General features: G+C 39.1%; 3 protein-coding genes and 1 long non-coding RNA gene across 5 annotated transcripts; 1 reads left to right on the forward strand and 3 right to left on the reverse strand.

Annotated features, from left to right (window-relative positions):
* Window positions 1-12154: 12154 nt before the first annotated feature.
* LOC119696201 lies at window positions 12155-14242 on the reverse strand. The gene is made up of 3 exons (XR_005255531.1): window positions 13609-14242; window positions 13396-13514; window positions 12155-12700 (listed from the first exon to the last, which is right to left on the reverse strand). It is a non-coding gene; the product is annotated as an uncharacterized LOC119696201 (long non-coding RNA).
* A 3996-nt stretch (window positions 14243-18238) lies between these two features.
* LOC119695729 (chondroitin sulfate proteoglycan 4-like) lies at window positions 18239-55184 on the reverse strand. Its single transcript, XM_038124735.1, has 10 exons — window positions 54968-55184; window positions 50146-50309; window positions 45995-49555; window positions 44686-45156; window positions 43741-43917; window positions 37692-37890; window positions 33599-33730; window positions 29320-29492; window positions 24652-24835; window positions 18239-24149 (listed from the first exon to the last, which is right to left on the reverse strand). The coding sequence occupies exons 1-10, from the start codon at window positions 55056-55058 to the stop codon at window positions 22102-22104; spliced, it is 7200 nt and encodes a 2399-aa protein (XP_037980663.1). The 5' UTR covers window positions 55059-55184; the 3' UTR covers window positions 18239-22101.
* Window positions 55185-63565: 8381 nt separating this feature from the next.
* ESM1 (endothelial cell specific molecule 1) lies at window positions 63566-114898 on the reverse strand. Of its 2 annotated transcripts, XM_038124737.1 has the most exons (7): window positions 114775-114898; window positions 112245-112393; window positions 110169-110286; window positions 95620-96289; window positions 91575-91730; window positions 66889-66979; window positions 63566-65300 (listed from the first exon to the last, which is right to left on the reverse strand). In XM_038124737.1, exons 4-6 carry the CDS (start codon window positions 95942-95944, stop codon window positions 66906-66908), a joined length of 555 nt encoding a protein of 184 aa, XP_037980665.1. In that variant the 5' UTR covers window positions 95945-96289; window positions 110169-110286; window positions 112245-112393; window positions 114775-114898; the 3' UTR covers window positions 63566-65300; window positions 66889-66905. The 2 variants fall into 2 exon arrangements, with proteins under 2 accessions (XP_037980665.1, XP_037980664.1); XM_038124736.1 differs by lacking the exons at window positions 63566-65300; window positions 66889-66979 and adding an exon at window positions 87473-89484 and having other exon boundaries at window positions 114775-114890.
* A 4925-nt stretch (window positions 114899-119823) lies between these two features.
* Window positions 119824-125096, forward strand: LOC119695963 (granzyme A-like). Its single transcript, XM_038125336.1, has 5 exons — window positions 119824-119960; window positions 120671-120815; window positions 122528-122666; window positions 123328-123600; window positions 124376-125096. The coding sequence occupies exons 1-5, from the start codon at window positions 119900-119902 to the stop codon at window positions 124529-124531; spliced, it is 774 nt and encodes a 257-aa protein (XP_037981264.1). The 5' UTR covers window positions 119824-119899; the 3' UTR covers window positions 124532-125096.
* The last annotated feature ends 4123 nt before the right edge of the window (window positions 125097-129219 follow it).

Consider the following 129219-nt stretch of genomic DNA (forward strand, 5'->3'; position numbering starts at 1 on the left):
TGCAAGATGGCAAGTGATCACTGAAGACATTACTGAACAGGAGAACCTGGAGGGGTTTTCAAGAGCAAAAAGCAGAGTTTCGAGCTGCTCAGGTAACCGGATTGCAGCAAGACATAGCCAGACTCGGTTGCATTGTGCAGGGTGTGGCACTAGACACACACCACATCTCCAGCCCCACAGCATTCCCAGGTTCACTGCACCCTTGGGATTGCTTCTTCCCAATGCCGAGGATCTTAGCATAGCCTCACAAACAGGAGTTAACTGAATCCTGGGTGGGAATCCCAAGTGAACTGCTTGAGAGCTGCCAATAACTCAGGAGACAGCTATAGCCCTTTCTTGTTCCAACAGAAGGGCTTCCTATATTACCCACTCAGTCCCAGAAATAGAGATAAATCTTTATCTTAGATATCAAAAATAGTAGACACTGCATGCATTGGGTCATAAATTGGGCAAAATTCAGAAAGATGCACGAGATAATGTGCCATGTAAACCAGATCTCCTTTCAGATTATATCTTCTTTGCATGATCTGGGCTTTTAAGTTCCTTTCCATCTGGGACACTGGATAATTCGATTAGAAAATTCACTTCCACTCAAGACCTCATTTGTCTTTCAGAGATAGCAGAGTAAATGACAGCCCCGTGAGCCACAGCACAAGACTGTGGCTCTGCCCTTCCACCCTGCTCATTGATCAGACTGACAAGAATACATCTCTCTCCGAGGTCCGGAGTTGGTCTTTGTGCCCCTGGCAGCCTGGTTACAGGAGTGTGAGCAAGAGCCAAGCAGCTGAAGCAGAAATAACACCCAGCAGGAAATAAGTAATTTCCATGCCACTGGAAATGCATGTGCAGAGAGCAATCATGTGTAGCCTGCAATTGTGTTCATGAATAAATATTTCAGCTTCATTCTTAACACAAGGTTATTGTGAATAAATATTTCAGCTACCATTCATGTTTATCATTCATAATTATTAGCTATCAATATGAGGTTATTGCTGGCAGTGGCCTTGTGCTGAACAGTGGTGTCAATGGAACTCAGTTTAGTACTCAAGCTCAGCTGAAAAATAAGAGCAAAACAGGTTTTCTGCCAATTTTAATATGAGCTCAGCAATTAAGCAAAGCATTCTTTACAGATCCTTCATTTGAGGAGCAGAGGGATTGTTTTGCAGAGCAAGTTAGATAATTTGGATTAGCCAGTAAGGCATCTCTATCAGCGAACACATTTTCTTTTACAGGCATTCCCCAAGGGATAAACCACTTGAATGTATATGTTTGTGATGTGTCTTCATTTTCTAGCCATGACCAGGATCACCTGGCACACCCTCTAAATGCATTCAATATGCATTCAATATGCATTCTATATGCATTCTAAATGCATTCAATATGCATTTAGACAAACAGTGCTATCCTATAAATAAGATCCTGACAGGACTCAGATGACTGAAAAGACAGAAGGACCATATAGACTGGGACTGGAAAGTGGCAAATCAGAAGAGATATTAAAGATACAGATAAGCTCATGAATACCATTAAGAGATTCAGGATAACACTCTTTTCTTTATTAATATATCAACACAGTGCTGTTTACTTAGTCATGCACCACAGGAACTTACTTATGCAAAAATAATCACATATGTTTAGGAAGCAACCAAATAAAATAGCAGTAGAGAAAGCAACCATAGACATAAGGAGCACATGAGCAAATATTATGTGTGCATCCTCTCTTGATTTACATTTTGGGTAGGTATCCAATATTGGCCACTGGATAGTGGACACAGGATAATGGGATAGATGGATCTTTGCACCAGTATGGCACTTGTTACATATCTACCTTCTAAAATTGCTACTGGAATTATCCCAGTCTTCATAGGTTTGTAAATCATATACAGATTCAATGTGCACAGGACATCTTGAAAAATTGCTGATAACATGGAAGAAACAGATAACAGGAAGAAATTTTTTTAACTGTCTGTGGGAACTACACCTCCAGCTACACCTCTTATGCATGAGAGAAATTTTACAACATACTATGTCTCTCTCACGTACAACACATTTTTCCATAAATGAATCTGTTTACTCAAAAGAAAATACTAAGAAAAGCCTTGTGAATTTTAGAACTAACCTGACTTCTGAGGAATGCTAATGTTCAAATGGCACCTTCTGCTTTGTCCATTTGTGTAATGCTTGTAAGCCAATATGTCACTTTGTCTTAATAAAGGTTAAGTGAAGGTAATGGATTAATTTGATTATTTGGTGTAATGAAAATAGTCCCAGGAGAGCGCGATGTAAAGAAACATGAGCAAAGTTGTGGACTACCAGCAACAGCTGAAACTACTTTTATTTCAGACATGCAGATCATGACCTGACTTTTAAGTGTAGTGATGCAGCATATGCTTTACAGTGGAGTCTTGGAGGATTGATCACTGTTGGTGGTTATTTTCGGGAATGTCAAGGCAGATACATAACTCTCCCAGTATCATTCAGTGTGAATATTTCAGTCTTCCTGGATTAGCACCATAGTTTTACTGGTGACAAGAATGTCACAGCGAGCACGCTTTTCCTCATTTTAAGTAACTCAGACATTATATCCTACCAATGAAATGACAGAAGTAATTTAAAAGCATTTTACAATACTCTCTCCTGGTTTACCATTTTTAATTTATGATCTGTAGACTATTACTGTAGGTTCACAAGCAGCAACAGAAAGCAAAGCAAATTGTCAGCAGGCTTAAATTTCCTCTAAATGAGCTGTATTTTTCCATGCAGTGGAAAAGACTTGTGACATCTGTAGATGAAAGAATAAAATAAAATCAACTTGTGCCATTTCAGATAGAGCTTTTTAAACACCTAGTTTTTTCCAAAAGCAGTTTTATAAAAGGCAACAAAGAACTGATTTATCAGTTAATTCAATATTACCACATTTCTCTGCAGAGAAGGAGAAAAGCATGCACTGTGCTTTTGTTAAACATTGTTCAATATATGCAACTGCACATGGAAATGGATGCTTTTCCTATATTTTAACTGTTAATGCATAAACCAGCACAAACTCTCATGACCTAACGTCTGCATGAGGAACTTTTGTGTTCTCTCACTTCTTTCTTTCACACTGGGAGTCATGACTTTTTTTTGTTCAAACTACCCTAAAATATCATAACAAAAGGAAGAAGGAAGAAAAATCAATTTAGGCAGTCAGTCTGATACAAAAGATCTTTTCTTTCACACTTTTTGAAATGCCTAATGTATGTAGGGCCAAATTCTAAGCCTTTTCAAATGTGAAGGCAGGATGAATAGTAACAATAACATTAACATTAACAACAACTAACAATAACAGTATATTTTTTAAATTTATTGTTTCTATGCAGAGAAATTTCCTCATTGATCAGGTTAACTACTCGTTATCAATAATTCATCCATTTCCTTTAAATAACTTTAAATCATTGAATCAGGCTGTTCAACTACCTCTCCTAGGCTATCAGTCACACTAAAATGATGTGATCATCTGCAATACTAGTTGTGAATACTTAAAATTTAAATTTAAAAATATTTTTAAATCTTTTAAAATTAAATTCCAATTAAGGACATGGTAGCCAGTGTGGAATCAGAAGCTGAATGTGTATAAATCAAGTTTCTTCCACTGAGGTGAAATAATCTGAATTCCCTATGAAGTGAAGGACTGTCTTCAGTTCTTAATTTTTAAATATGGGTTCTCATTTATGTGAGCAGGACTGTTAGATCATAGTACAGATATACTCAGTCATTCAGTTCAGTTGTGTGCAACTAAAAGATCAACCCTTCCTTGTTTCTTCCAGGAGCCACCCTGTCTATTCTCTTCCAGCTGAGCAAAATTACTCTAAAAGAACCTAGTTTTTAGTACTCAGTTTGGCAGGTTAAAGTGCACCTTGCTGAGAAATTGAATTTAGGGTAGGCAGCCTCAACAGCACTTGGGATGGGTGATAATTGTAGGATCAGATCTTTCTTTCAGGAAGCAAACCACAAGAATTTTGACACTTCTTTTAAAAATATATCAGAGCTAAGCCGGTAGATTAGTTAACAGTTCCTGTTTGCTAGTGAAGAAATCTTTTCAAACTTACTCAGCACTTTGTGTCAGATGCTGAATGTCTGCGGTCATAATCTTAAATTCCTGTTTGTTTTCAGTCAGCTGTTTTTTCTTTTTTTCCATAAAAACAAATCATTTCACAGGACTCAGTTTCCCCAGATGTCATACTTTTCAAAAACAGGGTGTAAGCCACTTCTTGTCTTCCTCAATGCTGAGGTCATGAAAATCACTCTGATCACTCATTTCTCTCCTGTTTCCTTCACACACAACACCCTCTAGAGAAGATCTGCCTACTAATGGCTTGTTTCATAAACATAACTAGCACAGAAGCCATTCCCTTCATGTTCTGCAGAATAATTCAGTGCAAAGAGAATCAAGAAGCCAAACCATACATATGAACACATATATTTTTTAAAGATTGGCTAACACAACTCATTGATTGAAGCTGTATATGACAGTGAAGTCACCGGGATTCTATATTGTCTTATCATCCACTCTCAGTTTAAGCCTTTTGTCACTGCATTTTGAGGTGTAAACAGTCTTTACACTTTTTTATGATGAAGTCATAGTCACTTTTTTATTATGAATCAATCTGTGCCCCAGATGGATTTTATATGTGGAAATCTTTCTGGGGACTTTGCAGTCCCACAGAAGGTGGGGCTATTTTTTCACACAACATTCCTAGAACAGTGGAACATACAGCTGCAAGCCGCAGGGCACTGTTATATCTGTGCTGTCATCTCCTCCAGTGGAGCCTTCCAGTGCTCAGGGGAAGAATCTGTCTTTGAAAGAGGCTTAGTATGTTGGGGCTCATGCACTTCTTTCAACATAAGGTCCAGGAACTGAAACATTGCCCAAAAAAATGATGCAATATGGTGATGCCACAAGCTGCACCACTGTGTACTGGGGGTTAGCACTGCCCTGAAGCTCAGAAAATACAGTCATGCTAAGTAGGTCAGTGCTAAGGAATTGAACAGTGCTGTGGGATTTGCTTAAGCAGTGACACTCAACGGTATTTGATCATTACAATCACCCTCATTGTGGTTTTGGTCTCACAAAACAAGCAGACTCCCAAACCTCCTAGATATGGTAATTTCCAGTTGTGGCCATCATGTTATATAAATATAAGTGGGGCTAACAAGCTGTGAGCTCAGAATTCTAAGAGGATTGGCCTCTGTGCCATTAAAAATCTGTTATGATTGATATACTAGCATAGATGTAATCAACAAAGGGAACTCATACTTCAATGATTCACTAATTGTGATTTTTGGATTTTATTATTACAATAGCTGGTATCTACAAATCATACTATGGCCCCTAAATTTATCCCAGAGCATGCCCAGCACAGCAGGGTAAAACCCATACCAGCAATGCTTCGTTGTTTGCAAGACTCCTGGCTTGACCTTAGGTTAAATCAAACTTTTCCATCTTCCTCCTGAGGCTCACACAGATGATGTGAGACCATGTTCCATGAGTACCTTTCAGTGGAACAGATAATTGCACACGCAGGACTTGGTAGCCCCAGTACATATCCTTCTGGACAGCTAACACAGTAAAATGGAACTCATCTTTGGAAAAAAAAAGGGGAGAAAAAAAATGCACTGACAAGTTCTTGTGCTTTTGGAATGAAATTTAAAATTTTTCCTGGATGGGAAGAGAGAATAAATACCAGCAATAGGAGCTCTGTCCAAAGAAGCAATAGAAGTTTTATTGTTGGCATTTTTATGAACAAACCACATATTAAATCACCACTCATAAAAACTGGCTGCTTTTTTTCTCAGTTTTGGTCTTTAGATATAGTTGCAGCAACAGCTCTGCAAATTGTCATGTTATCAACTTGTAATGTCAGAATAAAGCAAAAGAGTACAAGCTTCATCTTTAATCAGTATATCATCCCTCTAAGTCAGCAAGAGTCCTATAGAACTAAATAACTTCAAAATAATAATAGACAAGAACTACCTTATTCATTGTGTACTTTGAGGCTGCCTTGTTATTTAAGCACTGGGACAAATTACTTTTCTCAGTACATTTTTTCCCCTGTATTTCTCTTTCAATTTTTGTTTCTTCATCAGACCAGTGAAAAATAAAATTGGAAAGCATAGGAAAGCCCATGGAACAAAGGGGAAACCAAGCACTGCGGGAGTGGAGGACTGAGGGGATCTGCAATAGTGGATTTAGTGTAGTTTGTAGTATTCATCTTTCCAGACAGCCCAGCAAGAGGCCAATTGCTCAATTCGTCATGTTTCAGTGAAAGAGAAACCCATGACTATTGCAACCAGGAAATGTTGACATAATGGAGTTACTAAGAAAACCTGAATCTTAGTAATTCTCCATCTTAGACAAATTTCAAGCAAGGTCACACAAGTTTCATGCCCATTAGTACCACCACTTTTTTTTTGTTTTGCCTCAAAAGGCCTTACGATAGTCAGACAAAATGGTTTTGTTGTCAGCACACAAAATAAAATAGCATTTTTCCACAAACGCATGAAAAAGAAAATGTTGAACCTATAGAATGGTTGCATCTTTAGAACAGATTCATTGCAAGGAAGGGGAACTGCCAAGAACTGCCGCTAGGACAAATTCAGACATGTGTGGGTATCTGTGTCTCCAGTTGTACCATTATTGCAATTTTAATGCCCTTGAGGAGACATTAATCCTGTATTCAGGAATTCTCTCAGTATTGAAAATTCTGGACAATGAGCAGCCTATCAGACCACAGCACTACTCCACCACACCACATTGAAAGAGTCACTAGTGGAATTAGCCATAGCTGGATATACAGAAGATCAAGACAGGTAAATTCAACTAAAAGGAGTCACAATTGTGAGCAAGGGCTCTGTGGAATAAAGCAAGCAGGAGAAAGGCAGAGTTAGCTGTGTGATTTGAGCAGGATGAGCAAGGCAAGGAGAGGGATCAACCACCATGAGCAGGTGTGGGATCTCATGCCCTTGTTATATTACAAGTGGGTTGTTCCCACTGTGGTGGGAAACGAGGGGGTGGAGGCCACTGCAGGGCACTGACTGTCTGCCCACTGCCCACTGGGGTGATTTGCATTAGAGGAAGTGAGAACATGAGTTGCAAAACATGAGTTCAGCCTGTGCCCCTGTCTTGGCACCCCAGACTGCTGCTAAGTCCTTGCAGGGACCTTTGCTTTCAGACCATTTTCAGATCTCCCACTTCTATGTTCTCCTATTAGCAGCAATTCACTTCCCATGCTCTCCTCCTTTTCTGAGACTGTAATATGGCTGAATTGCATAGATTTAATCAAAATAAGCATTAAAAAATTATTTTTAAAACATTAATGTGTAAATTTTTGTGTCAAGTCAGTGAAGATGATGATCATCATTTAGAGACAAGAAATTTTTTGGGGGACAAACAAAAGATAAGGTGTAGGTGTTTATTCAGTCATTGTTTTCTGGTGATCTTCATATTTAGGCACTGAAGGTGCCATACAAATGGTCTCCATATGAATGAACATCAGCTAAAGACATTGACTAAATCAGTGTGAATTACAATTAGAAGCCAGATTTCTAAAATCTTGACAGGCATATTTAGCTACCTCTTATTATCTACTTCCTCCTCTTCGGAGCAAGTAATCATGGATAAATCACAGATCTGCACATTATGTACATGATGTAAAAATTGTGGAAATAATTGAACTGAAATATAAGGAGCATACAGACAAAACTTTAATTGCTTGTCTTAATGTTCCCACCTGCTGCTAAGTTTGAATCCTTGAATTCTCCTCAATTCTTGAGTCCTTGAATGCTCTTCTAATCAATACAGGAATAAAAAATGTGCCTTTTGTTTAGGAAGTCACTAGTATATGAACTTCAACTGAAGCAAGCAGAAATGAAACAAAAGCTTTTATTTTCCTGCAAAAGTGAGTGACCAGCAGTAAATTCTGGGCAATGAAAGGGGTTTGTTTCATGATAGAGAGATCTCAGGCAGAACCAACCACAAGTGTGTGTCATTCTCTATTTATTGTGAAGTTGAGAGGGGAAAGATAGTCTGCCTTTAACATTTGAAGGCTAAAAGTCACACTCAAAATATTTTCAAGTTATTAGTAAAAACGAAGGTACTTACACCTGCTGTAATTTCCCAAATACATAAATACTCTTCTTTGAATATGTACGTCAAATATCTAGTTCTTGCCATTACTAATGTAACCCAAATAATTGGGTGTATTCTAAAACAACCCCTTAGGAGTCTTTCTAATTGATTGGCAAACAGGTTTCTTCTGGGATGGTATTACCATCTAAAAGCATAAAACTACTGAATATTTTAATCTAATTTAAATTCTACTCTGAGGCAGAAAACCCACAACAAATCTGTTCTTGCTCAAAATAATTTTTTTTTGTTTTTAATTTGTGATTTAAATGTTTAATGAATTTTCTGAAATCTGATTTTATTTATTTTGCTTATATCACACTTATAAGATACTGCGTATTTTTATAATGGGAAAGGCTCATGTCATTTACTTCCTGAGTTGCAATTAATGGTATACCTGTTATTTTTTTGTATTGCAACAATTTTCATTGTTTTTACCCTAGCAGTTTAGCTATTATAATTCAAAATAGTAGTGTGAAAAGACAAATTAGAAAAATGAGCTTCTAAAAAGAAATCATCTTGGTTTTATTTGCATTTTCCATCATTTAATTTAACACAAACATTTATTTCCTGATTAAGATGCTCAGGACAGGCATACAGCACCCGCCATGTGGGGCTCTGAGCAGCTGGGTGTAGGGAAAGGTGTCACAGCCCATGGCAGAGGCAGTGGAATTAGGAAACTTTAAGGCCCCTTCCAGCCTAAGCCAATCTATTATTAGAAATACAGCAATACCAAAAACTTGGCATCAGGGTGTTTCACAACATTTTTGTCCTAGAAAAAATAAAGCCAAAAAACCACAAGCTTAGCCAAAACCTTACACAGTTTAACAGTCAAAAAAAGTTAATTAATGAAAGGTTACTTACTCTACATATCCCTATAGATTCTGGCCTCTCCATCAATTACTTTGGTAATTTCCACTGATACAAATACCTATTCTTTGGATGCCTGTTCGGGCGATTGTCCTTATTTCACTGAGGACGCTAAACAGCAGCTAGGTGCTATACAATCAAAATGCCTTTTAGGAATATAAAAACAGAAACATCTTTTCTTCATTTTTCCAAGAATGTGAGCTGTATACATAGTGGGAAAATGCGGTACAAAACATGTAGAATATTTTTCTTCAGTACTGTAGACACTTCCTACCTTGGTCATTGAGGTAGATAGGTTCATTTCCATGCTAATGTCATTTCCTTTTGAAAAGGAGTAGTGATTTCTTCTGTTGAAGCATGGGGAATGACATAAAGGTCTCTGCATTGGTCAACAGGAGAGCTGCTGTGCTCAGGGAGCACAGCACTGTGAGGACTGTCTTTGCTGGGCTTAGCACAGGCACTCAGCTGCAGCCAGATGGTTACTTGAGTCTTCTAAAAAGAGTATTTGTCAACAAAAGCCTAAGGAAGTACAGGGCAACCCTTCCAGGTTTGCCCTTTCCTCCCAAGCCTTTAACTTCCTTCCCAAACCAAAACTTGACTAGTCTTTGAGAAAAACATCTGCTAGGACAGAGACTGAATGCACTGGGGCCAACATTAAAATTTAAGGTGGCTTTGATTAGACTCCAAAAGCCTGGCAGAATACTTACACCACAGACTGATTCCAAGAGGTAAAGAGCATGCTATGGCTCTGTTATTTTAGGAGAACTTTGGCCACCAGCTTGTTTGTTACAGCCAAGTGTGAAATAGTCAAGACTCGAATTATTGTCCCACCACTGCAGAAGTCCATGTGTTCAGGCAGGCAGTACCTACCCTCACTGACCTACCCTCACTGGACCCAGAAAATGGAGACTGTTGGAATGGGAGAAAGTAGAGGCAAGGAAGGGGAGAATTCATGTGCTGTGCCCATGAGGATGGACTCAGGCATCAGGATAGGCCAGCCGTTCATTTCCCCTTCCTCAAGATGAGGTGAGTAAGTAGATCTCCTTGCTTGGCTGCTGGCATTAGTTTTTATTTCATTCTTTCAGCACAGCACTTCAGCTTCACAACACTTGACTTTGTCCTTGAGTTCATAATTTTTCAGACTTTAAGTCTGGTTAAGCCTGTGAATGTCTTCAGGTCTTCATATTTAAGAAAGGCTTAATCTGAAGGCTCAATTTGAAGACTCTCAAATAAACAACAGTAAAATGATGTTCCCATGTATGTTTTTGCAATACTTAAGCTGTGCACCAGAAGTGTTTTTTATTCAGTCTGCCTTTTTTTGCTACCTTGATTACTTGTTAACCTACCACAGGCCATTACCAAGACAGATCTTGGTCGTTTTCTCATAAAGCCCAATATTTGTGACTTATTAATCTTCTCACAAGAGGGAGAAATTTGATTTCCTCAAATATCTCCCCTCCCTTAACATTCTGATCTAGGTTCCTACCTTTACAAACATGGACATCAGCATCAAAAAATTGGTTATATTGCTCCTATCAATGCTGCATGGAGATAATACTTCTTTCTTAAACTAATAGAGTTTAGGATTATCCTCTTAGATCTAAAACTAGGCTGCAGATCAGGTTAAAGTGATCAGGTTTTCTACCGTCATCTGCATTCATGTGCAGGTCCTGGTCAGTGTCACTGATTTCTAGGAAGAGGAAAAACTTCATTTTGTCTTTTTTTTCCCCTCAAATATGGTTACATGTGAATGCAGTCGGAGGTTTTTCCAAAGTCTACTCTCCTCTTGCAACCAAAGTACAGAAAAGAAAAAATGGAGTCAGAACGGGGAGAAAAAAAAATAACCCAATAACTAAGAGTACCACAGGAAGAAGAAAGGGAGGGAAAACTGTAGCAGTATGCTAGTAACATATATCTTTGACAATCACAGAATGTGTCTTAAAACACAATCCTCACTCTTCAATTATCCACAAAAATACCGCGTTACTAGGTACTGTCAGTGTTTTACATTTCAGTCTTTCAATGTATAAAATATCATAAAATTACTGAACTCTGAATTGTATTTCTTCCTTTCTGGCTTGTTTTTCCATAGGAACCACCCCTGTACAACCATGCCATCTGCCTGTCTGCCTCCCATCTCCAACTTCAGTGCAACATCCACCTTGAGCCAAGTTTGAGAGATGTGCAACATTCTCAAAGATGGTAAGTTATTACAAGTTCATTGGAAAATTAGCAGCCTAAAAGAGGACAGAAGCCAAATTTAGTATCTCATGATGAGTCAAAGTCAGATCCAACTCAATGTCCCTATTTGAAGAGGCAGCAGCCATCTGGCCAGCGTGTAGACACATTTTGGCTGGTTTGTCAAGACACAGAATCGCAGAATCATAAAATAACAGAATTATTTAGGCTGGAAAACATCTCCAAGCATACCTTTGGCTGATCTCACCTTCGCAACAAGACAGTGGTACTAAGTGCCACATCCATCATTTGCTGAAAACATCCTAGGACAATGATCCCACCATGTTCCTGGACAGTCCAGTTCAACATTTAACAACCATTTCCATGAAGAAATTTTTCCTGAAATTCAATCTGAAACTCCCCTGGCACAGATTGAGGTTGTGTCCTCTCATTCTGTCACTGATTGCCTGGCAGAAGAGGCCAACACCCACTTGGCCACAGCCTCCTTTCAGGCAGTTGTAGAGAGTGATAAGGTCTCCCCTGAGCCTCCTTTTCTCCAGGATAAACACCCCCTGCTCCCTCAGCTGCTCCTCACAGGACCTGTGCTCCAGACCCTGCCCCAGCTCTGTTGCCCTTCTCTGCACTCTCTCCAGCTCCTCAGTGTCTTTCCTGCAGTGAGGGCCCAGAGCTGGACACAGCACTCGAGGTGTGGCCTCACCAGTGCCCAGCACAGGGGGACAATCCCTGCCCTGCTCCTGCTGGCCACACCACTGCTGATCCAGGCCAGGATGCCATTGCCCTTCTTGGCCACCTGGGCACACCCTGGCTCATGTTCAGCTGCTGTCACCAGCACCCCCAGGTCCTTTCCAGCCACTCTGTCCCAGCCTGTGGCACTGCCTGGGGTTGTTGTGACCCAAGGGCAGGACTCAGCACTTGGCCTTGTTGAACCTCACTCCACTGGCCTCAGCCCATCGATGCAGCCTGTCCAGATCCTTCTGCAGAGCCTACACATGTAGCTCCGGATCAGCAACAGGAAACACTGAACAATGTCTGTGTGAAGAAGCTGAAGGTGAACCTGAGCAAGGGCAGAACCAGGGTCTATAAAACACACAGCCACAGGAAGCTATTCATCTTGCTGCTCCTCATCATCCACCATTTAATATTAAATTACCACCTTGTTAATGAGAACAAGGAAAGGAGAATCATTGGTAAAATCTAAACTCAGTAGCAGATGATCAGTGGCTTTAGTTAGTTATTTCACTATAATAAGGAGTACCAGCACAGACAAGCTCCCACATTTTAAAAGCAAGTCAAAATAACCTCTTGCAAAGTGGTTCCAAAACAACAAGGGTTTAGGAGTGTGATTTTGTGTTGTACTTATCTGAGAAAGTGACTCTACCATAGTGAAATCACATCTGCTGCCAGCTGGGCCCATTTATCAGATGTTAGAGAAAACAGTAGAAGATGGAGCAGCAACTGGAAAACAATCTGTCAAGATAAAGAAGACATAGTTGAATATAACCCATCAAAACTTGAAAACCAAGTAAGCATTGTTGCAAAAGAAATGGGAAAATGTGTCTGTTGGGTAACTGCTGTGTGGCAGTAAAATGTCAGAAAATTTGCTTTGCCTGGGGGTGCAGAAAAGTGCAATTATATTATTTCTGTGGTACCATTTATGTGAGAAATGAAAATAACAAGATGTCGTAAAACAATTGGAAAAGAAAAACCCTTGGTATTAACATCTACAGGTGGTTGTCTGGAGAAGAAAATGTATGCAATGCTGTAGTTGCAGAATACCTAAATACTTAGACAAAAAGGGAGGGAGTGGCTTAGACATGCAGGGAGTCAGTGGCTTTACATCAAAAATAAAATTACAAATAAAAACACCAAGGTAGTGTGTTAGACATGGAGCATTAAATATCTGCAAAAACTTTTCATAGTAGCTACTGACAAAGACCTGGAGCTGCCTGTGCCAAACCAAAGGAACAAGGTCTGTGTCATGAAAGAGATTGGTTTCCAGCTGTGGGCTGCAGGACAGGGCCAGTCTCCATTCACCATGGACTGCCAGCACTCACCAGTCAGTGACTCAGGTAAGAGCTAAGCCAGCTCAGCAGTTCTCCCCAGAAGGCCCTGGAGGATCCTCCACAGGAGAACATATTTTCCCTTGCAAAAAGAACACTCACCTGGCTTACTGAAGTCTTGACCCTAGTTCTCTGGAGAGCATCTGGCATGATTTAGTGTCCTCTTGCTCCTTCAGTATTTTTGCAAAGAGCCTGTATGGCTCACAGGTTTGGACTCTCTTCTGGGAGTGAAAGGAGACATTTTCTCAGTCAGAGACAGAAGGTTTAAATCTGGGTTTCCCCAATATGAATGAATGCCCCAACCACGATCCTTACCTAACCACATCAAGACTTTCCCAGAGTATATGGGACTTGCAAACCTAGTGGCAAGATGTAGGCTAGAGCTGGATCACTTGAGACCCGGAACTGCCAGCCCGGGCTCTCTTCTCCATCAGTCAGCAGAGTGTAAATCCAAGGCAAGCCCAAAGAAGGCCATTCTGATTTCAGCATGTCCCAGTGAAACCAGGCATTGTCAGACTCCTGCTGGGTTGTTGAAGGTTTAGTGAATGCTGGAGTATGTCATCAATATGCAGGTATGGTGATTCCAGGTCCTTGTTGCTCTTTAACCTCAGAGTGAAAGAGCTCACTTGATGTTCTTCCTTTTCATCCGTGGCTGTAGCCAACCCAGGAGATTTCACAGGCTGAGCAACACCCTAGTGCCTACAGTACTTCCTCCCATTACAGCTCTGTGTGACATCCCCCTGCGTCAGGTTTGAAGGAGCAAATTGACACAGAGGAGTCACTTCCAATCAGAGAGGCTACAGATTTTCTGTGTAACTATCCAAGTTTCCAGCATCCCTTTTATTTTCAAAGAATGTAGGCGTTCTGTTTGTCTGCCCTAAAAGCAAGAAAGGCCATGCCATTTCCTGTGTCTGTGGAATCTTCAAAGGCAGTTTCCAGAGACTTTGAGTCAGGCATCTCCCTCTCTCCATATCACGTGCTTGTGTAGAAGCTATTAGTCACTTGTATCATCTATTCTAGCATTGGACAAAAAGTTGAGCTCAGTCAAATACTTTGTAAATATAAGTATCTCCTAACAGGAAAACAACAACTTCCATTCCTCTATGGAAACTGTAAACAAGAAAATAAAATACCTTCTGGAGATACTTGCTGGATACTTGCTTTTGTATTTCTTAAGCATATGCTGTCAGTACAACCAGCTGGATGATTTACCCACACAGCATCCAAACACATTTCCAGTTACAGCTGTTCTGCACTTGCTAAAGGAAGGCACTCAGTCTCAGTGGACTCTGCATTAGCTGTACAAACAACTGGCTTCATCATTTTTGCTTGTTTATTGTACCAATAGTTAAGAAATAAACAGGTCCATGTCTTGCATACCAGGAAAGTGTGTGTAGACAAAAATAAATTTTGCTATTTTTTTAAATTATTCTACAGTTACCCATATGTAACAGTGTTGGCGTGGTTTTTTCCCAAAGCAGTAAAAGTTGGACAAAGTATCAACAGCAGCCACGCTATTCCTTGAAATACACGTATCAGCTCCAAAAGGTCAGGAGCTACAAAGAGTTTCAAATATTTGAAGAACTAGAAACTTTCTGTTCCAAAATCTATGCACGGAGCATCTTCTCATTGAACTTTCCCATAAAATAAACACGTCTTGTTGACTTTTGACCAATGAGCAATTAAACCACATAACAGTTACTTAAGAGGGACAAGTGAATTCCTAGGCAGTCAGACTTGTTAAAAAAATGGAGAATGACTTAAACTATCACTGAGGCAATGGACGAAACTGCATTCAGTATGTACATCCATGCTATACAGATTGTAGCGCTAGTGCCTGGAAGGAGATGCACTGTTTACAACTATTCCAATATCTGACAGAGGGTCTGATTTATATTATAAGTGTGTGTGTTTATATATTCTTCTTCTATGTTTGTGTTTCTCAAAAAAGAGATTGGTTTGTTGTTTGTTTTGGGTTTTTTTTAAGGAAGATAATACTCTAAAGCAGAACATGTACTAAGGCGTTTCTTAGCAAAGTACTGCCCTCTGCTTACAGCTGCCAGCCTGAGAACTCCCCAGCAGGGTGGCAGTAGGACATCTGTGAAACTAGATCAGGGCTCCACTGCCTGATAGCCCCTGAGAGCAACTCCTTCCTCTGCAGCTGCACTGAAGGTGCAGGAGAGGGCCTCTCTCTGACAGCAGGAGGAGTGCAGAGAGACCGGACAGTGAACCAGCAGCCTAGTGGGACATGAAATAGGCTGCTAAATGTCCAAGGTCTGCCAAGCACAGCACAAGCTGAGCTTGGTGTTGAGGGAACAAGCTGCTGCTTCCTGAGCTGTGGAGTCACACAGAGGCATCATGAATTCACCATTTTACACCCTGTCAAGCTTTCTGGGGAACCAATAAAACAGAAATGGGTTTAAAGTGCTTTTAAGTTTAAATTGTGGGTTCAGATTAGAGTAGGCCATTACAGAGATCAGTGGTGACCAACTATTACCTTCCTCCTTGCTCTTGAATGGCATGCACAGAAGTACTTGTCTTCTGAGAGCAGATTCCATGCTGAGAACCAAGATGTCCCTGAATCCCAGAAATCAGCACCACAGAGAAGACTAAATGAACCTAAGTGCTGCAACCAGGAACAAGGTGACTTCAGGAAGGAAAACGGGCACTCACTGATGATTATTTTGCAGCATTCCTAGAAACATATAGGACTTTAAATGGCTATTATAGATTGAGTGAGACAGTCAATGTCTCGCTCAGACAGTTAATGAAGGAGGCAGTTGTTTGTTCTAGTTGATTCATCCCACTTCTGCTTACTTTTACAATTGATCTCACCTTATCCCAGTGCTGCTTTTCAACAGCATTTTGTGCAACCATGTGTAAATGAGATCAGCTATCCAGATACATTCATTTCTTCAAGGATTAAGCTCAGGTCTATTTTTGTGTAGTTAGCTCAGTACCCAAAATCAAGACCTCTGTTGCCTTACTTACAAATACATTTTGCATCTGCAGATTGCTAGATTTACCATTAATCATTAATTGCTTACAATTAGTCAAAATCCAAAGCAAGTTCACCCTGTTCCTTTCTGCACTTTGACCAAGACACTAGAAATACTGCAACTCTATTTTTAAGATAACATTCACGCCAACAGACCTAACATCTGAATTACACCCTAGGCAACTTAACTCAGCCAGTCTGGGTGGTGGTTATATAAAGAAGGATCTTAGTGATCTGATCTGACAACTCCACAACTGGACTTTTTGAAAGAACCTTCTTAAGTCAAAATTCAAAATGTTCATGCCATAGATTACTTATTTCTAATAGAAATAATAGCTCTTGCCAGCTGCAGAGGCAACAAAAGAAAAGGCAAACTGAGCTTCTAGGTCTTGACACCCATCTCTAAGCAGGACTCTCCCTTCTAGTAGGAGCAAAACTCACCTTGACACTATCTCTTCACAGGCAGTGTGACAGATCATAGCCTGCTTGCCTAAGGCACAGCCCAGCACATTACCTCTGCCTTTCAAAGAAACCCATGAGTCTGCTTTCAAATGACCTTCCCATTTTAGAAACTCCATCTAGTCCCAGAAAGCTTGCCTCTGTAATCCTCCTATCTCTCTCTGCCTCTCTAATCAACTCCTTCCTCAGCACTCACTGCCAGCGAAGTCTCTCCCTAAGAGATTCAATTTCATTGATATGTACTCGAATGTCTATACTTGTATATGAAAAACAAGCTCTTGATTACTTAGTTTTTATTCTCTCATGAATTTTCTCACCAATGTGCTTTCATGCATCACATTTTGTACCCGTGCAAGATGAAGTGTATGAGCTGAAGCAAATCACTGTGATCAGTCACACATTTTACATTGCATAAATTTATTCTGATCTATTGCCTTTGCTCTTGCAAGGAGTTCTGACACTCCTATCCCAATGCTCAATCTGTTCCTCCTTTGTTTTTCCCCAACAAATTTATGTGGAGTAATACCCCTCTCACTGTGAAGCCATGCAAAAGCTTTGCAGCTGAAACCTCAAACTGCAAATAACTTCATGTCTAGCAGTGCTTACCAGCATGTATAAAGCATTCCCACAGAACAACCAAGCAGCAAGACTGGAAATGAGGAAATGATCATCTAAAGCAAGCATTTCACCATGCAGAATCTCCCTACAAATAGATGTGAAAATATAGATTTCACCAGTTGCAATGACAGAACGTTTTGTTCTGGGGCTGCATTTGGGATATGCAAACTCTGGCAGGAATTACTTAGCTTGAAATGAGTGAAGATAGATTAATACAGTTTCCACTGAATATGCCAGGACAATTATTTTCAGCCTGTATAAAAATATTCACAGAATGTATTTCAACATAGCATCACAAGGACTGACTTGAAAAAAGTGGTGCAATGCAGATTGGACGCCACGTAAGTAGATTCTTGCTGAATTTGGAATTGTAGAAGATAGCAAAAGCTACTGCAGCAAAGTTGTAGTTGGCCTTCATCCATACTTAAATAAAAGGAGAATGTAAAGGGTTTATGACATTTTCTGTCCTATTTTCTCTTCTTTCCAAACCAGTATTTTCTGAGGTGTAGGAGGGGGACACAGCTCATTACTGTGCTGACAGATTTCTGTGCAGAGGGCACTTATGCATGGTGTACAGGAAGCTGCTCCCCAGGGCCACCAGCATTTCTGATGTTTGAAGAGGAAGTTCCTTACCTCAGTTTACAGGAATGACTGCAAACCAGCATAGTTCTGACTGAGAAAAAGAATGGGGTTGAACAGCGCATTTGGTGTGAGGCTGGAGTGAGGGGGTACTTTCGATCAAGATGAAAATCAAAGATGAAAACAGCACTAATGTACTAACATTTAATGTATTTAAGAACTTGATATTTTAAAATCAGATGCAGTTAAACAGAAAATCTTTCTGAAATAAACCCAGTGCAGTCTTGTTTGAGCAAGTTCAAATCAATGCATTTATTTTGATGTTACATTTCTGCAAGTGCTGGACACGGCCAGGTTAGGTGCACAGTGAGAAACATCTCCTTTTCCAGCCACACACACTGAGTGGAACTGGGCACAGCACAGCATCCACCCCAGCACACGTGCAATTTAAAAATACAACATTAGAAAACTCAGATGAATGCTGTTAATGGCAATGAGATTCTCTTGTGTTTCTGCACTTCAGAGGTCTTTAAAAAAAGCACAAAAAACATTAAGTGCATGGATTATAAACAAAACATTTATTGATTCATTGTATGTTTTCAAGGCACTTTCATGTTGCAGTTTATAACTCCATTTGGTAAAAAGGGGAAACTCCTTCAGAAACCCCATCTCCACCAAATAAAACACACAATTCCAAGGCCAAGTGAAACAACCAAAATATTCAAGCCAGATTCTGACCATAAAATATGTGTGTTCCTAGAATCTCAAAAGAATCCATAACCACAAAATGGGGTGGGTTTTTTTGCATTTTCTAGATTTATTGTAATTTAGGAAACCCAGTATGAGATTCATCCCAGCTAGTTTTATCATCTCAAACCTGGACTAGCTAAACCAGAGTAGACTTATCTATATTAAATATCTATGTTGAACAAGATAAACCGTCCTCTGCCAAAGACTATTCTGCACTGTCCACAGGGAAAGTGTAATATAATCAGAGTTTTTAATTTTGGGGGTTTTTTACTAGGGATTCAGGATGGGATTTTAAAGCTAAACTCTTAGGTAGTTATCAGTTACAATATTGCCTTTGCATTTTGCATTAAACCAAGTAATCACTGATTAACAATAAACTTACATTCATACAAAGTTCTCATCAAACATTCAATAATATGGCAGGCACTTCAACACAGTTGTCTCACAGCAGCAAAAACTGAGGAAGAAAACTGAATACTGGCACACTTCCCTGATTAATTACGTGTTAAGGATGATTTTAACTATAAAAACAAAAACAAAACTGAAAAAAATCCTCAATGCTTTAAAAATTGAGCAAAATGCACAAGATATAATCCCATAACGGCTAATATACTGGAAATGAACATCTGTTGTCAACCAAAACCATTTCAGAAACAGAGCATGATTTCAGCCCCTTATGCTAAAGCCAAAAGAGCCAGCACAAATTCCACCACCTTTTTTGAGGTCCTTATGTAGTGCTTGTCTCTCCTACCATGCAAATGCTTGAACTCAAGAATGCCCATTCAATTGTGGAGTTATAACTGAATGACAGTTTTTTTGACTATTATGTCACGGTCTCATTTTTTACACCACCAGCACTACATCAACCCTATGTTCCACCACAAATTTAGGCACACCTGTCTTTACACCGATACACTTAGCAAAATCTCATAAAGAACACATTTCATTTCTGTATATTTGATCACCCTGTCACAAGCTGACAGTGTGGATTTTGTCACCTGACTCCAGGAGCTTTCAGCAGTGCACTATTTTGGTATCAAACTGTAGGTGCACTGCTTGGAAGGATTGGCGAGGTGTCTTTTGCTCTTGACAGGAAGGTGTCAGAGCTAGAAAAATGCGAAACAGGCTTCTTCGTGTGTCAGGAAAGTGCTGAGATTAAAATTCTTTACTCCTCTTTGGAGTGTGTCCTGGAGAAGGTGTAAAGGGATCAGGTTGCTGCTACTGTCAGGAAGGCGTTGGGAGGCAGGCTGCATCTGACGGCTGGGATCTGGAGGAAGCTGGTGTCTGCTTGGTGTTGGTAGAAGGGGTCCCAGGAAATGGCAAGAGACATACAGCTGTACCTCCACAAAGGGTGCAGGAGTGTCCCTGTGGTGGCTGGCAACACCACCTCTGGCTGAGAGTTGCTCAGAACAGTCCCAGAGACCTCCTCTGGGAAAGCAGAAAAGGTCCACCTCACAGATCTACAGTGAGATCCAGCTGAGACACCAGAACACCCAGAGACCTTTATGCTGATCACATGCTTGAACTCACACACTGGCATCAGGGAAGATATAGTAATGACAAACATAAAAACTGTGTAACAAGGTTCTAATACATTTCAGTTTGAGCATATGAAGGGTTCACATCTTTAGTCTCTGGTGCTCTAATAACTTGAGCAGCTGAAGACGTGGCTTGTATACTTTCTACTGACATGGACTACTCTTCTTGAAGTGGCCTCTAAAAAACCCACCACAATCATGCCTGCCCATGGCAGAGGTGGTAAAGACGAGAACTACCACCACTGCTCCTGTGTTCAGCTCCCAGAGCACAGCAGTAAGCACAGTTTACATCTGGCCCACCTTGTGCATGAAAATTTCCCATAAATAGAATCTGTAAGTGACAGAAACTCACTTAATCAACAAAACTTCAAGAAATCATCCAAAACAAAGGAGGATGAGATGAATAGCACCAAGGATCTTGAGGTCAGAAAATCCATTCTGTAAAAGCGAAAATGGCAGTACCTAAATAAAATTAGGCCTAAATAAAAATGGTATTCCAGTGTTTACTGAGTGGTTGCAGTACTGAGACTGCTGAGAACAGAGTTCTTACAAAGAGGCTGGACAGAACCCGTAGCAATTTAAAAATGAAAAATAGATGAGAAGTTCATAAAAGACTGTTAATAAGAGACTGGTTATGATCACGGTGCTGTTTTCTTGAAGTCAGTTCATTCTTTGTAGTCAACAGGAATTATATTATTTGTTCTCAGTGGAAATAAAATTGGGCCTTAACTGGAGACTGCACATCACTACTGAGCTTGGATTTCCAAAAAGAGTGAAATATTCCCTTTGCACAGAAAGTATTGTACACTTGATCACCAGAGCAAAGCTGGAGTACATAGTACTTGGTAGGAGTGCATAAGGCATATTTGTTCAGTGTTCTGGAAGATGAAGGGTTAAACTGTGACACTTCTGAAGAGGATACATACTACCTGGCAGGACTGCTTCTGCCAGTAGCTTCAGGACCCATGACAGTATGCAGCCCAGGCCTTGATTCTACTGCCATCTGCTTGAGTACACAAATTCCAGAAAACGTTGTGTTTGCCTCACTGAAAGCAGAATTTACTCCTTTCTCAGGAGCAGGAAATTTTATGCACATCCAGACATAATTTCAGCCTAAAGGTAATTAAGCAGACAGGCTGACTGATACATACTCTACTTTTGCCATGTGAAATAGAGTTAAAGGATATATTTTAGCATTTTCAGACACTAAAGGCTTGAGTTCAGTATAAAATCAGGAAAAAATAAACCAAAATTAAAAACAACATCTCACAGTATTCCACCAGAATCCTTATTCACTGTTGTATTGTTGTTGCTGAATTGAATTCTGGATATCACGTTTAGTGACCTGTCAAAATATTCAGTTTTGTTTCCTTAGTATTGGCCTCTGAACAGCCTTCAGGTCAAAATTACATTAGTAAAATTAGCATCATGGAAAAATCATTTATTGAAACAATTTGAAGTTCTTCAAAGAGAAGTAGTGATTCAGAATGAATAAAAGACCTTTATAGCAAAATCAGTTAAAAAAACCCCCAACAATTCCATAAAAAAATAGATAATCAATGAGAGAACATTCTATTTTACCTTTCATGGGAAATAAAAAATACTGCATATATGGGGTGCACTCAAAATCCATGAGGCCACTGAATTGAGAATTTTGCTGACATACCAACTGCAAATCTTCTATCATGGCCACTGTAATCAGTAGGATTTTTGATATTATTGTTTCATGGTTATTTAGATTTCATCCAACACACAGTGTATCATTTGACCTATAATAAATGAGTATAATAAAGAACAAATTATATGTCAACAATATATATTCATTTTTCCATACAACATCGATTAACATGACCAAAACTAGTGTAACTATACCCAGTACTGATTGTGCTTCAAAGTTGGGTTAGTTTTTCTACAGTACTGGATAATTTCAGGATCAAGATTTAAAAAGCTCTTTTTCAGAGACCCTTCTGTAGTTGAAGAAGCCACTGTAGCAAGCAGCTGCTCATGTTTTACTGCTACAAATGTAGAGGCTGTACTTCTCTCTGCCCCCTTCAGGAGAGGAGTCACTGTGACAGAGGGCACAGTCAAACTCCGTTCCAGACATTGATTTGCACCATTGAGGATTGCATCTGTTTGACTTTTGACTAAAGGTTTTGTCTTCTCTTTCTTCTTACACATTAACAAAATGCACACAGAAGTAACAGCAATAATGACTAGCACAGGCACCAGGACCACAGGGATAATAATGTACCAAGGGTTGCTTTCAACTGCCTGCTCTCTGGGACTCCTGGCATTAAGCTGGTTTGTAATCTTCAACTCCACAGATACACCTGTTCCTGTGGCCTGCTTTAGCAATGGGCCTTCCTCACGTAGGTTTCCCCAGTGATTCTGCCCTGGCCACATAGTTGGTTTAGTCCTCTGTGGTGCTATTGCAGGCTCTTCATTCTGTGAGACTAGTGCCTCATTCTTTGAGGTAGAGTGAGCCTTGAAAGTGGTCATGCTGGTTACAAAAAGCACTTCTGTTGTAAAACCCTGCACAAGTGGAGGACTGTGTGGCACAATGGAATACTGAAAACAGCCAACAGCAGGCTGCACACCATCTGCCCTGAGTATAAATGTAAATGAGTCATTCAACAGATCGATGCCCGTCATATTTGTGTCTATGTCTAGAAGCAAAACTCCACTATCAATGTCAGCCTGGGTGAATGACTGAATATCTTCAAACACTGCATCACTCACAAACCTTTTCTTAACAATCCTCCCATGAAAGGGGGGCACTATCACTTCAAATATAGGATTACTGTTTGTCAAATTGGCTAGCTCAGAAGCATCCAGGTCACTGCTTCCAAATTTATACACTGCATGATTTGAAATCTGCAGATCAGATACAATTTGTACTAAAGGCTTCGCTGTGATGTTCAGCACTCGTCCTGTTAGATTGCCTTCTGGAGTAAAAACCATAAACTCCAGTACATCACTGGAAGCAGTAAGATTTGTCAGGTGGTAAGAGAGCCGTCCCGAGTACAAATCTGCCTGCTCAAATTTAGTAACCTGCTCATTTCCAATCATGAGGTGCCCATATTTGAGTGGCTGAGTTATTTCATACATAATATCAGTGCTTTTTCCATTTGTGACAGCTGAAAGCTGAACGTCAGTAATAGTGACAGATGTCTGGCCCTGTGGCAGTGCAACATTGGTAAGGTTGACAAGGATGAGAGCAATTGGTTCGACTTCAAGACTGAACACTTTGTATAAAGGGCGATGTTTACCATCAGTCACACTGAAATAAAACACTCCAGAAGAAGAACTTCCATCCTGTACAAACCACACTTTACCACTGTCAACATCAGCTTGTGTGAAATCTTTTATAGAGACACTGAGATTGCTTTTCATTGCTAAGTAACCATTATTGGGGTTGCTAACAATGGTGTATTTCAGCTCAGCTGGAGCATTATCTAAGTCTTCAACTTTCAGATTCTCTGCCCCCAGCATTGACACATCTCCCTGCAGGACTTTCAAGTGCAGTTTTTTAGTCTTCAGTTCTGGAGACTGGTCATTCACTGGGAAAACAGTGATATTAAACATCTCCTCTAAAACTTCAGTATGGGGCTTTGTAGCAGGCTTGCTCTTCAGGTTCAACCAAACAGCAAAAGTGAAATTGTCATTTAGAGATTCAGAATTATCATGTATGTACATGATTCCAAATTTGTCCAGCACATATTGGGAGAAGTTAGGCTTTTCTTTGGTAATGTTTCGCTCTCCAACAACAATCATGCCATGTTGGGGTAAAGACACAACCTGATACCAGACTTCATACACAGAGCGCTGTATATCAGGTAGCTTAATCAACAGGTTTGAAGCATCTAAATTTGTTTTGTTGATTAATACTCTACCTCCTTCCTGGACTACGGCACCTGGCAGAAATGAAAAGAGAATCTTAGAAACTGAACATTTTATAGTTGCACTATTTCAGAAACTACATAGCAAACACTGATGATGGTCAAAAAATTTTATCCTTTGTGGCATCCTTGATTTCCATATGTCATGGCTAAAAATATATTACCACTACTTTTAAAATACAATCAGATATGAAAGACAAGAGTTTTGACTGATGCATACACTAAGATTAAGGAAATACAAGTAACTCAAAGCTTCTCATAGTGTTTTCCACCTACCATTATAGAAAACAAAATATCTTCTACAGCAGTAGGAAGCATCAAACATATGTAGCTATCTCACTTCTAAGGGTGCAGTGAACACAGCTTTCCAAGCTACTACCCTACAGTACTCTCTGTCTCAGAAGTATTCTGGTCACTGCTTACTGAAGATAAAGAAACTTTTGTTTTTTCTCCATTCTTCAATGGACCTCTGACAGATCCAAAACAATTTTGAGCCAAAACAGTGAAACATTTTTACCTGTGTTTGCTACAAGACGACTATTCTGATCATGCCTGTCAATTTCATATGAAATGACAACATGGAACATCTGGATATCCAGAGCTGATGGTGGAGAGGATACAGTAAATGTAAAGAAATCTTCTGCACTCCAGGCAGCTGACTCAGCACTTAAGTGTTCATATATGATCACACCTTCATTGACCTGTTCCAGGTAAAAAGCAGACATATGCGTAAGAGCAAGGCAATTACAAACAGAGGAGTGTTAAGGACAGAAAAACTATCTTGAGAACATTGTTCAAAGAGACCTTTGTACCTTAGTCCATGCACAGTGTATACAGAATCACAGAATTGTTAGGCTGCAAAAGAGCTGTAAGATCAAACCCAACTGTTAACCCAGAACTGCCAAGTCCACCACTAAATCATGTCCCAAGTCCCACATCTACACATCTTTTAAAATATCAAGCTGGTGATTCAACCACTTTTCTGGGCAGTCTAGTTCAATACTCAGCTATGTTTCACATAAAGGAAGGTGTCCTACTATTCCATTTAAACCTCCACTGGCACACACACTGAGGCCATGTCCCCTCATCCTACTACTTCTTATTTGGGCAAAGAGGCCAACACCCACTTGGCCACAGCCTCCTTTCAGGCAGTGATGGAGTGATAAGGTCTCCCCTGAGCCTCCTTTTCTCCAGGATAAACACCCCCTGCTCCCTCAGCTGCTCCTCATAGGACCTGTGCTCCAGACCCTGCCCCAGCTCCATTGCCCTTCTCTGCACTCTCTCCAGCTCCTCAGTGTCTTTCCTGCAGTGAGGGCCCAGAGCTGGACACAGCACTCGAGGTGTGGCCTCACCAGTGCCCAGCACAGGGGGACAATCCCTGCCCTGCTCCTGCTGGCCACACCATTGCTGATCCAGGCCAGGATGCCATTGCCCTTCTTGGCCACCTGGGCACACCCTGGCTCATGTTCAGCTGCTGTCACCAGCACCCCCAGGTCCCTTTCCAGCCACTCTGTCCCAGCCTGTGGCACTGCCTGGGGTTGTTGTAACCCAAGGGCAGGACCTGGCACTGGACCTTGTTGAACCTCACACCATTGGCCTCAACCCATCAATCCAGCTTGTATGTACACTGAGATTATCCTCCATTTCTCTTTCTCTTAAGATGGACTCTGTGTTGCCAGATAAACACCTGAAAGTAAGTGAAATATTACTGGGCATGAATGCTTAGTAAAAGCCTTACATGAAGAGCAAAGAGATATATAATACTCAGAAACTCTCTCAAACTAGTAATGGTGATCACATCCAGCTCAGATAGACTATATTTTTAGTAAATCAAAGTATCAATGTCTTGGGTTTTCTTTGCAAGGACAGTAGCAGAGCTGGATTATTTGTCCTGAAAAAGCAGATGAAAAGCTGAAGGCCGGAGAAGGACTTTGATGAAGTTATTTCCTTCAAATGGCAAAAGACACTTGGTAAGAGACTAAGAAAACCTGAAGGACTTGTAATGACCACTGGTATTTACTCTCACTTAAAAGCAAAAAGTTGATGGAACTACACAGTGGAAAATTTCTACATCACAGCAAGATGGGGATTCCTAAAAGATAAGAAGGAATCTGGTTTGTCCTCTCCCTGCCTGCACTGACCTTGCAGATCATCATACTCAAGGAATCTAATCAGTCCACGGTGAGTAATCAAGCTTCAAAGTATTGCAAGATACTGCAGTACATCTCCAGAGAAACAAATGCACATATAAGATAAAACCATTAATCTCTTTAGACCCCAAAGCAAAAGGCAGTATTTGCAGATTATTTCTCACCAGCTGGAACTATACCTGAATGTTATGATCAATATTATAATACATGGGAACTGTAATAGAATTCCTAATGATAGCAAGACTAGACCACTTACTGAATCTTACCCAGTAGATTCAGCATCTGTCTGCTTGATAATTCATTCACTGGCCTGGAGAGATGACAGCTACACCCATTAAATCCTTGGCAAGTTCCCAGGCAACCACTGACCAGACCTGCACATGTTAGTTTGTAACTGCCTGAGAGATCCCTGTCTGAGATGCTGCTGGTTTTAAATTTACTATTTTAACACACTCCTCACATCCTGCAAACACCTTGAAGGGACTCATTAGTACACATTTCTATCATATATGCTTGAAAAATGTGAAAAAAAGAAAACAAAACCCCCCTGGTGTTATCACAGATGAAGTTTAGAAGTAGAGAATCTGAGGTGTAAATACAGAGAGACTGAATCCTGAAATTACTGCAACAGCCCCTACTGAGATCACTAGGCAAACTGGGTTTTCAGGGTCAGTTTTCTCAGCATCCTCAAAACCATGCCAAATTTTCTCTAAAAAGTTTAGACTGATGTGATAAAATCCTTCATGCACATCTCCAGGTTTCTGCTTCCTTATACTGATTTAATTCTTAATGGCTATAATACAACAACAAAACAAAAAAAAAAGATAGCAAAAGGGTATGTTAGTTCAAGTCCAAAACCTCTCTAGGACTTCAAGCTGAGGACAGCAATTTTTGTAACAAATGCAGGCACAACATACATCCTTTAAATGCAGCAGTGTTTAGTAACCATCTTAATTGGTTGGTTGTTTTGGGTTTTTTTGACTGCAAATCCATTCTAATGTCTGGGCTAAGAACTGAATGGAATTGGTGAGGATTTCTGTGTTTACCTCTGCAATGATTCTATATAATGAAGAAGCTGTGGCTTGCTGTAAAATATCACAGAAAATACTGCAGAGAAAAGCAAAAATCAAACATTATGTGTTTGAAAAACTCCTGAGTTACTCAAGAGTGTTTAATGTGCAAATAATTTTCTTATATCAGCTGAACAACAGCTGTTCAAAAAAATGTCTTGGAATGCAGTAGTAATTTCTGCTTCTTTTTGCTGTTTTTTTTTTCCTTTTGGCAACAAAGCAATAAATCACAGCGCATACAGAAGAGTTCAGCGCCCCAGCAAAAGCAGTAACTACTTTTCCAAAGTGAAATTTCAAGTTCCTCAACACAGAATTAAGTCAATTAATACCCACAGACCTACACTAATGCAAAATGTTTTTCAATTCAAATCAGTTTTTCAAGCTTATTACCAAACAGAAACTAAATGCTTTAGTCTCTGTTACATGGACAATGTACAACGTTTGTAACATAAATGCAATTCTCTTCACTCATATTTAACTCCCTGTGATTACAACACACTGAACTGAAAGTTCAGTTAGGATCTCTTTTCTCTCTCTCACATCTCACTCTCTACCAGAATAAATAGCAATCTTGTTTGGATACTTGAATTCCACCTGCAAGAAGTCATTCAGCTCTACTTTTTGCAATTAAAATGGCCAATAGAAATATCTCCAACAGACAAGAAAAGCATACATATTATTTCAGCCCAAAATCTTTCACAGTTTACAAAGTTAAAAGGAAAGTTGGCTACACATTACTAAAAACTAAAGCTACAGAGAATAAGTGACATGTTCTGACATGGTACTGTCCAATAAACACACATAATGGTCATATCCACAGGCAAAAAGAGTGACACTTCAAAACCTTAGCTGAAATATTTTCTGTCTAACATGCTTAATTGTTTCATCTAATAATCAAAAAAAGCACATATTTTGGGATCAGAAGGGTAAAGTGTCATTATACAGTTCATCGCTTTCATAAAACAAGACAAAACTCAGCAACTTTTGAAACAAGACCAATGACATAATGAGATTGCAACATGTTTTTTATGAGAACCATTCTGTGTTCATCTTGATTTATAAAGTCCAGGTGGAGACCCATTCTACAACCATCCTTGGTCACGTTGTTTCAAAGTCTGATGACAACAAATAAAAATGTTGTCCTTTTTCCAGGTTTTACTGCCCAAGTTTCAAATTCTGGCCAATAGATTTTCTTATTCCTTCATATACTCAATCAAATAGCATTTAAAATCTGTCAAAGTATGTTTTCCCATTAACAAAGTCAGGAGACTGACCCTCTTTTATCTCCCTCCCTTTAATTTTCTGAGAACAGCTAATGTATGTTGAAGATAGTTATACTCAAATTCTGCACACAGACAAGTTATTCCTTTTGCAGAAGAATTTTTCCAAGTTATTTGCAGAAGAATTTTCCAAGAAAATTCCAAGAATTTTTCCAAGTTTTCCAAGTTTATCAAGTTACATAAGCTGCCACGTTTTAGTCATTCAGTAAGAGAGCCTGTACAACAGTTAAGATACTTCACACATTTAGTACCACAGCCAATCCAGTCAATAAAAGTTATCTTGGGGACAGCCATGAGGACTTTGTCCAGCTGAAATGGATCTGATACTTGGACTTTTCATAGAGAAAAAGGCTGCTCCTTCTGCCAAAAACTAAAAGCTTCCAACCTCTGACTGCTGGTTAATGGCACCAGAACAGCTCTTCTTGACAAATAGTCTTACAAGCAAAACAGTGGGAATTGCCAAGACCCTGCTAGTATCCAAGCAGAAGGGAACAAAGGTTCCTCTTGTGTTCATTACTAGATGCCAGATATTAATGACATAGCAAATCTTGGTGATTGCACTGATGGGTTACATATGCCTGGTTACTTAATAGATATCAATGGATCACACAAAGAATGAGCAACTGAGATGCTCTCTGAAGTAACAATCCACCCCTCAACTAGCTTTTATAAAGTAAATGCTTACCATAGACTGTGTAAAACTGAAGATTTCCTGAGTGGTATCATAAGAATCTACTCTGATCAGCCTTCCAAATTTTGGGGAAGTTACAATCACAAAAGTTATAGTTCTGTTTCCTGCACTGGTCACATCATTGGTTACAGCTTTCAGATCATGTTGTGAAATAGGTTTCCTGGAACCTAAAAATGTCAAGTATAGGAAAAAGATTTACAACAACTTTTTCTTCCAAAAGTCTAAGTTTTGTATGCACAACTCACACTCTCACACAGGTATTCTATTCTCACACAGGTTAGCATTTTAATAACACTTACAAGATCAGCAGGGTTACTCTTTTTCTAGTTACCTTCTGGTTACAACTCTTTGACAGCTTTTTCAATTAAAAAGCCCATTAGTAGGATGCACCCACATTTTAAAAATGCAAAAATTGCAGTTCTCTTCAGCACATGTAATCACTTAATACTGGCTTCTGCAAAAACTACCTGAAGTATAGATCAGAGCATATATAAGAAGTTCTGTTTCTACATCACATGTCTAGAACCAAATTCAAACTCCAATGTTTTTGGGATTCCCAGTTGCCACAGAAGACATAGGTGATTTGACTCAGAGAAGACTCAAAATGCAAAGTTTCTAGTGAACACATAAACCAAAATCAATCATTAACAAAAGTACACTTTATCAATATGAAATAGGATTTTCATTAAATAAAATTATAACATAAGTACTGAATTAAACAAACTAGGAAGAACACCATGTAACAGAAGAAACAGCCTGAACTGAAATAACGTATTATTTATTAGGATAGATGGAGAATGAGTGGTAACAAAATTCTTTTAATACACAGCATGACACTAACCTTACTAAGGTTACCTCTGCCTTAAAGATTATAAAGAGCTTTCTGGAATTAGTCAAACCAAGACAATTTTTGACACAGCTGGGGCAATAATTTCCTAAAAGAAAAAAAAATATCTGGCTTCTTTTTGATGCAGTTTCAAGGTACACAGTTAGCAAACTAAAATTTATGTTCAATGATCATTTTAGAGGAGCAAGATTCCCATCATCCTATTCCCCCTCTATTCCCACTTCTGCCTCTGTTTTCAGATTTTCTCTTCTCCTTGAGCAACAAGATTTATAGGTTTCAATACAAAATTTCAAATACTATAAATATACTATATTAAATATACTTGAAGTCTATCTCATACAAGAATAATACAAAATACACAAAATAACACATATATATGTGTGTATATATATATATATATATATATATATATATATATATATATATGCCATAATATTCAGAAGAAAAAAAACATGGTAAGGACACTGAAGACTAGGGATGCTTTGAAAGCCATTATTAATACCAGGAGCCTGCTTCTTCACATCTGCTTGTGCTCTGGTTCAAATAACAACAATTTGAAACAGAGCTGTTATAAGATCTTCTGCCTCTTCCTGTTTTCCCATTTTTACCTTCCCATGTCTCTCTGTGTCCATACTGTTTTGAAAAGTGAAGGAGTCTCTTGGGTTGAGAAAAATTCTCTCAGACAATATTTAATTCAAGAAGTCTCCCTCCTCTACTTCTCCCTTCTTTTCCTTTTTTTTTTCTGTGACAGGAAGGGAGGGAACCATGACCTTGCGCATACAGCAGATGTGGTCAAGAATGTACAACTTAGCACAAGAGTTAATCAGACCACATAAACCTGCAAATGCAGTTCTTCGCATAACCTGCTAGTTATGCAAATCAGGCCTTACTGCCTTAACAGAGTACGACAGAGTAACTCCAAAACATGGTCACACTGTAGTGATGGAAGTTACTGCTCCAATTTTTCTTGACCATACCAGGATACCACACCACTGCCATCACAGAGCATGGCCATGGGGAGCAAGGTCATCTTTCACAAAACTAGACCTGACCTCACTCCCTGAACACCACAGACTGAAATACAGTCTAGAGACACAGACAACATAGTCTATCAATCTCTTCTGTAAATTAGCATCCTCCCCAAACATAACTTTCTCCTTCATCCGCTTCTCACCTGAGAGTTGAGAACTTCCCTGGCACTCACATTAGCTCTCCAGTCTGACACTCTCTGCTCAATAGAGTGGAAGGTTATTTGCCAGCCAGCAGACTGGATGAAAGAACATTAAAGTGAGAACACTGCTTGTGTGTTCCCAATCACAGAAGAAGAGACCACAAAAACCCCATCCAAACACAGGGGACAGGAACAGATAGAAGAGGAAGACACACAACAAGAACAGGTGACACTGAGGAGGGCCAAGCTAATCAATTCAAGTAGAGTGCAATAGCATAATGTTGGTGCCTAATAATTTTGTTACACATTTTTACTGCCTACATTTAAGATCTGGAAAATGCTTTGGCATGGGCATGCTCCCTACCACCGCTGAACAGTTATAAATCATCTCATCTACAGACTGATTAGACAGCTCTGCTTCCAATTAATTAGAAGTCAGGCTTACTCTCCTCAGAGAAACTCAGCTCATTTCTTTTTTGAGCAATTGCCTTCCTGAAGAAGCAAATCCTTCCACTGCACATATCTAGCGTACAGTAGAAAAAGCTAATATATCTAGCAGTCAATTTTCTGAGTATGCTGAATAAACAAGCTTCTGTTAAAACAGAAAAAAAATCTATGAACTATATAAACAGATCTGGTATACCCAACACAGAAAAAGACAGCAGCTCATGCTCTTATAAAATTGCAGAACAATATGCTTTAGAGAATAGTTTATACCCAGTCATGAAGACATAGTAAGTTCTTCATAATAAATTCATTTTTTACTACCCCAGAGAGATTTCTCAAGCTGGCTCAAAAATACCCCTTTTTAGTAGGGCTATAAAATTTAACAGGCCACTGACTGTTGTTTTTATATATAGTAACCATTTGACACCCTAGATGTTGTAAGTCATTTCATGATGGCAAAGTACAGCTGAAAGCCTACAGCTCCAGAATGTCCCCAAAAAATACCGTAAGAGAACATGTAAAAAAGCTAGTAACACTTTATCACATCTAAAGAGGATTTTGCTAACCCAAAGTAAGTAAGAATTCAGGGAAAAAAACTGCAATCTTGGATGAATACAGTTTGCAGTGCTGAAAGAAATACTGTATTTTGTAAACAGAAGAACTGATTGACAGCCTAGAGACTTTGCCTTCTATGGAAGTATTAGGCATACTTTTCTTACAATTATCATTGGCTTAAGATAGAATTCCAGTAAATCCCTGTGCCCAAAGCAACCTTACACACCAAAATTCCAGGTTAATAAGCTTTGTGAGTGGATTTATGTGAATCCTATTTATACTGACTGAATTAGAAGATCATGCTGCTACAATCTCATTTTTTTGTTGCCTGTGTTTAAGTGGCTTTTGCTGCAAACCTTTGTTTACGCAACTTATATTCAGGAAGTGCCAGAAGATAAAGTGCTCCTCTTCCATATCCAATTAATAAATCAAGGTACAGATTACAACCTCTAAAATTCTGCTAATTCTTAGTATCTCTCTGATTCTACAGATCACATTCAGAGAAACAAAAAAAGAAAGCACCACAAACAGAAATGTGATGCAAGATACTACTGAGAGAAAACTAATATTTATTTCTCCTTTAATCCTGCAATAAGTGTTAGATTCCTAACTCAATGACGGATTACTCTTGCCAGTGCAAAGGAATAAACGGCTCTGATGACACCTCTTAGAACATCAGCTCCTTCAATGGTATGATTTCATTAAAAAACACTCAGCTGCTGAACCAGCTAGCTACAAATGCACAAATATGAATCGAAGTTTTCCAGCCTTCAGATACCTCAGTGAGTCTGTGCTGCTGTCTATAACTCATTTTAAACAAAAGAAAAGTGACCTAGTAATCTGGAAAACTTACACGTGGATTCAGAATCTCATGGCCACAAGCTTCACTTGCTTTTACAAGGTGCTATCACAACCCCCTAGGACATCTCTAAATATCCAAATGGACTACAGAGATTTTAAACAAACCTAAATAGGACATCTCCAGAGACTAGGTAGAAAGTGTTATTATCACAGTGTAGTTGAACATTTCCCTGCCAGTTTCTATGACTCCAAGCATGCACATATCAAAAGGCTAAAGACTGCAAAGCAAAAAAGCAGTATGCTGTTTGAGAAAACATTAACCCTTTTTTTAAAAACACACATAAATGTTTCCAGCTACACTTTTCCATAGTTTAGTCAGTTAATTATCTGACAAATAACTATCAGGCAATATTTTCAAGTGGACAAAATCATGATCATCTCAAAAAACAGACCTGGAAAGACTCTGAGCCCTTTGTTCACTTCAAGGCTAATGACCAGCATCTGAGCTGTGATGCTAAAAATCTGTTGGGGTGCAAAGTTCAAACCATCTGTCAACTGAAAGTTGAAGCCTCCAGACATTGCTCCTGTGGAAATCAAAACCATAAATTTATTCTTGTATTACTCTGTCACACAAAACACAAACATACACTGGATATCTTTCACTCTTGGCTACAGTGCAATATTGTTGAAGAATACATTCAGGACAGGTAGATCTGGGTGCAGCTGCAGTGGAGCTGTGCAGGTTCAGCTCTGGGTGGCAGGAGCCTGAGGCAAGAGGCCCTGAACTGCCGAGCCTTTGCTTAACGAAGGGCACTGGGACTTGCTGCCAGGGGATCAACACTCAGGGACATGGCAGAAGCTGAGGACTTCAGACTTTCTCGGCTTAGACTAAAAAGTCTTTTGGTCAGGGCCCCCTGTCAGGGGCTCCCAATCAGAGCCGCTACTCTGTAGTTGCACAATAATTAAATTATTTTAAGGATACAGACACCTGAGATTCTGCTAAGGGAAAACTGCGGTGAAGTCAGTGAGGAAACCTTGTTTGACTTTGTGAGTGTTGGGTATGTAGAGAGTCAAGCAGGCTTCACTGGAGCCACCAGATGAGAAAGGGGCTCCATCTCAACAATCAAAGTCTTGGGTGGTGTCAGTGTAACTGCTAAAGAGACTGCTGGATAAGCAGACAGGAAAGTTTCCTTACCAATATATCCAAGACGATCCTGAAAGCAACTTTTGATCAGAGCCCTTTTATGTTAGAATTAAATAAATTGCAATTAACTCATTCCCCAGGAAGAACTACTGGCTGCTGTTTTCAGTGAAAGCCAGACACCCCTTAGATGTAAATCATCAGGAGTGCCCCCTTCTTCTTTTTCTTCACTGATTCTTCACTGACACTGAAATCTAATAAACTTGGGGAGAAAATTACTCCAAAATTTCCCACTCCATTTATGTCTTAGGAAGGTCCAAAGCCCTTAGGCAGTCACATTTTGGCAAAGAAGGAATTTGGGGAGAAAGGTAACTTGAATGTTCTCTCATTTTTTTTTCTATTTAAAGGTCTGAATAAACTCTCAGGTTGTTTCCTTAGCCTCTTCACTGCGCTTCAGGTTTGCTGAAGAAGGTATGTTGTCACAGCTTAAACTATTTCAGAGGTTATGTGTACTCATAATAAATGCACATTTTTCCCTTTAATCTTAGGATCTGTATGTACTTTGGCACAAGCAATAACAAAATAGCTCAAGGAGTCTGAGTGGATTCCTGTAAAAATACATGTCTCAGAACTGACAGGCTGCTTTTAAGCAGAGGTTCCCCATGTTGTTTAATTAGGTAAAAAGACAAAGAAAAAAGTGAAATATTAAATGTTGCAAAGAATTACCACGCTCTTTTATTTGCTTTGTCCAATTTAGTCATAAGGTATTGCTGCAAGAATATAGATACAGAAAGCCAGAGAGTACCACACACTTTCATGTAAAGATCATCATACTTTGCCTAACTATAAATTAACATATCAGAAGAATCAATTATGTGTTCTGAGATTACAGTTAAAAATACATCTAAGAAATGCTCTTATATTAGCCAGGCAGCTGAAGCAGCTCTGGGAGATCTGATCATATCGTTTTTATTTTAAAAGTTTTTATTTTCTGATATATTCTAATAAAAAAGAACCAGCTGCTTATTCAAAAAAAGCATCTGGGAGTCTATTATTTGTACTAAGTTGAAAAAAAAACCCCAAACCAACCTGCTTAAGCAGCCTCACTTGTTTTTTGGCTAAGGCAGGTCAACTGCTTGATTGACATAGATGGTTTGTTATCAGCAGTCAGGAACAGAACTGCATCTTGAAGGTCTGATTGGGTGGAGCATTTATCTTTTTATCACAATTAATTTTTTTAAGTGTGTCTGATCAGAGGTGATTAAAAGGACACCAGAAAGAGGGTTTGTAAAAGCCGCACTGAGAAGCACCATGACTTCAGAACCAACAAGAGTTCAATTTTTTACTGCCCCTAAGAAAAACCCTGTGAGGGTTTAAGGGCAGGGCCCATACTGCAAAAGTGAGAGGGGAGAACCCTAGAGTGAAGCAAGAGTGAAAAAGAGAAAAAGCAAAGGAATTCTTACATTGAAAGAGGGGTACAGAAAAGGAAAAGTGTGTTCTAGTTTTGCACTTACACTGGTGATAGAACAATCAGAGATTATGGAGGAAAGAAATAAAAATCCAAGGGGAAAACACACGAGCAAAGGGGAAGATTTGCAACTCACACCACAGAATAAGCAGCATAATGTAACTCATAAGCAATGTGAAGGGAAAATTCTGAGGTCTAATTTAGAGGCATAAAAGCAAAGTATAGTAATATGTTCATTGGCAGTGAAAAAGACACTGAGAATGAAGAGTCATTGCCACGTACATTTGTAAAAAATGTATAGTGCCATAAGGAGTAGCCAGAGGATGGAAGAGCTGCCTCAGCCAAGAAGAACCTGCTCTTCCCTTTGGAAAGGGTTCAAGAGAGTCAGAAGAGTGGACAGGGGTACTTCCAAGAGGAGACAAAGCAGCCAGAACACACTGTAAGACTGATGACAAGGAACAGAGGAAACACAGAGAAAAGGGAGAAAAATCTGAATGACAGCAACAACATAAGGAAAGGCCCTAGATAAGGCTGGAGGCAATAAGATGGGAGTAAAATCCATATTTCCAGCAACAGATAAAGATGAAGGAGGGAAGAAAACTGCTGACCAAGAAATGCAAAGAAGCTAAATGACCAGAGTATTTTGTGAAGCACTGGAGACCATAAGGCTGAGCAGACAGCAGAGCCAGAGCGGCTGCAAGACCCAACACACAACCTGGGTAATTTTATGTTACAAATTTACTCTACACTCCCACTCACTGGAAAATGACATTTTCTGTTCTTTTCACTTTTATTAATCAAGATTCACTCTCTAAGACTACAGATGTGCATTTGCCCTTTCTGGAACACAGAGCAGATTAATTTCCTCACACTTACCACTGTCCTACCATCATAGGGCTTCTTACATGTCAAAGTCTCCCTTGGAACAATTTAAATAGCTTGGCTCACTTTCATCATGCTTTTGACCTTTTATTTCCTGACCAAATTATTTGAGCAGGATACTTACACCACCAGCTGATTGTAAAGCAATTTCAGCAACACATATGCACCTTGCAAGATAGTGCATCATAAGGCAGAGTACTTCAGCCTCATGAGGACAGCACAAATCTGGAGTGACTGCTGCACTCAAGGGAGCACTGGAACACCAGCCTGCCTCAGGGCTGGCAGGAGAGCTGTGTATCTCTTCTATCTCCATCCCAAAACAACGATTTATTCCTTCTGTAGCAACTCCTTTCTTCTTTCAACTGAGGCAAGTAGTAATACAGCTGGAGCAGGAAACAGGTAGCTATCACCCTGTGAAAGCCCTACCTCTTCTGGCTGCAATTCCACTGGGAACTTTTTTCTTGTGGCTTCCCACCACTGCCACTCAAGGATGCATGAAGCTGCCCTGACTTCTTTTATTCCCCACACATTCTCCCAAAAGAAAAAAAAAAACCCCAATCTCTAGCTCTGGACAATACGAGAAAGAGACAATGTTTAAAGCTTAATTCTTTCAGAACCTGAAAGGGACATCAGCATCACACAGATGATGAACCATAGCTTCATCATCCATCCCTGCACCATGGCAGGTATCTGTGAGACTGCTGGTCCATGAACAGCTTTGCACTGTAGCAAGACAGAAAAGCGTCAGGAACTTTTCCATCACAGCAGTCATAAAAATGTATTTCCTGTCTCTGAAAGGTGCATGGAAATGTTCCCCTACTGTAAAATTGTTTTCAGAAAGAAGGCTGCTATTTTCTCAGTGAGCACACATTTAAGTAGACATAAGACATCTTGTTTAGTTTTTGAGCTAATGTATAATGTATAACACTTTACGTAACCAGTGTTCTAAGATCTTTGTGATGTTACAGTGGGATCTTTAACGGATTATAAACACAAATGTACTAAATAGGAGCACTATTCCGGTATCAGATGTGGTAGTTTTGAAATCACGTACCATTGTGTACAAATACCAGCTGCCCTTTAATTATATGAGCCTGGGTAAAAGTAAGGATGCTCTTGTTTAGAGAAGACTTCAGAGCCAAGTGTCCATTGCTAGGTGGAGTAATAGAATACACCAGTTCTGATGGTGAGGAGTCCTTGTCTTCTGCACAGAGGTCATCAACAGTTATTTCTGTGACTGAACCCACCCAGACCTAGAAAAGGAAAAACAATTTTAAAAATAAAGAAAGAAAATGCATACAAAAGCAAAATTGGGACAACAGGGAATGATGGACAGGGATGGATGACACATGACTCCAAGAAAAAGGAAGAATAAAGATTTGTGCTGTGCAATACTAGCACCTATAATAGGTTTCCTAACTGCCCATCCAAATCTCTGATTACAGACTTATCCTGGCAAATAGTTTGCAAAATACAAGACCTTGAAATAATACAAGCAAACACACCCTATACCAGTTAAGAGTTTCAGACATTTGGAGCTCAAGTGCTCTAAATTCTTAGAAACATAACAAAAATTGTATTATGATAACTGAGTCAAGGAGCTGCTTTCCAACACATACACATGAATATTAGTGTCATGTATCTCACAGCAGGTAAGGCATTGAATGTGTTCTACTTTCACCAGCAGAAAAGATGAAAGAAAAACAGCCTGGGGACAGAACAAACTCTAATACAAATGGAACACTTCTTGTAGCTGCACTATTTTCTTCGAGCAAAATGCACTAAAGGCCCTTTTTTAGTGCACTAAAAAACCCAGAGATGCTCAGTCAGAGCACTCAGGGAGATGAAACAACCAATGCCTCCAACAGCTGCCTACCATTTTGCAAGGTTACAAGTGCAGAAGAAAAGTTAACTAGTTTTTTAGAAAGATGGTATAAAAACCATTATTTACGTCTAGTAAATCCAAAGCTGGAGCACATTCTAAGTCTAATTCCAGAGGACAGCCACGAGATTGATAAAAGGACTGGAGCACCTCTTCTATGAAGTCAGCCTGAGAAAATGGGGCCTGTTCAGCCTGGAGAAAAGAAGGTTGTGTGGAACCCTCATAGACACCTTCCAGTTTCTGAAGAGGCCTACAGGGAAGCTGGAGAGGGATTCTCTGACAGGAACGGAAGTGACAGGTCAAGGAGGAATGGGTACACACTGAAGGAGGGGAAATTTAGTTAGGTATTAGGATGAAATTCTTTACTTTGAGGGTGGTGAGATACTGGAAGAGGGTGCCCAAGGAGGTTGTGGATTCCCAAATTCTGGCAGCGTTCAAAACCAGGCTGGATAAGGCTTCAAGCACCCTGGTTTAGTGGGAGGTGTTCCTGCCTACGGCAGGGGGAGCTGGGACTAGACGATCTTTAAGGTCCCTTATTTCAAGCAGAAAGGACTGCCCTCTGGGTTTCATTCCTATTTGACTGGATAAGTTCTTGTTAGAAAAGGATAAGCAATGGCCCATCTCCGCTGTATGTATTTGAAAGTACAGACAGAAGTGCTAACAAAGAACAATACATATCTATCTCAACATGAAGTGAAATTTCTGTAATATTCACTACTTCAGTATCAATTATTTCCATACACAATTTATAACACAGCGTAAAATCTTAAGAGCCTAAACCCTTAAATACCTCAGCTTGAGCTTCAAAATACACTGCATCACTCCTTCCTGTCTTCCTAGGGTCTAAGTACACTTAATAAATATCTGGTAGTAACATCACACCAAATGGTTGAAGGGGACAAATGATCCCTAACAAAGAGCATTTTACCTCTGCCAAAGCCAAAAATCAGCAATCACAATTCACCAACTTTAAATTCTACTTTTCAACATGAACCATGAAAGAAAACCTTTTAAGAGACTGAAGTTTGTGCCACCACACTTCAACAGAGGAAAGATTTCATTCTACATTGTGTCACAAAATATGTGCCATGGAGAAAGAGATACCAAAATGAAGTTTGAATTTTTTTTCTAATCAGAGAAGTTTGAAAAGTAAGTTTATAATAGAAAATACCTTTCAACTAGCAAATAGTTATTTTCTACCCTGAAATACGTATTTTGCTGTAATGTAATTATTCATATTAAATTTTGATAAAGAATTATACTTATGGCAGAGAATGACAACTAGCAGCACGGGGTGACTTAGTGAGTGGCACCAAATAAGCACATCAGTGTCACAGGTTTTGTACTGAGACATTTTAATTCATATCAGTAGCACTTGCATAGATTATTCTATGAAGAAAATAAAAGGTCACATACAGAATACGCAAAAATATAAGAAATTATAATGGACACATGTTATTACAAATGACTCACTAAGTTTCAAATTATTTCCCTTACTAAAGGAAAAAAGAATTAAAATTTCTAATTGTAGAAAATTGTTTTTTCTGTAATGTCAGTATTTAATTCTGTTGTCCCACCACACTACCACTTAATGCTTTTTAAATACTATACATGGCCTGCAGCATGATCCTTGAAGAATGAAAGGATCTCTAAAAGCTGAATAGAATCATAGGGAAGCAAACACTGAGAACTCAGCAAGAATGTTACAAGCATATAATTTTTCATATCTAAGATCAAAATCTCCTTGAAGAGCACCATGAAAACTGTATCTGAACTTCCATGATGTAGCATAACAATTTTTCATGTGCCTAACATATTCCACAGGCATAGTCCAAAAAAAATGTTCATGACCTTGCTGATGTAAAACAATTTATTCTGGTCTACTTACAGGATTCAGCTCATCAGTATCTCCTTACATGCCACATATTTTACCAGACAGTCTGTATTCACATTTTAACACTCTAGAGAGCAATTCAGAGAAAACAACAAAAATAATCAGTTTAAATTTGTGTTTTTTAAAAAAAATCCAATTCTAGGAAAATATAGCCCTCTTGTGGCAACAGGAGAATACAGTCATTTCATAGCATTGCCACCCATGTATTTAAACACATATAATTGCAGCATATAATGCCAGAATAGTGGTTTTCTTCAAAATATCCATTTTCCTTTACCCATTCCAGAAGAAAAAAAAAGTCCACAGAACCTGTGGAAATTTTAAGAAATTATATCTAAAATGCTGATAATTTAAGTTTCTAAATAAAAATACATCTCACAAATTTGTTGCAATGGAAAGAATTTAAATTCAATGCATTACAGAAGTTCTCAGGACAGTAAAACTTTCTGCATCTCAAATGTTATGTCATAAATTCTGAGCTGGGAAAACAAAAACAAAAACACCTTAAACCCTCATTTACTTCCGCTTCCTAGGGAAAAAAAAAAAAAAAAACAAGAAAAATTCCCAAAATGTTTGGATGTCACTGTGAAACTTCCCCTACATTGCTCATAACGTTGATAGCAACAGACAAGCAGACAAGGCTCTTTGAAGAAGGGATGTTACGGCTGTCTTTGAAGTGAGGAAGCTAGAGTCAGACTCATTCAGCATGTGTGTGCATACCCAATAGTTTCTTGCGTTTGGACAGAAGCCCGTAACAAAGACCTAAATTAACTACCATATGCCCACACCAACATCACTGGCCTCTTCACCTCTTCACATGCACCTCTTCACATAAGCCACTACTCAGCAGCAGATGCCATATCCTAGCCTATTTTTTTTAATCATTCAGCATTTCTTTCTTACTCTTTATATTGACCTGCAAAATTTCTGAGGTCCTAAACTTCAGTCAACTCCAACAGTTCTACTAGACTTCAGTTTTTACAGTACCAGTCAGTCATTTTATACTTTTGTACATTTTCAACCTTACAGAATATATAAAAGAGCTACTGAGTTTTTAAAAGCAACATTGTCTGTTATTCATTATCTACCACTAGCAATGCTTCCTCAGCAGCACAGACTGTTTGGCTGAACATGGGGCCAGCCACCATCACCCTACACAGGAATGCTGATCTTATCTCAATACATAGCAGGACTAAGAAAAACCCATTTTTTCCATCCACTGAGGATGTGCAAGTTTGAGTCGAGGAAGAATCATCTCAGTGTATTCCTCCCAGCAGATAACTTGACTGCCAGATTTGTTTTAGACTGTACATGAATCCACCATATGTGTACATATTGGTAGCCACTCACAATAGATACAAACTTGATTTTTCAACAATAGCTTGTGCATGATTAGCAAAACCACAGGTACAAAGGCAGCATCCTGGTTCTAGTTCACAGACTGCCTCCCCAGTAGAGAGGACCAGCTCTGGGTAGGTGAAGCTTTGTTACTCCTGCTTTTGGGAAGCCTAGATTCACAGATATTTTTAGAAAAATCCATAAGCTGCATTGCAGTGCACTACACAGCCTTAGGTCTGTTAACAGACTGCAATTCCAGCAGTTCAATGCCAACAGTTTAATGCCAGCAATGCACCAGAACAGAGACCCCAGAAAACTTGGCTGAACATGGTGGCCTCTTCTCTGTGACTAGACAGATTACTGCACGCTGTGCTGATGTCTGTAGAGTACCAACTTCCCTGGCTGCAATTACTTCAACCAGGGAAGATTTTGTTCTGTGCCACCCAAATGTTTGTGAAGGCAGTCTGCCCTTCTGCCAGCAGTCTCTGCACAGGGCAGGCTATCTTCTGTTGTGAGCATCTGCAGATTATCTGCTTTCACTGTGAAGCTGTACAATGCTTCCACTACAGCTAGTTAAAAAATTATGTATTTTCTCATAAGAAAAGATGTGAAATATACAACACAAGGTTATCATCATCTTTACAGTAATACACTCTCCCTCTCCAACACACAATTAACTACATAAAATTAAATGCATGTTTTGGTACCGCCCATTTATAAAGTGCAACACAGAGCACTGGGAATGATTGCAGCTTCAAAATATCCTGCTTCTCTTCCTTCAAGCCTATTCCTAAATACCTTCTCTGTCTTGATGTCTTCCAGCTGGTTTACTGTGACCACTTAGCTGACAATGTTCATTTCATCCTGATTTTTGGAGTCACTTAATTTGTTTATACTCATCAGATCTCAGATTAGAAGTCTTTACAAGTGGGGGCTTTTTGGGCACAGTGTCTTTACTAAAATGGTTCTCATTATTGACTGCTATCGTAAAAAAAAACAAATACTATACAAACCCTGGTTTAAATATTATAAATTAACAAATTAATTAATTAATCAATCTGAAAATGCACTGAAAATGAAGTGACAGTAGTCACTTCTGTAGTGGTAGATAACTTTTCAAAGATCTGTAGATTAAAAAGTCAGCTATGGTTATTAAGAGCTAAAGGTAGCTTTAGTTAAAGGTAACTGTAAAATTTGCTTCAGGATTTTCTGGGGTGAAGGCAGTTAGAAAAAGCTAATGTTTTTTCTTAGCTCACAGTATCACACTGTGATACTGTGAAGTAATAGCTTTGGTGATTGGACTAATATTCTGATGACCCTAGATTTCCACAGATTGCATCACATTTTTTGCAACTTTTTAAAAGGGAACTACTCTTGTTTTGTAAGAAATACCCAACAAATAATAAATTCTCTCTTGTCCCATCCTACCAGCATATCTGGACAAGAGCAAGCAGCAGTAGAATGCACTTCAGCAGGTCTGAGCCTTTAGTGCACTTCATGGCAAGAGGCATAGGGTTGGAAGGCTGCACAAATACAATAGTGAAAAGTTGGTATTCTCATCATTGCTATTCTTGGTACTTTTCTAAGTTACATGTTCATTAACAGCCCACAAGACCTCAGCAAACAACATGGAAATATAACAAGCATCCAGGTGCAAGCCATCCACCCTCACAAGCCCTACATCAGTCCAAGAGACCTCACGTAACTTTTAAGATTAAAAGAACGCTCATTCAGCCATCTACATAAACTTTACAACAGCCAAAAGATGTCATGTCTAAAATCTTGCCATGTCTAAAATCGTCCTAAATACAAAAAATCTATGTACTGCCTCTTTTCATTAGCATTAATTTCTCTAAATCCAAGGACTACTACATATTATACTGACTATCCTACCAGATACAAACCTAATAGTCTGTTAATTAAGGTGCATTAAATGGCATCACAATTAATGGAATTAATTTTAACACTTCAAAAGGTTGACAAACATACCTGAAGAATTCTGTTTACTTTTACAACAGGAGCTTCATCATTTACTGCAGTAACAGTTACAAACACAGTTCGGGGTAAACTCTGTTTCCACAACTCTGTGTTATTTACTATCACAGTAAAACTGTCCATCAGTTCTTCACTGTTATCATGAACATAGTAGATTAATTCTTGTTCCACCTGAAAAATATAACAAGCTGAAAAAACTAAAGAGGCTAGAAGAAAAAAAAATGCCACATTGAAAAACATCCTAGTCAAGGCTCTCTGTATTTACTGTATGAACATTTTATTTATGCTGTAATATCAGATTGTACCTCTATCTTTGCCCATTCACAACAGTAAATTTTACTGCTCATCTGTCAATTCCTCTAATCAGAATATCTTGCCAGTCTTGGCATTCTTTCCTCCCTCCTGAAGGAAAAATGGAAATCCAACCTGACTATATCAACAATGTTTCCTGGAATCTAAAAACTGAACACAGTGCTAGTAGTAGATGGTGACCTATGAAACCATCTTGCTTCTTGGAGCTAAATGACTGAAAATTAGCACATTGTGCATATAGTGGCTATCTGTGAGTAAAGAAATTACTTTTTTTCCACTTTTCTACTTGCTCTATCTACAGAGCACTTTCTCTGGTCTTTTTAAAATGCACCCAGAGTCTCACAATTCCAGAGTACTACAACTCTGCCTGAATGTGAGTGGCCCATCAGTCTACCGTGGCTATAGTACATTAGTCTGTGTCAATAGTGCCATCAAGGAAGTGATGTGGTTCACCACAACAAGGCAGCCTCCCTCCCCACTCCAGACAGAAAAAACAGAAAGACCTTTAATTCAAGGACAGAATAATGCTCAAACTCCTGCATCTCACTATCTCTCATCAAGTCCCACCGCTTTCAGCAAAGCAAATAATTAACCAAGACAACATCTAAGTAGATCTAAAGGCATTACCTGTTTTCTGGTAAATGTGGCTAACTTTATTCCAGGAACACGAGAGTTTTCAACATACCCATGTTTTGGCTGCTCAGTTAAAATGAATTTACAGCTGAGTCCTGCAAAGTGTCTACTAGAAATTTTTAGATAGTCTTCCACCAGGGCTTTTGAACCCCCTTCAAATACTGTAAAGTTCTGTACTTCCAGTGGAATCATTCTGGGGATGATGTCTACAGAGATCTCTATTCCACTCACTGTTCTGACACCATTGGTCACATCCAGAAAAAAATGGTCATCTAGTTGGTCAGAAATTGTCTGCACATATTGAACGTTGCCCTCGTTGACATCTTGCTGTGTGAAACTCAAAGCTGGCCTTTGGTCAGAACTGAGATAACTTTCTTCTGAGGAAAACTTCCGAATGTATCCGTGTACTGGAAGCTGTCTTACTGTGAACACAATCTCAGATGGAGGACTATTTTCATGAACAACCTTCAATTTAAGAACATATCCCAAAATTATTCAAATGGAAGTGGGAGAAATTCTATATTCTCTTCTGAATTTTTCACTTTTAATTCTGGGATTGTCTACCTAACTAAACTGACACTTCTTAGTTGAGTTACATGGGAGCCATTTTGTAACCCCAACTATGTTTTGTAAGATTTTAAAAGGAATGTACTGCATAATTAATGACTGGCCTCACATCTACAGATCCCGGCCTTATCAAGGCATTCAGGATTTCAGCAACGTGCAGCCAGAGCCCTCTCGTGGTGGTTACTGGAAGGCTACACAAAAAAAAATTGGGCGGGGAAGAATTAATCAAACAGAAACGGCCTCAGGTTTGTAACTTATGTTTTTTTTAAATTTTGGATGTAACTCTGAAACAATTTTAGCTGGACTAGCTCCAAATTAAATCAAACAAAATCCTTTCTTCCTTGGCATTTCCCACTGGCATTTTCCCAGCTCAGTTATTGAGCTGGCCTTTTCCCAGCTCAATTAAGACCAATTACATGGAGTACAAATAATTGTTACTCCTAAAACAAAAATATACATGCAGAATCTCCAAATGATAATTTTCTTATGCACCAATATGTAACAAAGTCAAAGACTATGGCCAGTATTTTCTATAACATATCTGTTTTCCTTCCTAAAAAGAGAAGCTTGCTAGTGTCAGTCTCTCCTGAACTAAGCACCCAGAATGCAGTCATATTAGTGGTAATGAAAAGGAGTTAAAGAAGAGAAGACACAAACTAAAGACACTGCCAATGGCTAAAAAAACTGAGGAAAACTTACTACAAGATTGGAGGAATAGACAACATGCTAAACCTACTTGCAGTTTTCCTTTACTGATTTTAACTGGTTTTCCTTCTTCGACCAAGAGATTGTTTTTGTTCACAATCCTTGGTGGCTGCTGATGACTTTCCAAATACACGTGAACCTGCAGTCCAGCATTCAGATGAATATCTCCAGCATGGACTGTAAAGTTAAATGTGTCAGTAAGGTTGTTGCTGCCATCATGTCTGTAGGTCACATGTCCCTTCATCAGATCAAGCTGAGTAAAGGAATCCTTGAATACATTATTCACATATATTCTTCCATGTTTTGGGAAAGAGAGTATCTCGTATGCAAGGTCATGATCATTTCTTATGTCTTGGTTTGTAGTAGCACTTAGGTTAGCTGTTGAGACAGTTTCTTCCTTCCCTTTTTGAACCAACAAACCTGTATTATTTGCCAACTTAACATAAGGATCGGTGGCATTTACTTCCAGAAGCAAGGAAGTATAGTGCTTGCCATCTGTCACAAAAAGCACAAAACGCCCAAAATCGGCACCACGGTGTATAAACAGGACTTGCTTTTGCTCCAGGTCCACTTGTTTAAATTGGTAGAGTCTATGCAAAGTATCATTTGCTAGCACCAACTCTCCATTGGAAATACCACGTCTAGTATATAGCAACTGTCCATCATCAAAATCAGAATCAGGATCATGATAACATAGATCTGCCAAAGTTAATAATCGCTGCCCATTTCTTACTATGTCAAATATCTTATCAATTATGCGAACCGGCTTCTCATCATTCTTCAGCTGCACAGAAATATAGAATCTGATTTCTACTGACAAAGGTTCTACTTCTGGATCAAAGCTTGCCCCCTTTACTGACTCTCTGCTGTAAGCTCTGACAAGAAATTCATCAAACATGGTCTCTGAATCGTCATGCACATACATAAGGCACTTATCAATTATATCTTTACTAGTGAAAGTTGTAAGATTGTCCTTATTCTCAAATGAACCAGAAAAATTAGTAAGTTTTAATTTCCCATGCTTAGGAAACTGTATAACTTCATATTGGAAAGTTTTATTATCTGGTGTTTGCACAAATAGTTTTGTCCTTGTTATTAATTCTCCTTCCCCTTCAATAACATTAAGGCCATTGTTTGTCAAAATAATGTTTCTGAAATCTGATTTGATGTAGACTTCAAAGTCATAGAAATTTGAATCCAGATACTTTGTAGAAATGAGAAATCTAAATGAATCATAATCTTCATGGTACTGGCTGATTAATTCATATGCCACTTTTCGATCAGTAATATCTTTTTGGCTAAAGACTGAACCTTTTTTCAAAGGCTGGTCATTAAGCAGTATCTGTCCATTCTTTGGTAGGGACAGAAGTTTGAAATGAAGCTCATCTTCAGGTATTTCTAAATCTGCAATCACAGCAAACAGATTATCAGAATTTAAGTACTCCTTTTTTGGTTTTTCAATTTCAAGAGGAGCATGTTTCAACAGACTGTACCTTAACCATTTCACTCTTATTGGAAATGTGTGCTCTTCACTGATTGTGTTTCCTATGCTAACTTTGAACTTAAACTGGTCGGTAATATTTTCCAGCTGAATGTCTTTAAAAGTGCTACAGTATCTCACCCGGTTGCGCTGAAGAGAGCGTTGAGAAAAAGAGCTGACTTGCTTCCATACCCCCTTTGAATGCTGCCTTTGGACCTGACCAAAGCGAGGTGGCTCTGTGATGTTGTACCATATCTCCAGTTTCTGGAGGACAGCATTTGTTTCAACTGCCAGATGCCTAGGTCTTATAAGAGCTGTAACACCTTGGAGGAGATTTATTCCTGAGTTGTTGACAACTCTGTAATCCAAAGGAACTGCCATGACACGTAACACAACAGTGTTGCTCACCTTCTCACCATCACTTGCCCTGAGAACAATCCTTGAGTTCCTGACACCTCTGTGGACAAAGAAAACAGTGCCTTTGTCTAAATCCTCATTAGAAAAAGTAGTGATAGCTTTTCCAGGATACCTTGAATTTTCTAAAAATCCTGCATCTGCATTCAGATTTCCAAGCACTGAAAGTCTGAGACCCACAGAATCTGTATCTTCATCTAGAACCTTTATCAGGTCATTAGTCAAACGTTTCTTTGAGTTCTCTACGAGAAGAAGCAAGTTTCCCTCAGGAAGTACGATCTCAGGTGCATCATTTACTGGAGTAACAGTAATGCTAAACATATGCTGCTCATTTCCTTGCAAATATGGAGACACAATCGTCTCACTGCTGGCAGAAATGGAGAAATTAAAATAATCATAAGTGTCCTCAGAGCCATCATGGACATATAGGATCTTCCCTTGCCACACATCCTGCATAGTAAATGTATTTACCTCCTGCAGTGGTTCAACATTCAATTTCAAGTGTCCATGAGAGGGTGGTCCCTTTATATCAAAATGAATTTGTGACTGATTAATTCCTAATTTCTGAAAGTCTAAGTTAACTTTAACATGTTTAGATTCAAGTGAAGCTTGTTCACCCTCTAGCACAATCAAGTTACTCAGAACTAAAAGATGGCTTTTGTCTTCCTTGTCCAGAGAAATTGAGCTTTCATGGGAAATGGCAAATACAGGAGCTGCTTTCACAGGAGGGCTCTTTTCAGCCGTGTCTAAAGAAAGATTTGTTTTAAAAGAACTTGGCATTTCACATCCAGCTGAAATGTCCTTAGTTACTAGAACATTCTTCAGTGATTTCTTTTCTGAGTTGGCTTTCAGATTCCTTAAGCAGCCTTTGAAGGATCCTCCTCTGGCATGCTTCCCAGATACTGAGATTAACTTCATCACTTCCAATCTTATGCTGTCATCTACACCACCTACAAAGAAGGGTCCCTTCAGAAGGGGCAACTTACTCTGGGGAGGTAGTAACTTTTTCACAGTTTCTTCATCCAATGTTAGCTGCAAATATTCTGCAGTAAATTTCAGTTTGATGTAGTGCCAACGAGTATCACTGACTGAGCTACGAGAAGAAAGATGGGTTCTACTTCCATGTTTTCCAACATAAGCTTTAATTAAACCATCTTCCATTTCCATTGCAATGAAATCTCCTGCTTGCCCAGGCTGGTAAAGCAGCAAGCCACGTGCAGCTGAGGTTTGTAAAGCATACTCGAAGATTCCCTCGTCATCCATATTCCATGATGGGAAAGAAATATAGGACCTGGAACTAAAGAAACTAATGGGTTCCTCTTCACCTGCAGAGAATTCATCACTGCACCCCACTGAAACTTCATGGATGTTTTTGAAGCCAGGAGAAGGTCTCAGAGGCATCAGAATGTCTAACTGATTGAATGATACACCATCAATACATCCTCGGAAACTGGGCAGTGCTCCAACAAGGTAGGGAACGTCAAGTTTACCAGTACCACCCATGTAGAATCCATAATCAATGTTCAATTCATAAAGAATTCCAGGCATTTTTGCACTAGTTCTATCATGTTTATCAATTACCAATGTGACATTATCATGCTTATGATGTAGTTCAACCAGGTGCCAAGCCAAATCATTCAGCTGAGATCTTTGCTGAGAATGCAGCACTCGTTCTCCCACACCAAAGTTAATTCTCAACTGCAAGAGATAAAATTTTAACTATGAAAATCCATAATTATCTTTTTCACAATCATACATTAAGATATAGTTAATACATTAATTTTCATATCTTTTCACACTAACCAAATAATTTACAAAACAGATTTGAAAAATAAAATCCCAATAAAATTCTGTGTAGGTTTACTTGGCATCACAGATGTTTGAATAACTGCAGAAGCAGGAATGGACTCCTCTGCAATTCTGCTAGAAACAACTCCTGAGAGCCCAACTGAAATTAATCTTCCAAAAACTTACCTTGCATAAAAACAATTACTCAGATCCAAGCATTTTCTGTAATGCTAACATCATAAAATCTGAAATTTTGTTTTTGCTGAACCTCATGCTTTGAACAAAATGATCCTGATTTTAAGATGTAGAGATCTCTATAGGCTATAGATATAATTGTAAGAAATAAAAGTCATTATTTCAAATTACCAATTATATTAAGAGACTTTTCAACTTCTCTAAACAGCAACTTGTTTAGATACCCCATTACAGATAACAGCCTTAAGAAAAACTCTGATAAACACAGGTTACACATAATTTTTAGCTACAGTTATAAAGCATACCTGTACATATCCTGAGCGCAGCTCCATTAAACAATAATCAGTCTTCCCAGCTGCAAGAAGAAGCAGTCCCTGCGGCTTGCTTGTTCGAAACTGCAACTGTAAGGATGTCTGAGAGCATGCTTCTGCCATGTTCACCTCCACAAAGCTACCACCATAAAATGATACTGAAAGAAATAAAGAAAAATGAATAGGAAACTCGATCACACAAACACAAAAAAGCCACTTTCTTATTCATACCCAAATGTATATAAACAATTTATATTATTTTCTATATACTTATTCACCTACAAATGAAAATAAATCTCAGATATCAAATTCACCAGTCCAAGAATTAATAAGAGCCCAGCAGCCATACTAGAATGGACAAGGGATGAATATAGTCCAGTTATCTTATCTCCAACAGTGATGACTGGAAGAGTTACAACCATGCAATTATACTGAATAATTTCTTTCAAATATTCCTTAATTTTTGTTTGTTTCTTTCAGGTCTTTTCCTGAGCTTGTCACACCCAGTCTATTTTGTAGTTGCCACAGAATTTCTCTCTGAAGTATTCCTCCAGTTTCTCTTTGGAAATATTTTCATCTACAACATTATCTTATATCTCCACCAGAGAAAACCTATGTCATTTCTACAGAGAAAACCCGTAAGTCTCCTGCTACCTGTGTCATTTTCAGATGTTTCCATCCCCCTCTTCCAGGCATAACTGCCCTCCTGTTTCCTGTATGCAACTTCCAAACACCCCACCACCCCGCTGGCCAGTCACAAGCCTCCTTCACTGTCTTCTCCTCTCTTTTCTGCTCTGAGGAACAGTAACATCAGTAAGAGTTTTCATTTGACTGCTCACTGCTTTTACCATCCCCACTATTACTATTTTGAACAAAACAGATCCCAAGACCAAATCCTCCCAAATTCTGCTGGTAACTTCCCTGTGACACATTAAAAAAGAAATCGATCAATCATCTACCACTCCTCCTATTTAATCAATTACTTAATATACAAAGCCCTGGCCCTGCACTCCAATGAATGCTAAAAAGCCTTTGGCACCAAACTTTTTAAAGTCTTTTGAAACTCTAAATCTTGGACACCTTGCCCACCCCCATCAAGAAAACTCCAAGGAGTTTGTGAGGAACTCTTGAAAGAAATCTTATAGTCTCCTTCAAAATTAATCCTTCTCGCTTGTGCATTTTTTATCCTTTGTTACAATACCAACAAATTTGAATTATGGATGTCAAGTTTACAGTTCCATGGTAATTCTTGTCATAAATATTAGCATAAAATCTGCCACCATTCCAGGCTTCAGGTTTAAAACTCCAGGGAATTTTAAGCATGAGATCAGATAGTACCCTTAGCAAGCAAGTTATTTCATCACTAAGTTTTTTTCAAGTCCCCTCTCCTCCCCTTCCACTACCCTAAAAAAGGAATTTCCGTTTGGGAATCTTCCCAATTAGCAGTAAATGCCATTTAGTTTAGCTTCTTTGCAGCAGCCATGCCCTTTCTGAGTGCTTCTTATATACTAGTAACTTAATCAACTGGCTGCACTGACCCTCGGCAGGGCTTTTGTTCTTGATGTACTTAAGGAGGATTTAGTAAAAGCTTTGATTCCTTCAAGCTGATCCTTGACCTTTTTTTTCCCAGACATGTCTATTTTCAAATTCCATCTGCCAAAGTTTATGATGCTTTCAGCTGTGTTTGGATACAGCTTGTAAGACACCACCAGTTGAATAATTATTTTGCTGTTTTTAGCTTCATTCTGAAATAATTTTCTCGTTTTAAAATCAAGCATTACTGCAGAGGACTTTAGAGGTTTAAATGTTCCAGTTCCTACATTAGCTGTCTCCTTGCTTAATCTAATACACCCTGACAACTCCTATAAAGTGTGACTTTAACTCTGAATGTGAACTGGATTCTGTGCAGAGTACCAAATCAAAGACATAATATAGTAGCCCATTCATGAAATAACAATCAATAATAGTATCCCAAAAGTTGCTTTAGGATATTAAAGAATTCTACATAGATTTCCCAAGAACAAGATTTCAGCAAAACCCACAGGCAACAACCATGTAATATCAAGTTATATTAATTACCCAGAGAAACACAGGAAAGATCTTTACATTACTGAAATACACATATTTCTTCCAAAGAAAGAGTCACCACTGCCTGGAAAAACTGATCCCAAATGAAACAAAAAGGAATTCTTCCCCAGCAGTTTGCTTCTAGTTTAAAATATGCTTTCATCAAAAAGCTCAAATACACCTTGCGGGTTTTATATTAATTTATACACTGAGAGGACCTATTGTTGTACATAAAAATATTAATCTGTGGGGTAAAGAAAGACCTCCTCATTAAAGCAAGTAGTGGAACAACATAATGAGAGACAAATCCTCAGTATAAATAAGGACTAACTAATAAGACAGGAAGTAGGTTAAATAATCATAATTTTTTATATTATGCTAAATTCATTTATTGGATTTTGGGGGAAGAAATCAAGCAGAGAGATTATGGATTACTCAGTGCAATTTAGAACAATTAGAATGAAGCTGTGAAGACAATATTGTGCAGAGTACCACTGGGCAACAGTTTGATACTTATACTATATATGAATTTTCTGGAATGAAAAAAAGAAGCATAAGTTAAACCTTCTGCCTTCCATAAAACTCTTCAGAGTCAGAATCTGTCACTGAAGGTGGGGCAGGTAGGCACTGATCCACCAGTTAACAAGACTTTGAACCACCTACAGTGCCTTGGCATGATTTCTTTTACAGCTACAAGAACCGTATTTTTAATTTTTTTTTTGACACATTACTTGCTGTATCACAGATAAGATCAAATTCCACTGCTGAGATTGAAAAACATCACCACTACCACAGAACACATAATATGGTTGGCTTACAAATCTTGCAGTCTCCAAAACATGGTGCTCATATTTCAACCCACAGGAGCTGGGTTAATGAATCTTTGTTATAAGGACAAATAGCAAAAGTAATGCAGCAGAATGAGAGGTGAAAAAAACTCCAAAGAATCAAAATATGACACTTCATAATGAAAAAATAGTCCTCCATTTTTGTCAGTTTATCTAAGCTGGTAGCAGATGATATCAACAATACATAATAGACACAAGAAAAATGGAAAAGGAAGCTGACAGATTCATTGGGAATGCCCTTTAAGGCTAAATATACCAATTATTCAAAAGGGAATTCTCAGGGTTGATTCACATTTTCTCAGTGTAAAATTTAGTGAGATTTTGAGGGTAAATAAAACACTACCAGAGTGTGTAAGCCTCTTACACTCACCTAAAATGGACATAATGAAGAATATCCCTATGCTGCATCTACAAATGCTTTACACATCAAAAACAATGTTTAAAGGTCCCTTCCAAACCAAAGCATTCTATGACTTACAGCTAAAAGACAGTCCTGTATTTAAAGCACTGAATGTCAAATGAACAGTGCTGATGTTATTTTCTGGTTATATTACAGAAACTCACTGAAAACTGAATAGTTGAGAAAGCCACTTAAAACCTGATGAAAACATCACTTAGAGCTCCACACACTGAGGTTCTCTCATGGAAAGAAAAGACTGGTGTATTTAATTTACAGTATCTGAATTTAATTCTTTCATTAATCTCTTCATTAACTTCTGAAGTAAAAACTATTTTTTAAGGTTACAATTTAATATTGGTTCATTTCTAACCAGTCTTCTCAGCTAGTGAAAGAGACGCCACACAACCACAGAAACTGACCACTAGACATTTGTAAAGAACGTTATGGCCATTGTTAAGTCTCATGTTAAGTTAAGTTATTTTATATTATTTATTTATTTATTTATAATTGATTTTATATTTTTATTTATTTATAATTTATTTATTTATAATTTATAATATAATATTAACATGTTAAGTCTCACATGGGATTGCAGTGAGGAACAGCAGGTGGGCAAAGGTGGAAGAAAAACCACACTTCTTCAATTGCATGCTAATCCAATAGTTTTTAAAATATATGCAAGTAATAAACTTTATTACCAGTCTTTTAAGCTCTAATTGCAATGTACTTCAAGTTGCATCTCAAGAAGAAACAAAATTTGCAGGTTACATTTTTGGCTGCTTCAATGGTTTTGATGACTGCCCGAGACCGGCAGGTTACCGTGCATCACTACTGGTGAGGTGTCTGGCCTGTCATGAAAAGCCAGGCACAAGACAGCCGAAGCTAGCCGAATGCTAAAACCCAGATACCGGCAGCTGCTGGGTGATACTTATCACCGGGACTACTAGTTCCCACGCACGGAGCAGGCAAGGAATGGCAGGGAATATTCCTGTTTCTACCTCAGCACTTTTCCTCATGACATACTACAATTACGATAAGAGGTGGAGGGAAAAGGTTTACATTTACGTTGCTTGCAAAGCATCCACGTTTTTATTAGGAAGTCTAGCTATGTCAAGTCTCGGCGTCTCTGCAGCAGGAGGGGATGCAGGCACAAGGCGGGCTCACACCCTGGCGGGCAGCTCGGCCTTCACTCTAAGGCAAGAGGACACCACTCCTTCACAAAATGCCCGCCGTCCCACCACCTGTGCGGCCGCCAGCGCCGCCCGCCTGCCGCCCCCGCTCCCGGCCAAGGGGCTGCGGCGGCAGCTGGCCCGAGTACGGGGCCCCCGCCGCCCTCGCCGGGCCGGGACACGGCACGGCACTCCCCGTCGGGCAGCTGCTTTCGCGGGAACACCGGCGACAAGTGCCTCCAGCGCTCCGAGCAGCCCGGGCGCCGGGGCTGCGGCCGGGCCGCCCCTTCCCCGCGGGCACAGGTGCCTTCCGGCCCTCGCCACGGCCCTACCTGAGAGAGCGGGCCGGCCGGAGGCCAGCAGCAGCGCCAGCAGCGGCACCAGCAGCGCCGGCCACCGCAGCGCGGCGGGCATCCCGGCCATGCCGGGGCCGCGGCGCAGCCCTGGGGAGCGGCGAGGAGTGTCACAGCCCCGGCCCGTGCTCACCGCCGTCCTCCCCTCCTTCCCGCCCTCCTCACAGCGCAGCCCCTGCGCCGGCCCGCCCCCGCTCCAGGAGCGCCGGCCTGGGACGGGCGAAGGGGCAGTGCTCTCCCGTAGCTTCGAGCGCCCTTCGTGGCTGTGGGTTATTGCGTGCTTCGGGTGGGACCTGCCCACATGTGAGTTAGAGCTGTTGTCAGTAGTCGCCCAGTGCGCCCACTCTGTCTCCGTGGCCTGCCTGTCGCAGTGGAAGACTGCTCTGAGGTACCCCAAACCTTCCCCTCTGCTGGCTGGAGCATCTCCAGCCCTCAGAGTGTTTGTATGTTGTCCATAAAGAAACGCATCACACTGCTTTAGCAAAGAAGCATATTACAGGTAGACCAAACAATGGTTTCAGAAGTTGAGATGATCACAGAACCAATTAGACTAGAAACACCTCTGAAACTGAGGCCAATCTGTGACCAAACCCCACCGTTACAACTCTACCATGCCACTGACTGCCACATCCAGCCTTTCCTTCAACACCTTCAAGAGAAGGTGCTCCACCTCCCTGGGCACCCCATTCCTATGTCTAATCACCCCTTCTGTGAAGAAATTCTTCCTAATGTCCATCCTGTGCCTCCCCTGGCACAGCTTAAGACCATGTCCACTCGTCCTGTTTCCTGGGAGAAGAGGCTAACCCCCACCTAGCTACAACATCCTCCAAGCTAGTTATAGTGATAAGGTCTGATCACAACAAGTACAGGTCCTAAATTAGAAAAAAATATGCATTTCACCCCTTCTCACTGCAGTCCTGTGCTTAAAAGCACAAAGTGTCAGCTTAGGAAATGTTTTTAAAGAGCACATTTCAGCCAGCCATTTATCAGCCTTTACCACACTTAATTCAAATATGCAAACATGCCTTGAGTTACATAAATGATCCGTGCCAGGAGCCGCCTTGCAGTCATAAAATTTTCTGTGATTTTATCAGCTAAGCAGGGTGCATTGCAATGTGTCTGAACAGGTCGGTTGTTTTTTTAACTTGTTACTCCCTTACACATAGGACTGGAATCTGTGGCCTGAAATATGACACTAAGCAAGCAGAGTAAGTAACTGAGATACCAAAACTGAAAAAAAAAAAAAAAAGAAGAAAAAATGATGATGGCATTAATATCTTTTCTGGGTCAGCTGTCTGGTTCTTCTCTTCCTTTGAGGTTTGCAATCAGCATTTAGTCTAGATTTTCCTTAGAAAACTTTGGAAGGCTTTGCTATCTTTACAGTTTTAGAATAATGTATGTGACAGCAGGGTGAATCTGTGCCCAGATGGAAATAATGGAGAGGTATCTTCCCCTAAATATCACTTAAAAACTTTATTAAAGATCTCAAAGGCAGAGGCCTGATAAACTTCATTCACTTCATACTGGCACTCAGAGAAGATTTGTGAAAACCTGGAGAAGACATTACAAAAAGCATCTATTTAAGATGTGAACAAGAAGGTCAAAAAGAGGATTTAATGTGGGATAACAATTTATAGCATGACTGATACTGGAAAAGCAGATCTCCAGATGTACGTCAACAAACCCCTGTGCTGCAGCAGGGAAGCCTGGGGAAAAGTTTTGCCTTTGCATCATTCACCTGAGTTGCACAGGTCTCACTTATCCCTATCTTGTGCAGAGCAGTTTGCTGGGAAAGTCATTGGATTATACCTCAGAAGGGATAGCATCACTTGCACTGTGGGCCTTGAGAAGTAGTAGTCAAAAAATACTGCAGCAAGGTGCTTGAATGAGGGGCACGAGATAGGTAAAGGACTGTCCCATACATGAGAGGGGTTTTGGAACTAAACTCAAAGACAGCAAGATAGGGAGCATGAGGCCCTGGTATCACATGTGCACCTGGTGAGGCACATGAAGAAGGACACTGTGCAAGCAGGGGGCATGTCTGTGCTGGATCAGAGCACCACTGAAGGTCTGAGTTCAGAGAAGGAAAAATAAATAAGCAATGTTGCTGGGCTGAGCTACAAAAACTTTGTGAACATGAAAAAAACATGAACGAGCCATATTTTTAAAAATACCTTATGATTCATGGTATAGGATGAAATTTGGGAATAAGATGCAGTTATTTTAGGTAATCTATTTCGCGTTATAGCTACCAGTACAGTCACAAAAACGTAATCAGTCCCTAGTGAGTAATGGCAGGAATCACTGAACTAAAACTTTCTTCAAACAAAATAATCTTTTTTTTGTATGCTCATTTAAAATTTGACTTTTGTCCAAAGAAAGGCAGTTGACTCTGAGGTCAGTTGACTCAGAGAAGGGACTGACAGAGCTGGGATTGTTCAGCCCAAAGAGGAGGTTCAGGGGAATCTAATCAATGATTATATCAATGTCTATGAACAGGTGATGGGAGCATGTGAAAAGAGAGAGTAGGACTTGTTACAGGTGTCCAGGGAAAGTACAAGCCCAAACAATTAAGCCCAAACTGAAATAAAGGAAATTGCATTTAAATACATAAAATCCTCCTCATGCTTGGGATAAAGCACTAGAACAGGTTGCTCAGACAGGGTCTCCATCTTTATTCATACTCAAAACTTGAGAGGGCACAGCCCTGAGCAACCAGCTGGCAGTGGCCCTAATCGGAGCAGAGGGTTTGGTCTGGATAGGCTCCGGAGGTACCTTCCCACCTCAACTGTTCTGTGGTGCTGTGACTCAGAAATCTTCATGGACATTTAAAACAAACATTGAGACTTCTGAAAAGAGAAAGGCCATATCTTGAGCAATGCCAACATGGCTGTAGCTTTAAGGCACGTTTTCTTAAGTCGTTTAGAATTTTCTGACCATGGGTCCTACTTGCTTTTTGTGGAACATAATTTCTAAATAAATGTGTTAAATATTTGGATAAATACTATTCCTGTTAAATCATACTTCATCATTGTTAAGCACCATCAATCTACTTCCTTTTTTTATTTCTGCTTTTCCCATATGTCTGTGATTTGGGGGGTTTAATTATTTTTTTTCTTTTTATAATATTTAGCACATATTATTCAAGGATTTAGTATGCCTTAAGAGCACAGCAGGATTTGTTGCCTACAAAAAATTCCAGTCATGGAATGGTTCCTATATATCTGTAACTACTGGATATGCAGTATCCAGTCATGGATACTGCATATCCAGTAGTTGATCTCAGTGCTGAGTAGTTCTGTGTGAATGTGTAAAATTATGCAACTAGTTGACTGATTCTTTCCTAATAATGATGGAGATCTGCTTGTTTGCATCTGACAGCCTATCAATATAACAGTTTCTTTTTGTTTTATTTAGTTGGGAAAAGGTTCCACTGAGAAGACAGGATTTTCGTGTGGTACTGGAAACCACTTTAAAGATTAGTTTAAATTAGATCACTAAATTAAATCTAAAAATTAGATTATTTAATTTTCAATTAATAGTAATCTTTGCAAATTGCTGCTGCAAACAATCTTTTCTTAGGGTTGCCATAGGCTTTCAGACAATTGGGAGGAAAAAATACAAAACCAAGAACAAACAAAAAAAATCCCGCACCAAAGGTCAAAACATGTTTTGAAAAAATTTATATCCTATTTCTTTGAATTTGGTTAAATTATGCTGAAATTGCAGTTGTGGGTAACTAACAAACACTTTGCAGAAGTGCCTGGGTAAATATAATGGGAAAGATTGATCACTGGCTACACTGTGTCAGGTGGAAAATACTGAAGTTTGATTTCCTGAGTGGAGATGCAAAGTAGTGAACCAAAGTTTCTTAATATCAGTATCTGTGTATGTGTGCTCTGTTCTCTCATCAAAAGCAAGCACAAATTTTCAGTGGTCCATACAAATCCTCAAAGATATTGGCTGGACACTAGAGGGAGTCCTTTTTTCTTGTAACAGCTCCTTAAGTAAATAGTACCTTATAAATTAAAATGTTGAAGTAGAACTTCTGGGAAAAGTGAAGGAGCTGTTAATTTAGATGGGATCAAACAGTATTTAACTTCTAAATCCTAAGCTTGCAATGATTCATTAATACAATTGAATTTTTAAAAGGGCATTTCTTTTAAATAAAAGCTTTGGGGTTTTCTTTCAGTAAAAAGTGTATTTGAAGTCATCATTCAAAATTAATCTCTTACACATTATTGTTCTGGTAATTTAAATTACAAGGGACCTGTTCAACAAAGCTATGCTCTTCTCATGCTACCTAACTGAAGACTTTAGATTGATAGGCTCTATGTTTTCAAGTTAGACTACAGAGTTTTACTGAAGTCAATCGCAGTTGCCAGCTCTCAGCATCACATTTGCAATAAAAATAGGTTGCCTAAAAGTGCCTTGGTGCATCCAACAAGTTACTGTGTATAGTGGTCCATGCATGTTCCTAACTCGCATTAACTATTTTGAAAACTGTAGATATCTGAAAGAGAAATTCATATGCATGCAGGACTGGAAGTCCTCAGTAGCTCACAATTATAGTTTATCCTGTGCCACTGGGATTGAGAATATTTATTGTGATGTGGCAGATCCTAAATTGTCAGCCTAAAGCAAGGCAAAGCTCTAGGCTCTGAATTAAGCAGGAGGAAGTCATAGGCATTCACTAGGGATCGAAGTGCTCCCTTTCTTCCCCATGCCTCAAACCAATACCTCTTAGCCTGCTTCAGGTATTCACCATATTCTTGTCCCTTCCAAGATCTCACAGAATGAGTGCTCAATTCTTGCTCCTCTTCTGATGTTGAATGAGCAACATTGGGGAGCTCTGAGCTTGACTCAGGCACAGGTCATCCAGGAAAATAAAATTCTCTTTTTCTGCTGCAATGGCATAGTCTGAGAAACTCAACACAGCAGTCAGCACAAGAGGCTGCAACTATTACTGGGAGGAAGAGGTTTGGAGAACCCAAAGAAGAAATGGGTGGAATAACCGTGGTGAGTAGTGGTGCCCTTTGCCTGCATGGCACTAGTGTGCCTTTGAGATCAAGCTATTAAGAGGCCAGCCCAATGGCGATCCCCACTGTAGTGATGTTATCAGGGCAGGAGAAAAATCACAGCCATGTACGCAGGCCATACAGCAGACTTTTCTCCCTTAAACTCTTCTTGGGGTAAAGGTTTGCTCATCTTCCTTTTTTTCCTCTGTGGGTGGTAAGGCTCAATTACATCAGTTTGCAGCTGTGTACATCTTCAGGCTGTGCAGTGGAGGATCTGCTGTCCTCACTTGCTGTCCTCACATTCATGCTTGAGTTGTCATGGCTGATCATTTGCTCTAATAAAGGCTGCTAAAGCAATAGAGTTTTAGAAGAGACAAAGAAGTGTGAGTGTATATTATGATGCCATGGCATAGAGTCTGCCTTATCCCCTGTAGGGTAAATGCTAGCAAACACAGGACACTCACCCTGTGATCTCTCCTAGTTACAGATCAAATTGTCGTTATTTTCTTGCAACACATTTACCTAATTTACAGAATATAATAATTAGTATAGTAGCTTGCATATTAAGTATTATTTAAATAAATCTATTACTTTTAAAACAAATTAGGGAAGTGCAAGAAACAATGCAGAAGCCTTTGCTTGTATTATTTTTGCTTGCTTGTTCTGCTTCACTATATGGAAAATGTGGTTCTTTATCCCAGGTGTTTACTGATTTACATATATGAAAGAGTCTGAATTTTCACACTGGCCTTAAAAGGAACCTTCCTTTGCCCCAGGTTCAGTGTTAAGTGTTGCAGTTTAGTGTCCTCTCTCTTGAAAATCTGTACAAAAGTCTCGGGTAATTTCTTTCTTTGGTACCTATTTAAAACATCCAACTCCAAAAGTGATAATCTTTCCTCAGAGATAATCTTTCAGAACTGGGAGTCTTGAAACAGACCTTCATTCCTATCTACCAAAGCAAATCAACTGTCAGTCAGCCAAAAGTCCAGCAAAGAAAAAAACAGCAGCTACAGCAAAACTATGCAAGTTATCTTTGCACAGGGAGGAGACTAGAATGCAGCTTTTGTACAGGTCAAAGGAGGCAGAGGAACTCAAAGGGATGCTGCTAAAGAAAATGCTTTCATGCCCTTGGCTTCAGGGCACTGAAAGAGATAAAGCAACTCCCTGGAGAGGGATTCACTTCCAGGGCAGTTGTGTATGGTCTTTCTCAAGATATTTGAAGAATTTAGGTTCTTAGGTTTTAGTGAAAAATATTATCTCATTCCACTAAATGGCTGAGTTAGAGAGACTGTATGGGGATCAGAGAATGAAGCAGCTCAATTACAAGCAGTATGTCAGAATGCTAAATAAAAATAGTTAAATAGGAAAAAAAGCCACTTTCCTACAGTTTTGAGTTTGGGGGCTTTTTTTGCTGCACTGATTTGTGCAGTTCACTAATACTTTTTGACTTTAGCAGGTTTTTATGCCACTTCTGCAGATCAGAACCTTCATGAGCGTTGTTTGTACCCAGTCTCCTTTGGTTAGACACTTTTTCTTTAGGAAAACCACTTATATCCCTCCACACCAATCTGTTTTTCTCAATTCTCTGTGCAAATGGTTTGGATTCTTTCAACAAAACTCATCCTGGATCAGTGAGAAGTGTCCAGTGCCACTGTTATTGTTCTGGTGGAGGATCTCATACTTTTTCATATGCTGTCTTTAGCATCACTATAAATGAGTGGTATTTTTCTAGCCCTCCTGCGCTGATACTCCCATGACTCTCATTCCTGCTGCCTGTATTAAAAAGTGCATTTGCAAATGTATTTTGTATGCCTTTGCTTTTTGGATTACTTATGAAACTGCAGTTGTAGCAAGTTCATACCATTGCTATGCAGAAAACTATCTGTCTAAATCAATACCCTCTGTTGATATCTAGATAGGATTCCTGTCTTGCATCAGTCTTACAGAGATGCTGCTGCACTGGCTAAACAATCTCTGGCTCATACTAGCTGTTTTCACAGCCTTTATGATTTTGACTGTTTTGTTCTTACTAAAGCACTCACATTAGGAGAAATGTGATCCTGCCTTTTTTTTCTGTTAGCCATGGTTACAGAACAGTTTTGGCTGTGGGTGATAATAACAGAGGATGGAAGGAACCACCTGTATCATTAAATAAGACCTTCCAGCTACTGCAAACATTACCTCATATAATAATCACTGTTACTCAGTTATTGAACTCTATTTTAAAAGCATTCAGATGGCTTGGACTCATCCCATGTCCTTTATCTAATGCAATTTTTGTAAAGCTGCCCCTGAATGTGATTGGAAACTACTGATTTTCAGCTGAATTTCTTTATGGGTGGTTGATATCTCATTTTTGCCAACATTACTTTTGAATCAAAATCTCAAACTCTTTGTGCTGAAATTTTCCTCAATGTATTTGTAGCTGGTACTCTTTTTCCTATCAGACCTGGCTGAACAAGCCTGCCTTGTCTATCTAGCCTCTTCTCACAAATTAAGTTCTCAGTATCCTCACTGTTGTTTTCAGCCTCCTCTTCCTCCTCCTTTGCTGAGGAGGTGAAACCACCTTTCAGAAACAGAGGTGAACAGAATAATATATAGCCACTCAGACTTGGTCACAGAAAGGCTTTGCCTCACACTTTCCTCTCATGGCTTCAGATGGTCTGGCTCTTAGACAGTGGACCAGACTGTCAAATCCAAGAGAAATCCATTCGCCTCAAACCTGGCAAAGGAGGGGACAGCTTCAACATCTGGCAAGGGAGATGGCTGCCACCATGCTGCTCTCCAGAGACTCTGGATTTCTCTGCTTTGGATTTCTGATAGCAACCTCTCTGTGATGGATCTGACTAACAGAAACATTGGATTAATAACTATGCTCCCCATGCCCCATGTGAGGAGCACGGCTGGCATGTGCATTGGCCTTGTGTCTCAGCAGGGTTTACCACATTTATCCCAACTGACAGCCTGTGTACACACTGTATTAGATTCACTATTTTAGCCCTTTAACCCCTATAATTATGTTATTAATTTCATGCACCTTTTAGAACTTGTGTTCTTTTGGTTTTCTCATATCTAAACAAGTTGCCTCATTGCAACTTTTCCTGAGAACTCTCTGCCAGCTCTCTTTTGCTGCATCATTGTCATTTATTTTTCTGGGGTAATACAAGTACTGTACTCCTCCCTGCATGGGCAGTTTAGAAAGAGTCACAGCCCAATAGCTTAGGAAATGGGTCTGATAAATAATGAGAAGAGAGTGAAATGGTAGAGCTAGGTGTGATGTGATGACCAGGACTGCAAAGGCAGCCTGTAGGTTTTTAATACTTTGTTATAATGTTACTGTAATGATTAATAGGGTTAATATTTTATATATAGTGTAAGTTTTGAGTTTCCACAGAGTTTGGAAGAATAGGATTTACAGGCTGGGCTGTTGGCTTGGTGCTCTGGTGCTTGGGAGCATTTCATCAGATGAATGTATTTTTCATGTATCTGAAAAATACATGAGAGTTTTTGAATGAAGAGAAGATCAAAAAGACCATCAAAGCTACTGTCCTTGATGAAGCAGATGACAAAAATTCAGTGATGTATGGCCTTGGACAGAAAGACAAATGATATTACTGACCTAAAGGCCTGCTAGCCCTATCAAAAACACTTTGCATTGAGCTTCACAGAGCTGGGATTTAATAAAAACAATTAATTTAGTACTCATAGGAACATGGAGACATGGGAGGTCTTGAGGTTACTTGATCACCAGTAGAAGTGGATTCTTAATGGCTGTGATTTTTGCAGGCAGCAGGAAAAAGTTCTGACATATCTTCAGTTATTGTTGTTCTGTGGCTAACTTGTCATGCAGCCAGGTTTCCTGGTGTCTCCCAGCCATGACAGTTTCTTATACGAACAAGAGGAAGATTGTTTTCATTTTTAATCCATTAATTTCCTTAAGAAAGACAGTCTGGATTTGAAAAGTAATGTCTTAACACTTTGGGTATGTTTGACTCATCCTGACTGATCTCTCACTGCCATAACAAATCTGGTGTGAACACTTTGTTCTGGTGTGTGGTATTTCAACACTGAGATTACATTTTGGAAGCAGTCCTGTATCCCACTCCATTGTCCAGATTAACTGAACTGGAGCCAGTTCACTCTGTGCTTTTACTACCAAAGAATGTTTCAGGGGTTTGGGTCACCCTGTGGCAGCTGAGAGAGAGAAAGATGTACTCTGAAACCAGCCACTGACCTCCCCAGCTATAAATGGTGTCCATGGTACCTACTCCATTTTATCAAATGTTTTCACTACTCCAGATCATATGCCTGTAGACTACTCTATAGGAGGTACTGGACTTCTACTGTCTTCCCTACCTAGTGTATAAGTCATCCATACAACTGACTACTGCCCACACACTGGCCCTGCAAATAGTCCCACAGTTCATTGCACATATACCCAGTCACCCCTTCAGACAGGGACTCCAATATTGGTAATCCAGTCACCCTGTGTTTTTTTTCCAGCTGTCAGACCTTGTGCTAATCCTGTATACCTCTTTTAGACTGATCACTGATGAAAGTTTGTTTTCTTTGTGTTATTTTGTTAGGAAGACTCAATACAAAAGACACAGATGGCAACAATCATCTAAAGATCTTGATGGCTTGTGTTCACCAAGGACTGCTTGTCGAAGAAGAAATATGCATTTAGGCCCCGAGGAATCACAGGTGTCAGCAGGGGTCATCTGCAATGCCTTTCAGTGCAAAATTTTAAAAGGAAATGTTGTTAGAGTTAGTTTCTCCTTCCAGAGAAACTTTGTTGGACATCTCAGATCAGTGTAGCGCTGTTACTCTTCACCAGGTACTTCAGGCTAGAATGGGAGTTATTTTTCTCTTCAACAGGTTAAAAATGGCAGATCTCATCAAGGCAGGCTACATCCATGCTTTCCCACTGCCCCTGGGGTACTATCAGCACTAGCAAAACTTGCGCTCTTGTTGAAGAGTGGGTCTAGTGATATGGTGGTTGAAAGCATAGCTGGGCTTGAAGACCATGGCAGCTTCACTGAACCATGGCCTCATATGAGTGTGTCTGAGTTGGCTCTGAGAGCAAAAATAGGACCAGGTATGTGGAGTATTACTTTCCGAATTATATCCAGGCTGCCTCAGGCTTCTTTAAAGATATGTCCACTCTGCAGGGAGTTTCAAAGTAGAAATTATTCACTGCAGCATCACTGGAATCAAAAGGAAACAGAGATGAGTTGCTTCAAAACAGAGGTAGCCTGGTTTCTGGTGGTCAGTCCAACTTCTATCTGGGAGACCTAGAAAGGATTGTGGGAGGTGGATAAAGAAGACAGAGGAAGAAATGTTGGCAGAAAAGGAAAAAATGTCGAAAGGAAAGAGAAGGGAAAGAGTGTCTCCCTTGCTGTCTGCTCTGCAGGTGGTAGATAAGTGACTGGGATAGAGATACTAAAAAGAAGAGTGTTGTAACAAATTACAGAAGAGGTTTCATTGACCATTTATTCTTACAGTCTGTCAATGTTTCCCTTAAAGCTAGGATAATCCAGAGACCTTAAAATTACTTCATAGGCAGATCCCCAAGCTGCCAATTGCAAATTGCTGATTCCTGTTCTCCTTCAAAAGAGAGATTCTCTCTCCTTTTTTTATGCTCACAATTGAGTGTGATTTTTCTGAGGCTCTACATTTGTATTCCTTGCACAGAAGAATACTTTTATTGTTACATACTATGGCCATGCTTCTTCTGCAAACACTTTAGCTTTTGAACACAGCATGTCTGATTTATTTTGGCTTCCTTTCTCTTTTTACCCAACATATTAGAAAAACAGACATGTATCTCCACTGTACTCTGTATTCACAGCACACTGACCTGTGCCATTTTGCATCTTCTGCCACAGTTGATCTCATATGATTATTGAGAACCCTTTGTGGCAGACATTGACCAAAACACTCTAAAACTACAAAAGCTTTATTTTCCCAGTATTATCCAAATTTTTCTCATTAAGAGTGGCAGGGCCAAATCTAATTCAATTCTTGTGATGAGATCTCAGACCTAAGCACTTACATTAGCTGTTTTCTGAAGAGCAGACTGCCTGCAGGGACTCCTGCTCAATCCTCAGTCCTAGTGATGTGACACCACTGAATCCAGTTGAACTCCAGTGTTTGAAAACACTGCTGACAATGAGAGCAGCATCAGACCCACCTAACTGTGTGTATTTTACATGTGTTTGTAATTTTTTCCATCCCACTCCTAACTTTGTTTCCAGGTCTGTACCACTGATGCTCATACAGTGTAATGCTTGATAGGTCAAGATAGGGTTTTTTTGTTGTTGTAGTTATTAAAGAATTTGGAGGTTTGAAAGTAAGCAGTCAGTTGCCTTCCTTTGTGTGAATACCATTTTTCATATAGAAAAAACAGGATTAGTCATTTGATAGCTGACATTTGAGTCATGTTATGTTGCAGTCTTTTTCCCTTAAACACAATGCTACACAAATGCCTGTCTGACAATCAAAATCCATTTATTGTAAAAATGTCCTTAACATTTGGGTTTACTTGAGGAGGTAGCTTTAATCCTCTGTCTGACAGTCAAACAGTAATTTTTCTGTTATGGGTAGCCTAGGAACTATATTTTGCAGCTGCTCAGCCTTCTTTGAATGCAGCATGACTTCAGAAATAGACCCATTGAGAGCACTACTTTCCCTGATATTTAATCTTTATAGAATATTCCCCCCATCTGTGTAGCAGTAATCAAAAGGGAAGTAATAACAAAGGGAGAAATTTACTTCTTCTGTTATTCCCCTCCTTTGACAGAATCACAATGCAGGGAGTGCATGGCTGAGCCCTCCATCCTCCAGCAGAAAGAATTTTCTTTGTGCTTCCAGTCCTCTTACCTGAAAGTGTTGAACATTCAGCACCTCCTTCCAGTTCCAAAATAAAGTGCTTCCTGGCCAGTTGTTTTCAAAAAGATGACATCTTGTTCACCTGTCCAGAAAATGGAGTTAGGATTTGTACATATCTTAACCAATTATCTTAACATCTTGTCCCTGTCTTGAAACTTAATATTCCCCAGTTGCTGCTGTTTTGAATGATCAAATTAAATGTTTAACACTTCCTTCATTGTGTGCATTTGCAGTGGAAAGACTTGCAATTAAATGTCAGTGTTGTAAAAGAAACCACAAAGTCACCAGTTATTTCCATCTGTGAAATCACAAAGTAGCCATATAATCTTGCCTGTGCAGGCTAGTGAGGATAGGCATATGCTAGCACCAATGTGGCAGACACCACTGCAGTATATGGCAGAAAAAACTGAATTGTGAAAGGAGATGCCTTGGAGACCATTGAGATTTAGGAATAGATGTCCATTAGTTAATCACTGGAATTTGAACATTACAGTAATTTGCTTTTCCTCAGAGAATTTATGAAAACTTACAACAGACTAACTGGATCCCAAGTCCAGCTGAGATAGAAATTGCCTCAGTTTTGCTTCAGTGATTGTGGCAATGATGATTTATACCATCTGAGCATTTGAGTTCATGTTGCTGTTTGTAACCATGGTGAGAAAGGTATATTGCAGTGAGCTGAGTAACATAGCATGCTGGAGTTTAATTATTTTTCGGTTTCTAGTTCCTCACTTTGTCTTATTAATGTTACAAGCAACAGCAAAAGTAATATGAAAAATATACAAAAATTCAGGTACAATATTTTGTAAGTAGCTTTTACAAACTTCATTTGCTGATATAGGGACACAGTAAGTTATTTGTTTGCAAATATTTTGTTAAATTTGGAAATATTACCCACTCTTCTTGTCAAGAAATCAAAATTTTAGATTCACTTTCCAATGTGAATGTGGTTCATTCCTGATGTTTCTGATGACTCATCCCCTGTTCTTACCTTGTCTTCTTCAAGTGTAAATGGGAAAATATATGCAGCCTCTGTCTAATTATCAGACCTGTTTTGGTACATAGGTAAAACTCACTATGTGTTTTAAGACATTCCTAGGAAGCATGCAAGGCAGTCACGTTGTTCTTGCAACAATGGAGAATAATGTTTGGAATAATGTTATGGCATCTTTGTTTATGATCATTTTTCTGGGCACACCGAGGATAGTCAAATAAGCAGTTAACTCTGAAGTGTCTGAGTCTTAGTTATATTCTTTTAGGATGGTGAGAATTATTTTATCTTTCAATTAGGGAACAAACTCATGTGGAATATTTTGGATGTAATGTGGGAGAGAAAAGTGCTGAAAATGAGGTGAAATTAAGTATTTTATTAGATCCATTAACGTAATATTTCTCCATTTTCAGCAGTGCTGAAAAGCAAGCACAGTGAAACAGAGTTTGCTTGCATATAGGCAAGTGCAAATGAGTTTGCCCATTTTATCACAACAGAACTGATTTCTTCTTTGTCAAGGGATAGTAAGGGAATGAAGCAACCTTGCAACTTCTTTTACTTGCATTTAGCTGATCTTTATCTTAAACATGTCTCTTAACCTTGGTTTTTAATCCTAGTAATCAATTGAAAGAATAGCTTTAAGAAGTGGTCAGCCAAAAATAGCAGCTCTATTGCCAACACCACCTCCCCTTCCCATCCAACTCTGGCAAATGTTTCCCTTCCTCTCTTTCTCTTCTTATCCAGCCATGTCATCCAACAGAACCAGAGGCTAGGATCTGAGAGTATGCAGGAAGGCAGCTGGGGAGAGAAGAGATAAAAGCTTGGAGAGGACAGAGATGTTTTCTCTTGTTCCTTATATACTTTCTAAGCATTCTGTCTGACTTATAGGGAAAAGACATCCTATCTGACACCTAGCCTAATGTCTTTTAAAGTGATATCCTTTTCCTAATCTGGTATTTGGAAAACAGTAATGACAATTGGTAGTCCTGGAGTGTCATTTCAAAAGATCATTTGAAGTAGTCTATTTGGAAACTTTAGAATTACATGGCTTAATAAATGGTCTCCTTTTTCTTACTCTGGTTTGCAGAACCAACCTAATCTGTGCTGTTCTCTCCATCCAACCCTGGAAGCACCTTTTTTAAACAAACTCAATGCCTGTGGCTTGCTCTAATGCATTGTCAGATCCCAAATATCATCTGCCACCTGCCAGCCACTGACATACATCTTGATAAACAGTGTTTTTCATTTCATGTGAACTAGGTTGTTCTTGTTTACTCCCAGAAGTATAAAACAGCTCCTATTGTCCATTGTTCCCGTATTTACTCTCAGAAAGCCTATTTGTTTCTGGCAGCCTCCTCTTCAAGGAATGTGATGCAGAGTACAGATAAAAGTGCAAGCATCTGTTAAGATGACTGGCATTATTCTGACAACAGTAGAATCATCTGCTTGGGAAGGCAGGCAGGCACAGCCAAACAAAATTAACTGTATCTTCATTCTGCAGCGGCACTGATAAAACATATGCTTTAATTCCAGGAGAGTTAAAGCAGCTGTGCAAAGCCTGCTGCTTATTTCCTAGGCTTCGTATTCATGGCATGGCACACACTGATTCCTTCAGCAGGAGCTGACATTTACATAGATGCTAAGCTCCAGCATACTTTTAAGGATAAAGGCAAAAAAAACCCCAGAGTTCTTCAAGTATTAATTGTTCTTGGAAGCTTTAAGGAGTGTTTGCAATCCTAGAAGATGGTACCTGACAGACTTCAAGTCTTGATCCTTTATTTCAGCCCTGAGTGATAGGGGAAAGTCTCTCCAGTCATCAGTGCTATTTCAGGCAACACTAAGAAAATTTTCAATGTTTTCCAGTTCAAGCATTGACCTGACCTGACCCTGCTTAACTTTAAAATCTGGCCAACAGGGTCTGAAATTATTTTTTCTGTATCTAAGGGCTGAATGCATGTTTAAATGCTTGAGGCCTCTACTGTCAATATTAGTCCTCTGATCAAAGATAAAGTGTTCTATTTGACTTTTACACAGCTGATTTTGTCTTGGCAGACCTAAAAAATATTTCTGAGGGAGAAAAATTACTGAAATCTGAAATCCTATGGGGTTTTTTATTTCTCACTAAAATATATTTTTAATAAGGACCTAAGAATCTTCAGTGGTGTCTGCTGAAAGTGGTGTTTGCTTCTCCAATGTTATTTTTTTCTCATTATTACTGGCTAGATTCAACAAAATAATGTTCTCAAAAGAGACCAGCTATTACTCTTCTTCCATTCTATCCTTCTCCTGTTTTATTTTCAGTTTTTATTATGCAAAATGCAAGGAATTCCTCTGCAAATACAAGTGTCAAATTCCCTAAACATCAGAAAGCAAAAATAGCTGTAGAGAATGTTCTGCAAGACCCCAGCACTTTCATAAAACAATCAAAATGAGATAACTGGCATGTATACCAGGGAAAGACTCTCTCCCATCACTGATGTTTCTCTGGGCTGCACAGGGATATCAGGTTGATACTTTGATAGATTGCAATCTGTTTTCAGCAGCTGACCCAGACATAACATCATCATTTCCTGATTATATTGATATGTGTTTCTATTATTTGCTTATTTTGCGCCTTGAGAAACAATTCCTTTTTGTTGTTAAACTGTAAACAGCATAGCAAGGCCTCATATTAAATCATAATTATTTACCATGCTGTTCACGCACCTTTGTCCCTGGGGAATGTGGTGACGTGAATTTACAGGAAGATCGGGGTATTTCTCACCAACAGTTTCCTGTTATTGATATGCTTTTGTTTAGTTGTGATCTTTTTTTTACTCTTTCAGGTTCTCAGGGGAAAAATAAACAGGCACATGACATTAATCACAGTCCTTGGGTATCGTATTGGAAGTCTCACAAATACTTTCAATGTGGAATTGTGAACTAGGTTTGCATCTTTGGAAAACACCAATGACAGCTTATTGTTTGCAAGTACTTGCTCCCCTATTCTGATAAATGATTCCAATAATTCTTTAAAATTCTTTTGTGATTGTGTTCCTTTTTAGATCCCAGAAGGGTTCAAAAGTTTATGAAGACAGCCTTGAATAGTTTGCACTAGTGTGTGAAGATTTGCATAATTGGGCTGTTTTCATTTGGAAAACATGGACCACATAAGAAAATATGGACCACATAAGAAATACAGAGATAATTCAAAAATCCAGAGTCCTTTCAGCAAATACTATCAAACTTGGCCAAAAATCTTTTCTTTAAGATCGTTTGCCAAGTTTTTTTTCTTAATGAATATATGAAGCCTATATTCTTTCTGCAGAATAATATTATTATATAAATTGTATTTACCTGTGTGTCAAAAGTCACCAGTGTAATTATCAGGGTAGCTATCTAACGTATCTAAGATGTACCTCCTAAATATTTTTCAGTGGTTTTGGCTATCATACTTTTATGTCTGTCTCTATGGATATGAGGTACACTCCTAGCCAAAAACCTTTGCAAAATATCTTGATTTTGCAATAAGGCATTGCAGTAGAACAACCAAGAAAGTTAATAACAAACCAAATTTTGGGAGGTCTGGATATTTCTTCTTCCAAAGCATTGTAGAAATATTGTGGTTATAGGCAAAATGACATTGTGTCCTGGAGAACCCACACCAGGAAGGCCACCAAGAGATCTGTTGGCTAAAGTAAAGTACCATTACTTAATTCACAAGTAATGTAGTAGCTATTCAGATTCATTACCAAATTGTCAGGGTTTAATACTTTTGTTTCATCATTGTTAAATAGCATATTTCTTAGCATCTATGCTGTAAGATTTAAAGAAAAATCTCAGAGACATATCTACATGTCCACAACCTATTTGTCACTGCAGATTTGTTGTATTTAGTACTTAGTACTTCAGTGCTGCACTGAGTGTGTGACATTGTTGTTTTTCTTCATTTCTGCTGCTATTATTGAGGACTAAGTGTAAGCTCACAAAAGCTGCATGTGATGTAATGTTAATAAAAGTCATAGGATCATAAAATGGCTTCAGCTGGGAGGAACCTTAGAAGTCATCCCATTCTAAAGGGACACCTTCCACTATCCCAGGTTGCTCAGAGCTCCATCCAGCCTGGCCCTGAACAATTACAGGGATGGGGCATCCACAACTTCTCTGGGCAACCTGTGCCAGTGCCTCACCACCCTCACAGTAAAGAATTTCTTCCTAATATCTAATTGAAACCTTCTTTCAGTTTGAATCCATTTCCCCTTATTCTGTCACTGCATGCTCTTGTATACAGTCTCTCTCCATCTCTTATAACTCCATACAGAAGTTGTTAACTATCTTCTCCTCCTGAAGTGTTTAACTTCTGGATAACATGTAGATGTTACATGATTTTTTAAAATACTCAATTTTTCCTGTCCAGGAAGGCTATGTAATCTAAATGGCTCCATAGAAAGTTTTTCAATCCTGCTCCCACTTGATTTCAGCAAACTTGTCCTCATCTGTAAGCTCAGCCAAATGAGATCTGGCTGCTTAAGGAAATTTTAAGAAATCTCAGGTTATTACGTTGTTCTAGTCGTGACATTTTATCCTCTGGATTTTCACACCTTGAAAGCAAATTGCTGGTTCCATTACTGCATCAGATACATTTCCTCACAAAGCTATCCGTTTAAGAATTCACAAACTAGGCAAAATAGTTCTTTCTCTTTGTGGTGAAAAAAAAATTACAAAACCCACAAATTATTTATTAAGCAGGCTGTAACGAAGTTTTCTATCTGATGTTTTTCATTAAGTACAAGTATCAGTCAAATCATAGAAGTGTGCCATCCCCCCAAGTCAAGTTTTTTCCATTCCAAGTGAAGCTCAGGACTAGCAGATGAAATCCCCAGCACAGGCAGCAAGTTCACCTCTCACTCTCTGATATCACCCCTCAGGACCTTGGGTTCTCTCCCAGCACATAGTACTCTAGAATCCATAAAGTCATAAAGTGCCTTCAGTTTTGTTCCAACACAGCGCCTTTTTAGCATCACCTGTTGGGATGTCAACTCCAAGTTGTGCAAGCTGTGGCCTTGGCTGCGCCTCAGCAATTGTGTGGCCTGAATAAAACCTTGGCTTAATATTTCACTCATACAGCTGATGTATTCTTCAACCTACTCCCAGACCCAGCTGACCTGGTGAAGATGAACTCAGATAAAATGTTTTGGAAGTTTAGGAAATGCCTAATTCCCTAGTCATATCCACAGCTACACTCTGAATGCACAGTTTTAACGCAGTTCTTCCTTCCTCAGTAAGGGTTTAAGATACAAATCTGGATCTTCTATTTAAGTACCACACAGGATGGAAAGTAGTCAGAATTACATTTTATCCAAAATATTTCAGATTCTTTACTCCTACTGGTTTGATGTTTGGGATCATTCCTCAGGAGAGAAGAAGAAAAAGGACCTGTCATTTTTCTGAGTCATTGGATATTTTGTTTTGTTGTTTCTCTGTAGTTCTTGCTCTCTGGTAACTACCTCAAGAGCCATTTCCAACAAGATGGTGAGACGCTTGTAATTTGTTATATCTCTCTGAAACCTCAGTAAGTGATCTTGATATGTTTAACATCTCTCTCAAGATATTTCTGTTATTATTATTCTTTCATTCCACAGGAAAAAGTTATTTCTGTTGTTGTTAAGTGCCATTTGAAAACAGAGATGTCAGTCATGATCATTACAGAATTACGACCCCTAATCAGAATGCCTTTTCCTCTGCATGGATGCTTTGGCCTCTTTGATTTGCTTTATGTTTGACTAACTGATTGCTTTCATATTTGTCACAATTAGGAGGACAAATGTCCAAGATAACAGTCAAAACTAGATATTCAAAGGTCAATGTTAGGTAGAAAAGCTTATTCACAAACCCTGCCCTGCTTCCAGAAATACCCAAGTTCTAGAAAACTAAATTTTCTCAAAAGCTTGTAAGTCTCTTCTGTTTCCATAGTTCAATGTCTTATTGGAAAATTTTATTTTCATACAGAATAGGCACTTATCTATTCAATCAACAACAATTTTACACGTTCCTCTACTTTCCTCCTGACAACTCTATTTTCTTTATTTTTTGCTTCATACTGGTCTAATAACAATAAAAAGGTCCTTGATTTCCCTGCCACTGCATTGAAGGTTTGGATGAGATGGTTTTTGTAGATCCTTTCCAATGGAAACAATCCATTCCATTCCATTCCATTCCGTTCCAACTTCCACTCACCATTGCCAGATAATATGCGTCCTTGGTACTGTGTCATGGTTCACTATATCTAATATGTATACAGCTGTAAGTACTATTTTAACACAGGGTCCAGAAGAATGCTGTGGTATTTATCTCAGCTGAAAGATGGAGGTAGTTTTCACCTCACTTACCTCACGCAAGTGCAGTGCAGAACTACTTTGTGTAGGTCCCTTCCAACCCAGAATATTCTGTGATTCTGTATTCTGTGATTCCATGATCTATTCTCCCCAGATTCCCTACATAATTTACAGAGAATGATAAGTTATTTGAGAGAATTCCTCTCACCCTCTAAAGAACATCAAGAGTGGGTCAGATGATGTTGTGAATAACCTGGGTTTACAATTGTAGAGGTTTAGAAGAAAAGCAAATGACTCTACAGCCATATGAGCACTTTAAATAAGAATTGTGTAATTAGAGGGGACAGTGGAGGGCTGGAGTCCAACCTTCCCCTCCAGGTAAGGCTGCATGAGGACAACAACAGCTTCATGGCTTACAACACAGCCCTGTGTCTTCTTGGTGCTAGCACACACTAACTGGCCACACCATTAAGCTCTCTTAGTCCAGACTGGTGGTGTTTGCAGCATATCTCCTTTTGATGTGGTAAGCCCTGCTCAGAGTCCTTGTGCTGCAAGTGCTTCCCCTTCTCACCTTGGCAGCTTTTTATCTTTTTTGGGGGGCTAGCACTGTTCATTGTCTAGGTGTAATTTACCAGTGAACTCAAGGCCACAGAGGCACCCAGCACACAGTGGGTATGCAAATTGTCACCGAGCTCTGCAATGAATGCTCTGAGGGCTCAGCCACTGTTACAAGGAAGGGCAGGTACATTCTGCCTTTGAAGACGCAGGGTGCAAACACAGGTCAGCCTTAGGTAGGCCTATACGCTGCCCTAGATTCCTAAACAAGATACCAGTGTTGCAATTAAAACATATATTTTTTACTTGAGAGATCAGTTACACAGATGGGTTTTTAATTATGCGAATGCCCATGGATGAATTGTGCACATCTCCTACCTGCTGTTTTGTTTGCAAACAGAGAGCAGCATCCCTTAGTATGAAAATCTGATTTATTTGAAGATAAATTTAGTCTGGGAAAGTGTAAATACTTGAGTTATCATCTTGCTGGCCCAGGAAGTCTAAAGTTTTGTCTAACATCACCTTGGAGACAGCTTGGTCTCATTGAGACATTGCTCAAACCCAATACATAAAAGGGAAAGGGGAATCCAGTGACAGAATCACAAGTCCCTAGAAATATCTCTAGGAGATCTCTTTGACTTGAGTGTTCAAATGGCATTTCCAAACAGTTTTGATCTATGTTTTAGCTAAGAAAATGTAACACAATGGTAGTAAAGTCTAAGTCCTGAAGTCCTTTCAGCTGTGATGTTGTCCTCTGATGGCATCCTTGGCAAATGAGAGCTGAGTCACAGCAATCAGGAGACTGACAAGAAATGAGAGTAATTTTGTGCAGACAGCCTCTCCATTTATCCCAGGGGTAGCTACAGAATCCCATGAATCTCATTTGCATCTCATACAGGGAAATTTCCAAGTGTTTTAAAAGCTGAATGATGAAATAGAGTTTACAGTATTACTTATATTCCTTAATTTAAATACATCAGTCAGAAAGCTGATCTCATGTGAGAACTGACCTCACAGCCAGTGAGGTCTACCACAGAGAGTGCATTTTTAAAACATAAAGCCCTGCTATCTTTCCTCTTGAAAAATATTTATTCTTTCTTTTCCTAAGCTATGTTTTTCTCTTGCATTTTTCACATATTTGTGCCAATATAATTTTACAACAATTTTTGGCTCAGAATACAATATATTAAACTCTTCCTCTCCACACAAAACAAACAAATAAAAGAGAAACAGAAAAGCCTTTATCTGTTGTCTTTTTTTTTCATCAGAATAAATAGTTATCCATTGTTATGATAACAAAAAATCACTCTTTAATGTTACCAACAAGATTCTGGAGCAAATGAAGAATAATATAGATGTCACCTGATAGCTCTTAGTTAAAAAAATACCAACAATATAATATGTTTTCATAACAATTTTACTTATAGATTTTACTCATAATATTTAATGTGCCATAAGTAATGATTTTACTGAGAGAATCTCATTTTAAAGTGCAAAGTTATAACTTGCACAAAGTTATAACTTGCAGTTATAGTGGATAATGGCAGGATACTAAGATGTATGTTTTTTCATTATTTTTTATCTGAATTTTACATAAAATTTACCAAGCTACAATTTAAAACAAATATTCATCAAGCCTGCAATGTTCCCAAAGCACTTTGATGCTGCTTTAAGGAAAAAAAACCCAACACAGTAATTCTTACCAATGTCCAGGTTGCATCATTTGTCAACTCTTTATTTGATTCCACCTGGTTTCTTGCACTGCACTTTTAACTCCTCTGATTCCATCCAGTAAAATCATATTTAATTAAGAGATTTAGATCAGCAAGAGCTAAGCAACAGTTTTTCAGACAATGGTGAAATTTTCAGGTGATTTACTCTAAGCACAATCCCAGTAAAGTTTACAGAGGTAGAGAAATTATTTCTTTTCTTAACAAGAAGTGAACAGGGCACATGGCTCTTTCACTTGGAACCAGGGTTCTTTGACATTATGATTTGAGCAAGTAGCCACTCCACCAGCAGGCTGGTGCATCATGGTAGTGTTGGCTGTGAGTCTGAAGAAAATTGCCAAGAAAAGCCTTAGTGGCCATGAATTTATTCTGGTAAAAGAGTCTCCTGTCAGTGGAGTTTCTTCCACTCTGAACTGGTCTAGGCAGTGCCAACAAAAGTACTCTCTTGCTCATGTGAAGAAACATTGCCAGTATTGCTAGATCTGAAAGTCTTTTGCGTGCAGGCAGCCCAACAGTGTGGGTGCACCATGCACTGCTGGTGCTGCATAGCTGCCAAGATGATGAGTGAGCCCCACTTGTCCCCCAGTGCCTGCTTTGTCTAAAGAAATGGATTCAGATTGGCAGCAAGAGGAGCAGACTTCAGAAGGACTTGCCAGCCAGCTGCCAGGCTGCTCCCATGGATCCTCGATCCCCTAATCCGTATATGCAAGAGTGTTAGTGGTTACGCTCATGTTGGCCCTCAGAGGCGGCATCTCCAGGTGAGGAAGGACCATCACTGTTTGTATTGCCAGGTCTTGAGGGCAACCTCCACACTGCCCAAATGGCTCTACCCAGAGCATTTTCAGGAGGGCTGTGAATGAGAGGCCTGGAAAAGGCTTGGGAACGTAGCACTCAACAAGCAGTATGACTGAGACAGGGAAGACACAGCCTGGCAGAGGACCAAAGCACTAGAAGAGAAGTCACACCTTGGGGAATGAAAGAAAACAAGGAAACCAAGGTGGAGAGAAGTAATGAGGCAGAATAGGGCACAATCTGGTAGGCAAGACAAGCCACAGCTTTGCAGTAGGTATTGCTGGGTGTAGGTTTATGGTTTTCTCTTTCCTTTTGATTTATGTTTTCTTACTTTTATTTCTCCCTAGAAGATTGAGTGTCTGTGTGAATTCAATGGCAAGGACCCTTCTCCCAAACTCAGAAATACTGTACGGTATTTGAAATTTAAAATTCCAACTTGTAAGGCACAGAGAAAGTTCTCTTCTGAAAATGATGCCTCAAATAGAAAAAGTAATAAATAAAATTCTCAAACTTAAAGAGAGATTTCCTATCCCACTGGTAATGAGTGTCTGAGTTTAAACAAGATTTCTGGCTCTTTTAGAAACATAGTTTATTAGTAATATTTATTAGTAATAGACTATTTCTCAAATATAACTTTTATTAGTAATAGACTATTTCTCAAATACAACTTTTGACTGAATCATTTCTTTCAAGCAAGAAGACAGCACCCTGTGGCTGATGAAAACATTTGCAAGTACTAAGTGTACATATCAGAAAGAAAAATATTTACCTTTCATGAAGGCATGATGGCAAGGAAAAATTCTGAAGACATTTTAAGCTGCTGCTTGGAAACTTGGCACTATGGTCAAGGGATTCATTCTTGCAAGCTTTACACCTTATGTATGAAATCACACTTGCCCTTCTCTAAGCACATATTGGGGACGCACTTCAGTAACGGAGCATTCATCCTCATGGGGACGATCTTAAGGCATAAGCTTAGATGGAAGAGTGACAAAGTATTTTCAATACCACAAGGATTAGCAGGAGACCTGAGCCTGTTTCCACTTGTCCTCATCTTGTGGGTAACCCTGGCTATATTACATTGGTACACTGAGTCTCATTTTCTTCATTTTTAAACAGGAAGGGGAAATGTGCTTTAGAGATAAGGATGTGATCATTATAAAAGCAATAAATATGGCTATTTTTTTAAATCACAAGTATAGGACATAGTCATTACACTACAGTGCTAAAAGCTTCACAGCTCTCAACATTGGCTCAATATTTCTTCAATTTTTTTCTGTTTTCTTTCTTACATGTTTCAGATCATGGAAAGAAACTTACCCTTCCAAGAAGAACTGGACAGAAATAGTATAAAGAAGTAAACATTGTAAGTAATAATTAAAGAAAACTATTTAAGCCTGTTGTGTGGGAAAGAATGTTTTAGAATGAGAAATTTTGTCTTACAGAGTTGGAGGAGAATGAAACATGGTTTATTTGAGAAATAACTTTTAACTGCAGCCTGGAAAAATATCTGTGGTGATAAAAATACATAGAAGTACTTTTTATAATAAGATTTTTTTAAAAATGCAGTCAGGAAGAAACCAATTAGCATAGTAGTGAAGCTGAATATGCTTTAGCCTAGGAAGACTCAAGAAGAGAATGCTAAATAGGAGCTCAAAGAGCTACTTTAATAGAGACAGCAGTGTTATATAGCGTGTCATAGAATCACAGAATGGTTTTGTTTGAAGGCAGCCTAAGGGTCATGTCTTTCAAAGCCCCATGCAGCCTGGACTGGGACACTTCCAGGGGTGCAGCATCCACAGCTTCTCTGGGTGACTCACATATTTTCGACATATGAAGTTATGCCACTTGTCTGATCCTCCTTCTGTGTAACTTAAGCCTTAGAGTCATAGAGGAAATAACAGGGATATTGAACTTATGTTGTGAGTTACAGGGGTGATACATCGCTGTAACCACTGTACCACTGTTAACCATGCCAGCATTTGAAGTCGAGGTGTTTGCACATGTGCGTACATAGCTGTCTGGCTCTAGATGTGTGTGGTTTTCTCAAAGCAGTGTGGGGCTGCACAGTCCCACATGGTACTGGAACTTCTTTGTACTTTACTCTGTGTTAGTTCACAGGAAGACATGGTCTTTGTCCCAGAGCATTTTAATGTCAAGCTAGAAACAATGGCATGAAACAAAAGGAGGGAAGCAGAGAGGGAAAGGGACAATGAGGTCTCAAAGTTACGTGAGTCAACTCCACATACAATGGAATTGACCTGAATCCTCTGAAAGGCTCCTGGGGTAAATAGTTTTGCTGTCCTGGTATGTGTCCGGGCAGCTGGTGCTTTTACACAGCTTTGATGGTCTGTCTATTCAGTTTCATTCTGATGAGAAGGATGTTGTTTCCATTGTAAGAGAAGAGGGCCTGGTTTTGAGGAGGGAAGTAGGACTTCCACATTTACATGCCATTGAAATGAGTTTGGGAAATAAAATAAAACCTAGGACATACAGTGTTTTTGTAGCATGTCTGAGAACTATAACAGGAACTGATATTGGAGTTATCTGTCCTTCTGGACTTCAATGCTTCTACAGTCCCAGCAGGTTCAGAGAGATATTTGGGCAGAGGCTATGGGGAGGATCTTCCTATGATTTAATTTATATTCCTTGAGAAATAAATAAAATTTAATTGCAGATGACAGTTAGTCAGTATAATTTATGTGCAACATCTGTCTTACATACAAACATACTTGTGTAAAAAAAATTAGTTCCCAAAATACCTGGGTGAATAAAAATATTTTCACATGAGTCTCCCTGGAGAAATGGTTGCAAAGATGCACAAGCCTGTTGGAAGCAAACATCTGTCCAGAGACAGAGAAAACATTCATGACTGTTGAACAAACTTGCAGAGCGCTGATGAGTAAATAAATTGTTGCAGTCTAATGCTCAGAGCTTCATTAAAATTGTTCGGCTCTAGGACACGGAAAAAGTAAACACATTGCACCATAATCAACCTTTCCCATACCAAATTATAGCAAAGAGAAATAAAGCTAATTGACATTCCAGTTCATATTGAACCATAGGATACCTGAATGTGTGCCTTGCAAACGTTTGGAAAGCACTTAATGAAAGAAGATGATTCAATAGGTAGGTCACTGTTCTGGTACTCTCCACAGGTGGCGAGAGCCCTTGCTTTGCACAGAGTACCAGTGGGGTCCCGGGTGGGAACCTTGGCTTCCTCTTCCCTCTGCTTGCTTCCTTCAGTGCCTATACTGCCTTTTTGCCTGTGAGTGTGGCCATGGGAACACACTAAGGACTGCAGGATACTTGCGAAACAGTGGAGGAAGCAACTCGTAGGGGCAGTAAATTTGTGTAATACACAGGGTTCCCTGCTGTTGTTTGCTGGAGAAAAATATTCCTACCTGCCTAACACAGATTCAGCCACGTTCCTACAGACATTGCATCTGAGCTTTTCAGATAACAAAATCTATAGACAGCTCATCTGCTATTTCTCCATGTGAGAACTGCCAGCTGAATTCTCAATGCTTCTGTCTCCTCTCTTACTAAGGGTGCTATTTATAGCCCCTCTGGCTGCATTCCACCTGAAGGTCAGATTGTTTACAGGGAGTAAGGATATATTGTGTTTTTAAAATAGAGAACGCATATTTTGATTCATTAAAAAGAACACCAACTCTTTTCCCTGCACAAGATAATAGACAGGCCTTACTCCTTACTCACAACAAAGACCTGGCTGCAAATCCAAAGCATTCCAGAGAGTAGAGATGGATGAAAAATTGGGAAAGTTCAGTAAGGGCTTTCACATGCATGCAGGAAAGTAAAGAACATCCAACTAATAAACACAAATAAATATAGATGAATGCAATGGCATTTCTGTCCATTGAATGCTTAACCCTGGTTTTATATTTGTTTTTCTTGCAGTGACTCCTGCTCTGCTACTAAACAGCATATGAAACTTCATACTTTCCTGCACACTTTCATACTTTGCAGGCATGCTATGGCTCCTATTATTTATTTTCCAGTCACAGAATTCTTTACTATTTCCTTCATTGGAAGCAGGATTGCCTCAAAAGTTTTTGGACTCTACCAACCCAAACAGAAAAGAAAAATGGCAGATATTGCATAAATGTAAAATGTTGGTTTAGAGATATTCTATATTGTATTTTTTTCTCCAAGTTTCATGTGTAAAACAGAAGTACTTCATGTCCTGGTGAAACAAACGAGTCCCTGAACATGATATATTATGGTTCTCACCTTTCTTCACTGCTTTTTAGTTCTTCATCTTTTCCTTGTCTAAATATAACGAGGAGGAAAATGTCACAAAGGTAAGAACTGGTCTCTCCATTCAAATGCTTAAAAACATAAATAAAGAAATGAGCCATTCTAGTGCTTTTATAGACCAGTCCTTTGCAGCATAAAAGCACATGGAACAGGCAGAAATTTACACATGGACCCAGGTAATTCACATCACAGAGCAAAGAGAGCTATTTTTGGCAATTAGGAAATCAGGTGTCCTGAGAAAGAAATCTTATCCAGCGTACGGCAAAAGAGGACAGTGTATGGCCAGTGAGCTGATTATAGGCTCAGGCTTAATTGGAAAAATAAGGTCTTCAGCCTCTCCTCTCCTGCTAATTCTAGCCACTGCCATGTCACATGTAGTTGCAGTAGTACCACCTGCCCCTGAAATGCAACCCTTCACCTGATCTTTAAATCTGATCTCCTCCTTCCATTACTGAGACTACTGCAAAGTTAAGAGCCTTAGGAACAGGGGAAAAAATTTTTAAAATAATTGTTTAAATTGAAGTGATTGGAAAGGGCTGTTTCATACCTATCACCCTGTGAAGGCCTCCAGGGAATTGGGGTTGGAGCACAGGGTAGGTAGGTCTGACTGAGGTCTGCCCAGGCACATGGCAATGGTGGCAACTCCCTCCAGTACATGAAGGGAGCATGAAAGCCGTCCGGTACCTGAAGGAAACCTACAAGAAAGATGGAGACAGGCTTTTTAAAGGACAAAGGTGAGCTGCTTTAAACTGAAACAAGGTAGGTTTAGATTGGATATTAGGAAGAAATTTTTACTGTAACAGTGGTTAGTCATGGGGACAAGTTGATCTGAGAAGCTGTGGATGCCCCATCCCTGGAAGTATTCACGGCCAGGTTGGATGGGCCTCTGAGCAACGTGGTCTAGTGTAAAGTGACCCTGCCCATGGCAGAGGGGTTGGAACTGGGTGGTCTTAAAGATTCCTTTCACGCCAAACAATTCTATGATTCTATATAAACAAAAATGCAAACTTCACAGCTGAATTTGTTAGTGTGCTCTGAATAGGGAGGCTCTCATTTCTCAAGTCAGATAATGAACTCTGTGGGCCCAGGACTTAAGTTTGGGTGGTGCTTCTTAAAAAGTGGCCTGATATAACAGAAAACCATGAGTTTCAAAAAATTCATCTTATTTCAGACTACAAGAAATTGGAAGGTGCAGGTGGCCAAGAAGTTCAAGAAGTGATTAAGCTGGGGTCTGCCCAACAGCTCTGTTCACAGATGAGTCTTTCAGCACAGCACAAATATCTCTCCTGCTGGTTCAGACAAACAGTCTTGTTATTATAGATTTGGTCACTAGAAAGAGCTGCCAGATGCCAAGAAAGTGCTGAGAAAAGGACTGTCTAATCTGATGGCTGTTAGGGAGCTAAAGGTCATTATCAGGAACATATTGGGCCAGAAGAATTTTCAGCCTGAACTAATATGGCTTTTCTCCCTCCTTATGTTGCGTTCTTACTGCAGCACTGGATGACTCTGTCTTATCATGTGTAAGGGTTGAGCTCAGCTACCATGTACTTGCTATGTGAAATCATCAAGTTCCAGGTGTCCCAGTATTTGTGCACTTTAATCAGCTGAGGCTGATCTCACCTTCTTCTACTTTTTATGTGTCCATCCTTAAGATCAATAGAAAAAAGCCACCACACTGTGACCTACTTATTCAAGACCATACAAAGCTACCTCCAGACTTGAACACCCTCAGGACCAGGAAGAGATCTGGACCCAGGTATATTCCTGGTCACTGTATTGTCTTTGTGTGGCCAGGTGGTAGAGTGGGGGGACTATAAGAGTGGCTTCTGTTGGAAGCTGACAGAAGCTTCCCCAGCATCCGACAGAGCCAGTGGGAACAGATTGGACCCACCAATGGCCAAGACTAAGCACATCAGAGAAGATAATAACACCCCATTAACATATTGAAAAATTAACTTATTTTAGAAGGAAAAAAATATTTTGCAGGTGTGATTGCACTCACAGAAGAACAGAATGAAAATATGTAAGAAGAACAGCCCTGTAGATACCAGGGTTGTTCCTCTCACAGAAGGAGTAACAGGAGATGTTCCAGGCTCCAGAGCTGAGGTTCCCCTGCAGTCCACGGTGCTGACACAGTGAGGCAGCTGTGCCCCTGCAGCCCGTGGAGGGCCCTGGGGATGTAGAGATTTACCTGCAGCCCCTGGAGGAGACCCAGGCCAGAGCAGGTGGATGCCTGAGATGAGGCTGTGACCCTTTGGGAGGCCCATGTTGGAGCAGGTTTCCTGGTAGGCAGTGCCAGCCCTCACCCTGGACAGGGGAAGCCAGAGGTTGTTGCTTGACATGGCGACTGCCAAATTTCAGCAGTTTGAAAAGACTTTGTAAAGTAGAGGAGAGAATTAGGGAAAGAGATACTCTGCTGTTCACTGTGATTGGTTTTGTACTTTCTGTCGGACAGTGTCAATATTGCCAGCCCCAAGTTCGCAGCCTCTTTTGGGAGCCAAGTCCCAAGAAATCACGACATCAGTTTCAATGTGCTGAAGGATTTAGTCTGGGCTTTTTATATCATCTCTTAGAATGAGCACATGGCTGCTGATTTCTGAGTCTCTGAGTACACACAGGCAAGGAAGTGCATTCCCCTCTAGAGACGTTTATTGCCGGGTAAACAAAAATTTTCCCCAGAAATCTTTGTATGTTTTTAAACATCAGATGAGGTTCCTAACTAATTCTTTGCAGATAGGTCCTAGGCTGCTAGCAAAACATTCAGTCATGACACAAAATTTGTGGTACATTTTTAACAGGTGTCAACATCCTCTGTTCTGTAGATAAATTACTTGGCCCTACAAGAAGAAGTTACGAGTACTTCAATATGTTAACAAAGGTGGGGGGAAAGACACAAAACTCCTTTATGATACAAGGTTTCACCAGTGCTCATTTATTAAATTGCTTTTTTTTATTAAATACCAGGCTGGGAAGTTAAGGTGAGACTGTGTACTGGTGGCTCCCCAGGTGGAAAGTGCAGGACATACTTGCCTACAGAACAGGCTTGAGTTTACTTTGTGTGCTGCTCTTTTCTTACACTTATGAAGCCTGTGTATGTTAAAAGCTGAAAACTAGCGATTTAAATTTCCTAAATGCCTTTAGAAAACCAAGAACTCAGCCACTGCCAAGAGAAACATGACTTCCTGAAACTGGACAGCATTGCTTGGGTTTCCTTTGAAGAAAAAAAAAAAAAAAAAAGTAGGAAAAAAAAGGAGAGCGAGCCAAATGCCTGAAATATGTAAGACAGAGTGATACAGAGTTAAGGGGAAGCTACATAGGAAGCACAGCAAAGCCCAAAATAAAGAGCAGGAATGGAAAACTAAAAATAACAAACAGGAAAGTGTGACACAGCTGCAAGGGCTCTGGTGCATTCTCCCCCAGCATTGTACCTTTTTTTTCAGGAACATACTAATAGTGTGTTTGGATTTCAATGGCATTCCAAACCATTATTTGTTCTTCAAAAATAGATGTTTCTGCTGTGAGAAAAAAAGATATTTTCAAGTAATGTTCATAGCATTTCAGTTGGTCCAGTTTATCAAAAAACGCTTTAGTTAGGATCAGTGTTTGCAGAGCAGAAAAAGTGCATCTATATATAACTTTTTGAAAAATTAGTCTGTCTCCTTAGAATAGTGAAGATAAATTCATGCAAAATCAACTGTTGCCCTTAATTTCAATTGAGTATTTACTTAATAGCTTTCAAAAGTAGGAAGGGAGCAAGAACATGAATCTGAGGTGCAACCACTTTGGAAGCATAGTGAATGGAAGAGGATCAGGGAGGATTAGGAGCACCATGTACTAATAAAGTTAAGGAAATCTCTGTCTTTTTCTTCATCCAAACATAAGTTTGTTTGTTTATCCAGAGCATTTTGTGGGACCAGGAAGGCAGCTCACGGGATGTGGCGCTGCCTGGATTGTGGCTGGATCCCCACTGGCGCCTGCAGGAAAGCCAGTCTCTCCAGGCATGGGTGCCACACGCCCACGCAACCATGACTGAGGTACTCAGCACATGCACAGGGGTCACTGGCAGCTGCTGCCAATGAGAGGGCAGGGAATACTTTAGCATTTGGGTGTCCTACTGTTTTAACACCTATTTGATTGCTAAACTCACCGTCCTGAAATCATTAAGCCAAGTAGTTGAGTTGTGCATGGTCTCTGGCCACCCAGAAGAGAGATGGTGCCACTTTTGGAAGAGAAAAAAAGCCTGAACACACCAGTTTGTCAGACACAGTTTCCTTGGACAGTGACAAACCCTTGTGAATACCACATTAAGATGGGCCTAAGTGAAAATCATGATGTGTGTGAATTTATCTGTCCGATTTGTGAAAATCCTATTTTTGGCAGACACAACAAGAACAGGAAATATTTACCAATTTTGCAGGTGTCAGGAAATATTTTCAAAGTGCTGCTGTGACCTGACAGTCCATTTGAATAGATAGCAAGCATGTACATATATTTTAATTTAAAATATATACTTTGATGTGTTTGCTCCAATATCTGTGTCCTAGCAGGTTAGAGTGGCAAATTCATATTGTTAATCACACTGTAGTGATTAGGCAGTGATAAATTTCGCAATACAAGTGTCAATGCTTTGTATAATGAAATCATACATTAGAGTATGTTAAAGATATTTCTCACAGCTGAAGTTGATATAGCTGTTTTTCATTAAAAGTTTATCTACACTGGAAATATATTTCTTACATATTACATGTGGGTGAAATACATCTGAATATATTTTAGGCTTCTCTATTCCATGTATTTCAGACACTGCTCTAAAACATTTGACTTTATATTGTTTGAACTGTAATGGTGTCTGCAACACCCTATAATACAGACTGTAATACAAACTGAATCAAAGCACAGTTGTTATCAGTGTCATCACATGTTAGATAAAAAATGAGAGTTGTTGCATATATTTTGTAGCTTACAGTTCAGCAACTGAGAAAGTAACAGCTACCTTCCAGAAATAAGGCCTATTTGCCGAACATGTTCGTACTGTAAGTAATATATGACCCCACTAAAACCAAATTAAATACTAGATGACAGGAGCACATTCTGTGATGAACCATTTCACAGCTTTTACTTCAGGAGTAGTAGTGGATTTGGCAGTGTCAGGTTAACAGTTGGATTCAAACAATCTTAGAAGTCTTTTCCAACCTAACAATTCTACTATTCTATGGCTCTATGATCATTTCCATTATTTCTTATCCTGGTGTAGTCCTATTGTCATGTTAGCAACAGATAAACATTTCAATGGATAAAGGATAAAATAAAAGGACTAAATACTGTAATTTCATCCTGAAATCTATTCTGTGTGCAATGAACTATCACTGAAGCAGCTAAAGAGATACAAAAGCATTTTATAAATTTGATGAAAAAGAGTAAAAATCATCCAAAAATATTTTCAAGGCATTCCTCTCCATCTCCTCCTTTCTCCTGACTTGCCAGTTGTGGATTCACAGGTTATTCCTATATGAAAAGTTAAAGAGTATCATGGAGTTGCAGGCTCTGCTCCAGACCTAAATAGTCCCTGGCATGATAATGGCCAGGCCAATAAAAAAAGACAGCTTCCAAATCCTTCCTGTACTGGGATTGGCCAAAGAGTGGCTGTTCCAAGTAGGCAGCTAGCATCCAGCTACTTTGTTTTGAAGATGAAGGTGGTTGAAATAGTGTGGACACAAATCTTTCTGTATGTGGGACAGCACTCCTTTTCTGCAACCATGGACAGTCCCAGAAATTTGCTGAAATAGATGCAGATGTTGTGAAACTGTTTCTGTGGATTTGAGACCAAAAGCATACCTAACCTGCATGTGCCATGGCTGTACCACCACCAGCAGGCTTACTCTGTCTTGATTGATAGACACAATAGACAGTGATGCTTTCAGTTGTTGCTTTTTAGGTTTTTTTATTGAACAATAATAATATTACACTCTTTAAAACCAACTGACTTATTAGATTTACATTCAAGAACTCGTAATGTCATTTATGACACTGTTGCAAAATATTAATAATGTATGCAGTATTTACTACATTCTTTAAATATTTCTCATCAGTCTGCTGGAAGACCATGGGTTTGATCCTGCTCTCACTGAAATCAAGAAAAAAAATTACTTTTGATATCAGTAGATTAGAATCAATTCACTTGCTAGTAAATAGCCCAAGAAAACATTATTCCCTCTCAGACCCTAACATTCAATACTGATTAAAATGTGGTATTATGCTAGTTTGAGATTTATGTTTGTATGTCTTCAATTATCATGGCAAGAGAACCTGCACTTTCATTGTGACATTTGGATGTCTACTGCTGTCATCATCCTCTTATTCCAGATCAGCATGATTCATGCCTGCTTTCCCAGGTGAAAGCATCCTGCTTTCACAGATGTTGACTTTGAATGTCTTTAAAGGCCTCAGAGTTTCTGTTGTTCATAGTTTTAAAAGCATGCTTTTAGATCCTGAACTAACGCTGGCTGCTGTACTCTGCGTTCTTTCTTTCACTGCAGTCACTATCAAAGCTCAGGCTGATTTCAAAGGAAACATTAAAATCAAGCCACATTCCCAATCAGAGTGCTTTGTGTTACAAGGCTGTTCCTAAACTCATGGCATCCAGGTTCACTCTGACATAGCAACATCAATTTTCATTGCCGGTGGATCTGGTTGTTTTCAGGCATATTAGCAAGCCCTTCTCAGTGATGATTTTTAACTTATACAAATATTAGCCAGCTTAGACTGAATGAGGGGCTGCCTGTTCCTGCAACACTCTGATATGTATAAGTTTTTCTCCTGGCTGAAATGGGACTACCTGCCATGCAATTGAGAAATAAAGGACTGGATACCAAAATACTGTAGTCTGTGGCAGCACTAACACTTGCTGAGGGTTCAAGACTTCCCTGGTTCAAATAAACTCCCTGTGAGTCACATCTTGCCATAGCCAGAAGAAGGAAGACAGAAAGCATGAAGGTCCCTTTGCTGGCCTCTCACCACTCTTCCAGAAAAAATTCAGATATCGCCTTAATGACACCAAGTAGCTGGTTTATAGAAACATATATATTTAAATAATGATAAGCAGCTTCTTTTGTTTCAGATCCCCTTCTACAAATTGGTAGAATTTACCAATCTGCTGTTTTTCTGTACAAAATTTAATTTTAGAAATTCAACTAAATACAATATATGTCTGCAGTGTCTTGCCTAAGTTATTCACAATGTATAAACTGAAGTGCTGGATGTTTCTCTCTGAAGAAAGGCATATTTGTCTCTGAGGAATTGTCACCAAACTTCCAAAAAACTAGAAAATTGTTAACAACTTCTGTCAGTTTATTTAATTCATACTGTTGTGCTTTTGTTGTTATTATTGTTACTGAACAGGGGTGTTCCTTCCATCTGAGGTGTTGTTTATATGTGTTTCTTTCACAATGGTTCCACATCAATAGTATCACTCACCCAAACTGTCCCCTTCATTCAGTGAGAGCTTTTCCAGCATCAGGTTGGCAAGAGTCAGCCTCTGGCACTATTTAAATGATCGTGTTGGATTTTCAGTATTACTATACATTCAAAAAGCCACAATGCAAATGTGGCTGTTCAAATACTTATCAAAACAAATATCAAAAGTCATATACACTGTACAGTCTATTTTTAAGTAAACATTTTTCTCATTAAAAATGGGTCACATTTGAGCTTCAGAGATTATATATTCATACATTATAGATCTACTTTGTTCTTAAAGTGTGTTGCATATTCAATAATCTGTGAGAAATGCATTCACTTGAAAGTCTTACAAGTGCAAGTAAATATCAGCGAGGATTTAGCCATTTCATTACTGGAGAGCGAATAACTTTCTCTTTAACAAATTCCTCTTTTACAGAATTTCCATCCCCTGATGCCATGTCATTGTCTGAAAAAAACACAAAAATAAAGGTGGATTTCATGAACATGAGAGCTTTAAAATATTATCCTGCAGCAATGTCCCTGGCATTATGAATACTTTGCAAAATCCTTTGGAAAATCCTATGTTTGCAGAAACTCAGTAAATTACCTCCAATTACCTAGCTGCAAAATTTCTACCAAATTAGGGCATAAGTCATATCTGTTTTCTAATAGTTTTAAGCATAAGGCTGGTGAGTTGACTTCAGTTTCCAGTTCTGACTGTAACACTCACTCCTGTGTGACACAGGACCAAGCAACACATCCTCAATAACTACAGCAGTAAATTAAGCTCCCCTGCAGCTATTCTCTGGCTGAGGCCAGCTGGCATGGAATAGCCTGGTGTGTGCCACTAAACTCTCTTACCCTCCAAAAATAGGTAAAAGATACTCAGTTTGTCAGCTGGAAACAGTCCTTGGCTGAGTCTGATTCCTAAGCTGTGACTGAAGTTGTTTGGCACAGCTAGCTGGCCAGGAACACAGTGTGCAGTCCATTGCCCTCCTGTTTGACCGGGAAAGGAGTGAAGTTGCAATGTACAGGACCTCTGACACCTTTAAGTTTGCTAGGCATATGTAGACATAGTCGTCTTTATAAAACGTATGGGTCAGAAACTTGCCTGTTTAAAACACAGAAGCATTTACAGCTGTTTTGATTCACTCGTGATCACTTAGATGCTATAATTACTTCTGAAGACCCCTTTCAAATGAAACCCTGTGTGACCACCCCATGGAGTATTACTCGTAGTGTCCCTGATCTGCTAACAGTGACAGACCTCTGAGGACAGAAGTAACTGGGAAACTTTTGTGAGGGTGAAAAACACTGTTTGCTTCCATGCAGTGGATATGTCATCCTGGCTGGGATTAAGTCAAGCAGTTAAACATTGAGGCAGCAGAAAAATTGGGACCAAAGGCAAGTGGGGAAGAGAAAAGGGGAGGAGGAACTGATGCAAATAAGCTATCTGAGAAGGTTTGGAATATAGGCTAGATACAGGAAAAAGCAAGCACACTCATTATTTTGGCACTCTCAGTAATAAATAGAAGAAGGAAAGGCCAAAGAGCACAACCATGTAGAAAAACACAAAAATATCAGGGCCAATTGATCTTGTAAGAGGGGTTTTTTTTAGATTATTTTAAATATGATATAAGCTGCAGAAGTTTGCTTTAATCTAACTTTCTCTAAGCAGAGAAAGGGAGAAAGATAAATCTTGTATTAAGACAGCAATATTAAGATTAAGCTCTATACAGCTTAATATAACAGAAGAAAATAAAAAATTGCGCACAAATTGCAATTAGACAAGAAATTATATCTGAAGACCTTTAGGTGATAAAATATAAAATATCCCAATAGACCTAGAATTAAATCTCTGGGGTTTTGGGGGGTTCTTTTCTTCTACACATTTGTATTTATTTTGGTTTGTGTTCCTTTTAGAGTAAACATCATTCAGTCAAATGTACTTCAGTATCACAGGTGCGAAAAAAGGTATTAATCCCACCTCTACAAACTTCAGTGATCTTTCCTTCGTGTATCAAAAACACTCCAGGTTGTCAAACTCCCTTTTTTTACAATTTTTATTTTAATTCTGGACAGATCTATTACAAGCTTCAGACATAAATGTAAAGGAAATAAATTATTCCAGTGGTACTGTGACAAATGACTACAATAAAACATTTAATAAAACTGTTCACTCACAGCTGAAAACATATAAAGCTCTGGCCTCATGGGTAGAAAGAAATGCTGTTTTTACTATGCATTAGCTAACACTAGTAAATGCAATGTAGCGAAATCCTGAACTGACATGCAAACCCTAGCACAGCCTCCTGCTGCACAGGTGATGTGCTGCTAGTACATGCAACAGTTGCGAAGTATTTCAAAATGTTTTCAGCATGTGTTGCCACTCGCCTAATTCCTTGCCAGGTGTTAAGGAATAAGGAAAATAAACCTACCTTGTGTTGTTAATGGTTTGCACAGCTCCACCAAAGTACCCACCACTCACACACAGAGTGGTAGAAGATCATGTGCAAGGTGTTTTCTGCTAAAATCAACTGTCCCACAAAGTCTTACCTGTGTGTGAAGATATTTTTCGCCGATTTGGAGGCTTTGAAGCAGGCAGTTGAAAAAACGGGAATTTCAGACACTTCCCTGTTACTCTGTCACAGATGCCAGAGGGACAGTTGCAGGTTTTCCTGCATTCCATTCCATAGCTACCATAGGGACACTCTGGAAAAAAAAAATAGCAAAGCAGTTCTCAGTGATCTAACTCAGCTGCTGTCTTAATAAATAGCTGGTCAGCTTGAAAGTGGAAAACCTTTGAGCGGAGGTCAGCTAGACCTTAGCTATAGGATTTCAGCATGCTGACTGCTTTTTTACAGTATTTTCTAGTATTAACAAATCTTGACACACTTTACACACATAATTTCATTTCTTGTAACTTATTTACAATGTGCTACTGGTAATCCTTCTCTGAAACACTCCTAGATTTAAGTGCACTCTTACATTAAATTGCCTTACTTAAAGACAGTATGAATATGTGAATGAATATGAATACAAATTATAGAAGATTCAGTTAAAGGACTAGCACTGAATTTAGAAAAGAAGATGACTCCAGAAGTTCCCTGAACTCACTATGTGGTTCATTATGATATTATCTGACTTTCATGACCATTGATATTTAGAGCTGCAATCTGATGCTGGTGCAGAGCTGCTGTGGCCTGGGCCAGCAGTCTGGGAGGAGGATGCAGCCTGACCCTGAGGAGCTATCCAGCAAACTCATCATCCACCTGGAGATGCTACTGGGACCTGGAGAGTAGCCTCCCACCCACACCTTCTCAGACAGCCAGGTTCTGCCCTCCCATGGCAGACAGACAACTCACCTGCATCTCCAGCCTAAAGAGTGAGTATACCTTAAAGAGGCCTCTGGCACTAAGGCAACTACCTGGCTGTGTTGCATCTGGTCACATAATGCCCCAATTCAAACCTCACATCCCTGAGCAAGCTTGAGGAGGAGCACTACAAAGCAGTTGCTAGGATGGGAACAAATGTTTTCCAAAGAAAATTAAGTCAGGTACAAGAGATTTTCCCTATCCCATAGCTGACACATATCACGTGCTGGGTCATGTAACTTCCCAGAGGGTTTAAACTAGGGACTACAGCCCTTGTCTTCCTCTGCCTTGCAGTTGAATAGGATACCTTCCCAAAACCATTACCAAAGAGGCAGAGACTGGGAAAATCCATGTCTAGTACGTCCTTTCCAAACCCACAAACAGGTGATCATTCCCAGGAGAGGTTTGAGATATCCCGGGAGAAAGGCCTTTATGTTCAGACTGTCCTGGCCAACCCAAGGTACATGGTCACCTTAATGGCCAGGTCTGGAGAGTTTCTGATACACCTCCAAAGGGCAAATGAATGACTATTCAGGGCTGGGCCAAGGAACCATCTAGTCCAGGCCTCCACAATACACTTAGGAAAGGTGGCCAGAATAAGCACAAATAATACCTCTCTCCTCATTTTGTCTCTCCTTTTCAGCTATGAGACTGCCTCATCCAGACATAGTTTCTTTGTGTAAAACACCCCACAATAAAATCACCCTATTCAGTTTGTTCAGTCTCCTCTTGAGTGAATGCAAACTTATAGCTTTGCCATACAGCCTAAGTAGTATGAAAATCAAGCTATTGCACTATGGTTATATAGTTATAGTGTAGCCAGCATTTTACTGTTCTCTGTGTATCAAATGGATTTATAGATTTATTGTTATGAATGAAAAGCCCTGGAAGATCAACCAGTTCCCTGAGATGGACTGCACAGCCAATCACTCCAGCATGGAGAATCTTCCTAGGCTTCAGCACACTCCCCTTCCCAAGAATGACTCTTTGATATGCTGCTAGTCCATATAAAACAAAAACAAAATCCCACCCAAGTAGAGCTGTTCTTGTGTGCATATCCTCCCTGGAAGATTAGCAAAGAGCATGCACTACATGGAGCATCAATCTGCCTGCTACAGGTGCTCAGCCTGGAGAAGTGGGATGCAAAGCTGTGCACAACAGCATAGAAACAAGTCTGAGCCCAAAGCACTTGGCTCTGTATGGAATAATCCTGGCATTGATGCTGCTTTTTAGATTTCTTGAAACTGAGATCTGAGTAAATTTGTCTTTTAGATGGTTTTTGTTTAACAGGATCCTGCTCCTAAATAAATTGCCGATAGCTGCCAGTGGTTTAATGGAAGCAAGGACACCAAAAAATATTTTGCTTTGGGCCATAACGACATTGCTATTGATGATAGTACAATGCACCCTACTAATAATAAAAGTATAAAAAAATTGTTCTGGAATATATGCTGCCCATTTTAGAAAGAAGAAATTGAAAAACAGAGAGTTCAGCTCATTTTTCCAGAAGTTCAAAGTAAATTGGCAACAGGAAGCCAGAGAGAATTTAGCCATCCTGCATCTGCCAGTTATTACAAACATGGAAGTTATTGAAATGAGTGAGTGACCTGGTATCATGGCTGCGCATGGATATATAAAATAACAATATCTGGCCCCAGAGAGAGATTGTGCTATCTCAGAGCTGAGATGAAGAAAGAAAAAGAATTCAAACTTACATCTATATTATTTAATGGAACTAAATATATGGGGAATAGAAGCTTTAAACACCAATTTAAATTCAAAGTCAAGATATGGCTTTACTGAAATTAATGAGAGTTTTTCCACTGACTGATTGGGAAAAAACCCAAATGTATTACTTTGCATTTTCTACAGAGCACCCAAGATTCAGCTATGGGGATTCAGGTCTCAAGTCCCATAATATTTCTTTTCTCCTATTCAAAGGGTGCTATTACAAAGAAACTCCTATGAGGAAAGCGAAAAGTACACACTAATTCAAAACAATTGTTAATGGAATTTTAGGCAGTATCATGCACTGTGGTGATTTTTAATAAACTGAATATGAGTCAATTATCTCAGTAAAATATTTTTCTGGTGTTTGCACCAAAGATATAATCTTTATGTGTAAGTTCTACTCATTTGCAATAAAGTACTTTTTTGGGTTTCACACTCAACATGCACATGAGTTTATTTTGAATAAGGTAAATAATTGTGTGTTGTATGTGAATCAGCCAAAGTGATTTTTGCAGCATCAGGTCCTAAGTCATTACTTTAACTGAGTCTATTAATACTCCTGATATTTAACTGCCAAGACATTCCCACTTTTAAGGAAGTTATTCTAAGGCTTATCTGTATCTACTTACTAAAGTGGTACACAAACACAGCAAAACCCACAATCATGCTTTGGAAACTCTTTTTTTAAAATAGTTTATTTTTTAGAAAATTTGCCCTACTTCTTATGAATATAATATCTTGCCACCCTTTAAAGATTCCCCTGTTTAAATAGAATGAAAAATACCTCCTAAATGAAAAATGTGATTATAGCCTCTGACTAAAGAAATCAGCATGCAACATACCTGGAATAAACTGCATGCAGTGCCTGGCTGCTCATCTCACAGTCAGCTTCTGTTCTGTTATTGCCATCCTTCAGGCAGGAGGGTTTCTGTTTGCCTCCCCTGACCACATCCCTAGTATGACTGAACACCTCAAAGGCAGGACCAAATTAAAGAGGACAAAGTCTTCAGGCACTCAGGCTGGGCTGCTTTCTCCACTCCCCAGACCCCAGTGTGAGCACTTGGTCCCTGGGCAGGCAGCCGGTAGTGCCAGTGCCATCACCCCCAGCCATGTGCAGCTGTGACAGGGACCCTGTGACAAGGTTGGACTTGCAGGATTAAAGTCTTTATTATTTATAGAAAGCCACCCAGCAAATTAACAGAAAGAACAGGACTAGTGCCTGGGTGTCTCAAGCTCCAACCAAAAATCTCATCTCCAAGCAAACCCTGTCGGTATTTCCTCACATAACCCCAGGTATAAACAATATCATCACATTAATAAACCTGCCCCAGTACATGTAATGCCTTCTAATGACAGCAGGTATTTTTTCCCTTTCTCCTTGGCTAAGGGATGAGCTGTAAAAATCCCATTTTACTCCTTTCAAGCAAGAGGCAAATTCTGCATGTATGTTGCTGTCAAATTGCCACAGTGGGTGCATACAAAGTGAACATCATTACCTTTGCAGATACCAAATTCATCACCAAAGTCATCCTCCTCAGTGTAAAACTGGCACTTCAGCCCAGGACCACACTTGACACCATCCATACCCGAGACAGTACGATAGCAAGTCTCCCCCAGAGCAGCTGCACAGACTCTGCAGCAGCCACAGTCATCCAGCACTGTTCGCTTACAGCGCGCGGTGCTTTTGCATGCATTACTGTCACAGGGATCAGGGCAATCTACTGCGTATTTCGCACTCCAAGCAGCTCCAGCAGGCACAGGCATCAGGAGGAGTGTGAGGAACAGGAAGCCCTTCATGTCTTGCAGGGGTAAATGCTCCATCCCAGAGAGCAGGTCTCAGTGCTCAGCCTGCTGGTGCCTCTTGCCGAGGGAAGCAGCGGTACAGAATCCAAAGTGGTAGCTGCACACATCAGCCTACAAGTTTATGAGCTTTATAAAGTGTGTTGCCCACATGTTGCACCGTCGTCAGCTTCCTCAATCCGGCAGCGCTGCTCCTGCCAGCCTCCCTTGTTTCAGTTTATGAAATCCAGGATGAAGGTTGGATTAGCACTCTGCTGCCATCCAGGAATTGAAAAGCCTGAGCTGATGTAATCTGTTATGTTTAGTTGGTTGTTTTGCATGAGGACTAAAAACTCTCTCACATCCGTTTCAAATGCTCAAGGACGTCTGCCAAGAGTAAAAAAAAAAAAGGTAAAAAAACAATCAACCCTGAGGAGGTTGCATACCTTCCTGCAGGACAGGGATTGCTCTGACACTGGGCACACTGCTGACAGGAGAGCTCTGCCTTGCTATCACAGCATGCATGCCGAGAAGAAAATCACGCTGAATCATCTTACTGCTGAAAGAATAATCTTTATTAGAATAAATCTTTGCCATACTCGTTTAGGGGATATGGACGGTTATTTTGGGGAATTAAATGAGATCATATCATTTAATAGCCTAGCTCAGATGTTTTAGTAGTTTTTTCTGCCTGCGTTGAAACAGTACTTTTTAATCAGTATTTAAGTGGAGGTGAATTAAACTTTCCATTCAAAGATTACTGCTAGAACTAAAAACTAGAAAAGTCAGAAAAAAAAAATCACTTTGTGGTATCTTCCACAGGAAGTTCAGGAGAATGAGCAGTGTGCTGCCCCAGCTTCACAACCAAAGGGGAAATCCCCATCCATCATCAGCACTGTCTGCATAGCATTAACATAGATCCAGGGGGCTGATTCTTCTCCCTCTACACCACTTCTATTCTGACAAACTCTATGGGGTGCTCTGATGTTGCTCTTCAATTAAATTGATATAAATAAACAGAAAACAAATCTCAGCTTCCCCTGTCTCCTCCCTTAGACTTTATCCTGCCAGAGCCTTGACAAGAAACAGCAAACAAATGAAGTCCAGTGAAGCTGATGAGCCACTGGAGAGACGAAAAATTCGGCATTAAAAAAAATCTACAGGAAAGGAAAAAAGGAATAAAGCTAGCCATAAATAAACCTCTGAATACCAAAAGTTGTTGCCAGTGAAGTTAGTGGGAACCAAAGCAAACTGAACTATGTATGACCAGCTTGTCATTTGGGAATCCTGTGTCTCAAGTGGGCTAAGGACACTGCCAGTAGGCTGCCAAATAAAACAAAGGACTAGACTAGAAATACAGGAGAGCAGGAAAGCTTTTTTCTTCATGAGCACAAATGTGAATTGATAAACCCAAAACCAAAATGCTTAACTCTTCTGTCTTGTGAAGATGGGAAAAACCAACATACTGTATGCTTCATTTGGGTAAGGTGTTATTATGCTTGGGGAGGGACTGGCCTTGTATGTTTAACACTTGTCAAAAGTCAATGTAAAAAAAAAAAAAAAAGTAAAAAATTAAAGTGTTAGGTTGAGGTCTCATGCAAACCAAGGAAGTACTATTGGTAAGCATGACCTGACAGCAATTAGCTCAATTAGTAGTAAACAGCTTTATCTTCAAAATGCAAAGCAACTATCCTCTAAGAAGTGAAAGGATTACTCCTAAGATGGAAATGAAAATTGCAGCAAAAACCAGAGAAGAACACAAGTTTAAGGTTATAATGAGGAGATCAACTAAAAATGTATGTCCTACCACTGACTCCATGACAACTGAACTAATGCAGAAGTCTGTTTAAAAAAAACAACAACCCAGTTTTTCTTCCTTAGTCCTCAGGTCAGCAGAATACTGTAAACCACTGTCCATGTCTGCTGGCATAGAATTGACAAAAACTGACACTAGTTTATATTTGTAGGTCAGGCTATAACCTGTGAGGCTGAGGAACCAGTGTAAATCCCTCTGGGGAACCCCTCATATGGGAGAGAGATGCTAAATATTCAATCAGAGAACCAGGGAAACACAGCTAAGGTCAGAAACCCTCTCAATACCCGGGCCAGATCTGCTCCTAAGGGTGAAATACTCAAAAAAAGAGCTTTGCACACTTGGTGCATCACAGGTCTGCAGCAGTAAGGAGCAGGAAAGCTCACCCCTTAAGTTAATTCACACCTGCACTTCAAACTCATACCTGCTTGCTCACTCAGAGGAAATAACAGATGATGTGTAGTGTGCAGACCCATCCATACGTACATTTAGCCTGGTATTAACTACCAGCTGGTAAAATCCTATTCTGTAAATATTTATAGGAAATGCTCCTTGTCTGAAACACCAAACAAGATCTGAAAGGGGACATGTCACATTTGGGTTTCTCACAGAAAAATGTCCTAGAGAGATGATAAATAAAAAAATTACACACACATGTGGTGAGGAAAAGAAATCGTAAAAGGAATCAGCACACTCCCCTAGCAACTAGCCAATATTATTTGGAATAAGATGGAAACTGTATCCAATGCTTGGAGCTAGAGGCCAAAGTAAATTATCACAATGGATTAAAAAAATATGTGTAATGGAAGAAAACAATATGAACAGATAAATATCTGGATTATATATGAGTATCATGAAATAAGGATATTATGATCTTCCACACTGTCCATTGATTAAATAGTGAAATAAATCCAGTGTCACTCTCTTTGCTTTTAATGTTTCTCTATTGTTTTACCTGTTGAATCCATTAAGCTTTCCTTTCCAGTAAAAAGTTTAATCTGTAAAACCCTGAACTAAGCTCTTCGATGAAAATTGATGCAACAGGAATTAACAAAGCTTCCCCAGATATCAACAGCAGCAAATTTGCCACTATTATTTAACTTGTGGTATAAATATATTTCAAAGGTGGAAGACATTCTGGATCAGAACAGAGCTATTTTTTTTCCAAATTTACAGCACAAATTGTCTTTTTGCCAGCTTACATCATAATTATATCACCATATATAATGTTTGGCACTCCTGCTAGAAGCAGAAAAGGTTTCAACCCTAGGGTTCCATGCTTTACAGGGAACCAACAATCCAATATCAGTGAGTTGTGTTTCCAGCAGAATACTTCCGAGAACCATTTCTGCATTTCTCTTGTAAATAATCTATTTATCAAGTAAAAACAGCCTGTGGGACTGTCTTGAGGTTACATTTATGTCCTGTGAAATGTATGATCCCACCTGTTAAAAATCTCCATGAAGCAGCAATGTTCATGATACATGATTAGTCTATGCTGGTATATGGGCACAGTCTCCTCACTAGGTTAATAGGCTTTGTTCATTTTAATATTTAGAAAGAGAAATATTCACCTTCAGTCTTCTGAATTTAAGCGTTCTGGCCACTGTTGCTATCCAGTCTTTTGAATGTATAAAGTTGGGATAAGCAGGAAGCACTAATATCTCTTTAAACATAGGAAAATATTTAATGCATAACCCCTGTTGCTCATTTCTAGAAGACAGTCCCTAAACTAAAAATATGTTACCACATATTCCTGAACAATCCAACCTTTTCCTAGGCTTCCTTTTCAAAAAGTCGTAAGCACAATGCTATATGAGATGCAAAAATTCAAAGGGAAACACCGAAAGGAAGCTGAGCTGCAAAGTCCAAAATGAAAAGCCAGAAATAGGAAGTAAGAGATAAGAATCAGGAAAGTGAGATAGCGGCAAGGACTCCCCTTTGTATGATTTCTTTTCTTGTATCTTTTCAATGAATTGCTAATTAGTCTTTGTTTCAGCTGTATCATAGCAACTCCACTCTGGTAAAAATAGGTGCTTTGGGACATTTCCTACTTGCTTGAAGGCAAGAGATGTTTAGATGCTTTCTCCAGGCAGACCAGGTGCTATGCAGAAAACTGGGTAGGCACAAACTGCAGGAGCTACCATAGAAATGACTGGATATGCTGGGTTACCTGCAGAGAGCCTCAGGAATGAGAGCCACAGCTTCTTTGGAGTGCAGCAAAAATATGACCATGTGCCCATATGTCCACATGCAAATATGGGATGTGTTCAGCCTGGGAGCTGCTAGCCAAACCTACTGCATATGATTTATGCTTTCTGAGTTTGCCATTGAAATGGAGCCTGTCAGGTCTGTGCTGCTTACTGAGCCCATGTGGCACAGTCCTGTGCTTCCATGGACTCCAGTCACAGCTGGCTCTGGCTGCAGGACCTCTGCTCTGTGTGGCCTCTTCACAGAACAGGTATTCCCAGTGATTTTACAATCACTGTAATAATCTGCACAGCAGAAATCTCTGGCTTTCTCTCAATTCAGTCACAAATCAAGTGAAATAGTTCTTCTATGCTTGGAGAAGGTGTTCAAGAGGCAAAAAAAACAGTCACAGAGAGGTGTAAAAGTTCTACTACATGGCATGACTACAAGGGTCAATTTTTTTCCATGGCAGGAAAGTCTGGGTTTGTCACACCCAATAAATATGTAGTTGATTTAAATAGGGAAACATGATTTAAAAATACATTGTGACTCTGTTATGCAGAAAACTTTTTTAATGCTTTCAAGACATCTACATTTCCAGACGAAGAAAGGTCTTTCAGTGCCTAAGACCTTCAAGATCTGTACTAGGGAGTTTCAGAAAAGTATGAGAAAGTCACATACCTTTTCTATACATCAGGAAGTCTGCTTCTCTGAATACAATGTCTGGTCACTCACAGCCCAAAACTCTGCCTTCACACAGACACACCTTATCAATACTTTTGTCAGGAGCTGCTTCTTTTGTAACACTTCTTGGTTCTAGAAATCTAAATCACCTCAGATAAGTCGTATGTACAGAAAAACATCTTTTCAGGTCTGATATTCTGTTTCTTTATCAATAAAAGACCCCAAGACATGAATGATGGTTCTTTGCATGTTCTGCTTAGAGGATCAGGTGTCCATATGGTAAACAGCTTTAATGCTGAGATAATGTGGTTATTTCATCCTTCACTGTTTGACATAGTTAACTGATGTAGAAACACACAATCATTTCTCTATTGTCATGCAGTCTCTGCTCTCAGTGCTTCTCTGAACCACTGAATAAAATATATAGAATGTATAGAATATATAGATATAGAATATATATATAGAAATAGTATATATATAGATAGTATAAATAGATATAAATAGTATATATATGAAAATATTCTATATAAATATATAGAATATATAGAATAAAATATATTTTATTTGAAAAAGCATTTTCATCATTTTTTCCAGACATAAACAATAACACAACAGTCAGTAAAATTACAAACACTGTATGGATTTTATCTTTTCTCTATGCAATCCAAATGGTAATTATACTCCAATTCTATGAGTCCCTGATAACTAAGCCAAATTCCAATTGAAAAAATATTTTTTCTTGATACCTGTGCAGAATCTGAAAGTGCACTGTTTTGGTTTTCCTAGGTATAGGTAATAGAATCAGATAGTTTAGGATTGGTGGGAAGTATACTTTTCCTTGAAAGTTAAGTTGATTTTGATCTCTGTTTTTTAAGATTAAAAAATTGATAACTCTAGGGACCTTTATGGAAGAGGGTCATATCTTAAGTATTCATGTGATTTCTACTTTTCTGTACTAAAACATGTCTTTTGAAATTTTGTTGCAGTTAAGTAGTGCTATTGTCTTACATTTCTGCAAATGTTTTAGCCATGCTTTATATATAGTTTGGACTTGGCTAAGTAACTATTTCCTGTAATGAATGACAAACCTATTAAAAGCTTGTTACCTTCAAGTGCTCTATGTGCTGCTAACAAGCAAATCTGTAGTCATATGTGTGAAATGTTGAGTTGTTTGAGTTAGGGTTAGGTGTTTTCATGAGCTAATGCTTCCATGTATTCTTTGCAATATAGCCAAGATGATTTCCATTGGCAGAGAAAAGTCAATTTGAAGTAATTGACTTAGATATACAAGTATATCAAATTCATATTGATCATCACTTTTCTTTTAGGAGAAATCTCTCCTTTTCATAAGTACTCAACTTTGAAATATAGAAGATTTCCAGAATAATTAGGTGATCCTAATCTGGCCAGAAAGGCCAGAGGAGAACATCTGCATTTCCTAAGTAACACAGCTTCAGGGAAGAGCCAGAGAAGGTCTGAAAGGAGTAAGGACACCAATGGGAACTTTTTTTTCAGATTTTTTTCCAGTGTTACACATACTTTCTTTCCTTGGGATGAGTGGCTATTTCATTCTTCCTTCTCTCTGCAGCACAATCTCTCTGGCTCAGCCTTAGTCCTTATTATACTGTTTTTCTCCTTTATTATACTGTACTTTCTCTCTGATCTATGTGCAAGTTTACTTATGCGACACAAAAAAAGCACCCTAAAAATAAGAGCTCAGCAGACTATATTCCTTTATTCCATTGTTATTGCTTTCTCTTGTTCACAGTTCTCACACTCCATCCATCTTGTCTGAGCTGAATGAGCTGAAGCCTCTGAATCTTTGGATTAACAGGAGCAAAGCCTTGTTAAAGGAGAATTTTGACAGTCTCTGGGCATTTCTGTGCTATATGAATTGGTATATACTTCAGTAAACTTTAAGTTTGTAAACAAACTGGATTAATATCTTGGCTTACATGGAAAGAGACACCAGTCAGGGTTCCAAGAACATTGCAGTTGGAGGGACCTAACACAGGACCATTTTTTCCCCAGTGTGGCAGAAGGATTTTCACACACATGCTTCCTACATCCTTTTTCCTTTGTTCCATAAATCATATGGCTCTGTTTGCAATTTTTTTTTCTTTCCCTGGAGCACACATATTGCGGGTGAATGCTGACCCCAATGACATAAGTGCTGTGTCACTCATTTCAGCAGAGTCAGGACTTCACATGATGCTATCAATGTTTTATGATCTCTGCTGTGTGTTTTTTACTCAAAATATGGAAAGGAATGTTTACAAACAAGCTCTAATCAGAAAGCAATGAGGAGTAACAGCTCCATATTGCCTCTGACAAATTTGGTCTCATTAAGAAATGAAACTGTTAAAAGCTTAAAATTATAACCTATAAACCTACAAAGAGCACTTCCAAATCTATTTTGGCTTGTATTTCATTGTTTTCAGCTTTCTTAATGTATTGATAAAAGAGGTGCAATAGCTAACAATATTACAAGTGCGGAACACAACCTTGCATTTTTACTAAGAAATGTGGTAATTTATATGCCCCTATATACACTCAGCATATATGAGAGAGTAAAATATAATACACAAGTAGTCTTTTTTTTTATTTTATCCATTGATCAAGGTTAGTTATTTGATCAAAGCTTGATCGTAATTTTCAGTCATTTTAACAAATGCCCATAAGATTTATTCTTTAAGAAAATTACTGGGGAAAAAAAAAATATGAGTGAAATATAAAAAGCTGGAGCTATCTGTCCAAGCTATGAATCTGACAGACTGAATATGTGATTTCTCCATAATGGCACATTATTCTTCTCTTTTGCTTTATCTTCTGAATTACCATAGTCAGAGCATGAGCTATTTTAAATGTTTCCTTGACCATGATAGAATAAGTTTTTTAAGCTAGAAATAGTTCTGAAATAGTTCACAATCAAATCCTCTTTTTTAGATGATTTATTTAAAACCAGATAGCTGCTACTCAATCCCATGTTTTAATTGCGCCCTGCACTGTATTATGGATCTTCTTCCCATGCTATAATGTTTTGGACTACAAATGCTGGCTGGGTGCTGGGTAGGTATCTCACCCAGACTGTAAAGATGCTGCAAAGTGAACAAAGAGGAAGGTCAGCTGCAGATAGTTGTTGACAATAGGAAACAGCCCCCAACACCACAAGCTGTGGTGTACAACATGTTCCCCCATGGATTCTGGGAGGCCATTTGGGCCACAACTGGGCAGAGTACCTTCAGTGCTGGCTATAGTGGCTTTTTCTGTTTTATAAAATGAGAAATGTTTGATTTTTTTCATTTATGGAGCATTGGATGTAAAAATAAAAAGTCAATTTTCAACAATGAGCATAAAGGGAAAGGGGTTTTTGTTTGTCTATTGCCCAAGATAAATGCCTGAAATAGGACTTGGAAACCACTGACTGTGCAGATGGAAACTCTTTCAAAGTCACTGAAAGTGTTTGTCTGGGCAGACACTTCCCAGGATGGCTAAGCTGCAGCCAAACACCATGAGGAGGGAAAAACCCAACCCAGAAGTGCTGGTGGGATACCAAACTATTCTGGAAATTGCCAACCAAATATGAGCATCAAAATGGGTAACCATTACTGTGACCCTGACTCCAGTAACTGGGGGCAGGAAAAACAAGGGGAAGGAAAGAGGTCTGGAAAAAAAACAATTTAAATATCACTTTAGAATTCAATCTAGCTTTTTTGTTTTCTTACCACCAGCAGTGCTCTCACCTTGTTCAGGTACTCTCTGCTCAATGAGGCAAAGACTGCTCAATAACATCATTGTTCATTAGACAGAATAGTCTGTTATAAAGTAAGCTGTTTTTTAATAATTCAGGGCTCTGATGTGCAGTCCCTGTCAAATCTCACTGTGGCACTTCCTGACTGATTGTTGCTGCATCAGTCTCATTCCACAGGGCAAGTTAACTTCACCCATCCATTTCTACTCCTGGACTAGCACAAACTCCACTCCACTCCACTGTGAATGTGGTAGTTTCTGAAATTGATGTACCTAGAATCACAAGCACCATGGCACCCTGTATCACCGTTTTCAGCACCCTGTTCTCACCTACCTACATATGATTATAGACACACACCAAGGAAACTAGGTTAGAATCCATTTAATATTGCAGAAAGAAAAAGAGCAACACATTAATATCAGCAAGTTTCTTTTTTGTCTCTGTCTGTGCAATATCTTTAGTGATGCAGGCATAATTGCTGCCTCCACATTATTCTTTTTATTATGGTGTGGATTGTACATAGGAGGAATTTGTTGACAAGGTCTGGCTAGACCGCTTTGAAAGATAGGGCCTCTCACAACCACCAGTGAAAGGGAGAAGTGCAAGTTTTTCCACATCTCCATCTGCAGTCCTCCATCTGCATGCCCAAAGTTCTGAGAATAATTGTGAGCTCAGTGCAAATATTTGTTACTTGAACTTTGCTAAGACCAGTATGCAGACAGGACTGTGGCTTTTGGCAAGGGATGTGCATGCCCAAGATTTTAGCCAGTGAAAGCCATGTCACTGTCAACGTGGCCCATTGCCATTTCAATATATCACAGGTTTTGCACACGTACTAGATCAAAGTCCACTCTATTTCCATGCACCTACTTTCAAAACATTTCTGCTTTTTTCTGGTATCAATTTTCTGGTATTCTTTCTGAGCTGAAAAAAATATCTGTTTTAGTTTTGATTGTAACAGCTTGAGGCAGACTGACCAGCGCATCCTAATAGGTAACATCCTCTACATTGTTTCAAGATAACCAGAACCAACAGCCAGGTACCATTTTTCCATTTAAACAGAAATTGTAGAATCATAGACCCATTTGGATTGGAAAGGGCCTTAAATATCATCTGTTCCAACTCCCCTGCCATGGACAGGATCACCTTCCACTGGATCACATTGTTCAAAGCCCCATCCAACCTGGCCTTGGGTAATGCCAGGGACAGGGCAACCACAGCTTCTGGGCAACTGGTTCTGGGTTGTCACTATCCTCGGAGTAAAGAATTTCTTCCCAACATCTCATGCAAACCACGCTCTCTCAGTTTGAAGCCATTGTCCCTTGTCCTGTCACTACATGCTCTTGTAACAAGTCCCTCCCTTTCTTTCTTGTAGGCTCCCTTCAGGTACTGGAAGGCAGCCATTAGGTGACCCCATCTCCTCTCCAGGATGAATAATCCCAATTCTCTCAGTGTTTCTTTGCAGTAGAAGTGCTCCATCCCTCTAATCATCTTCATGGCTCTTTTCTGGACTTGTTAATTAATAGTTAGTGAAATACTCATAACTATATACTTTTTAGTTCAGGAATTATTAGGAGTGATTAAGGTAATATTTAATTTTTTTGTTTATTGATATTGCTTCTGGTTTAATTATTCATATTTTGATTTTCTATATGGCTGCAGAGAGGATTGGTTTTTTACTGAAATAAAGACGTAAGAATGTGTTAATAGGGCAACTTTTCTTACTTTTTACCAAAAAAATGAATTAATAATTCATAAGAATGAAGTTCATTAAACCCTATTGTTTATATATTAAATATAATATATACCTCTGTAAGTAGCTAAGATGCATAAGTTCCCATTGTATTATTATATAAGGGCTTTTTTTTTTTTTAATAAAGGCTTTTTTGCTTATCTTGCTGTGGTTCCTTGCTTTGAAAAAACCTGTGCCATCTTGAATTGAATTTCAATTAAATTAAACCTACTTGTAATCTGTTAGATATTAATTACGAAATGTATAAGTCAATTCAAAAGAAGCTCATTCAGATGATTGTGGGGTTATAATCATACTGGGGTAGAAGTGTCTAAACCAGCTGCCATGTCACTAATAAGGTTAGGATACATTTTTTAAATTAGCAATCTGTAATTAGAAGATATAGCAGACATATGAAAATGGCTTGCTGTAATTTGTCTGACTATGGTGAACTGATTCTTCTGGCGAGTATTCCAGAAAACTATCTTGAAAATCTGATGGCTTGTTTTGTTTTAGTTCTATTTTCTAAATGTTTCTTCCTGATGTCAGATAGCATTCCCCAAAAGGAAGATTACTCTTACAGCTTGCTAGATAGCAGGCAGTTCTGTAGTCAGAAGATAAAACAAAGGCTTTGACTAGAAGCTGTGGAGGCAGTCCATGCTTCAAACATACCACCACAGTTTCAGGAAACAACAGTTGTTGACAATAGATAGTGACACCCTCTGCACTGAGAAATAGAAGCTTGTTTAAAAATATAATTTTAAAAAAATTTAACATGCAGTGCATTACATGTACAGCCAAAACTAGTACAAAACATCAGGCACTATTGCCCAGCACAAGAGCAGCATAAACCGAAGGACCAAACCTGACTGGCATCTGCACCCCAGTGTGATGTGTGTAAGCTGTCAGTCCCCTCTCAGGGATAGAGGCAAGGGCTGTGTGTCAGCACTGTGCACTCTGCTTGGAGCCATACATCACATGTCAGTGCCACTTGTCAGCTCTTTGCACAGCCTAGTCAGCCTTAGGGGCTGCTCTCTGTGCCCAATCATGACTATGTGACAGGCAACAAGCAAGTCAGACCTCAGAAAATAATCCTTAAGAACTGTTGCTTACCTGGAAGACCTCAGTAAAAACAGATAGAGAGGCAAAAGGGTGACACAGAACTCAGTCCTGCACCGACCAAGCTGAGAAGTGTGAGCATAGACAGGAGCATATGCCTGACCAAGGGCAGAAGGATTCCTGAGGCAGGATCCCTTAACCCACTCATGAATTTCCAGTGAGGATAAAAATAGTACAGGAGAGCTGGTCTGATAGAAGATGCCAATTTTTAGGAGCTGGGAGGTACTGCCCAAGGGGACACCTCACAGGCACCTAGAGATTAGTGCTAGGGCGTGTTGGGTTAAAAGAGACAGCACTAAATTTCTGTCGCTGAGTGAAAGTGAAATTGTAAATGCTGTGCTAGTATGTTTAGCTCTGCCACAAGCTGTTGAAAATTAGCTCTTCTGAATCTGGTAAAGAATGTGTTTCCAGCTTAATTTTTTCAGGCTTTGTTGGTGTCTGTCATTGTGAAACTGTAGCATACATGGAGCTACTCTCTGTGGCTTTCCTGCTTTCATTTCAGCTCTGAGAATCAGCCTAGCAGTGCTTGTAGCAGTGAATGACACCAGTGGTCACCTCCTTTTCCTGAACCTTTCTTCTGCTCACCTCTGGCTGCAGAAACAGTTGTCCTTCCACCATGTGTTTTCAGAGGTGCTAACAAAATCCAGAACTGTGAGACACTTTTTTATGGGCTTTTTTTCCCCTCAGTTTTTCCCAGTGTTCTCTGTATTCCCATACTGAACCAAATCCCACTGACACCTTCTAAGATATTCCTTCCCACAACCTTGGACAAGAACTGGGTCTAAGCCCCCGCACACCACAGTGGCAGGTTTTATTTAATTTATTTTATTTATTTATTTATTGCACTATGGCCAACAACTGACCCAGTTTTGTGGTGTCCTGTTGCTTCTTTCCTGCATATATATCCTCTATGAGCTTGGGCTGCTCTGCTCAGAATTGTGGCATGGCTCCTGGTCAATAATCAAGGCCAGTAGGTTGTTGTTCTGGAGCTATTTATTCATGCCTCTGCAAAATCTCAAAGTTTTCAGTATTTGGTGCTTGTTAGCGCAATAAGCACAGAAGCAGAGAAACTCTGTTGATGGTCAGTTCAAAACTGTTAGTTAAAAAAGACCTAGAAAATATTTGGAAGGTGATGGGAGTACAGCAAGCTAACCACAGATTTCTTCAGAAACACACCAGGTCCTTCAGTTACTAGAAGTCTGTTGAAATCCATAGCCAGAGTCCTGTTTGTTTTGGCAGATGTTAGGAGCTGTGTTAAAGAACTATAATTACATCTATTACAATCAGTATTTATACTTTTTGAGCAAACTATTAACTGAAAGAGTGAGATTATGAACCTGGGAGAGGATTTAGTTGATTTGATCAACAAAACAAAACAAAAACAAACAAACAAAAAACAACAGTAACAACAGACCCAACACCTGCCCCCCCAAAAATAACCTACTTGCACAAATTAAAAAAATATATAAAAGAAGGAAAAAATCTAGGAAAAAAAGACAGACATTATTTTTATCTCTTTACTTGTGTCTTTTTAATGAAGACTAATTGGGAAACTGTTTCTCTCTGTTTTATATTTCAACTCTTTGAAATTGAATTTAGATAAATATTGAATAATGGTAAAATTAAGTATTTGGGGTTTAATTACTCCACAGATAAATATTTGAATATTTTAAGCTTTTGTTCTGTTTTTTCTCATTCAGCAGACCTCTCATTCACTATCATTCTGAAACTGAATTTTTGTGTAAGTACACATTAACAAATGTTGCTTTAACCCAGGTGCAATGAATACTTTCCCATCCTAGTAAAAAGTGGAGTGGAATCCAATACAAGTTTGTTTTCTACCTGGCAGTTTCCTGCTAAAGCTTAGTAAAGGTGTTATCTGTACAAATGTGGATACTTTGAACTGTTCACAAAAAGCTGCAGTGGTGTCAGCAAAGCTGTAAAGCCAAGAGGTACATTTCAAAGGTGGTGCACTAAAGCAGCAGCATCCAGCTCTATTGCATGACACAATATTTATTAAAATGCTCTTGTTTCATGGATCTGTGTAACTAGAAGTTGTTCTTTTCATCCGGTCAATATATTATTCAGTCAGCCCTGTATAAACTCCAAGTATGCTTGTATTTTCACAAGCTTCTCCAAAAGAAACAATCCCACAGTACTGACCAGCACAGATTAATGGCCGACCTGAATCTCCTTGGAAGATGAATCAGAAGCAGCTGTCAGTGTGTCCATTTCTCACCAGAGGATCATGCAGTGCCACCTGCAGTGCACAAGCATGTTTGGAAATGTTGTCTCTAACCTTTTTCCAGCCTATGAAATGGAGCAGTTGGCTTGCATCATTCATGGGAGTTGGGTGAGGAATAAAGAGAGGTTGCTTTTCAAACCTGATACAAATGCTGTGGAGCAGCAGAGTGCTATCATAATTCTATTTCAAAATACATCTTTTATTGCTGGTATAAATTGATTCTCACCTCTTTATTAATTGTCTCTTCTGGATTCAGCACAAAGAGCCTCAAAAGCAAGATCCAAACATCCCTTTTGGGTAAACAGTTAATTCTGTACTATTCAGATTTTGACTTCTGGAAAGGATCAGATGATTGAGACCCTGATAGCTCTGCTTTTTCTCCCATAACTACTGATTGGTACACTGACCTAAACTAAACAAAGTTTTAACATGTCTTTTCACTGCAATAAATTCCCTCAGAAAGGTGGTTAAAGTCACTTAAGACAGGATCAGCCTCCTATTAGATGTCTAATACTGCTTTGTTCCCAGTGAAAAGGGAACTATTGTTAAATATATGTCCCCTCCTTTGTAACTTTGCTACTTACCTCACAAGTCTCACTCAGATATAACTTACTTTTCCCAGTAGCACACAACACGTTGTTCGTTATTTTTGAGTCACTGGCGTAATGTTTGTCAGAACTTTTTCTATTGACAATTTTAAGAGTTTCTTCCAGAGATATTTTGATGGCCTACCTGGTGATGTGTCTCCCCATCCAGCCACCCGGCAGACTGTGCCTGGTTCAACATCTTCAAAAAAGTTAGGCAGAGGCAAAAGTTGCACATATTTATTCACTTTGGCAGTATCATTCAGCTAAAAAGGAAAAAGAAAAAAGACGGAAAAACACAGAAAAACTAGATTTCTTATGCAGAAAGGAAGGGAAGTATCACATTGTTTCAATTATCATTTAGTCTCATTTTACCAACACTTCTCTTAAAAGTCTCTTTTCACTACTTAGGAACTGATCCTGAGCTTAATTGTCCCTTTGAAAATTCAAAAGACTTTCCATAGTAGCAGTACAGCAATTTCTCATCTATGGCAGCAGTAGTGAGTTCAAGCCCAGCTTTCCATTGGATAGGGGGGAAATGTAAAACCTACATGGGAGTTAGGTTGTTGGATCTATGTCCTGTTCACAAACCTAACTTGCCACTAAACTTCAGTGTTGAAATCAGATTCTGGTACTTGACTGACACAAAAGTCTCAAACCACAGTGCAATGTGCCCGTGATCAAAGATGAAAACAAAAGCTATAAGCAATTAGGCACAAAAGCAGAAACATAATTGAGGAAAAATCAGGTCTCAGTCTATTCAGACTGCCAATTTTTGCTCTGAGACATTCTAAAGGGGGTAAATGACTCAGACTGTCTATGTTTTGTTGGTCTTTGCCTGACAGATCCATCCTTCAGCAGAGGTCAGTAAATGAAAGCACAGCGAAACCCTGACAAATATCCTCGGTGTGTTTGGTAAGGGCTCACAGGTACCAAACAGACATTTTCAGTCTTATGATCGCTGCACCATGGTTCATTTCACAGGATGCTGTATGGTTCTCAGCTAAACAATTCTGGCTTTATACCTTTCAAAAAATGCATTCAAACAAATCAAAAATTGATTTTAAAAAAATCTTTGCAGTTATTGTTGCCAGTGCTGCTGGAAAGTTCCAAAGATGGAAAGCTTATTCCAAGCCATTGAATACTCCATTATTGCAGAAGTGTAGAGATAGGAGGTAAGTTCTGGTACTAGTACTAATCCTTCTTCTGTGTCAAATTCAAAGGATTTTGAGATATCTGTATCATTCTGGAACAGAGTTGTAATTTTCAGCTCTAGAAATGTTACTTCCTAGTGATCCATTTTGATTTTGTGTTCATAGATTCTCTGGAGCTCCTGACAAGTGGCCACAAGAGAAGCCAGTGAGATGAGCTGGTCTACATTGACAATGAAACAGAAGCAGAATGCTCACTAACATCTGAGGAAAGGAGCTCCTCAGAGATGAACCAGGATCAGGTGCTTGAGCCACAGATGCCTGTAGGTGCTCCAGCTAGCAGAGAGAGGGACATGGTTACCTTCCTCCCTGGGTCATTGCCATGTGAAACCGGTGATGCCATCTAAATACTAAAAACTAGGTTCTGGTCACAGAAGAATAGAATCATAGAATGTTACAGCTGGAAAGGACCTTAAAGATCATCTAGTCCCAATCCCCCTGCACCTTCCTGTAAATTCAAGTTCTTACAGCTCTGCCCCACTTTGGCATCCCATGATAATGTTGGCAAGGACATTTTCCATGCTCCATTCTGCAGTGTCCTGAGCCTCCTCTACTTTGTGACCACTCTGTGCTCCTAGAGTTGAGTCTGTATGACCTGTATTATCTGCACTTTACCTGCTTACCACAGAAAATTAACAAGTTTCATCTCCATTTTTACTTAGTCCCTCACAAGATCTAACTCTGGGATAGAGATGTGAGCCAGACTCCATTGCATACATCCCTTCATCATTGCCTTTGAAAAATTGCTGAAGAATGTGCTTTGTAGTTTGGAGGGGTTGCTGCAGTGAATGAATTAAAAATAGAGAGTGTTTTAAAGCACAGAATGGGCTTGAAATATCATCTCTGCTCACAGAGCCAGTGATCCTCTAACTTCATCTAGATTAATACAACCAAAAGTATACCTTTCTGTGATACTGTTATCTAAACAATGTACTCTTCAATATCAAAGAGTAGCTAAAATGATCATCAGCAGAATTCCTTTCATAAAAATACAACAGTAATTAAAACAATACCTTGAGGAGTATGTCATTATCAAAGGAAGGGTGGTCAAACAGATAATGAGGAAAAGTTTCCATAATCCCAAATATCTGCTGTTCTTCTTTAGGAATGGATGTCCGAGGAGGTCCAAGAAAAACTGTATTCCAATTCATCTATTCTGTAACTTATAGAAAATATAGGAAGAGAAAGTCACTACAGGAACTGAGCAACATCTCAGAGGATAATCAAAAGACATGTAACATAATGACATTTCATTTAACAACAACGTGGTTAAAACAGAGCAGGAAATCATTTATTTCAATGTTTTGACATCAGCTTCTTTTTGCCTCTATAAAATAATGTTTCTTTACTGAAAATATAGTTAGTGAAATAATTGTGTGATAACTGACCTCCAGAGATTTTCAGAGTTTGGAATTAATCTCATGAAAGAGCCTCCCATCTTTATAAGAGGAGTTGCTTGCACAAGGACAGCTGCTACTGATGCCTTTCATTAATCTCTGAAAGGTCTCTTTTGGATTTATGACCTAATCCTGCAAATGACTGAAACTTTGCTGACACCAGTAGCACATCAGAACACACATCAATACTCAATGTTTATCCTGAGCATTATGCACATGGGTAAATGCCCTGCTAAAGTGAGTATCTTTAATATTAATAAGCTTTTTGTCCTTAATTTTCTAAACACAGGATTCAGCACATTAAGGAGGAAGGATGTGTGTTGCCTAACCCAAGACATCCCAGTAGTGAATATTAAAAAAAAAAAGGGAGAATGTTAAAATTCAAAGAGTTATACCTTCACTTCCTGCTAATAAACATTGAGTTAAGCAACCAATAAATTCCACTATGTTCCAAGCTCTGTAAGTATCATCAGAAATGTATTTATTAACATTTTTCTTTCTTCATTTTGTATTGTTAAACTTAATCCAGCCCAAATATTTGACATTGCAGAATACACACTGCTGGTTTCCTGTCCTTCATCTTCAGAACATAGTCTCACTATAAATAGGAAAATTTATTCAAGCCAGAACAAAGAATTTATCAATACAAACTACAAAAGAACAATTTTCTTCATTCAAGATTCATGTGCCACTGAAAGACATAATTCATTTATTTACACATGAAAATTTGTTTCTGAAAATATCTGCAAAGGCAGTGCTGTATCCAAAAATTTCTCTTTTTATCTACAAAGCACAGTCAGAGAGAATGATATGTCTCTCAAAATTCCATCTCTGTGACTCTGACAGGTGGTTCACAGGCCACACAGAGATTCATGTTGCTGAATTTGTGCTGTTTTGCCTAAGAAAAAATTATTTCAGACATCATTAACACATGAGAAGTATTAATTAGGAAGTATTCTATGCACCAGGCATAGAACAGGTGTTGGTGGGTTTTGTATGAGCATTGTCTTACAGCTTAGGAGAAGGAAACCAGGCTGGTTCAGCTTGCCCCAAAGGCAAAGACTTAACGTCACCAAAACAATGTGCTGAAAGAAGCCCAGATCAGTTACCAGAGCACATTCTCCACAGGATCAGAGACAGACAATGCCCTTTCCACTGAACTGCTAACAAATCTGAATTTTTATCAATGTATCTGACTGGCTATCTCTGACATATTGACTGAAGAATAAGAGACTCCAGATCCCATTAAGAAGTCCCTTGATTCCAAAAAGGAATATTTGGTTATGTTTTGTGAATTTGCTAAGTATAGAATGCTAGGAATTAATATTTCTACCCTTACAACTAAACCTGATTCAGCTGAAAAATAGTGAAAGTCAAATTCACTTAGAAGGAGCTGTGTCCTGTATTTCAGACTAACTCACAGAAGAAGGCTGGCCAACCTGCCCACACGGTGTTTAAGGAGGTCAGGTTTGCACAGGTTTATTGTAGCTGTTTTCCTTTTAGATAGTTAAAATAAGAAAGAAAATTGTAGAACTAAAATACAATCCAGAAATTTTTAAGAAAAATATGGCATTTTACTTCCTAATGTGAACAGTAGATGTCCCCCTTACCTTGAGTCAGCTGCTCAACAGCAGAGCACCCACCTGGGGAAGAGGTGCTTCTGCTCACATTTAACTTGTCAAGAGGACAGGGTTCCTTGTCACAGGCATGAGTGACATTCTGGGTTTGTGAGCCTAGGTCACTCAAAATGAGAGGAATAATGTCCACATCTAATTCAAATTCATCTCTCAGGGCATTTTGAGGTTTAGTTCCATGCATACACACAAGATTTATTTAAAATCCTTGGGACACATTCCCTTTTCCAAGACATTGCTTTTTCACATGCCTAAAGAGTTAATTTGGTCTTTTAACAGCATATTATCTGTGCTGTAACTTTGGCAGGATCTCATTAACAAAGGTAACTCTGCAATGCAGATCAGTAGTTTATGGCAACGATAAACAATGACAAGTTCTAGGATCATTCCAGGGAACTGCAGCTTTTAACAACCTATTAAAAAATCAATATTCACCTGTCTTCACTTAGAGGCTTGCATACCATGCCTCACTTCAATAAAGAATTAAAATTACCCCATTTTAATATACTTACTCGCAAGGTACTGTTGCCAAAACCCACTGTTTTTCCACAAGAATTTCTCCACAAAAAACACCTAAATTCTTGTCCCAGCAGCCATATAAAGCCAGGAATGAGGATGTCCTCCAACAATGTCCACCTGAAGTGCAACAGAATTGCAATTACATTATGCATTATCCAGAGGAACTGGGAATTTGAATATTTTTACTCCTAGGTGAGTACTTGCACCTTGTTAGTAGGGTAACAGCAATTAAAGAGAGCAGGAGACCAGAAGAATTTTCAGGTGTCATAGCTCCTGCTGTTTGCTGTCAGGAGCACTGTAAATTGCCATGCACTCATTTGTATTCAAATGTCCCCTACAGGAAACAGGTTTCAAAGTTTTTACTAATAGCTGCCTCTCTTGAAATTTCCCTTTACATCGTTAATATTGTATTATTTTACTGCAGATTGATTTCTCAATATTCGCTCTTCCAGTTTCTTTAAAACCTGCCTGATTCTTGAAACTCCTAATAAAACCAAACAAAGCCTAATCCCTGAATAACACCTAGATGTCTCAGAGTGTTCAATGCATTTGTTGGCTTCAAATGAAAAGAAAAAAAAAGAAAAAAGAAAAATAAAGAAAAAGAAAAGGTGAAAAGAGTTTAAACTGGCCATCTTCAATCTGGTGGAAAAACATGGGAGAATGAATGTAAGGGCAACCTGAAAAGGCTTCCGAGAACATTTCAGTGTGAAGCAATAATCAAGGCATGTGGAGTTCAAAAGTTGCTCCTAGACTGTGGACCTAGATTGAGTAAACTTGGGGCACATGAAGTGCAAAAGTCACTCCTGTGGACCAAGTACATTAGTAGCCAGCAATTGCTCCACAAAATTCCACTGCCTGGGAAACATCTTCAGTTGAAAGGCTGAAAAATATTTATATGTAAATTAACAAGAGCCACTGAGAGCCACTGTCAAACATCTGTTATTTCATAAGTTATGGAATATAGGATATAAAAAAGAAGCCAAGACCAGCCACACACATGTAAGACAAAGCAATTTGTATTTTATTAAAAATAATTTTGTGGGGTGCAGCTTTCAGATACAGAAAACCCTAGACTCTGAAACTGCCAAATACAAAAAAAAAATTTATCTGTGGTCACAAAAAAGGTAAATTGAGAAAGACATTTCTGTATTGTAGACCTCTGTGTCTGCATGCCTGTCTTGCACACCTTCCTGGTAAACCACTACAAAAAAACCCAGTCTGCCCTTGTGTGAAGAAGTTACAAAACTTGCTACAATATTCATTATCTTTAGAAATAATATGAAATATAACCTGCCCAATATAACTAGCTCTCATTTTTATTCAAGAATTACAGAATGGCAGCTCTCAGTCTCAATCTTATTGTTGAATCAGATTATAATATAGAAATGTTTATTTCTGTGTCAGAGAATCTTATTAGTTAGAACCCAGTTTGAAAACATGCACATGGTGCAGCACAATTCATGTTTCAGAAGACTCTTCCAAAGCTCTTTTAAAAGAAAACAACTTACTATTAGAATTCATCAGCTCTTAAAATGGCCAGCTCCAGTTTCCCCTAAGTCATTCTCCATTCTCCATCTAATCCCAGAATTATTCACCCACTGGAGACTATCCTAGGTAATCTCTGCAAAGAGAGTCCTAAAGGCATAATTATGTTTGTCCTTTATGGCTTTGCACTCCCAATAAATAGCTAGATTGGAAAGCAGCATAAGAGACAAAATAGGAAACAGATTCATGCTCTGGCCAAACAATAGAAGGCTTGTGTTCCCAGAGCATAATATCTAATGCTGGATTATTTCTGCCAAGTACTAGCAACATCATAGAAGGAATGCTGACTTGCTGCAAGCCTTTGAGGACTCCCTGAATTTACTACATCTACTTGTATTTCTGTGCTACTACATTTTCCACTTGTATCACATAGCAAATAAATGGAAACAGGGACACGAAGTGAATAGCTGAGGCAGAAAAGACAACCAGGTGAGTACCATGAGGAACTGGTACTGAAGAAAAAAATAAAATAGGTATGCCCCAGCATACATTCCACCCTTTTCCCAGCAAATCCCTGGGAATTTATCTCCCAGCCACTAAGGGATGTGTCCAGACACACTGGGGTGTGACTGGGGATGTGGTAGCCCAAGAAGAAGACAGGGAAAGTATGGCAGCTCTGCCTTGTTGTGCTCCTGGCAGCTGCCAGCTCTGCAGCTCTGTCCTGCCCTCCCTTCCCAGCTCAAGAAAACAGACCTTCAGCAGAGCTGAGACTGCCTGAACTCAGTACCAGCAAACCTGGAAGGTTTAGAGGCACAATATAAACTGATCTCATGAACCAGTGTCCTAAAATCACATCTGATGCTCACCTCAAGCACTAAGAAAAGCAGCATGAAGGAAAAAGGAACAGAGTCACTGCGGAAGGAAAAAGGTCAAAATGACAGAGTATAAGATAAGGGATAGAAGACCTCAGCACAGTAATGGACATATCTGAATGTGATCCATCGACCCATGGACCTGAAGCCCATAGGAAACCTCTCCAAAGGCAGAGGCTGGTCATAGAACTGCATACACACCTTGTTCTTTTTCTCAGGCAGTGGCTTCTGCCCAGGCAGTGACTCTGCTTTGTGAGCACTGTAGGGAGAAAGAACGGAGTGTTTTGCTAACAATGCCTCACTCCTCTTGAAGACCAATTAAGTAAGCAACAGAAGAGCTAATAAAAGAATTTTACTTGAGAAGGAAGCTTTGGTTTGGGGTTTCCCTTTAAATGCAAAAGGCCAATAGAATCTAAACTTCACCATAAATTAACTTATTGCCATACCAAATTTTATGTCAAATTTTCAGCCACAATGATGTAAATTACAAGAGGAAGATAACTCTCTGACAAAGCATTTGGCTACAAAATCGGTACTAGTTATGTGCATATCAATCTGATCTTTAATACCCTTGCCATTGGGGACTTTGCAGATTGTCAGAGAGGTCATTCAGGAGCTTGCACAGAAAGTCATCAATTGATAATGAACAATAGTTTAGACTCCATATTTCTAATTCTCATTATCAATGTCAATGGATCTCTCAGAACTGGAGGGGATTTTTGAAGAAGCACGGATATGCTAGTACCTATGGTGTTTCAGAAGAAACATCTTTAGAAGTATGATTTAGAAGTAAATAAAAGTACAACTAGAAATTGAAAAAGAGTATAAACAGGCCATAGAAGATTAAGTTTTACATAACAGGCATAGATTTACCTGAATCTATTTACCTGGAAAACATCTAGGAACATTTGCTAATGTTTTATTCTGTGTCTTTCAAAGAGATTTTCTTTGAAAAGATATCAGGCAAACATAGGATGATGCATACCGAACCTCTTTTTACTGGCCATTGTACCTCACGTAGGGCCATCCAAGGATGAATCATTGTAGCACTATAAGTTTAAGCATGTCTGAGCACACGGGATTTTTGCTCACAAGTGTTCATCCTGATCATGTCTCTGCATAATCCAGACAGGAAATAGCTTCAATATGGTAAGAGTGCTACTTAAAACATCATAAAATCAAACTTTGCCAAATAATTGTGACTGATAAAAGAAAGAATTGTACTTATGATACCTGGTGATATTGTGTTCAGGAGAACACTGTAGAAAAGAACATCAGTGCTACAAAGTGATGATAATTACGGGGAATGTGCTAGTAATGAGGAGAAAAATTTAAGGAAATTAAATCTTGGTGAGCTTTAGCAGCTCATGGAGCTGTCACCTTGTCATATAGGTGACAGGGTCTCAACAAAGACACATCAGTGACAAAGATCTCCACAATCTCTAAAATTAGATCTACACTTGCCTTCTTCAGAAAAATTGCCAAGTTTTCCTCTGTCCCAGAAGGAAGAGCAACAGCAAATTTGAGCAAGGTCTGCCCAAGGTCTTCTACAAGTGAAATTCACAAGGTGCTAGGCCAATTGAGCTCAAACTGTGATACTGCGAGAACCCAGAAGACTTCTGCAAGCTCTTCGTTGTGGGCTTCTTTCTGCCAGTTCCTGTTGTGAGGCTCAAGACTTCAAGAAACCTCTCAGGCTGCGTGACAGTGACATTTCACTAGTCATAGAATATATAGGTTATAGAATAGTTGATACTCCAAATGATTTAATATTGATACAAGTTATTTTTATTAATTGGGTATATATTTACAGGGGAGAAATTGTGCCTTTACAAAGCCCTAGATAAGACTTATTCAGATTCATAGAATATCCTGAGTTGAAAGAAAACCCACAAGGACCATTGAAGTCCAACCCCTGTCTCTGCACAGGACACCCCAAGAATCACACCATGTGTAAGAAGCGTTGTTGGAACATGCTTGAGCTCTGTCAGGCTGGTGCTGTGACCATTGCCCTTGGGAGCCTGTTCCAGTGCCCAACCACCCTGAGTTTTCAGGACTAAATTCAGTTGCCTAAAACTAAACATTTAATCACATTTGAGATACTGTGGGCTTTCCAGACACAGGCGCAGAGCTGGCAAATCTGGCTCAGCATCTTCAGAAGACTGATGGCCTTCTGCACCAGACCTAAAACAGTTTAGGACACTTTAAATATCATCATACCTTTAGCTATAGGCCATGAAACCACACTCAGTGCTTTATGAAAGCTTAGCCAGTGCAAACCTAATGAGAATCAGATCCTGAAATGAGAAAACATCAGATTCCTTGGCCCTGAGGGTCTCCTGAGCACAACAGATATTCCATTAAAGGGGAATGGACTGGAATTCATGTCTGACCTGGAAGCCACCTGAAGTGTCTGGAATGAAACTATACAACTTCATGTAGACAACTGAATCAGCCTAAATTTATGTGAGCTGAGTCCCACTGTGTTTCACCCCTATACTCATACATCAGTTCTCTGCAAATGCTACAGACAGAACACAAAAGTGCCATAGAGCCTGTCTTCACACCACAGCAGATGACGCAAATTCTCAGTAACACTTCTGCTGTAAGGTACATCGCTGGGGAGGGTTTCTGTCCTTGTCGTGGTTACCCCCTTAAGAGGAAAAACAAAACCCACATCCTCTTCATTTATGTGTATATATTGATAGATTGGTAGATAGACATACATTGAAGAGTGAATAAGAAGAACCATCAGATAGAAATCATGGGTGCTTTCCTCCCTTGGTACACCTTCACTGCTGTCATTCTCCTGGTAATTCATGGAGGTAAGTAGGCAATTTAATACTTTTGATTTTAAGTCCTGATGCACAGAATTCTAGTTAAGCTAACATGTATTAATGTAAAGGAAGCAGCCACAATTATTATTTGAATTCTTATAAATAGTTCCTCTCCACTGTCTGCATGTGTTTGATTTTTCACACAAGCAAAATAATTTTTTGAATGAGTCTTCAGTAAAGTCACAAGTCCAAGCTATTTAAAGGAGTTCTGAGTAGAGAATATCATGATTATCTCATTTTTCTTTACAGAGCCATACACATACCTTAACTGCTTGATTTTCTCTTTTTCTGGAAAACAGATTCATATAAGGTGGTTTGTACTACATAGTCCAGTTTCCATGCACAATATTTAAGATATGGGAGATATGGGAGATTGTTACTCAAAATGAAAGCTAAGAAATTAACCATATCAGTAATCTTCAAGAAAAGAAATCTGTGCAAAAGCAACAAAACTTCGGTGTAGGGTTTTTGCCTAAACTCACCTCACTGATCTCATTTCAGTATTATTGAAATGTAATGAATTAATTCTGCTTAGCGGTTTTAAATAAAATTCTACCCTGAAGACTGTCATTGTGACCTATGTGCATACTTGTGTGTCTGTATTCTTTCTGATTGCAACACCCATGTTTTCTAAGAGACTTGGAGTGTCTTACAGTATTTGTCCACTCAGCTGTGTGTCTTGTGTCTTACTTTTTTAGGTTTGTGTGTGGATATCATTGGAGGAAATGAAGTAGTGCCACACTCGAGACCATTCATGGCCCAAATCAAGGGACGAAGAGGAATTATTTGTGGAGGAGCTTTAATTAAGGAAAACTGGGTATTAACAGCTGCACATTGTAAAGTGTAAGTTCTTACTCTGATTCAGAGATTGTCCTTAGTGAGTCTCTGATATCGCTGATATCCTTCAAGCAGAGGAGTTAATATCTCTGGTAATTTTATCCATTTATCATGACCATGATAATTTTCTGATTACTGTGCTTTATAGGTTCTATCAGCAAATTTGTTATAGTGAGTAAAAAATGTAACAAAATATACTGATCTCCACTGTTTCTGAAGAGATATTTAAAAACTTCTGCACATTAGCATAGAATAGCAACATTGAAACAGTGAATTTTGGGGAAAGTTTTATCCCTGTTTTCTCAGTCAACCTGCACACTAGATTAGAGGACTGTCCAGTCTAAACTGCTGCTCTGAAAACAAAAATTAATTATTGTTATTTTATTCTATAAGAGATACACAGTTCACTGCAGAAAAGAGAGCATGTGGTTAACACAGGAGCAAAAATCCTCCAAACAGATGACAGGAGACACTGAGAGATCTCTGCCTTGGTTGGTATGTTGGCTTGCCAGCCATCTCTCTTCTCCTGCCCAAATCAACATGCAAATGGGTATTTGGCTCTACGATGTCCTTCAGCAAGGCAAGAAGTGGGTTTTGAATTATACACCCCACCCCTCCTTGCTTTTGTGGGGAGGACTGAAGCTGCTGCTAGCCAGACCTCACTCAGGCTCTGACAACAGCCTGACCAGGACCAGTGAGCCACTGGACTCTGCAAACATAGAGAAATGTACCCATCTCTCCTGCCCTTGTCCAGACAGGGAGATCTGTGGGACCTATTATAAAGAGAGCACTGGGCCCAAAAGCTGTGTATTAACAGAAAGTAAAGAATGTTTCCAAATGGGATTCCATTTAAGAGAAAATACAATTAATTATTAATTTAATTATGGCTCAGTCAACTGACAGCTCTCAATACGCGAAGGAAAGGAGTGACTGCTTTCCCAGGATTGCATTTTCCACAATAAGACATGAATGAGGGCCAATATACACATCTCCTAGAATATTCTCCCATTCAAGTGTAGGATGCATTGTTTGCCCAAAACCAGCTGTACCTGAGGTCAGTTAGTAATGTCTGCTTGACCTGTTTGGCCAAGGAGTGCTAAATTTCTGGTCTCTGTCAGAGAGCTGCAGCAGGCACAACTCTGCCACCACTTGAGGATCTTAGAAGCACAGGAAGTTGCAGAAAAACCTAGAGAAGAGGGATGAGCTGTGTCTCACACAGATTCAGAAAATGGTGTTGAAATCTGTTAGAGTAAAGCAATGGTACATTTTGATACAGTCAGGATATCTGAACTAGTGTTCAGTGTTGTGTTGTGACCAATTTTCCTAAGTTTTTAGCACAATTTACAGGGGACACAGTTGGTGAGACAAGTACCCGCAGCAAATATGGTGCATCCACCACTCATTCAGTTCCCAAAAGGAAACAATAAGGATGGATCCAGAGTCAAAGGTTTCAGAGCACCTGAAACCTTTCTGTGCTCCTGGGTAGAAGTAAATAAGATAGTATGAGTTTTGACTGACTCATATTTTTCACTGACTCATATTTTTCTTTTAGCTGTTGTATGAACAGGTATCTTTTAGGTATTTCTAAATTACTGTTGCTTTTCAGGCACAGGAAAAGAGGCTGTAGCAGCTGGTCATTATAGCACCACACTATTACCAGCAAAAAATTTAGGGTTACATCAAAGTGAATCCAAATAACTATGTAGTCCTCTCCTCAGGAAAAAAAGCAAAGTTATTCTCGGAGCCCATTCATCGAAAAAAAGAGAAAAAGAACAGCAAGCTTTGCAGATTGCAAAAGGCATTTCTTATCCATGCTACGACCCCAATACCAAGGAAAATGACATTATGCTGCTTCAGGTACAGACTTATATATAACTTGTGGAATATACACACTACACTGAACTGTTTTCTTCCTTCTTATCATCTAGGGAGATGAGCCAAGGGAGTTTCTGGTGGCTTTTTTTCTGGAGGGATATAGTCTGGTCTGCTAATCCAGCAGCCTGGGGAATTGGGGATGCACTGGTAACTAAGGCAGTCAACAATTCCTGTAATGGCTGCCACGGCTAGTATACAAATTCTGGAGCTTTATCAAGATATTTCAGTTTCTGGCTTTTCCATAAAGGAATAAAAATACTTGCAGATAAAACATTTGGTTAAAAGCACTAACAGTCTCTCTGAAAAGGAGTTCTAATTAAAAATGTCTGACTTTCCTCATCCTTAATTTTGCCAGCATCAGTAATTACTGTTATTTTGTCATCTAAATGGTTTGAGAGCCAGAGAAGTAAAATAAGATGTTTTTCAGAGCTAATAGATCAGCAGAAGGTAAGTGGGTTCTCATGAGACAAAGAATACTTATTTTCCCATTCTTACATTGATGACACAACTACTGTCACAAAGAATTGAGGAATCTCAGAAAGGGATTGCATTAATTACCATAATGGGAGAGATCCAATGGTTCATATGCAAGGGCCTCTGTTAGACTCTGAACCATAATACCTATTTTCCACATCTTCTACAGCTTCGGGGACGAGCAAAACTTAATAAAGCTGTGCAACCAATCCCCCTTCCTACTTCAGATGATGATCCCAAACCAGGAACAGTTTGCACAGTAGCAGGATGGGGTAAGACTATGAGTCATCCAGCCAAGGTCTCTACTGCCCTGATGGAAGTCAATGTCACTGTCATCAGGAGGGAAATATGCAACGATAAAAACCATTATAATGGCAAACCTGTCATAACAGAGAACATGATATGTGCAGGGGCTAAGAATGGAGGAAAGGATTCATGCGATGTAAGTATATTTACTATGACTGCATAAATTGTACAATAAAAATAAAATATAATGTACCAGCATTACACATTTACAATCTCTGTCTCTCTTAAAATCAATGAAGAATTTTATCAAATATCAGTGAATTTACCAAGGCTTGTTCTTCCAAGCCTTAAAATCAAAACTTGAGGTGAGTAAATTCACCTTCACAGCCTTTTGATGTTGCAGTTGTATCCAGGCACGGCAGATAGCTATCCTCATCTTCAATAAAATGAGTTTAATACTAAAATGTCCACGAAAGAGCTTACGGGGTCATTTGCAAGTAGCTGATCTCAGCGGAACAATTTTTTTGATGTCTGATGACTTTGAAATATGTTTTGCTGATAAAAACCATTTTAACTGGGTCCCAAGTCAAGTACACAACTGTGTAAGAACTATCACATTTTAAAATATTTAAATATTGCATTTTAAAAGGTTTGAATTTCTGGAGACTTACCCCTTCCATGAGGAAAGTTTTCAGCTTTTTTTCTTCATTTTCAAAGAGACTAATTCTTCCTTAGCACTCAGCTAGATTCATTCCCCATTATGCACACTTGAAAGATTAGATTGAATTCTGTGAAGCCTTTTTTTTTCATTTGTTTTGCTGTCAGAAATCCTAATTTCAAAGGAGAAAAAATGATCCTTAATAACACTGGCTACATTTTTATTTTCTCCATCTAACTAGTGAAAATTTTATTTAAAGGAAACATTTTTTAGCTTTTGTTGATTTGAATGACTATATTTTCCCTTTTTCTAGGGGGACTCTGGTGGACCTTTAAGATGTAATAATGTTATGAGAGGCATCACTTCATTTGGGAAGAAGAAATGTGGTGAGGCTAATGGCCCTGGTGTCTACACTCGACTCACAAAGCACCACCTTGAGTGGATAAGGAAAACCATAGGGGGGGCCTAATAGATTGGGTTTGGGCCACGTGATTGGTGTAAATGAAATGAGCTTTTAAAAACAGCTTAATTACTCTGGTAAAAGAGGTATTCTCACACTGAATTTTGGCAGCTTGATGTAGTTCTGTTACAACAGTATTTATAGCTTATACTGTCAGCCATGGAGTTATTGGGGGTATTCGGGACTGAGGATTCCAACATCCCTGTAGTGCCTGTTCACACTGAGCTCTACACTGACTGGTATTTCAAATCAAGAATCTAATCCTTGTTTGGGTCCTCACTCCTTGTTGAGTATATATAGCACTCTTTTGATCTGGACTTCTGCAAAAACTCTGAAAGTTAGTGGTGTGCTAGGTACAGACACCTAAAAAACTTTGTTTCTCTGCAGCAAAGCTCTTGGTTTTATAGGTGTAGTGGATTGTTAAGCTTCAGAAAATTAAGTAGCAGCAACTGTGGGACATAGGTATTAATTTGCTAACTGTCTTGTATTTGAAACCTCTAGATTTTATCCCTTTATGTACTTTGCATTTAATAAAACACTGGCAATAAAAGTCTAATCTGCTTTCAGCTGTCAATTTACGTGGAAAGCTCTGTCTCTCACAGCATTGATAGTCTATGTACTATCTGTAGGATCTGTTTACTATCTGTGTAATGTTCCATACATGTTAAATATTTGCAAAACATACCAAAATAAGAAGCATCGTGCTTTAAAAATTTTCTGAAAACCCATGCTTCACAGAAATGACATGACTGTATCAATATGATACAGTACTGTTGATAATATAAAGCACTGTTAATTTACTGATGCCAGTACTGCTGTTTCAGACATGCAATGAAATTTTTAAGTGCTTCAGCAAGCATTTGTCAAGTAGTAAATAGACCTCTTGTGAAAAATGTTTCTGCCTGCTTCTCTATTAACAGACTTGGGCATTTTCAGTGCTATGAGCACCTCAAAAAGGGCTTGGATTTGTTTTGTGTTGCTTCAAGAGGTTTTTACTTGGAGGTAGGCATTAGCTAAGAGAAAGCAGGGAACATTCAAGGGTGGAGATACTTTGCATTGATTTTAATTTTGAAATTATTGCTCCATCCATCCTAAGTAATTTAGCACTACCTACAAACACAATGAGAAAGCACAAACTAGAACTTTTTTACAGCTGCATTTATCTTGATCTCATTAAGAAGAGACAGTAGTTTTCTCACAGAGAAGTAAGGAAGGGTGAAGAAAAAGAAGGCCGAAACTACAGGGATCTCTACTGGAAGTTTTGATGATGAAAAGCATCTTTTTCTCCCTTTGTTACAAACATTACACAGTCAGAACTTTCCATATTCCTATTCTTATTCATAAATGTTTTTTATCACTCTTGGTCTGAACATACAATATGTACATGCAAAGGGACACACAAACACAAAAGCAAAGCAGGAGCAGAGAAAAAGATTCTCAGACAAGTAAGATTGCATCAGTGAAACTGAGAGGAGAATTTAACCCACTGTCTGCTACCAACACCCAAAGCAGTGACTTGATTCTATCTTTAAACACACAGGAAATAAGAAATTTCAAACTTTTTATTCTTGCAAACTACCAAACTTCTGCTTAAGCAAAAAATTGTTCTTATCAACTTGTGGCCCACCTAGGGCTATTTCACCCTTCCCATACACTAGTCTTACTTCATTTCTTTGCTTGTATTTTCGCTGCCTTTCTTTCATCTTGCTGTTGCATTATTTCATCATTCTGCTTCCTCTTCATCATGATTTTTCTTTCTCCCCAAAAGTCACAAACAGCACCCTTGTCCTGTCCTTGTTCCACCCTTGTGGAAAATCCCTCTTAAACCCTGTAATGCAGTATTTCTCCATTTTCCAGATGGTGGTTCTGAGCCAAGTGTGCAGAACCTTAGAGATCAGGATGGATAGGTTCTGACCAAGGAGAAGTTTTTAATGCAGGAAGAAATGTGCTACAGAAAAATGTGCAGCCTACCTCTTCTACCTTGAAATTTAGGACCTGCCCCAAAATACTTTTAAAATGGTAGGTTTTCACATGGATGTTTTCAGTGAATTGCTCAAAATAAGCCTGCAGTGCTTACACAGTAAAAACAAAATTTCAGCCTCGGTCACTACTGCCAGTAGCGTAAACCTGTAGAAAAAAGAAGCAGCAAGAGCAACCAAGAACTGCATTTTCCTCTAGATGGGGAACTCTCTCCTCAAGAGGCATGATATGAGCCCATTCACCACAGAGTTTCACCAGTATGGAATGGAACCCACAGTAGCTAAGAAAAATGCTATGATAATTTGATGTCATTGTTCTCATCTCAGTCTAGCTATATGAGATAATTGGAGGGAGGTAACAGGTACAAACTGCATCACACAAACTCACGTAACATATGTAGGTAGCATCAAGTCATATCGTGTTGGGGCAGAACAGGGCACGTCTGCTAGACTTAGTGCTTTTAAGTATGGGAACAAACAGATTCCTCAGTCATTATATTCCAGACAATTGTTTTGTTGTATTGATATACCTGAGAAGAAAGTTACATGTACTGTATGAGCAATGGAGTTTTTCTACAGGCAAAAATTATTTTTGACTGTAAGTTTTGGATTCTATATGTTGTACAGTGCTCCACTTTCGACAGGACTGTAGGGATGAAGATCTGATTTTAGTCAACTTAAATTTTCTTAAGCGTCTGCACCACCCCTGGAGACTCAGCTTTCAGTGAAAACAGACTACAAACGAAGAACAAGTTGACTTTTTAGAAATGGGTTCTGATTTCTTTCTCATCCTGGGCCTGAGCAACATACCAGGCATGTAACTGACGATGAGCTAAAAGAATGCCATATTCTACAGGGAGGAAGTCAGGATTTCAAATTTTGACCAAGACTTCATATGTTAAGACCTCTGCACTGGCAGAATGAGGCAGCTGTGCAAGAACATGGTCAACTTTCAGCAGCTTCACACTCTGCACATTCAGAAAAAAAGCACTACAGTACATGTTTAATTTCACTTCAAATTAGTTGCAGTCCAGAATGCACACTTAGATGTCTTCTCAGACATGGTCGTATAATGGAGCTACAGGTCACATAAACAAGGTCCTCTCATAGTTATGGGCTTTTGAAATCAGTGGCTCCTCCCACTTTTAGGTATTGTGCTTAAATACATCTGAGGCAATACAACTTGACTAGCCAACAATGATCAGTAAGCAGCTAAGGAATGAGAAGTTCTTAGGCTGAGAAACATGTACTGTCCTATTTTGACACTTCAGCATCCAACAAAACGTGCATGGTTTCAGTATTGGTCAGATCCTTCCATACTAGAGCATACCATCTTTATATACTGCATGTAAATGATATAAATATCATTTAGGTTCTGCCAAAGGAAAGAGAGATTTTTTGGGCAAATAAAAAAATGCATTAGCAAAGAGAATAATTCTACTCATTTTTTTAGCATTCAAAATGGGGGGAAATGTTTTTAATATTCTTAAAACCTTTTAAATAATTTAAAATACTATTTTGAGTGTTTAACTCAAATTCTAATTGTCTGATAAAATCTCAAGAAACAAACTTGTTCATATTAGAAGATAGGCACAGTATAAGCTGTTTCACACACTTAGACATCAGCTTCTTGGTAATAATTTCTCAATTGACAACCAATATTACCATTTTCTGATCTGCTTTGGAGACCACACGAGATGACATTAGAATCCAGGAGCTGAGTAGCAGGTTTATTGCAATCTCTTACTAAGTAAAACACATGAGGGGTCTCAACCTTCCAGAGCTAAAGTTAGCAACCACAAAACTTGTAAGCAGCACAAGATGAGGTTTCAAAAATCATGAGAACTAAAGACATGATGGTTTCACATTCTTTTACAGGGATAACTTGCGCCCCTGCGTGTCTCTTTTCATACATTTGACCACAGTGTAATTTTCCACAGACTGGCACTGCTCTAGTCCCCTAAAATCCTAATCTTTCCCAGTTATAGGAAACATTCTAAATAATTCTGAGCTCAGAGGGCTTTTAATATAAAAATGTAAGTCCTTACCCCTTGCCTCTGATCATTCCTGACAATGAAAGCAAAGCTCCAAAGGTGTTTGTAGGCAGAACACAATGAATAGCACTATTGCTCTGTATCTGAATAGCTTCTGAGGTCCAATCCTGACAGCCTTACTTTTTAGCTGCTGGCAGTCTACAAGTCTTGCAAGGCAAACATATGTTAAAGTCCAAGGGTTTTATTCCTTGTGAGCACTAAATAAAATTCACAATACGATGACAGCTGCACTGTTTGCTGGCAACCAGAACTGAACTGGTACCCTTAAGAAATGAACTAACAGCTGTGTTCAGCCCAAACAGCATGCTCTTTTGGCTATGTCCATCTGAATTCTTAATTAGCTTATTACATAACCATGCACAATAATGGAATTATTATGCGCTTTTTTTTTTTTTTTTTTTTTTGAATCACTGTCAAATGGGTTTAAGGAAAGGAAGCAATTAAAAATCTAGTTAAGACATTTTCCTAATCATGCTAGTTATCATTACCATAATGAAAACAATAAACAATTCCCTGTAAATAATTTCTATTTGATTGCATATTTGACACAGAACTCTAGGAGTATTTAGACAGATTCCATATGACAATTTATGTGATACACAGAATAAGGCAGATTCCTGAATTGGTCTCTGCTCATCATAGTCTTTGAATGGTTCAAGGCAAT

Source organism: Motacilla alba, chromosome Z (assembly GCF_015832195.1).
Source record: "Motacilla alba alba isolate MOTALB_02 chromosome Z, Motacilla_alba_V1.0_pri, whole genome shotgun sequence".
Lineage (NCBI taxonomy): Eukaryota > Metazoa > Chordata > Aves > Passeriformes > Motacillidae > Motacilla > Motacilla alba.

Bases quoted from the DNA above. Each gene is read 5' to 3' on its own strand.
- LOC119695729 (XM_038124735.1), bottom strand. From the start codon at position 55,058: ATGGCCGGGATGCCCGCCGCGCTGCGGTGGCCGGCGCTGCTGGTGCCG. The intron at 50,310-54,967 runs GTAGGGCCGTGG...TATTTCTTTCAG, and splicing joins CGGCCGGCCCGCTCTCTCAG to TATCATTTTATGGTGGTAGC. The intron at 29,493-33,598 runs GTCTGTTTTTTG...TGACATTTTTAG, and splicing joins AGGGCTCAGAGTCTTTCCAG to GTTCCAGGAAACCTATTTCA.
- ESM1 (XM_038124736.1), bottom strand. From the start codon at position 95,944: ATGGAGCATTTACCCCTGCAAGACATGAAGGGCTTCCTGTTCCTCACA. The intron at 91,731-95,619 runs GTAATGATGTTC...TTTTTTTTCCAG, and splicing joins TGAATTTGGTATCTGCAAAG to AGTGTCCCTATGGTAGCTAT. The intron at 89,485-91,574 runs GTAAGACTTTGT...TGTTTTTTTCAG, and splicing joins AAAAATATCTTCACACACAG to ACAATGACATGGCATCAGGG.
- LOC119695963 (XM_038125336.1), top strand. From the start codon at position 119,900: ATGGGTGCTTTCCTCCCTTGGTACACCTTCACTGCTGTCATTCTCCTG. The intron at 120,816-122,527 runs GTAAGTTCTTAC...TCCTCTCCTCAG, and splicing joins ACAGCTGCACATTGTAAAGT to GAAAAAAAGCAAAGTTATTC. The intron at 123,601-124,375 runs GTAAGTATATTT...CCCTTTTTCTAG, and splicing joins GAGGAAAGGATTCATGCGAT to GGGGACTCTGGTGGACCTTT.